We start from the raw sequence: 143,069 nt of genomic DNA on the forward strand, positions 1-143,069 counted from the left end.
CTGGAATATACTTCATTTCCCATCTGAACCGCTCCACATTTTCATTCCCACCTTTCACTCCACCGGCATCTGCAGCTGTATCTACCACTGTGAGTCTGTGACCAAAACCGTTGCACAGGGAGTTTTATTGAAAGATGAAAGTAATAAAATACAAACAAAAGACAGGACAGAGGAGAGGACAGAGACATTTACTGAGGACAAGTCTGAAGGATTTAACAGGAAGTCTGACCCTGAAAAATATGAGGTTATGTTACTATATTCAAGTAATATAAACAGCTAAAAATATGTTAACCTATCCATTAGAGAGGGCATGGAGATTCAAAGATATGAAAAGGTGTAACAAAAAAGAAAGAGACCAAACAGATCCGGAGGCAGAAGAAGCAACTCTTTCCACTAGTGGGTCTGATTTAGGTAACAAAGCCACAGGGTCCTGATTCTCCTGTATTCTACTTTAAAGTAAAACTACAGAGTAAATCATATCCTGGTTGAATAAACCTACAGAGCAAAAATGGTGACCTGTGTCCTCCCTGTGCATTAATGACTTCCTCCTACCTCCAAATAAAAAAATATGTTAATATGTTATTATTTTATATTGCAGGTAAAGAACATGGATAGGTGAACAGACCTCCACATTATGTAATAGGAAGTAGAATTAGGTGGTATGAGGCCGTTGTATTCAAACATTGAGCACAAGGTCATGTTAACCTCCCTCATGCCCCATACAGCTTTGTGCATAAAACAACATTACAGGAACATTACAGGGGGGAAAAATGTAAGTATCTAAAGGAGCCTTTTATTTGGGCAAAGCAAATTCGTTTGGCACAACAAGCAGCCTGACGGTCATTCTGCTTGCTATGATGCTGGACAGTTAAGTTAGAAAAAGAAAAAGATGAGTTGCACTAACCATGAAATTAGCTTAAACTTCACTCATGTTAAGTTACCAGAAACTGTTTTTTTTTTTTTTTTCCTCAAGCACTTATTTAGTTTTCAGACTCTGAGCTTTACATTGTTGTTTCCTAACATGTGCTCCTGCGTCTGATTTCAGTGTTGTGTTTAAACTTTCAAGAAACTAAGATGTCTGTGTGTCACTCCCACATTTTTGCTGGAGAAATGAAGCCCACAGATCTCCTCTGTCATTCTGGTGTGATGTAGTTGTAGCACCATGGGTGTCATTCTGCAGAGGGAAATAGATCTCTACATGTCTGACTATCAATCAGATATTCTTCAAGCTTTGCTGATGCCTCCCTCTGCATCACTATAGATCTTTCCTTTGCATTTTTCAGCTTCTGGTTAAAAGGCTTTGAAAACTCATGTTAAAGCTTCAAAGGGACTTTCTTTCCCTTAAATCTAAAAGCTCACAATTTCTTTTGGGGTTTTGCACAGCAGCTCAGCAGTGGCAGGTATCCCTTTTTTTTTTTTTTTTTAGCAAACTGGGCAGCCTTAACTAGACTTGAGCCGTAACACACAGTTGAACAAGCACAACAATGAAAAAAGGAAGACCTGATGTACATACTGACAGAAATGATGACTAAAGCGGTGCAACTGTGGGAAGTACAGACTAGGACCAGATGTATGAGGAGAGCGGAAAGCAAGATAAACAGAAAAACAAGTAACAGACTTTTGAAAACCGAAAGAACATGAGAGCAAATGCGAAGAACCATAAAATCAAATTACACTTAATAGAAGCAAAACATGTAAATAGGTAAAGGATAACATGAAACCTGCAGACCATGGTCCTCATTTATCAAACACTCTCACACACAGATTTGTGCATGTTTAATGACAAATTCCATGCAGAGTGGGGTATTTGCCAACTTTCTGATGCAACATAGTTCTTTATTTTATTAAAATAATTAAAGTAGTGATTGTGTTTAGTTTAAATTGATGCTGTAAATTGATTACCTGTCGAGGTTGACCTGCAAGCTTTGAGCGACCCAGAGAGACATGAAAAGTTTAGTGGCAGCACAAAGGAGATGAACGGATACCGCTTCCCTTCCTGTTAGATTTATGCCTTGATTTGGGACTAGTGTTGAAGACTGGATGAAAACTATACCAGTCTCTACCCAAGTAGGCTTTTGGTCACTGGTATGAGCTAGGAGACAAACTGTACGTTTCTCATCCATTTCTGAGCTGGATTATACCATCTGTGTCAAATGCTATAATTTCTCTGGGCTCGATATAAATAAATTTCCTCAGGCAAATCAGCACCAAGTTGAAATCAAATAGAAAAGAGCTGAATCTGCAGTGATGCTGGGGCTGTGTTTCCAAAGATGGAGGTTTTGTCCTGCTCTATTCTTCAGTTGCAAATGTTCCATCAGTGTGCCATGACCAATCATTTCTTTTCTTTATTTCTGACAGACATTATCTTTTGATCCTTAATCATTAACTGCACTAATTTATCTAACATATTATTTATTATTTTCATTTTCTTAGTTTTTTATAATCTTCTTTTAAATCTGAATATATCTATTCCATGAGTGTATTATTAAAATGTGCCTTCTGCCCTTGTATTTTATAAGTGTGAGATTTATAAAAGTGGTGTTTTTGTAAAGTATGCTGACAATTCAATTCAATTCAGTTAAGCTTTATTTGTATACAATTCACAAGTCACATAGCTTAACAGACGTAATCAATTCAAGACAAATCCACAATTAAAACAAATCTACACTAGTCCATTCATATAAAATCAAGCCTGTCTAAGGAAAACATATAGAAGACTGAAAATAACATGACTTTAAAAAAGTTAACCTAGAGGAAGTTGCATGTGTTCTTTTGGCGTTGGCCACGTTCAGAGTCACTCATTGGCTTGTCTCTGCCACTCTAACCTGTCTTTGTTTCCTTGGTTTTGCTCTTGTTGCTACAAAATTGTGTCTCTGTTAACTTTTCTTTCAGAGGAATCAAGGTGAGATGAATGCAGAGGCACTTCTGGAACTTTTAAATCTGCTTTTTAACAATAAGCAGAACCAAGGTCTGTTCTGATTAAAGTGTCCAATCTTATATTGTCAGTGAATTTAGGTGAAACTCATGTTTTAATCCCTCCATATCTTAAGAGACCTTTTGTGTGGCTGAATTCTTTACTTAGGCGTTAAGGAGTCTCCCGTAAATTGGTTCAGCCTCTGTCTTCCTCGTTCTGAACAAGCTTTGCTGTTTGAATAAGAAACTCATCAGACAGTAATCCTCTGCAGACAATGACTATAGACAGGTTCCTCAAAGTTTGGCCTAAGGTGCTATACTTTCTTGCAATCAGAGAGTTTCACCTTGCTTCATTTTTACACTATTAAATTTAAAGCGTCACATATTCTAATCTTCACATTCTGCTTAGTAACACTGGGATCGCTCAACATGATGAATGAAAGCCTGTCATTAAATATCTTGTTTTGGAAAAGAAATAAATAGTCTCTCTTATAGCATGCACATTTACAGTCTGATCTTTTTATTTGAGTGTCTGAATTGTGCATGACTGAATTTATTCCTGGAAAGGCGCACTAAAGAATTCACTATGAAGTGAAAAAGGTAGTCCATTGTGTTGAAATGCCCTTCCTTTTACAGATGCCAGAATGCCTCATCACTCAGCAGCTGAAGGTGATGCGGCCAAAGGACCATGATTCAAAAATGACCTGCACATTGTTGAGTTGGTGTGGTGAATGGTGTGACTCTCAGCATAGCTTAGGAGTTTGCAGCTGCTTTTTTGAGGTTGTGGGAAACCCTCAAAAACAGCAGTAGGCTGTGCAGAAATTTTGTGTAGCAGCTACGCTTCATTACTCTGTGCATTTATATTCATACTGCAAGCATAAAGAAGCCTGCAAGACAAGTCTTCTTTGTTCCTTTCATGAATGCAGAAATAAAACATCAAGTTATACTCTTGCATACTTTGAGGTATCCAAAAAGTTTCCTGACCCGAAGCCCAAATCAGGCAGCAACTCTCCTGGCTCCCAGGTGAGACAAGGTTCTCATCCTATACCTTAGAGTGAGGCCATCCACCCCTCTAGGAAAGCTCATGTCTGACACTTATATTTACAACATTATTGTTTGGGTAACTGTCCACAGCTTGTAACTAAAGAGAAGGATGAAACGCAGGTTGACTGATTGATAAAAACTGACTCTTTTGGGTTATGTGTGGAGGCAGATCTCAACCTCTCACTCTGTTCTGTCTCCACAATTGTGAACAACCCCCTGTGTGTGTGTGTGTGTGTGTGTGTGTGTTATACTGTTTTATTAAACATTAAATATTAAAAGGCTGAAATAAAACAAAAGATCCAAAAATAAAGGTATAAAGTGTATTTTTATTATGGGATTTAATTGTACACTTTATTTTGTTCCGCAGTACTCTTTTGGTGCCCCGGCTGCTGGAATTTTACCTTATGTTCATTTCTCATTTATATTGTCCATAGTCAGTAGCACTATTTGTTGCAGGTACACAGCTTGTAATCCTCTGTACACCCACACAGATTAAACGTCTCCCCACCTACTGACAGCAGGCAGAAAACCATATCCTTGCTTTTCACAATACTTTCATTATTGATGGGTATCTCTCCTGCTGAGGCTGCTGGCTGAAATGCAACTGTGAACTCTTGTTGCACTAAATTCAAAATGTTCCTCTGGGATCTTTGTGGCATCACCCGTTCACTCTATGATGTCTTTTATGAAGTGTCCAATTACTCAAAAATAACCTTTAACAGCACATATCTCTAGTTATTAACCTTCCCAACTGAAGCCTTCCAGAGCAGGAGCTTCTGACAGCTGTAAGCTGAACTTTTATATATTTATTTATTTAGCTAATAATCAGGAAGCACTCCAAAAAAAGCTCTTTCTCTGTGGGTTTTATGTAATGAATGACCTTTTTAAGGTGCTCCTGTTAGTTTACATTTTGCCATGTTTCTTTCGTGCCCTGTTTCTGTCTATTTTAATATAAAACCTCAGGGATGCACCAACAATAAAGGTCAATAAAAGTATAATGTATGGGGTGTTGGTGGATAAAGCTGGAATAAAAATGTCTGAAGAGAGTTTGTGTGAATCATAACATGGGCTACACAAAATCATTACTATCAGCAAATAAATGTGGTGGTGGTATGAATTTTACATATTACATTAACATGCATCAACATATGGCCGAAGGCATCACTAACCTCAATTCCAAAAGCCTAGAGATGCTCATCCATGATGTTTTCAGGACTTGGGTAAGTAAGTGGGAAGTGCTCCACCCACTTTTGCCAAACCTTTCAGATTGATGTTAACTTGGCAAACTGGCACCAAAGCTGACTTGCATCTCTGTCGTCAGTGTATAAAATATCTGGAAAGACATTGTGACACAAAAAGCCCATTCTGGTTTCTGCATCCTGTCAACTGGTGGCAGATTCTTCTCTGGATAATAATATCTAAAATAAAATAATTAAAAAAAAACCTTTGTACACTTAAATGTCAGTGTGGTTTAACATCTTCTAGTTGTATCTGTGAATCTGTCTGCCCTTTGAGTTGCTCATTATAGTTTGCATTGCATTTAGTCTCCAGTCTTCATATGTAAAAAAAATACATTATACAGTTATACAGTAATTGTTCTGTGAGCCATTAATTTTGAATGACTGATCAGTTTTAACTTGAGAACACCTATAATGAGCAGAAGTTTAACACAACACCCATATGTAATGACAATTTTAGAAACGTAGCATGTTTAGATGCCATCTTATAACAAAGTCCAGTCACTTTATTGGGCTCATCTTGTTAGCTGGACCTACTTTTACCTTCAGACAGCCTTAATTTTTTATGGAAGCGATTCTACAAGATGTTGGAAACATTCCTCAGAGATTTTGCTCCGTACCAACATGACAGCATCACACAGTGGCTGCACATCCATGATGAGAATCTCCCGTTCCACCACATCCCAAAGCTGCTCTATTGGATTGAGATCTGTTGACTGTGGAGGCCATTAAAGTATAGTGAACTCATTGTCATGTTCAAGAAACCAGTTGAAGATGATTTATGACATGGTGGATTATCCTGCTGGAAGTAGTCATCAGATAATGGTACACTGTGGTCATAAAGTGTGTGTGTGTGTGTGTGTGTGTGTGTGTGTGTGTGTCGGGGGGGGGCATGATCAGCAACAATACTCAGGTAGGCTATGGTGTTTAGACCACGCTCAGTTGGTATGAAGGGGGCAAAGTGTGCCAAGAAAATATCACCCACACCATTACACCACCAGCAGGCTGAACCGTTGATAAAAGGCAGGATGGATCCATGTTCTGACCCTACCATCTGAACGTCCAATATCCAGTAACATGTTAACTGGTATTTCCTGCTTGTTAGTGGAGAAATCTTCAGTTATGAAGCAAACTCTCCAAAAATTGATCATCTATCAGAGAAATGGGATCAGAGACTCTTCACTGAACCACCATGGTGCTTAAGTGAGTTCATTAAAGTTTCATGGTTAAATCTCAAAAGGTGAACCGAGGTCTATGAGAATTATAAGACCGAGCAACCTCTCAGCTGCAGCCAGTTTGTCTCTGAGTGCTGAGGTTGTCAGAAATCTAAAACGATTTCTCAAAAGTATTATTTTTTTTAGTTTTTGTTGACCTATGTTGTGCAATCTCACCATTATATGTAATCTCAGAAGAGAAGAGATGTTGCTCCACTTTAATAATTATCCCTGCAGGTTTAATACACAATAAAAGTGCAGAAAGGTGAATGTAATCATCTTCAGTCTTAATCACTTGTTTGTTTGGATTTTTATCTCCATTTCAGAAGTGATTACGCCATCAGACTTTGTATGCAAATAGATCCTTGGACTGAAATGCCTCTCATCCTTGTTTACATAAATCTGAATAATCACCAGTCACCCAGCAGGCCTTGGAGACGGCAGGCAAATCCTGAGGTCTTGTCATGCTGTGAAAAAAGTTTCACAGGCTGGATGAATTCAGCAGAATCCACTCAAACGGACACAACATTTTGCAAATTTTTTTTGCACCCCAGTTACCTTGGCTGAAATTGGCTTTTGCACACAGTGCAAACCTGTGTGTGTGTTTTGTGTGATGATGAAGCAGTGTCAGTGCTGGCTATGGGTGTTTGGATGAAGCTGCAAACTTTATCTCTTGCTGCCAGAGATAAGTCTGACAAGTGCCACAGGAGAGAGCGTTCGGTGGCGTGACATGCCTTCTGGTCTTGAAGGAGTAATTTCCTGAAAGAATTGACCATTTTTTAAACTCATTTTTGCCAATACTGAGCAGTCACTGAGAATCAGCAATGCTGCCACAGGTTTTCATATACTGTCACCTAATAAATGTGGTTCAGTGTGCATGGACAGCATCTGCCTAGAGGAAGTCACATGACAGCAACTGAGACGATGAGTTTCTCCATTTACAGCTTCTTCATTTTGATAAGACTGAGTGAAAGCAAAAACATGAAGCTGGCAGACATTGCAAAGCTGAGGGGAGTTGGGTGATAATGGGATACTTCTATGTTTTAGCCCCTTAGGGAGCAGCAGATCACATTTATTTACAAGCCTGACTCAAACATTCTCCTACAGTTTATATTCCACAAGAAAAGAATAATAATAACACAAGCAATCCCTATAAAAATAAATAAAGATAAAAATCATTTCTATAAAAAATATATACTTTAGGCTCATCTTGTTTGAAGCGAGACAAAAAGGGCAGGAAATTTCAAAAACAGCTGGAAGAACATGTTGAGACTAATGACATTTATATGCATCAAAGCAGTAACATGACTTAAAAAGAGCACCTGAGAGAAGCAGAGTCTCTCAGAAAAATGGGCAAAAGTTCAGCAATCTGTACAAATTAAGGACAAAAAGAAGAAAATCTAGAGTAATGTTCCTCAAATTAAAATTGCGAAGACGTTGAATCCATCATCTGCATTACAAAATTAGAAGAATCTGGAGACATATCTGAGAACAAGGAACATGAAATCAACAGCTGTGATTTCTCAGCCACTTTAGATTTAGATTAGATTAGATTTAATTTAGATTTGGGTTAAATTTAGTTTTATTCATGTTAAAGTAAGACAACATTTCATTGGTGGACCAGTCAGAAAGCCAAAAGCAGCTACTAAAAGATGACAAACTGCAAGCTAAGTGACATTTTCTCCATATGGAAGAAAACAAACAGCCACATCCTGAAAATCAAGCCAACCTCCAGCTTCCTCTCTCAGCTCTTTTAAGCCATATTGTTAGAATAAATTATTAATTTGAGGTAAGGCTGGCAGAGTGGAACAAGCAATTAGAAACTCAATCAAAAAGCAGTTCAAATCTCAAGCCGCTCATTTGTATGAAGAGTTCAGTTGCTGTACGTCATAGCAGCGCTCTGCTGTATTCAATTTAATGCTCTACAGTCTTTATTGGTCCACACGGCACATTCGTTCTGTGGGACAAGTTTCATCCATCAGCTTTGAAGGGGTTTCAAAGATTCTTAAAGGTATCACGTCTTTCCTCTTTGTATCCATCATTAGGCTAATGAGGGCTTTTATATGTTGGAGATGATTTTAAAAAGATGTGAAGAATTTTCTTCCCTCAGCAAGTCATTTTCTGGAAAGGCTGTGATGACTGAACTCATTAAGCTTTTTAACTTAATGATTTGTAAAGAAACACTATCAGTGGTTGTGGATGTGCTGTGAGCTGATGGAGGAGAGTCTGACAATTATTATCCTGCAGGAAAAAGATCAGATGTTTATGTTTAGTAAAAAGGCAGTAATTTCTGTAAACACCACAAATATTCACACATTAGTCAGTTAATTCTTCATGTAATGAAAAGACAACATTATTCATTTATTTGCCTTTTTGCTCAAAGTGAAATGGGATCACAGTTGGGTTTACTGTCAGTTTCAGGCTCAACATTAAGCCTTAAACAAAGGAAAACATTGAACTCAGCTCTATCAAAAGTAACAACAAAAGTCACCATCAAATTGCTCAGTATGATTTGTTTCTGCATATTTAAAGATTTTCAGGGATATTTCCCAAAAAAAGCCCACTCAGCTCTGATTACTCAGATCCAGCAAGCATCTCCCTTCATTCTGCATCAGCAACAGTGATATAATAAACTTTAAAATAGGGATCTCTGACCTGAAAGGTCGCCCACTTGTATCTACGATAAAACTAGATCCACCAGCCCCCCTACCAGCTGCCACACCTGCGAGAGCATGAGTTGTGTGCACACTCAACGAATCATCTCAAAAATTTTATTTCCTTCCATAAAAAGAACAAAAAACCACCTTCCAGGATTGAGATCAGGACTGAGATGAGTGAAAGACACTAGTATGGTTGCAAAACTCTCATTTGATCATTCAAAACCATCTGTATACACTTTTGTAAATACAGTATCAGCTTGTATATGAGCTGATATACACCACATGCTGGCCAAAAATGTGAAGAATTTTAATTACTTTTGGTTTCTTCAATACCATAAAACACATCATTCCATATCAAAATCAACATCTCAACTGCAGCGTTTGATGGGCTTCATCCTCATACAGACGTTCAGATATCCAGTCTGGTATATATTACATTACAGTCATTTAGCAGATGCTTTTCTTCAAAGACTAGGCAGTAGCGTTAAGGGTCTTGCCCTGTGGGATTCGAACTAAAGTCTTGCACATGGGAGACGGATGCCCTGCCAACTGAGCTTTCCAGCCACCATAGTCTGATATTTTATAACCTAAAGTGGGATGAAAACCTGACAACATGCCAATGATCTTTGCCAACATCCTTCTTTAAAATGCAATTAAAATGACCTAAAAACTACTAATTCTGTCACTATTGAGTCAGATAATGTTTCTACATAGCGAGGCAGATCATTTCTGATGAAAGCGAAAGAATTAATGAGTACTTTAAGCTTAGCAACACTTCTCTTATTTAATTTCAATAGGTATCCTCATCAGGTCAACATGAATGAGACACCCGTTTTGATCCGATGTCAGCAAATGATTTTCAAACACTTTAAAAGCTACCCAATCAGAAACAAAAGCAGCTAAACTTTTACCCCCCGAAAAGGACTGCTGTCATTATATATTGGACATATTAGTCGAGTGGGCAGCTGAGACCTCAGTGAAGGCATGGAGCAGCACAGATTGATCCAAGACCTAAAGGAAGCACAACATCTTCAGCCACCTCATGGCTTTTTAATGTTTTATATTCAATTTCTTTTTTATAATTCAGGAGCTCACTATAGGGAGGTGTCATTTAGAAGGAGTTCAGCTTGTAGGATGGCTGGCTTTTGACTCCATCTGCTGGTCATTCGCTCCGCTTTCATGTTAATGTGTGTGGCATGTGGCTCCAAGAAGTGAAAGAATTAAAAGTAATATTCTGCAGTGGTATGCAAATGAGAAAAGACTTCAAAGGAGAGTGTGTGCAGCTGGCAGAATAAAAATCAAACATAATGTCCGGCCCAGGCGGGCAAGAGCAAAGACTTGAGTGCTGCTCTCCCTCGCACTGAGGCGTCTGGGTTTCCTCAGGTGATGCTCCTGTAATCTCACAGCAGACATCACAGAAGAAACCCAGCAGTGCTCCTCACCTCCACTGTGCCACCACGCACCGCTTCGCCCACCAACGCACCATCAAAAAACACAAAACCACAGCATGGAACATGGCTCATGATGAGGAGGTACCGATGAAGGAGGGGAGAGTCGGTATTAAAAAACCCAGCAGTGTGAAAAACAGGCCTTTTATGGATGAAGAGGGACTTATTAACTGACCCAAAACAGAAGCAAATTGCATGCAGATTAAAAAATTATTTACTAATACTGTTTTAATTTCTAGTTAGTTCAAAGTTTTTCAAAGACTCCTGCAAAATGACTTTGACAGACGGATATCTGATCTAATCTAACAAGCTTGTTTGGGAAATGAAGTGCCTTAGAGAAGACTTCTTAGTTGGAAATGAGGAAAAGGAAACCACCTGACATGCTAGGTTAGATAAGGTTTTTCAGCCTAATTAGCTCCAGAACTCCAACTTTTTAATTGCAATATCTCTTTATTCAGCTTATAATGACTGTTGTTTCATGTTATACTCATGTTATCATTTACAAAATCCTCCATTCGCCTTATGCCCAATATATACAGTTATGAGACGTTTAAAATCAAGCAGCATCACCTCATTGCTAAAGCATGTTTAGGATGTTTATTGAGCCTAACTTAATTATTCTGTTTCAACCTGATCTGACTTTTTTTTTCTTTTGATAAGAGGTTGCTTTTGTTAACTGTTAATTTACATAAACATATATACATATTTGTTCTTTGATATTTTCTGTTTAGGTTTATTGCATGTTGTCTGATCTCTTTGTATCCACTTATAATTCATGTTAAGAGGAAAGTTCTATTAGGAGTTATGTTTAATTTGTTACATGAGCTTGCTTTGAATTTGCACAAGAAAAAGTTAGTACACGTAAAATTGAATAAGTAAAATTATTAACCTCTAAACATCTAATCTATTATATTCCTCACATACTGTTTGAGACCTATTGCATCACTTCCGGGTAAAAACTTTGCTTAAAAAACCGTTGTAACAACATTTCTAATTAGGAGGGTTTAAACCAAAGCAGAACCATTCAGTGGTTTTGAGGATCTGAGTCTAAAGAGGCTGTTGCTCTTGGAGACATTAGGACAAAGAGAAAGTTCAACAAGCTGTTGAAAGATGCCCCTGATCTCCAGCTCCAGAAAAAAGAGGGGAGGGAAACAAAATGAGGAAAAATGGATCCAACATTTCCCAAAATGCATCTTTAGAGAGAAAATAGATACATTAATGGTTATATGTAAACCATTTTGCGAGTCGCTCTGGGAAATTGCACATCTGTTTAAATCTACACAAATAAATAATCTAAATGTGCAGAATAACTTAACATGAACAGATAAGAATCAGCAGGAACAACATTTTACACACAGATGTTCACCATCAACCACAGATGTGAGGCTCATGTACATACAAATCAATGCATGCATCACCTGAAATGCATGGATCAGCCCGCATGTGCACACAGGTTAGTGTGAAAAAAGTCTCAATACTTGTCACGGTTTCAACAATATATGGTGCATTCTTAAAAAGGGTAAGGATCCGCTTAGGTGCGAATCCTACCGACCAGTGAGTTTGCTTTGCTGTGACTATAAGATATTAACTAGGCTACTGGCCGATAGATTAGAGCGAGTGCTTGATAAGATCATTCACCAAGATCAAACTGGGTTTATGAAGGGAAGGCAGTTGTACAGTAACCTTTGCCGTGTCTTTAATGTAATTTATCTGCCAAATGGTGATATTGAGCCAGAGGTAATTATAGCATTAGATGCTCACAAAGCATTTGACAGAATCGAGCATAAATATCTGCTTAGGCCCTCAAGGGTTTTGGTTTTGGGTCATCTTTCTGTTCGTGGGTTGACATTCTCTATAACAGTCCACAGGCTGCTATTCGTACTAATAACATAGTGTCTGAATATTTCCCCCTCTTTAGAGGGACAAGACAGGGATGCCCTTTGTCGCCTTTGCTTTTTAATGTTGCTATAGAACCCTTGGCCGTAGCACTCAGAGATGATCCAGATGTGAGGGGGATTAACAGAGCAGGACAAACTCACACTGTCTCATTGTATGCTGATGATCTCCTCCTCTTTCTCTCAGACCCATGCAGATCTATTCCACTAGCATTACAATGCATCAGGGAGTTTGGCAGGGTATCAGGATACATGATAAATATGTCAAAGAGCCTTATTTTCCCAATTAATGACAAAGCGAATGGAATGTCCCTCGGCTCTTTTCCGTTTACAGTTACCAAAGAAAAATTTACCTATCTGGGAGTGACAGCGGCCAAGGAGTATAAGGACCTGTTCAAGTACAATTTTAAAACCCTTCTCTCCCAGGCTAGACAGGATATGGAGCGATGGTCATCTCTTCCCCTCTCCCTAGCAGGGAGAATAAATTCTGTTAGGATGGTTATACTGCCAAAATTTCTGTTCCTTTTTCAGACGATACCAATATTTATTCCCAAATCATTCTTTAAAGAATTAGAAAAGATTACGTCTATGTACGTTTGGAATAAGAAAATACCTCGGATCAGAAAGGAGTTTTTGGAGGGGCAGAGAGAAGAGGGTGGTTTAGCTATGCCTAACTATATGTATTTCTACTGGGCAGCTAATATTTATAAACTCGCCTTCTGGCTCATGACTGGGGGGGATGACAAGTTGCCCATTTGGGCAAATATGGAACGGAGCTCCTGCATGTCTGGCTCATTGGCTTCAGTTGTCTGCTCACCTTTGTCGCTTGACAAAAGATTAATTACTAATAACCCTGTTTCACTAGGAACAATTAGGATCTGGGAACAATTCAGAATCCATTTTAAACACAAATGTGGTCTCCTGGCGGCCCCTATATTAGCAAATATACTATTCCCCCCTTCCTTAATTGACTCTGCATTCCAGGCCTGGGTGAATAAGGGTATTAGTACGGTGAATGATCTTTTCAGGGGAGGTCATTTTATGTCCTTTCAGCAGCTGCAGGCAGAATTTGGGTTGCCCCACTCAAACTTCTTTAGATACTTGCAGCTGCGAAGTTTTGTTTAAAAAGTACTTCTCTCCAACACTTCAGACCCCCGCTGCTAGCTGGATAGATGATTGCCTGACCGTAGATCCTTCACAGAGAGGAGTTATATCTTCCTTGTATAACTTAATCCACAAAGCAGCAGCGCCCTCTTCGGACAGCATCAGGGAACGGTGGCAACTGGAACTGGGATTACAAATAACAGAGACGCTATGGCGGCGGACAATGAGGCTTATACATACATCATCAATATGTATTAGACATGGGTTGATACAATTCAAGGTTGTCCACAGACTCCACTTATCAAACAGTAAACTGGCAAGAATGTTCCCAGGAACGGATGAGACTTGCCCTAGATGCAAGTCTGAGATAGGCACCCTTGGTCATATGTTCTGGGGATGTCATGGATTGCAGGCCTTTTGGGGGGCAGTTTTTGACGTCCTGACAAAGGCATGGAATATAAAGATTTCACCGAACCCTCTTACAGCTGTATTCGGAGTGGTTCCTTTGAACTGTAGAATCTTTGCCTGGCAGACTTCGGCTCTGGATTTCTCTACACTCTTGGCCCGACGACCATCCTCCTATCTTGGAAAAAAACACTGCCCCCTTCACATAAACGATGGACGGAGGATTTGCACTCGCACCTCAAAGTTGAACACTTGAGACATACTACACAAGGTTCTGCGAAGAAATTTTACAAAATATGGAAACCATTCTTGGAATATTTTAAAAGACTTCCGACCGGATCCAGCTAAAGCCGGAATTGCAATGCATTCATTGTTTTTATTTTGTCTATCTGTTCCTATTATTTGTATCTGTGTCTGTACATATAGGTAACATGACATGTCATGAGGCTACATATTTCAGCTATCTTTGTTTTTTTGTTTTTTTTGTCCCGTCATGGATGTGTGGAAGTGTTGTTAGGGTTGTGGGTGTTTTTGTTTCACCTATGAAAACTCAATAAAAATATCTAACTAAACAATATATGGTGCATTCAGGAGCTGATGGAAAGCTGGGTCATCTAGATTTCAACTGTTCACTCAAGTTTCGTTTGTTAAATCAACGTTTGCTTAAAATTTGTGTGGATTTGAACATTTGTTTGTACCCAAAGTTACTCCCAAAATGGTTAACACATTTAGTCTATTATTGTCTCCATACAGCCAGAAGATGTAAGACAGACAGATGTTTATACAGGTGTTGCAACACGACACACACACAAGATTCATGTCGAAACCGGGAGGACCTTGTTGTTTTCAGGAATAGGGTAGCTGCTCTAAAAGAGTACTGACACTTAAAGAAACTATTCCAACACGTTTAGATCCCTAAAGGCCTTTACACACACAGGAAAATTTTCTGAGTTTTATTATTTTTGTTGTTTTTATCATCTGGTCATATTTATTTTTAAGCCCTTTTCCTTTCTGGGTGCTAAAAATGCTTATTTTTAGTTTTTTTGCCATGAGCTTCCACTTTTTTTTCTAAGAGGAAATCCTGCGATGCTGTAAGCTGTTAAAATGTCCCACATGCAGAGATGGCTGTCACACATTCAGTTATTTAAAACTCTGAACTGTGCGGCAAATAAAAACTATGAATATACGAAGACCAAGTGTCGAACAAAACAGGAGAAGAGCTGGGAAGTTGAAATGTTTGACGTACAATCCATCCCGAGTATAACATGCTGGTCTAGAGAGGAAAGATGATTTCCTCTGTAGCCGTTTGCAGTGGATATTAATCTCATTTTGTGGACATAATTACGAATTTGCATAATTTATTCCTGCAAGAAAACCACAAAAAACCTTCTCATTTAAAACTGAATGGCAACAGTTTTATTAAGTTAAGAAATCAACACATTTAAGAAATTTAACTATGTACACTGGTTCTACTGTGTGGATTAAAAAAAGGACAAAAACAAGCTTGACACACCAAGCTGAGACATATCGACTCTGCCTTCCCCATAGCCATAAATAATCATCTTGGTTCAAATTATAATTACAATCATTGTTGAGAAAGAGCAGATGACGTGGTGAAACCCAGTATTTCCTTGTTCATGTCAAAAATCAAGAACACGTCACTGAACTGGTCTTAAATATCATAAAGCTACACTATAAAATACATAAAGCATACCTACCATGTGTTCCATGGGAAACAAAGAAAAGGCAATGGTTTAAGAAGTCATTTCTCATGAACTACTGATAGGCTTTAAATTAAAATTTTAAGCGGTTTCAGTGAGCTCATTTACAACAGGTAGAACGGAGCAGGGTCTTAAAGCAGTCAAGAAATACTAACATTAGCTAAGTTGTTCAAAATGTACAGAAAAGAAGATCGGTGCAAAACGCTTTAGTCCGAGCTGCAAAAGCGAGCCCGGTGGTAAACAACTACGCAGAAACTCACAGGGTTTAGTGTGTGAATTAATGTACAGTTATTTTAATACAGTAATCCAGTGTTTGTTTGCTCAGCTTTGATTCCAGTGTTGAGTGTTTGGTTTCCTCAGTGTTCCTCTTTGTCTCTGCCTTTTTTCTCCTTCTCGTCCTGCAGGGCGGTGCCCAGTTTCTTGATGAGCACTGATAGGACTTTGTCCAGCGGGTCCATCACGCCCCTCTGCAGCCACTTGGGAATGGTAGTCCTTGCGTGGTGGAAACCCAGTTTCTGCAAGATGTAGTCCACGCCGACAGGGTCGATCTTCCGCCCGGTCCAGGAGATGAGTCTGAAAGTAGATGAGAAGGCATTAGAAGTCCCTGTGAGCTACAACACAGATTTAAAGAGTTGTTTTAATGCCATTTTTTCTGGTACGGCCCAGAATCCTGTAACATCATTTACTTTTGATGCATACTTACTTATTTCTTTGGAAAGATTCTACTAATGGATTAAAAACTCACCTCCATTATTCATGAGAGGATTGGTGTGTCTGCAAAGAATCTAACATCAAAACCTGTGTGTTGAATCGATGCTGACCTGAGAGTTGGCTCCAGGTGCCAGGTGTTGCACATGAACTCCCGCCAGTCCACTGTGGTGTAGTTGATGGTGTCGTCCTTGTCCTTGTCCTTGTCCTTGTCCTTGTCGGTGGAGCTTTCGTCGTGCAGGGCCGTGGGGCTCTTCTGGCCCGGCCGAGCTGCAAACATCCGCGGGGCGAAAAGAGCTGAAGTTGGAGGGGAGAGGAAGGCAATCAGGTTGTTGCTTTAAACGCTCCACTGCCCCCGTGTTTTCTTTTTAACATGGCAGACACACTCTTCAACAACAACATCCAGAGCACAACACAAACTCATTAAAAAAAAAAAAAAAAAAAATCACGAACAACTCAGTCGGCACCTTCATGGTATAGATCTACTCACATTCAAATACCCCCTGCTTTATCTCAATTAATTAGGATTAATCAAACATGGATGAAAGGCCTCAGCCTCCCTTTTCTTTCCACTCAGATGCAGAGTCAACAAAAGAGTCTCGGCTGGGTTTTAATTGTTGTGAAGAATGTGAGCTTGCCAGCAGAAAGGCTGCTCATTTGTTCCTTTGTGACAATGCGAAACCCATTAAAATGCTGCCTGCACCGGCCTCCCTGACCTCCCTGCTGCGTGTGAAAATAACACTCAGCTCCCTGCCTTTCAAGCCGCTCTCCAGAACATGTCTGACGGCATACAAACAGCAGACACGTGCGCTCGTCGTGCCATTTCTTATCGGACTCTGAGATGAGTCATTTTCTTTTCGTGATGCAGAGCCACCTGCTGCAAGCTCTGAAGGGCGTTTCTTGTGTACAGATGAGTCATGAATTTGTAGACAAAGAAGAAAGAAAGTTTGTTGGTTTAGTGAATGAATGAACGACTAAATGAGTGACAGGGATGAAGACGGACCTTTCTCTTTCTCTTTCAGGTAGGCCGACACCAGGTCGTGAAGGAACATGATCAGCTCTGCATCCATGGTGACGCAGATGTGGTCGGTGAATTCGGTCACCACGCTGCACTCCACTTTGGGTTTGCTGTTTGAGTCTGAAAAAAAAGAAAGAAAAGAAAACCAAAGAAATGAGAGTCTGGGAGAGAAACCAGTCAGACTTGCAGAAATTAATATAAATGTAAACAGACTAAACAGTAAAAAGAAAAACAAAACATCAGCGAGGTTGTTTTGTGACATTAGATACCAGAGATGTTGTAGTTTGATTCCATTAATGTTTATATGGAGAGTAAAGCTGAAATAGTCTGGTTTGAAACTTGGTTGTATAGCCCCGTTTCCACCAACGGGTCTGGTTCGGGTTGGTTCTCATTTGTTGTGTTTTTACAGGAAAAAACTGGGAAGTGTTTTCGGAACATCTCACCCAAATGTCCTTTTACTTCTATTGGGGTCCCATTCTTACCGATCCAGTCGCGGAGCTTGACACTCTGTATGTCCGACACTCTCCTCTTTCATTTCTGTGTTGCGTTGTTCTTCATTATAGTTCAAGGAGGCGTTGCGCCACTATGACGTCACACTATTACGTAACTGAGGAACGGCAGCAAAGCTAACGGCCATGCTTGAGGAACAACTGATCTGTGATCATGATGAGCATTATTTTCCAAATGATTGTTTAAGTTTTGCTGTTTCCATTTAGGCTTCATAGTCGCCTCACAGCCAGAAGGTTCAAAGTTCTGAACTTGGCTGGGGCCTGTCTGTGTGGCGTTCGCACATTATCAATGCATGTTAGGTCAGCTGATGTTTCTAAACTCTGCCTAGGAGAGAGCGTGATTGGTTATTTGCCTCTATGTGCTGGCCCTGTGATGGACATGCTGAGGATGTACCCCACCTCTAACCTAACACAAGCTGTGATAGGCTCCAGCTGTCCTGTGATCTTGAATTGGAATAAGAGGAATGAAAAGTGAATGGATGTTTCTATCAAGCTTTTCTTATGTGTAACTTTAAGGCATGCATCCAAAAATACTGAGAAACAATCACTGACTCATGAAGTGAAATCAGTTGAGAATCAGCTTCTTTGGCAGTCACAAAACACCTCATACTGTGCAACAGAACAGTTCTTTCACGCAGACCTAACAGTACTCTGATGTGTAAAATCAGAGCAGCTTCTTTGTCCCAGCCTATTACATCTAAGGGCAAAAAAACAAAGCATGTTTACTAAAAGATCTCCATTTGTGCTGCTGCGATGCACAAAGGAAATGGAGGAGATTGTGAAACCGCTTAAGAGCAGCAGGAATCAACAAACAAGTACTTCCTCCTGTGTAATGTGCCGTTTAATAACTACATCAGAGTAAAGCAGTTTGAACACGAACAGAAAACAACATAAAGAGATAAGAGGAGATTTAAACCTTTAAAAAATTCTATTTGAACAAATGAAACATCTACCACAAGCTCATTGTTGGGTCAGCAGAGATAACATGTTATCTGATGACGTGCTGCAGAAACCAATCCCACCTGTTAGCGATGGCTCATCTGGATCTTGTACGTGAATGGACTTAAAGTCCAGCTGCATCCTGGGAAGTGCAAAGATGGTCTCGGTTTCATGGTTGTAGCTGGAGGAGCTGCGGAAGCTGCTCAGCAGACTGGAGCTTTTGGCTGCCGCGCCGCTCTCTTGGTTGTTGGCCTCCACGTTTCTGAGCAAGTTAAGCTCTGAAACAGGAGATAAAACATGTCAAAACTCTTAAGTTTAAGGTCAAGTTCACACTTCTCTGCTTTGCTGCTGCGTTAAATAAATGGTACTCTTTGTGTTAGAGATAACAGGCAGCAGATGCAAGGCTGAGTGAAGGCAGAAAAACTGATGTCTGACTCCTGTTTTTGAGACGTTTACAGCTAGGAGTTAATTTCCAGTTCACACCAAGTACACCTCGATCATAATGAATCAGTGTAGTTAATCAGCTCTGTGATACATTTTACTAATGAAAGCAAAGGCACTGCTGCTTCTAGTGCATATGAAACAATATGTGTAGTATTATTAAAGATATATAGATCTTATAAACAGGATTGACTTCTGCTTTGTTACTGTTCTTCCTATGTAGAGGTATGAGCCAGTATGTCATACATATGGTAAAAGCTTCCGATCCTCACATTTAAAAAGCATTTTTTCCTGTTAAATTGACCCATTTGATGCTTCCCTGGAGAGTCTATTGTGCCAAAACAGCAGTAAATGTCGGCAATAATCGTTTGATCTGTCAAATAGCAACTGTAGATTACGGATCAGAAGCTGTAGAGAGCGACTCTTCAAGGCTTATCTGGACTGAACAACCAAAAACTGTGTTGCTGTACACAATGTAAACGTTTCCTCCTTTGGACTGTTTGAAATAGATGGGTGTAGTCGTACTATGAAAACCTCCATTGGTTTGGGGACTTGTGGTTTGACTTAAGTATTTTTGGTTTTGCCATCTTATTGTTTGGAAACTAGAAATTATGAGTCAGCAGCACATCTGACTGACAGCTGTAGAAATTAAACAGCAACAATGTAGTCCCATGCTGAAGGATATATCACCGCATCACCTATTTTCCTCTAAAATAGACCATAATGGGAATGACATCCTAACTCTTTAAAGCCAGGGATCTCAAACTCTGATCCTCAAGGGCCACTGTCTTACAGATTTTAGATGTTTCCTTGCTTCGACATTATTATTATAATGTATTAATGCTGTCAAAGCAGCTAATGTACTAGCACTGGAGTCCAAGACAAATTTACCTAAGTGCACAAGAAAGTGTATCTATCGTATAGTATTGTATCGCATCGTATCGCATCGTATCCACACACCTGAACCAAATTAAAGAGACATTATGCAGAATTTGACAACAAGCAGTTGAATCCATTAAATTTTAATCAGGTGTGTTGGAGCAGGGAAACTTCTAAAACCTGCAGGACAGAGGTCATTGTTTGAGATGCCTGTCTGAAGTCCTAAGCCTTTTATTTATTTATTTATTTTTAGAAAAAATAGTCTAAAAGAAATTAAATGTAAAGCTAAAAAGTAAATAAAATACACAGAAGTAAATAAAAATAAGTCAAAATATCATATAGTGTTGAAAGTCAAGGAATAAAGATGAGTTTTTAAACGTGATCTAAAAACAGCCAAAGACAGAGCCAGTCTGGCATGTGAAGGCAGATCATTCCCCAGAGCTGCAGCTGAGAATGATCGATCAGCCCTCCACTTGTATTTTGAGTTTGGGACTGTGAGAAGCGTGTGATCAGCCGACCTGAGACCCACTTTATTTATCTGAGTTAGTTCATGTAGGGGTGAACCATCTCGGATCAATAAAGTGTGGCCAGGCCATTTAGAGACTTAAAAATGATAAATTGGAAAAAAACAGAGAAGAAATGTGAACTTTCTACCTTTGCCTGCATTATTTCCTGGTTTACCAGAGGATAACTCCACGCTAATGATGATTCCATGTACGCATATGCCAATGATTACTATAAGCAACAAAATCACTTCTAAACATTAGTGTTTGCACTAATATATACTTTGTCTTGCTGTAATGAAAATTAGGGCTTAAACTTTGGGCAACAGTTGAAAATAAACATTATTGTCTGATTGTGTTATTTATATTTAAAGCATGGGACTATGTCAGTCATGGTCCAGCCTGATCAGACTACAAGGGTTAAATTACTTGTTAGGTTTGACAACATTTAGAAACAAAATAACCCGCTGACATGGATGCAGCAAGGCTGAGCTCATTTCCAGCTCAGTTTCTTGATTCAAGGTTTATACTGACACATATTTGCATGATTCACAAGTCACTAATGTAACCCACAGCTCAGACTTTAATCTTTTTAAGGCTCCTTTTTGGTTATAAGAATCAGATCTAACTTTTTTTCTTTTAAATAAAATGTTAATAAATGTCAGAATATTAGAAATAGACAAAAACAAGAGGACATGGCATAGTCTTACAAATGGGATGTGCAGAGTTACCTTCGTTCCTCATGGCAGTGACGTAGTTGAACCATTCTTTGACTGTGGCGACTCCATGTGGAGGGTTTTCATGGCGCCTGCGAGTGATTTTAGTTATGGTGGCCATTGGGCTTTCAAGGGCGCCGCATGGTTTTGTCACCATGGTGTTGTGACCGAGGTGAAAGTCCAGCGTCTGCACGATGTAGGTGGAGTCGTCTTTGGAGCCTAAATGTAACAATAGTAGTTAAAATGAGGTTAATCAACATATTTTTACATTTTACAACACAGCAGCCAATTTTTTCCAACTCTTTTTCAAATCCTTGAAATGAACATTCTGTCTCACCATCCTCCCAGATCTTCTGTGCCTCCGTCCAGAAGGCGATGTTGGGCTCTTCCAGGTGAAACAAAGCCCAGGACTTGGAGCGGAAGTTGGGCCCGTGGAAGCAGGCCAGTGTCATGTGATTCCCGTGGAGGCTCATCGAGCCGCCCAGCTGTACGGCATCTTCAGGCAGAGGCATCGGGAAGAGGGAGATGTGGCAGCCGGCGATTACCTTCAGCACCCCGGGCCAATGGCGGTGATGGGCCGCGTCCATGTCTAAGTGACAAGGATGATTTGAAAACAGAGCGAAAAGGCAGACAAATGAATTAAGACTGGAAATCGAGGTGTGCTGCTGGTGTTAACAGGATCACATTTTGTGCATCATGTTGTGTTTATCCTTGTGCAACCTTTAATCTTTTAAATCTATTCTGCTTATGGTGTTATTTCTGATTACCTAATAAGCATGTCTGATTACATTCAGCTGCTTGAACAAACACAACAACCATTCAAAACACCGGTATACAAATCAAGCTTATTAGAATTACAAATCATTTCACTTCCTGTAACTACAATGATTGCCAAAGACGCTTGCTGTGCCTGTCTCATTATACCGCCGTCTGCTTTAAATATAAGTCACCCTGAAGCATATAACAAAGGCGCGCTTACAAAGTTCTGCAGCTCCTTTCTCGCTGTTGATGATGGGGGTTTTCGGGGGCAGGTAGGGACCAGGGCCCCATGTGGAGAGGGCGCGTTTGCTGGTGTCGAATTGCTGAGTGAAAAACTCCTGTAGCTTCATGCCAATCTTGATGAGGTCTGGAGTGGTGGAGCGTGAAATGATCACTTGGAAAATGTCCCATTGCAAGTCCCCGTGGACAAAGATCTCACTGGGAGGAGAGAGGGTGGAGGAGGGAAATGGTGTCCAGAGGGAGCGAAGTGAGGAACAGGGGAAATAAAAGATTGAAAAAGGTTACAGGAATCAGAGGAATGACAGCACCTTAGAAATGAAAGAAAACTTTAAACTTGATGCGTCATTTGTTTCTTTTTATATTCTCTGTTTTTCTTCATTTAACCAAACACTCCAAAAAAAAAACAAATAGTCTTTGTTAAAGGGGAAACATTAAGTGTTACTGATGCAAAATGACACTAATATGAAAACTTTAGATTAGGGGGTGACACAAAAACATCACAGCACACCTTTTCTCTGAAATGCTGGTGTCAACGGTGCAGAGGTTGACCTTCCATTCGTCCTGCAGCTGCAGGTCGGCATTACTAAACACTCCCATCAGGATACTGGAGCCCATGTAGTCCACTCGCGCCTCTGTGGAGCCCATTGTGATCTGGATCTTGTGACTGGGCTGCTGGTTCGGGTGTTCGGAGATGTGTGCTACAACAGAGATGGTAAAAGGTTAGCTTAACCAGTGAGTAGCTAATGATACACATGACCAATATGAAGCAAATAGATTTACAACATTTAAACTGCCCTTCAAGCAAACAAAAGTATGACCATTTAAAATGAGATGGTGTATCTGCAGCTCATCTCAGCATCAAGAGGTGCATTTACATGTGTGCTGTCTAGTTTTTGGCTAAATAATTTTTGGGAAAACCACCTTGTTGATGTAAAATAATTATTTTCTGCCTGTCAAAATGTGTTATCTTTTGCACCTTTAGTAAATGAAACTAAAAAGAAATGACATGTAATGTCTGCTACTAAACAAAATGACTAAAGATCAAGTTTAAAATTGGTTCTTTGCTAAATTGTCTGTTACAGTGTCAAAAACATTGGTTCACCCTTTGAATTAGCTAACTTTTTAATGCTATAATGATTCAAAGCACAATTTTAAGTGGCTTAACAACAACAAAAACCTTAAAATTCAAACTGTCAAGCACAGGAGTGAACATAAACAAAAAGCCAGCCAATTTTAAAGAAAACTTTGAAGGACTTTCAGTAGTCTTGCTCAAAACCATTTACCAGAAAATGCAGCTATTTTGTAGCAAAACAAAGAAATGCAGGGCGCTTTACCAGCAAGAAGTCAAACAAAACATTTTGCTTTAAAAACTGTAAAACACCAAGGACAGTAAACAAAGTTCAGTTCAGGGCTCAGGCTTATATAAGATTGTCTTTTTAAATAGTAAATAAGAGTTAATTGCATTATAAAGGTGTTATTCCTGCAAAGCTTCTGTGTTTTCTGAGGAATGAACTTTGGCTCAGCTCCACATCCACAATTTACTCTGATAGGAAAAAAGCTGCTAACAAGTAGCAGAAAGAGAGAGTAAAAAAAACAAAAAAAAATACCAAATGTCAGGAAAGTTGGTGCTTTGTTTACTTACAGACCATCTCCAGGGTGTTCACGTCTATGTTGCCACCCACCACTCCTCCCTTGGAGTCAAGCTTGGAGCGTCCGAGGCCGACAGACATGCTGATTTCTCGGTCGCGGTTGCTGCCGACAGACAGTCGGCCCTGACTCTTCAGCCCGCTGGTCGTCCAGCTGCAGGGACAAACACAAATGTACAAGGACTCAACACAAATGACTCACAGCAACAAGCTGCCCAGGAATCAACACGATTAACTTAAAATGGAAATGTTGAACAGCAGGTATGTTTCTTGAATCACATAGAGTGTGACATATACCTCATTTTTGCTTATATAAAGTAGAAGAGGAGTTTGTTGTTAGATGTTTGTGTCGGCCACACCGTTGCATAAATGTGACAAAATAACATCCTGAAGTCATTACCTATTAAGCAGAACTCGAGAAGACTACTGTACTCCAACTCTTAGAAAAGGAAGACATGTTGTTAAGGAATAGAAGAAGAGGAAGTTTTTAACATCGCTTGAAGCTCATGAAACCGTATTGAGGACACAGAGTTTGTCACAGATTTAGCAGGATTTCATTCAGTTCTGTTTGTTGCTGTAGAAAAGGCCCTGAAGAAGCAGTGTAGCAGAAATTCACTCAACACTCAGGGGGGTGAACCTACACCAGAGTGGGCTGAAACTGGATGTCTGTATTTAGGGTTTTTTTTTTTCTTTTTCATTTTTGTGCTTTATGCTTGCAGATGGGATACTAAGTGTTTGTCTCCATTAGGGATGCAGCGAAGCAGAAATAAAATTAAATTAAGACAGTAGTGATGGGATACAAATATCCTGAGGGCTCATTTATTTTGTCTTGATTAAGCTTGCTTATTTTCAGACAACACTGTTGTGTGGCGATCAGCAAGAGTTGATTTGAGAAGAACAAAAACACTCAAAATGAAGATTCAAGACATCTTTCATCTTTCTTTTTGTATTTTTAACTTAACTTGCTTATTAATTTTTAACCAAAGTCTTCACTTTTCAGCTTGAGCTGTCAAATGAGACAAATAAGAGCCAAAAAAAAAATCCGATCATCTTGTTTATTTAAGCCGCCTCGGGCAGAAATTACTCAGCTTGTGTGATCTTTGGTGTTTGACTGCTTACGTGTTGTTTCCCATGACGTTGCTCATGTTCATTTGGACGGTGAGCTGTTTCAAGTTGATGGCGAACACCACTAACGTCTCCCAGGGAGACCCCTGCTGACCAGCTGACTTCCCGTTTTTCCCAAATGAAGGCGTGGAAGTTTTTGACACAGAATCTGGATGAAAATTAGTTAAGAAGAGGGAGAAAGGTTATGGCTGCGCTTTTTTAAATCTAAGACTGACAAATGCGAGGATCATAGTTACCTCTCCGGGGAGCAGAGGAGTCTGACACGCTCCGGGTGCGGCCGGGTGCCGGAGATTTGAGGTGGCCCAGGCCGCCTGGGGACATGTTGCTCCCGGCAGAGTGCTCTGAAAAGACACTGGGGGATTGGGGCATGTGCTGAGTGCCGGTGCTACCATCCCAGGTCCTCCAGTAAGCTTTCCGGCTGGACTCAGGGGAGAGATGCTGGGTGATGTTTTCAACTGAGTCGGGGGTGGCAGGGCCAGAGGCTGCAGAAAGGTAAAGGTTTGGACGTGTGGGTAAAGGACAGACTTGTAAATGTCAGCATAAAGAAATGAAAGGGCATGTTGGCTAAAGGATGGTTAATAACTGCATGATGAAGTCAGTTAATTTTCTTTTTATGAATTATTCTCTAAATCTCATTGTTCTCTTCTTTGATCTGGGCACAAATTTGGTGATAAAAACAACACGCAACAAGCCATCACTAAACACGAAGTGGTGTCACCTGGCAGGTTGATGGTCTGGTCCCCCAGGAAGAGGCGCCTGGCGATACTGCGCCGGTACCAGGCTCTCGGAAAAGCCAGGATCTCGCTCAGTCGTCTCATGTCATACTTGAAAGAAGCTGATCCAATGTCACACACGGCTGAGGAAAAAAAGATTATATTTAGATGTGAAATGATCCTTTAAAATGTTCTACAGCACAAACAGATCGTCATTAAATCATGTCTAGAGGAAAAATAGCAGTTTATGCTTCAGATGATGGATGTATAGTCATTATGTCTGCTTCCTGGTGAGTGATTTTTACATGACGGGATGTTGTGAAGGGTGTTCTTTTACCAGTTTCTTATAAACAGTTTGATGTTTCTTAGCATGTACCAAACTGTTGAATTCATCACTACTAAAGTTTGTGTTGAGACAGTTGCAGCAACAGCTTCCAAATACAATCCCACTCATGAACTCTGAGCCTTCGACTTAATTAACTGATAAAGGAATAACCACATCTGTCGATCACACAGATGGGGAAATTGTTGTATTTTATCTAAAACCCTGAAAGAGAGAGTTTTATTATTAATAATGTTATTTGTAAAGCTTTCACTCAGTGTGGGTGTGAAAACTGAAACTAAAACTAAACTTCAGGCCTGTATTTATTTTTATTTTTCTATAAACAACAAAAATGAAAGAAATTGAGTCAATATCCAAATATTTCAAGGCCCAGCTGTGCATTAGTAAAATAAAAGATATTAAACTGCAAATCTCTGTAATCATCTTAACAAAATAATCTTTTCACTTTCTATTATTTTTTTTTCTTAATTCAAATTAATCAAAATGGAAAACATACCCGAGATGTTGATGAGGGTGGTGTCCATTTTGCCTCCTTTAGGAACGAAGCTTTCAATAAAGGTGGGACCTCCGGTGCGCCTCATCCTGGATAAGCTGACCTTCACAAACTCCAGGTTGATACTCAGAGAGTCTTTCCTTCCCGTCACTGAAGACGGCTCCTCATCTACTGTACCTTCAGGTTAAACATGCAATGATGGTAACCCTTAAATTTTGATCTGATGATTGTACATACGTTTAGGTTATGCCTTTCCAGGTGAAGCATTAATGGACTAAGTTTTCCATACCTAATGGACCCGGGCCCGGAGGCAGGCCTGTAACAGCTGATTTCTGCTTTCCGGCGCCGTAAGGATGGAAGACGTAGAGGGAGAAGTCCGACATGCAGGCAGTGAAGCTGAGGCCTGAGGAGTTACTGGGGGGGGTGGTGAGATCGGACTGGCTGCTGCTGTGTCGGCTCCTGCCAAGAGGGCTCCCAAGCAACGGAGATGCTGGAGGGCGGCAGAGGACAATGTAAATTACTCTGAAGATGTACGGTGAATAGATGCACACATTAATCATCCACCTAGTAAAACACTAGAAAAAAAAAACACATTTTTGGAATACAAAAGTAATTTAGTAATAAGATATTAAAAATACAGGACTAACAGAGCAAACAACAAAAATAGAGCAAACTTTGCATCATCTGGCAAAAAGAAAGGAGGGTACTGCAGCAAAAGAAGCTGTGAGCAACACAAAATCCCACAGAGCACAGATCTGCCATGAAATAACATCTCATTTGACATAATTACAGACTTTAAATGACTGACAGTAAACACATCGTCATCACATGTCCCTGCAAACTATGCAGCATCCGTGTTCATCTATAACAAAGTGTTTCGGGCTCTACAGACCTTTGCTGGGAGGTATTTTGGGGATATGTTGCCCAGGTGGAGTGGAAGAGGGTTGGTGTGCTCCTTCTGTTGAGTGGGCCCCTGTTGGGGTCTCCAGTTCTCCACGGTTGGAGGAGAAGACCAGGTCTAAAGAGGGCAGCTTGAGCATACACTCCACCCGAGACATGGGCAGGCAGCTGAAGCGGATCTGAGAGGGCTGCAAACACACAAGGTTAAGCTCTTACTTTGGAGAAAAGTGTTCAACTTTACATCTAAATGTGATTTTACTGGCTAATAGGAGATGGAGTCTGAAAATATTTTATAAATTTGATCAAAACAAAACAAATAAAAGCTATCGTTCAAGTACATTCATATCAAATATAACAGCAAGGATTTGAAAGTCCTCTATAAAATTAAGGAGATTCCTTTAAAAGGTAAAAATGTCAGAAAATACTTGTTTCAGAAGATTATGTGTAAAAACAATGCAACAAACACAAAGAATGGCAGAACAAGAGAATAATACAGTATTTTAACTGCATGATTTCTCTGAGGATTGTGTGACAGGAAGCAATTTATTTGGTTGCAACTCAAATAAAAGCATATATCAAATCTCCTAAAATTAAACTGGTGATTCAGTTACAAATGGGAAGAATGGATTAATTCAGAAAATCACGGCCAGACCCCGACACAGGCTGAGTATGGGGAGGGATCCAAAATTGTTATTATATGCATGTCGGAGATAAAAAAAAAAAAAAAGTGCTGCTTTTATCTAACCACTTCTATAAAATACTGTTTTTAATATTCTTCAGCACTAGGTTATTTAAATCAATTATTTTCACAATTAATTGCAGTATTAAACCCCACGATTTATTAATTGCAAAGCTCCTGAATATCGTAACTTTCAATAAAAGATTATGTCTGGACCATAACAGTAACACAACCTCTGCACAGACAAAAACAAAGTTACATGTTGCTGCTTGTCTTGCTTTGTTTTTGTACCATAGGAGTTGCAGAGGAGATATGTTAGCGTGGGACATGATGTTACTCCCTCCAAACAAGTGCATTAAGTCATCCTTGTCAGACTTTTTAGGTTACAGAAAAATGACTAAGGCACCATTGTGCAGGACGGCCCATGAGTCTGTGAAGCGCAACATAAAAAAGTTCTAAAGAAGGAAATGCATCAAATACTTTTATCACCTGCAGGATAACCACTAGCGTTTTATGCTAAAGGTAATGTAATGTTTATCTAACAACACTGAAATTAAATATTTTTGAATAATTTGCAGTTGTGTAATTGTGGGCAACTGATGAGGTTTACAGCACAACGTGACGTAACAAAGCTAGATGTTCTGTTCTGTGTTCCAAAATTTTCTAATCAGTTTCAAAAGAAATGTTTAAATCACTTCTATCATTTTATTTTTTTTTTTTTTTTATAAAGCGACCTTTCCTTGTCCAGGAAGAGGTCCTATAAGCCTTTTCCATTTGTTTTTAAATCCTAAGTTAATAAGCAGTATTGTTTGCAGAGAGGAGGGGATTTAGTTAGAATGGCACTTTTTAGTTACTTTACCTTAGCATCCGAAGCTAATAAAACCTAAAGACCTATAAGGAGCGTTCATGTAATTTTACACATTATAGTGTGTGCAATGAACACATAACTGTAATAATCGTAAAACTGTGGTCATTTCTTTCATTTCTATCCTTAGTTAAGCATTATTTAGAATGATGCAGCGTTAACCAACAATGGTGCTGTTTGTTTAACTCATTCTGAAGCACTCCGGATGTCTAAAGAGTGTGGCAAGTGTTAACTATGAGTACTATCAGCTTAAATACCCATTGCTGCATATTTCTGTAATTCCATTCAGTATATGGATTATGCCCCCTTGTGTTCAATGCATGGAAATCCATTTCTTCTTCTTTGGAAGATGACATGACTGCAGCATTTCAGCAGCTTTCCTGTCCAGGTTTATGCAGTTTAATAATACAAGTTAGATGGATGGTGTATAATCAATTCTGTGAAAAATGAAAAGCTTGACATCAAGTGTTGGCAGAATATGTAAAGTTTTTACTTGAATATGTCCAGAATGTGGTGATTGGTTTGACTGTTCAACTAGTTATTTGTTAACCTGTTAGCTCTGTCATCTCTGTGAAATCCAGTGAAATGCACTCAAGCCTACTTCCGCAAGGGGTAAATAAAAACACTTTTGCACACCTTTTGGAGATTATGGGAAGATTTTTGCTTCCTTTAAGGAATTATGATAGATATGATAATGTACAAATAACGGGAGGTGACGTCGCTCCTTCTACATTAATTTTCTATGGAACTTGTGTGATGAGGCGAAAATCGCTGCCCTCCTCCAGCCAAGGCAACATTCGTGCATGTGAAATGTGCTCGTTCATGTAGACGTGCACACGGGGCTTGTGACGCGACAGAAGATATTGAAAAATGTTCAATTTTTTTTTGCATGGCACTACAACCAATCAGCGAGGGGCTTCATTTATCGATCAATGACAGCAGGCTATACAACGCAGTCTGCAAACACTTTCAATGTGGAAGAACGGATGATTTTAGCTGTGCCTGACTCCCATACTTTACAATACGCCACACAAAGATTATAGATATGTAGGCTAAATAAAAAGGCAGCCGTGTGGCGCTAGGGTAAATTTGTGCCACGTAGGTTCTGGATTTATCTGGATCAGGCATGAGGTCGACCATCAAATGATGACATTTACGATGCTGTTAAACTATTAAACTGTTAAACTATTTTGTAAACTCGGATAACCCTGAAATCTTCTGACTCTTCATCCTTCATACTTTGTCTGTCACGGACTGGTTTGAAAATGTCAAAATTCCCTCCAATATCATAACCAATCAAATTTCTTGGGGAAAAGCGACACTGCTGCCGTCGCTGTTGTTTGTTGCATCCTGTGTGATCAGTTTCATGAGGGTGGAGATGAGTTTCGCCTGTCACCGTCGTTGGTTACGTCCTGTGTGTTTTGCCCATAAGTCATTTGACCTGCCTGAATAAAGAACAAACACAACATACGTGCTTCATGAGGTGCTGTGTTGTCAGTACCTGGACTCTGACGTAGACGACCACATCCACAGGGAAGGAGGAGTAGGCTGATGTGGAGGAGGAAACCAAGGAGGTGGCTGATTCCTCTAGCGGTTCCACCGTATCAAACTGACCCATGTCCTCTTCCTGCGATGCCACGGCTAATGACATGTACACAAATGAATAAAAGTTTATGACAAACACAACACACTGAGTGAAGACCATTAAGCTTAGATTAAAACTAAACAAACCAGCATAGTTTCTATCCACAGGAGTGATAGGAATGGTCTCCAGAGCCTTTTCTAGGAAATCCAGCAGACAGGGACTAATGACCATTTCCTCTGGCAGAGTCTGGAGGGCGACCCAGGCGTACAGCTTAGCTGTCTTTACACCTCCACTGCTTTTACCTTTGGCTGCAAAAACACAGGACAGTTACACTCATCTTTGTATAGGTCTACATAATTTCTCAAAGTTCAGTTTTTAAACATAAAATACGCCGGAATATATATATAGTTGTTGTTTTGGTGTCTTTCCCTTTGTGGTGTAAGATAAAATGCATGCTCCTGTTTGATCAGAGGTGTCTTATATATTCATGCATTTAAATAAGAGATGAAACTGCATGCATTTTAATTTGCAGAGTCCACATGTAGATCTTTGTATTGAAGAGGCGTAGGACTCTGGTGTCGGTGAATACGGATGGCGGTAGAGCATGCATTTAAGAACAAGGGAATGCTCTGTACCTGATGGAATAGGTGGGGGCAGGGGAGGTAGGAGCGAGTTAGTCTTGCTTTGGACAGCATTGGGGGGGGTTGTAGGGCTGCTATCTTTCATACCATACAGCTTTGACTCTTTGGAGAGAGTGCGAGGGAGAGAGGATCCGCGTGATGCGTTGGGCGACTCCGTCTTCAGGGTTTTGGAGTTGTAGTGCAACTATAGGATAAGATGTATATATTTTAAAATAGAATTTAAAGCCCCCCCCCAAAAAACAGATTAATAGAAGCCTGGATGCTGAGTGAGATGCTGACCTTAACGTCCACTCCTGGAATGTAGAAAACTGTGGTCTCCATGTCATTGGATTTGGTCTGCAAAGAGGAGGGACATTTCTTTCCAGCCAGGAGATGAGTGGTGGAGGTGTAGGTGGGCTGCAGCTTCTTCTTCTTGGGGGGAGACTCCTGGTCCAGACTCCTGAGGCTTCGTTCACAGCTCCTATAAACCCACACATAAAGGAACATCAACATACAAAAGGTTTGATTAATTCTGTTCACTTAAGCTTCTTTATTTATTCAGGACAAACTATCACAGTTGTTTAGGTACAGGAAGATAATTTGCATATTTCAAAAATGTCTCCAGGCAAACAAAAAAGAAAAGAAAAGAAAAAGTAAGTCAGACAGTTTGAGCCTTTCACTGCACCTCCTGAGAGCAACATCCTCATGCTCTGGCTGCTGAGTAGTTGGGTGAAGGACACACTTCCCGCTATCAATCTCCACCCGGATATCAAGCTCAAAGTCGATGTTTCTTTCGGTTGCTGGGCCACTGAAGCTGCGGTTGGCTGGCGTGCTCGGCCAGCGCTCGCTGAACAGCTGACTAACAGCAGAAAAGCCTGAGGACTTCTTGTGAGATGCTTGGCTGAGAAGAACAAAAAAAGGAAAGTTTCGTAAGGGTTGTGCATTTCTCTACATTGTAATCATGTACGACTGATTAGATTTACAGCACAACGTGACACATTGCATAGCGTAAAAAAGCTAGATGCTGTTTTTTCTGTTTCAAAATTCTCCACTCAGTTTCAAAAGATGTGCTTACAACCATCTTGAAAGTCAGAAAAGCACAGCTTTCACATACTTCAGTTTGAGATTAACTGTGCTTCTTTTGATCTAAGATTCATCATAAGAATGCTTGAGCAGTGAAAAACAAAACAACTCACAAAGGCCTGCGGTAGCTTGGCAGCCTCTCGCGCTCAAACTCGTCCTCCTTCTCGGAGTCTTCGGAGGAGGAAGAGGACAGGTCGTCGCGCCTCATGTCATCGTGCTGGAAGGGAATTGTGGGTGAGAAGACAGCAGGGGTTGCAGGTGCACTGAGAGCTGACTGCTGGCCCTCAACAGCAGATGAAGAATGGAGGTGAAGATGATGATGAGGATGGAATGTTTCATCAATGGTGATTGACAAGAGGTCCCCCTCTGACTCCTCAGGAAACTTCAGAGAAGGACAGAGAGTCAAACTCACAAAGGGGATAGTTTTTAGACCAAACTTAATGTTGTTCCGACAAGAAGACGTCAAGCCCAGCATTCTCAGATGTAAACAATGTCTCCAGTAGGAAGTCCAGCCAAGATATCTAAACTTTGGAGGAGGTAGTGTTCTGTTAACTGAATCATGTTAATTTTTTAGTCACAAAATCTCTTTAATGACAGAACACTACAGCCTGCAACAGTTCACCAAGAAGCTGACAGGAGGAATGACTGAGAAAAGGATGAAGACAGGACACCCCCACAGGAAGAAGTCAAACACACCGTCAAGAAGGTGACCATGAAAAAAAAAAACAGCCAACAGCTGGAGAAAATCCTATTATTAAGGACACATCCACTAACCAGGAAGTGACAAAAACAACCAGCATCTGACACCAGAAATAACCCAAAAACAGTCCCCACAAGCTCAAATCAACAATATTGTCGCCTTCAACTGGTTATTTTCTTGTTATTTGCAGCGTAGAATAGATTCTGTTTAATGAGCCAGTGTTTGTCTGCTATTAAAAATAATTATTGGAGGCATTTCTGAGTGCAAACAATCACAAATATATCAACATTCAGTCAGAGCAGTGGGCAAAAAACCACCCCTAGAAAAAACAAACAAAAAACCAGCAAAGTCTTAAAAGTTTGAGTATTCATTATAATTTTGAAGTTTTCTGTTATTCCTTAATCCATGAGTGAATTTTGATCAGAAACCGTTAAAGAAGAGTTTAAGCCTCCTGGAGTCTCTGCAGGTTGCCTGGCAACTGCATGACGAGGACAAGAAGTCATTGTTGTCGTCGGTGACAACAGCGCGGAAGATAATCTCCCTTGAGATCACAAGCTGTTGTGTTTACTCTTCAGTGCGTTTACAAGCTAAACAAAAAGGAGATTTTTTTTCCGAATCAGTGATGTCTTGAGGCATTACCCGACAGATTCAGACACATTTTGCCGGAGAGCCACTTGCTGTTAACCCTTTATTCCAATTTTTGATTAAACAAATGTCAACATCTGAGAGAAATGTCATCTCATCCAACTCTTGAAAGGAAAGCAAATTATAATTCCCAAGATGTCCAATGAGCTTACCTTAAAAATAGCTTAAATATGTCATTTAAAAGGTTTTAAATATGATGACCTTAGTTTAGAAAACTACTAAGGATATGGTGACATGATGGATATAATGGCGCTGAAAGAACTTAGTTTTATTTAGTCAGTTTTATTGAATGTGCAAGTAGATGCAGGCCCTTCTCTATCAAAATAAATTCATTTCATGTGCAGTTTTGGTGATGTTAGGTGCAACAAAGGTCTTACTGTTTTGACAAACAACCGGAGACAAACTTTGGTTCTGATGCAATACATGCAGCATTTGTTAGAAATCATTAAACATGTTAAAGAAAGTTTTTTAATGCACTTTCAAGACAGGATGAGGGAGCCACAACTTATTAAGCAGCATTCCATCTATGAGATTCCTTATTGTGCATGCAAATAAATGTCTAGAAACCATGCTTTTGTAGAGGAACAAAAGTATAATTACTTTAAATCCAGGTAATTACAATGCACTAGCAGTAATTAACTATATGACACAAAGAGCTGGACTTTAGTTTGTTATTTTGCAAATGAACAAACTGAAGTTCTATCTCATCCTGTTTTGATTTGCATGTTTAAAATCTGATCGGAGCTGAGCGGGTAATCACAGAGGAGATAAAACAGAGGAATTCTGCTGGAGCCAATTAGGAATTTTAAGTTGTTAGTTAAAATTTTCTTGAACCATATACCTTGAACACCTCTTCTGGACTGACAGGTTCATTTGCAGGGTCCGAAGCCTGATTATTGATTTTCAATTAAACAAAAGTGTCATTAAAAAAGCTTTTCTAAAAAAATAAATAAAAAAATACATAAACATTAAAAACATCTCTTCCATGTAGTGGTTTCTGTAAAATAAATGTCAACTAATACAGAAAATGTTAAAAAACACACAGAAATGGAGGGTGAGATGACGATGATCCACATAAAAATAGCAATATTTATAAAAAAAACAAGACTGCCTCAGTTACAAACTTGCAATGAAATCTATCAACACACAATTTAAGATATAATTACATTAATCAATAAAAACTAAAATACTAAGTTAATGTGCTTTAGCTGACCCTGCTGGATGAACATCTGACACAGAAAAACATTTTTTAAGGACAATTTTACCGAGTCCTGGATGTTGAAGGTGACCCGTGGTCCAGGAGAGGATGCATCCACACGGATATCTGGTAAATCGTCCATATCTCCGATTCTGGAGCTAAAGACACCGGAGCAAGGCATAAAGATTTAAATATGCAAGTCAGAGTGGTGTAATTTGTTCCGACTCCAACAGAAGAGTCATTGTCTTTCATTTATTTTGGTTAATTTGTTCTCGCTCACTGAATATTTTTCCATTATAGATTTAACAACATGTGAAATGTTTCAGTATCATAACTACATTTATTCAGAGATCTGTATAATTAGTATAAACATATGCCCTGATGTATTGCTTGTATTTAAATAAAATTGTCATTTTTTTGTGAGTCTCTTTGTAAAAAGGGTTAATGGGTTATGTGTTTAAAAACTAAAACAGCATCAGTGGGGGTGTGACACGTGGTTGTTTTCAGTAAATGTTGGATGAAGCTCCATTAATGGTGTAATTTTCATGATAATATTATATGAGGCAAAGTGGCTCCATGCCCTTGCTGGTTACCTTTGTCGATCCATCCGTTTTAGAGGCGGCCGTCCTGCTGCTGCAGAGATGCTTTTGGAGCGGTTGTAGCTTGGCTTGTAACCAAGACCCCACTTATCCTTCAGGGATGCTGCCTGGATAAGAACAAACAGTCGGGAAAAGGTCCATGAAGGCGTAAATATGATCAACATTTTGGCACAATTCCATATTATTAGAAATGGACAGCGCACAAACTACTGTGGTGCACTTAGATGAAGGTTTACCCTCATGCTGGAGCGACGCAGTTTCTTTCTGACGTCTCTCCTGATGTCATTGACGGCCACCGACTCCAGCTGCTGGTAGCGCTGAATCTCCTGGTTGATGGTGCCCTCACTGGCTCCCAATTTCCTGGGATCAGGAGAAGAGGGGGTGGATGGTTTAAAAATCCTTGCAAGAGAAAAAAACTCAGAAAACTCAGAATGAACAGCAGAAATCCTACTTGAGGTCATCAATGACTTTGGCCTGCTCGTTCAGCTCACGAATGTCCACCACCCTCTTGGTGAACTTCCTCCCCCGAGCGTCAATCACCTGGTTTCCCATCGCCATCTGTCTCCGGAAATCGATGGTCTCCTGTCAAATCAATGACAAGCGTTAAACAGGAAACCTATAACACTTTTGACAAACTTGATGATCAAATGAAGAATTTGAAGTATTTGTCCCTCCCCAAATCTGTCCAGTTAAACCATTCTTATGATTTAATAAGAATAGGTCTTGATTAATCCACACACCAAGGAACTGGTCACAAATCAAGAGACAGCACCACCACCATCACCACTCCACGCAAAGTGAAAGAAGAAAAAATTGATCTCTTATGCCACAGTGATTTATGTCACTATTCACCCGCAACTGAAACTTAATGAGATGACAGCAAATGCTGAGCAACACTATCCTGCATTTTCAGGGTAGTTAACCACAGCATTGCTCAGCATTTTGTCATCCACAACTTTCATCTGTGAACCACAGTGATAGAGATTTGATCTTGCAGGTGATTCTGTCAGCCCAGAGGAGAGTCATCACTGTGGGTGGCTACATACACAGGACCAGGAGAGGGGTCTTTGGGGCCTGGCACTGCCCGCTTGAAGGCTAGGCGATGGACAGTTTAAGTAGTCAGCAGGGACAGATACACTCTGAGGCCTGGGGCTGAGGCCCAGGATGCGGTTTACCAGACGCTTCCTTAAGGTCAGCCGAGGGCTGAACTGGCTCTCTTGACTCTGCAAACAGCAGCAGGGACAGTGGATGGAGAGGTAGAAGAATGGACGACTCGGGTCAGAATTTATCCTCTGAAGATTTCTTTAAAATGTAAACCAGGCTGGATTTGGTCAAATTTACTGATAAAATGTTAAAGGAATAGGTTAAAAGTTTTAGAAATACACTCATTAGCTTTTCTGCTGATAGTAGATGAGAAGACAGATGACAGTTTTGGGTCTGTTTGTTAAAAATAAAGCTACATAAAAGGCTATTAGAGTTCTAACAATTTTCAGCTCTATAGGGTGTTTGCATGCTAGACTGTTTCTAAGCTGGGAGGTGTGCAAAAAAACAAAAAAAACAAAAACAAGTTATTCCTGATTCCCCACAAATACCAAACCAGTTTGTAGCTTCAACTAATATCTGTCTTTTAGTCCAACAACAAAGACATTTTGAATCAAACTTCCGTATTAAAGCAGGAATTATTTTCAGCTGGGGATGGTGTGTTTATTTTTCCATTCCAGTGATTTTTAGTCACATTTTTTTGTAGAGTCAACCCTGTGGTTTCCCTACCACTGTTTTAGAGGGCTCCCTGACCTCAGATGGTGGGAAATTAAATATTATCTTCTATATAACGCCAACATTGGAGTTTCACCCGAATGCAAGCACACACACACAGTCGAGCACACTCCCACCAGCATATATGTTGTGTTAATCACAAGCAGACAAAATATTTACACTTTTCAAAAGGAGGAACATCCACAGCTACACAAGTAGAATCTACTCATTTATATGGTACTTTCTGATTATGGCTTTAAATAGAGGAAAAATCAAATATTCTTTGTAGGTTTCATTAATGTCAACATGCTATCTTAGATCCATAAATTAAGACTCATTTACTTTATCAACACTTATAAAAAGTTTTTGTCTGTCTACCAACTTTTTGGTACAGCGTTTTAGTCATTTATGGGGAATTAGTCCGTGATGAGGAAATGCAAAATGAATTCACATATGAATGAATTTAATGGGGAAAATATGTGTAAAAGTTTGGCTGCTGCTGTATGTATATTACATGTATGAAACTAACTGGTGAGTCAGAACAGACTTATTGTGATAAAGGATGTACAAAAACCATTTTTAAGAAAAAAAAAAAACAAAAACACAAAAACACCTAAAAAATGGAGTTAGCCTTTTCTCTTAAAATTATGTCTCAAAAGACATTGATGGAAGACAAACTGTTAGCCTAACTGTGCTAAATTAAAAGTAGTTGCTCACTGCAGCCTTTACATTAAACAGATGTAAATAGTACTGATCAAATCATACAAGCTCCAAAAAAACATCAGGACAAAATGTTAAAATATTCCTTTAACTTGTGATAATCATAACCTGTAATTGGAAATCTTGAGTTAATATCTTTCCGTTTTTCTTCTATAACGTTAATTTCTAAGCAGTTCCTATGATGATATAGATGTACGTATATGTACATATGTACGTACGTACATATATATATATATATATATACGTACATACATACACACACACACACATATATACACATATATATATATGAAAACTCACTAACTGGAGGTGCAAAGCCTTTAATTTAACTGAACATAAGACATGAGACATACTGTCATGAAAAACACGGCAGTAAGTCTCATCTAATCTGAAAGTTAAGTTTAAATCATGACACTTGTCTGTGATGGAAAACGTCTGCTACTCCAGAGAATCCTCTCTAATCCAAACTAAGCTTTAAATGGGCTGGGTAGCGCCTGACCATGTGGAGGGTTGGCGACATGGTGTCAGCTTCATCCTCATCTGACAGATCTGCCATATTCATGGAGTTCAGGTCAGTGATGTCGTCGACGTCCTCCTCGCCTGTCAGTGACGTTAATGTGTTGCCCAGAGCGTTGAGGCGCTTGCCGATGTTGGGGTCCATGTGAACGTCAATCCCGCACATTTTCCAAAGCACATTAAGAGTCCAGGTACCAGCGCTGCTGCTCTCTGGTGGACGATGGAGATGAAACAAATGCAGCGAGTTATAAAATTTTCAGACACTTGCATCATGGATATTGTGCAGCTGTAGGATGTGATCTATATTTTATGGATTGCTGAATAGTTAAAAGAGCTTGCCTGCAGAAGGCTGCCCTGTGGTCCTGGAACACACTTCATATGTGCCATCTGGAACAACGCCTGTGTACAGAACACAAAGATGCAACAGCTGGTCAATATTTCACGAGTTACATGAAGATAAATAAGAAAATCTCCTGCCAACAGAAGTAATGAAGGTAATCTGCAACTCATTAACATATTTTCCATTTTCAACTCACAAGCATTCATGACAAGGTCTCCCCGGATTTCAGGTTTCCAGTCATCCCAGGAGGTCTCGAAGCCCTCCGCAAAGCGAATGCAGAAATTCTTAAAGTGCCCTTTGCTCACCAGGGACTCGGAGGAGCAGGCGGTGATCAGCGTGCTCTCAATGGTCAGAACCAGAGCTGAGCCAGTGTCAAAGTCTATGCTGTGATTGGCCTGGTGGGAGAGAGAAGACAGACAGAGGGGTTAGCCAGGCCTCAAGGGAGGAGGGAGGAAAACAGGGAGAAGAATCCGCTTCCATGTGCTTTGAAAAGGCAGAAACAGATGCTAACATTTCACTCTACTCTGCTGCACAGTGAAGCTTCATTATCAGTCCAATCCAACGTGAAGTGGTTGGAAATAGATTGCTTAAAAAAGTTTTTGCACAGGATGAATTGTGGGTAAATACTGGCTCAGTTAGCAGCACCTCTGAGTGAAACATTAACAACCTTTTCAGCTTGTTAGAGTAAGTTTAACTGCAGAAGTAGAAGAAAAAAAAAAAGCCCAAAAAAACCCCAAAGTGCGTCAATGTCTAGTTCTGAAGCAGTAATCTGATAACTAGATCACTAGAACGTCTACCTCCACACAATTTGATTAACAAACTTTTATTGATTGGATTAAATCAGACCACAAAGAGGAAGAGGGGTAATTACTGCAGGCATTCAAGTAATTTCAGCATGCTGTCATGTTTCTTCTTCAGAGACAAAACCCACCACGTGTACCTTTGATTTGATGTAATATATATAAATGTATACAATTTTATCAATTTATAAGAAATAGTCAGCACACATAACCTCTTTTTCTCATTAAACACACACCTCAGACACCAGTTAAAGCTTCATTGGTTGTTATGCCAGTTTTGTGGAAGACATTTTTACTGTCACAAAATGGTTGTAGTGCCTTCGCAGGATCACAGTAAGCCTTTACCCCACAACAAGCCATCACAAGAGATGTAATAAACTGTCAGTTACTTTTCGTGCATTGTTTTGCTGGCCCGCTGATGAGCTGGCTCCAGCTTCAGAGTTGTTGCCCTCCTGCCCAACAGGTGCTTGTCCTTTCTATGGAAATAAGTGTGAAATAACAGCTGGTATATCCAAAAAACTATGGGCATACTGCAAATATAACAGTTAATATCAGGTGTTAGAATTATTATGCCCCCTTTTATGTATGGCAGGTCTTATATGTCACATCTTGACAAACACACAAGAGCCTCAATGTAAAAATGTGATATGGTTCCCCCACATTTCTACAGGACTGACAAAAAATGCATCTGGGGGGAAAGGGTTCAGAATGTTCAGAAACCAAAAGAAATATTCATTCTGGGATTTACTTAATCTCTCTGTGCTTCTTTTGTTTCATCTTTGCATTAGAATCTGTGTTTTTCTTATCATTTTATGATTACATTTGTTTCTGTTTTACCTCCATTGTGTGTGATGGAGGGGAGAGCAGCAGATGGGAGGCAGGGGACGTACAGATCATGTTACTCTAAATGAAAATTTGTTATTATACTGTAGGTGCAATAAACCTTAAAAATCAAAACCAGAAAACAGACAATACCAGACTTCTGAAAGGTAGAAATTTCTGCTTCTAATAGCAAGAATTTCTATGACATTTGTGTTTAGCCAATTGTTTCTTTGCTGTAACAATGCTTTTTGCCAATAAATCTCAGCTAGTTAAAAAAACAATCAAACAAAAAAAAAAGTTTACTCCTCTTGAAAGACAATTCCATGTTTGTGAGAAAAAAGCATTTGTGGGATGAGCAGCAGAGTATGTGAAAAAAAGTGAAATCTTCTCTGTAAATGCCAAACAGCTTATTCTGCTATTGACTGCAATGACTTGGCAAGCTTTTCATAGATGCAACACACTCTATATTGCCAAAAAAATTCACTCACCCATCCAAAAAACTGAAATTTGGAGTTCCACAAGCATCGAGGCATGCAGACTGGTTTTTACAAACAGTTGAGAAGGAACGGGTCGCTCTCAGGAGCTCAGTGAATTATAATGTGGTACTGCGACAGGATGCCACCTGTGCAACAAGGGCAGTCGTGAAGTTCCCTCACTACTAAATATTCCACAGTCAACTGTCAGTGGTATCATAACAAAGTGGAAGAGATTGGGAACGACAGCAGCTCAGCCACGAAGTGGTGGGTCCCGTGAAATGAGCGGTGTCGGCCGATGCTGAGGCGCATAGCACGCTAAGGTCAGCAACTTTCTGCAGAGTCAATTGCTACAGACCTCCAAACTTTATGTGTCTTTCAGCTCAGATCAACAGTGCAAAGAGAGCTTCATGGATTGGGTTTCCACGTCGGATGCAGCGGTGTAGAGAACACCGGCACTGGACTCTGGATCAGTGGAGATGTGTTCTCTGGAGTGATGAATAACCATCTGGCGACCTCATGGAAGAGTCTGGGTATGGTGGTTGCCAGGAAAATGGTACTTGTCTGACTGCATTGTGCAAAGTGTAGAGTTTGGTGGCGGGAGGATTATGGTTTGGGGTTGCTTTTTAGGAGATGGGCTTGGCTCCTTAGCTCCAGTGAAAGGAACTCCGAATGCTTCAGCATACCAAGAAATTTTGGACAATTCCATGCTTCAGACTTTGTGGGAACAGTTTGGGAAAGGCCCTTTCCTGTTCCAACATGACTGTGGACCAGCACACAAAGCAAGGTCCATAACGACACGGATGAGCAAGTTTGGCGTGGGTGAACTTGATTGGCCTGACCTCAATCTGATTGAACAGCTTTGGGATGAATTAGAGTGGAGGCTGAGAGCCTGGCCTTCTCATCCAACATCAGAGTCTGACCTCACAGATGCATTTCTGGAGAAATTGTCAAAAATTCCTATAAACACACTCCTAAACTTGGTGGAAAGCCTTACCAGTAGAGGTGAAGCTGTTGTAGCTGCAAAGGGTGGGCCAATGTCATATTGAACTCATTTGATTAAGAATGGGATGTCTGTTAAGTTCGTACGAGAGTCAAAGCAGGTGAGCCAGTACTTTTGGCAATATAGTGTACATACTCTGCTCTGCTGCTCACCTCACAAATATATTTTCCTTAAACTTCAAACAGGCTTCCCAACTGTCTAACGTTTATTGCCAAAAAGCATTATTACAACAATAAAATCCAACAAACAATCATTTCTATCCTTATTGTTCCAGATGTATATCCTCCAGAACACTAGCAGATCTCATGCTGGACATCACAACTCCACCATCAAACAAGACAAAAAGTATAAAAAAGGTAAAAGCCATCATCTTTAGATTATTTACATACATCTGTCTCTGTTAATTAGGATTACCAAACACACATAAATTTACAAATTTTTAACTTTAAGAGAAATTGTGAGGTGGGACTAACGTTTACTGGATGGTAGAAATATTAAAACTAATAAGAAACATCCTCTATGCATAATCAATAAATGCTTCATTTACTTACGGCAAACACAGAATATGGTGCCAAGAGTGAGTTTAGATGCTGATATATCTATATTCATATCAAATGCAGCAATTAAATAATTTGCCAAAAGAAGTCAGCAGTTAATTTAGTTGAGTAAATAAACATCAACAACATTAGAGAGAATTTTATTCAAGTTTTTAAACAAATATAAATATCTTAAGTTTATGAACTAACTAATTTAAATAGATGTTTATTAAAATTAGGACTAAAAGAACATGAAGCCACTAACCTGTTCTTTCCAAACATTAAGAAAAGTTAAATATATCAACTTTGACATCAACACCTCAAAGTGAACCTGTAAAAACTCTGCATTGCTCTGGAGGACTGACTACCGGAACTCAAAACCAAGTTCTGCAGATTACCTGGGATGTGTTGGTAATTGGGAGGCATATACCCAGGTCGTTGACAGTCAGCTGCAGGAAGAGGGTGCTGAACGCCTGGGCTGAGGTTTGCTGAATGCCTGGCAGCTTGTCCACCACCTCTTTGGTGGCCATGTGAATGTCCTTGTTCAGGGCCAGGCGCTGCTCATTCCAGTTGTCATATGCTGCCTTGTAATTCAACCAAAAGAGCACAGCTGCAGGAGGGCACAGAGGTGGGGAAGAAAGAGCACAAATTTAGATCCTGAATGTCATACAAACAAGTTACATGAGGTAAAGGGGTTGAAAATTCAATGTAGGCTTCTGCCTGCAAAAGTTTCACGAGCAAAAACTGTGAAATACAAGTTTAGTGTGAAGATTATATAAGAGTCTCATCTGGAAAGCAGTGTAAAAAAAGCAATGCAATGCAGTATTAGTGCAAAATGTTAATTTCCTTTTATGTAATTTTACTGCCACTAAACCAGATTAACCCCTTAATGCCTATTTTTGCAAATTTGCAACAAACAACTTTCTTTTTTTTCTTGTAAGTGATTTACTTAATTTATTAATTTTTATTCATATACAATCTTCTTTTATATTATTGTTTCTTATTCTATTTTCCACTCACCAGTCTTCATTAAATACTATTTAATTTATTTACAGTAATTTTTTACTTTTTGTATTTTTTTTTTTTTGTAATTAAATTCAGACATTAAGAGAATAAGACACTGACTTTACGTCAAATCCTCATGCAGCTGTAGGACATGTGACAGCCTTTAATCCAAAACAAATATAAACGAGTTTATACTTATTAAAATCATGCTGATGCTTTTTTAAATATTTAAAATGTAGAATAAAAGATAAGTGAACCTCGGTCAAACGCCACAGGCTGTGCAAAAACAATTGGCCTGTTAAGTGTTATGAGTACAGCCTCCTTGTCCGAGGAGCCGCTAATTTCCTCCTGCAGTGCGTTCCGGAGACCGATCCGAGTTCGGAAGTACGCCACCTGGTGGAAGTCAGAGCCGGCTTCTTCATACACCTTTGAGGTGAAAAATAGAGGAAAAATGTGCATCAAAAATATGGTGAAGGAAGATTTCCTGGTGGTAAGTGAAGTTATCGGGAGATAAGTGAAGACAGTATGAAACAGCAAGAAGCTAATCTGCACCTGATGTTTGACTATCTGTCCGAGCGCCAGGTTCAGGTCCACCTGACATTTGCCGAAGAGTTTGAGGTAACTGCTGCTGCCTCCTGGCTGAGTCTTGCACTGGATCCTGTTGGACAGCTCCAGTTCAATCAGGCCCGTCTCAAAGCGCACAGCCCGCATTGAGGGAGTGGTCGCCGTCATCTGGATCCCCTGTTGACACAAAGATGTCGCTCTGAAAATTCCTATGATCTCTAATTACTTTAAACAAGTTAAAAAAAACCTGAACGTTAGATACCTTGAACATGAGACTGAGAGAATAAAGCAGGATTTTCGGCTTGTCTGCATCTGTTGAAGTGTCATGCTCATTCCACAGTGGGATGGGTTGCTCTCCTCCTGTGATAAAAAAAAAACAGATAAAAGGAAAAGAGCAAAGTTCAAACAGTAGCTAGTTAAAATGTGATATAGTGGATAAAGATGTTAAAGGTGTCCTATTGCAGCTGCATTTTAAAGTCTAGTACCTAGTTTAGTATGTTCAATACACAACTGAAGGCTTCACCATCATTCTTCACCCTAAAATGGCATCAAACTCCCAGCCTTCTCTCTGTTGGGCCATTACATTGATCAAGCATAGTGAGTTAAACAAATTACCATCAATACCACTGTGGGAATAAACATGACTGGATCTGTGGCAGTGCTTTAGTCTGTGTTTTGTGCTGGAAAAAAATATTTTCTTTTTGTGTTTTAGTGACTGAAGCAGCAACAGTAGACTGAAGAGAGCTTTGGGGAACATTCAGATGTTTAAAATTAGATTAACATTATAGATTTGAGAGGAAAACTGGATCTTTGCAGCAGAAAAAAAAAGTAACAAAAAAAGTTTAGATATACAAGTGAAAACCCACAAAGCAAAATCTCAGAAAATTAGAAGTGTGAAAAGGTTTGATGTTGTAGCCTCTAATTGCCACACTGCAGTCAGCTAATTAATCCAAAACACTTACAAAGGACTCCTGAGTATTTAAATGTTCTCCCAGTCTATTTTAGCAGAATTCACAATCATGGAGAAGGTTGCTGACCTGACAGTTGTGCAGAAAACAATCATTGAAGCCTCAAAAGGTAATTGCAAAAAGTTGGATGCTATCAGTAATACTACAATAAATAAAGAATATCAACAAAAAGTTGAGTGGAAGGGACAAGTGTGAAAGGGAAAAGGTGGAACAACCAGCAGGGATGACCGCAGCCTGAAGAGGATCGTCAGGAGAAGGCCATTCAAAAACGTGGGGGAGCTTTACAAGGAGTGGACTGAGGCTGGGGTTAAAGCTTCAAGAGCCACCACACAGACAGATCATGGACATGGACTTTAAATGTTGTATTCCTCTTGTCAAGCTTCTCCTGAACAAAACTTGTCAGAAGTGTTTTATGCGGCCTAAAGGAAAATGAACTAGTCAGTTGAGAAGTGGTCCAAAGTGGTCTTTTCTGATGAGGCAAATTTTGCATCTCATTTGGAAATCTGGGTCCCAGAGTCTGGAGGAAGAATGGAGAGGCAATAATCCAAGACATTTAAAAGCCCAGTGTGAAGTTTCCAGCGTCTGTGTTGATTTGGAGAGCCATGTCATCTGCTGGTGTTGGTCCACTGGGATTTAATAAGTCCAGAATCAACGCAGCCATCTACCAGGAGATTTGAGAGCACTTCATGCTTCCTTCAACAGAAAAGATTTTTGGAGATGCGGCATTATTTTCCGGCAGGACTTGGCACCGGTCCACACTGCCAAAAGAACCAAAACTTGGTTCAGTGACCAAGGGATTACTGTGCTTGATTGTGACCTGAACCCCACAGAAAATCTCTGGGGCCAAGAGAAAGAAGAGACACATGAGGCCGAGCAATGCAGAAGAGTTAAAGGTCTTCCTGGTCTTCCACTACACCCCAGCAGGGCCACAGGATGATAACTTCCATGTCATGCTGCAATGAAGAAGTAATTCATGCGAAAGGGGCTTAAACCCGCTCAAAGGGAGTTTAAAGGGGCTTCAGATGATCAACACTTCTGTATTCTTTTTTTTTTATTTTTGGGTTTTCATAGGCTCTAAGCTGTAATCATCAAAATTAAAATGAAAACATGCTTGAAATATTTAACTTTACATGTAATGAGTCTATATAATATATCAGTTTCCCCTTTTAAATTGAATTACTGAAATAAATTAAGTTTTGCATGATTTTGCATCATTTTTTGAGTTTTACCTGTGAGTTTTTTAAAGGTTTTAGAACACATAGTAAATTCATATAAAACGTTAAGTAAAAATGCTGAACATAAACGTTATATAGTTGAAGTTACAGTACCTGAAACCTTCTGAATGACTTCATTGACTTCCTTCATGAAAACCTTCTGAAGAAAAACTAGGTGGTTGAGCAGGTCTGTGGTCAGGTTGTGCTCAAATGAACCGATCTGTGCATCAGAGAGAAGAAACAAACAAAGAACAAGCCTGAAAAAATAAAACCAAACTTCAACCATGTTTATGCCATTTATGAGGTTGTGATGTGAAGCAACACCGTATCTTAACCTCCATGCAGTCTGGATTTAGAACTGGACACAGTTGCAACACTTAAGAGTCTTAAACAGCATCATATGTGCGATGACAAATAAAGAATACCATGAAGCTGTTTTTGGTGACCTGGCATAGGTCTTTGACTCTGTGGACCATAATATCTTGCTTGGCAGGCTTAGACCCATTGGACTTTCAGAGTTGCTTGGTAGTTTTTAAGAGTTACTGCTCCAATATTGAGAATGGACCTGTCTTCTGTCTGATCAGCTGCCTTTGTCCAAGGGTATTCCTCAAGGATCCATACTTGGTCCAACTCTTTTTAAAATTACGTTAATAATATTGCTTATACTGCAGGTAAATATTGCTCATACTCATCTCACATATGCAGATGATACCATTTTGTACACGTCTGGTCAATCGTTGAACCCTGCCCTGACTTCCCTACAACACAGTTTCAACAGCTTAAAGTTGGCTTTCACAAACCTTTGCCTTCACTTAAACACAAGTTAAACAAAAAGTATATTTTTTTTTACTTAAATTTACCACAGATCAAGTGTCCTCGCAAAAAATAATGTTCTTTCTGGATATTTCAGAAATTCAGTTTGTTGACACAAATAAATGGGTATCTGGTTTGACAGTTCCATTTCTTTTTATGTGAACATCAACACCTTGCTTTCAGACTTAAATCGAGGATTAATTTCTTGTGCCATAATTAATCATCTTTGCAAAGCACTTGCTCATTAAAATGTCAATCCCTCTAATATTTGATTATGATGATATAATCTTTAGAAGTGCTCTTAAGCAGCTCCTTAATAAACAGGATGTCGTCTACCATGCTGCTATCCACTTTGTCTTCTTTCAGTACTCATCACTGCGATCTGTATTCTCTTTTCAAATGGGCATCACTTCATTCCTGTAGACAGATCTATGGGTATATGTTTATTTATAAAAACCTTAAATGCAAAACTCCTGCTGACCTCAACTCCTTACTCATTATAAATAACAATCACCACGGCACAGGTTCATCATTGTAAATGATAACTGGTTCTTAATTAACTTACCAGGTTAAATAAAGATTAAATAAAAAAGTATATAAATTAAAAAGTTCTTACTTCAGCCACACAGCGCAGGTAGTTGCCTTGCAGGTAGTTTCCTTGCTTTGTTGGAAAGTCATCTGGTGCCCAGCCCTGATCCGAGTGGCTTTCATGGTCCTCCATGATATACTCTCCTGACATTGTGACTGGAGGCAGAGTGAGGCTGGCTGATGGCGACATGGTTGACATGTCCACAGGAGACACTTTCGACTGGAAGCAAAGTCTGTGGTTTGGCAGCTCAAAGGTAAAACTAGTTTGTGCTCCTAAACACAAGAGGATGAGAAAAAAAATGTAATTTAGTCAGAACTGATTATGGACAAAACTTGTATTCAGACTAGATTTATCCAGAAGATGTCACAGAAGGGTAATTGATGCATGATCCACGTGGAAGCAATGCTGCAGGAAAAACAGGCCATTCTCTAAACTGCCTTTCACTGGCACTTAAACAGCTAATTTTCACACCTGTCATGCCATGGCTCTTCATGCGGCCCATTTTGTACTCTGCTTTCAGTGAGGGCAACAATGCAGCCCCGATGGTGATGCCGTCCATCATGGCGCTGAACTTGAGGACTATAGGCTTTTTCTCCAAGCCTTCAGGAAGCTGTGGGAACTCATTGGCCTCAACGGGGGTCTGATTGATGCTAGATGCTTTGTCAGATGGTTGTGGAGTGGGGGTATCCTCTCTATTTGGAGGTTGGCTAAAAAAAAACAAATAAATGAAAAAAAAAAATTTATTCACGCAATATAAGCTGTCTGATTAGCAGCTTCTGAACATGATATACGATCTAGTGCCTCATCAGTCTCAAAGCTTGCAAGAAACATGAAAAATTGTTGCTACTGCTCTGATTTAGTTATGTGTTATTATGTAGAGTTTTGCAGATACTGGCTCACATTGCAAGAAATAACAAATTACAGGCAAGTTCTTTAATATCCCTAGAACACCTATGGCGCTACAAATACATTAACATAATTCAAAATATCACCATGGAAACATGCTTTGAAAGCAGGCGACAGAGTGGTATGCTGCATTAACTCGTCACTAGTGCAGATGTGAAACTGGTGAGTAAGGTTATTTTTTGATTTTGATGAAAAACAAAAAGACAAATGTGGGAGACGTACACGTTTGAGGGCTGGCGGATGAGGTCAGAGATCTGTTTGGAGAGCTGGTGGGAGCTGCGCACCATCATGCTGTGCAGAGTCGCTGGATGCTGAGGGATGTTGATCATAATAGCCCCCACTTTGAAGACGGCAGCATTGTTGGTCTTAAGTCCCCGCTGGGCGCTATACATGGCCTGGGATTTGGCGATGTTACATTTGACGACCGTTCTGAAACACAGGGTGAACTGGAATGAGTGACAGGGTGGAAATTTTATTACTGAGACAACGTGGGCTTATGAATGAATGTGGAGTTACTGAGAGGACACCAGACACTGACAGATCATGCAGATTTAGGATGGCATTCCTTTGGTAGGAAGGCAAAATGAAAAGAATAAGCAATCATGACAATGACAGAATGATTAATGATGATTATTTAAGAGACCACGAATGCCTGGTCTCCTAGGTGGTGATTCTTAGCCAAACAAGTGCTGAAATAAACTAATAAATCCAGAGATTGCTAAACATTTCAGTATTTTGTCAGATTAATAACAAGGTCAAAAAGAGTTTACAGCAAAGCCACAGGATTTAGTTAGACAATTACTTAAGGATTTACTAAGAATTTAATTATTTTGATATTTGAATATTCCCTTCAAAGATTTTTCTTTCATAGCAGAAATTACAAACATTTGAAGGTCCCACCCTCTCAAATATGAAAATCTTCTGCTACTGTTTTTCTAAAAGACACCAAGGTAACCAACCACATTAAGATAGGAGAAATTTTAACCTAAAGTTTAACTATATTTTTTACTTTTTGAAAATATCTTAAAGACCAAATTTAATAAAAATCAAACACCTTTGCAATAATAATTCACTAAGAAGATTAACTAATAGATAAACCACATAACAGGCTGTTTTTTTCTGTTTATCTAAAAAAGATCTGATTATAATCTGCAGCTCTGTAACGGATTAAAGTGGCTTCATTTATGTTTCACAAACATAACTGAGAACGTCTTCAGAAACTGCACACTAAAAGTACGAGTGGTAGACAAGTGATTGAGACAAATGGAGGATTTGGTTTACTGACGCATGAGGGCCCTAAATGGAAGCATTAACATACAGAAACTCTTGTTTAGCAGTGCTGGTGGGAGATGTTGGGAAATCCTCCAGTCTATGCAAGTAGTTGGAAGAGAAATTTAGAAAAGACACAGAAAAAAGGAGAAAGAAGAGCAGAAATAAGTGTGAAACAGCTCTAAGACACTAAGTAAAAAAAGCTCTCCACAGTCACAATGATTCTGTTAAAGTAAATAAGGTAATTAGGCAGCTCAAAGAGAACAGAGAAGAAGAGTTAAAATCATGTTAGAATAAAACAACAAAGAAAAAATCATCACAGTATGTGGTAAACAACACAGATTAAAGCAAATAACCAAATAATAATCTTATAGTCTAAATCAATTAGTCTAGCCATGCTTTGGATTAAATCATACTTACATACAAATAGATTTAAGTATATATCTGTCGGCGGTCTCAAATCTCCCTCAGTTGTAGCCTCAAGGCTCCATATTTGAACTAATTTGGTTTTCTTTATAAATGAATGACTGTTCAAATGTTTATCAAAACATAACCACCCAGGTGGCGGTTTCCAGCAAAAAATAAAAAGATAATAACAAAAATGTAAATAAATCAATTAATAAATTAAAATCACTTAAATACACGCACAAAAAACATAATATCTTGAGACCGGAAGTGGCGGTTTCCGTGAGTGAATCGCAGCGAGGTGCTGAGGTGGGATGGGCTTACAGGAGTGGGTCATAGTATAGCCCAGTTTCCACCAAGGGCCGGCTCAGGACGGGATGGGGCGGAACGGTTCGCTTTTTCCTGTGTTTCTACAGTCAGAAACTTTGAAGGGTTGAAAAATAACTGATCTCACCCTAAAGGGTGGGGCTTGACAGTCCACAATCCAATGGCCAAACATACACAGACCATACAAAGAATTAGTACAACTTCTGTTTTTTTTATATCATATAAGCTAAAATATTTCATGAACTGGCTGAATTGAAGCAGACGGTACGTACTGAATGTCAGGTGTTATGCCCTCCAGCAGAACGATGTTTACTCCTCCTATGTGAGCCGATGCACACGTCTCTGTCATTTTCTGATGAAGAATATCTGCAGAAACAGAAACATCACACCAAATAAAAAAACATGCTACTTATGTTGCACATGAAACTTCATCATCGGGAAAATTACACTCCCAGTGGAGATTTTACCTTTCATCTTCTCCTTCAGGGTGAAGCTCCCGTGGATTTTCTTGAGTTCTGCCTCCATGGTCAGCCCGCCGATATCCGCCTCCAGGTGTGTGCGGTTCACCATGCCGATGCCAAACACTATGAGCGTGACGTGTTGCGGCTCGGAGCTTACCAGGCTGCGACGCCTTCCGCCCCCCCCCATTGGCTTGTTGGGTGTGGTGGGTTCCTGCTGCTCGTTCTCGAAGATCACTTTACAGAGCGACTCGGAGGGACGACGCCCACCTTCTGCAGAAATGATGAGAGGAAAGAACACATTTCTTTTTTTCTTATTATTCAAACTTCTGTAAAGACTAAACAGTGAATAAGTGTACTGTGATTTTTACTTTACATAAAGTTGAATTATGATGGCAAGGTTAGGCCACTACCATTATAATCTCCTTTTATTTATGGGTTAGATAGATGGGTTTAAGGGAAAGAGAGAAGGAGGTAATCTTAAAATGAAGCCATATCTCACTGATGTAGACCAGTAAAAGTGACAGGAAAGCAGCATGAATGTGCACAGTTAAGATAAAGGTCTGAAACTCAGATCTGTCTGAGTGCTAGAAGCTGATTTCCACCTGAAAGGCAGTTCTCCGGGGAGCTCTTCTCCAGGATGCCAGTGGGATCCGATATGAGGGAGTAGAAGTTGAGCAGCTTGTACATGTTCTGCCAACATTCTGCTGACGGCTCACTCTGCTCTGACACTGTGATGGAGTCAGAGTCGTCCATCTGGATCGCCATGTGGTCAGCTACGTCACGGGAGCCCTTCCTTGACACCTGAAGATGTGACGCAAGTTACGAAACAAACAAAAGAACCACAATATGCATCATACGGCTGAAGGGTCAATAAACAGCCTTGCTGTTTAATTCTCTCTCTGTCTGGCTGACAGCTGTCACACTACAGTTATAATGATGTGAGCTGTCGCAGCAGTCACAGTTTATGAAAAGCTGATGAGACGCTTGTGCAGATATTTTAGTAAAAATAATTTAGAGATATTACAGCAGATAGCTGGTGCAGTTTGTACTGGGAGACTGTTATTCCTTCCAAAATCATAAGTATTTTAGTTAATGCTGGCTGAAAAGTTTTTATTATCTGTTGGCTCCATCTAGGGTTTCTGGTGGAAATGTCTGCCTCTGAAGGAATTTTGTCATTCTACCCATTATATTGAAGACAGTTTGACAGCTGTTACAAGGTAACTGGACTACTAGCCTTAATGAAGGCCTGAACTGGCTTTATAATTGGCAACAGCTTTAACCAATGTATCAGTGTTTTTTTACAGCTTAGGTTGAGTCTTCATTTCCTGTTTTTGTTTATTGCTGATATATCTGATACTGCATTTTAATCCGTCTCATATTCATTATGTAAATCAGCAGCTTTGAAATCTATCTATGCACACACACACGCATAAACTGCCTCAATGATCCGTTTAGAAAACTAAGCTTTAGTTCAGAGCTTTGTAAATCAACAATTGAAGAAGAGCTCTCCATTTATATGCGAGGCAGGAAGTCGCAACGGTGCCAAACTTTTACAAAATCTTAGATCCGACTTGTGCAACTTCTAAAGTATGCAGACAAACGCAAAGAACACAACGGCTGCATTAACGTGGCAACCCCACGTTGTTCTGCCAGGCATTCAGTCAAAACATGAAGGACTCGTTTCAGAATGTAAATACCATCAAATTAGTAAAGTTTGTTTTTTTAATACCTTTTTTTGTTCTGGTAATAAACAAACTTAAAAAAAAGATGTATTTAATGAAGGATTTAATCCTGCATATTTAGACATTTGTGTGTTCCTTATATAATGCCCTGAAAATATTTGTTTAACAGTAATTAACCCATAAAGGTGAACACATAATATATTTTATGTGAGAATGAAAAAATATCACAATAAAAACCTCACAAACATACAGATTTTCAGTTGGATGGAGTAGCTGCTGCCTGACAGTTTGTCTTGCAGGTCTTCATCCATTCGTTTGTAAAATGGCTGCATGAGCGTTTAATGTTTTGTAGTCTTTAAATTCTTAGCAGATGTACCAACTTACACCAAAATATCGTAACATCGTAATATCGATGTTGGAGACTGAAATGAGTGGCAATGCATCTAAATCTGATCTGCATGTTGTTGGGTAGCTTCTAAGATCATCAATTACTATTTCTTTGCATTGTTATGACATGTCCCCTGTGAGCTGATCATGGGAAGAATTTTTCTCTCTAGCAAGTTTTAACATAGTTTAGAGTGAGAAATTGGGACTTCCCAGGCATGGCGAACACAGCACGTTTAAAAAAGATTATTAAATTAATTAGTTTTTCCTATGTTGACAACTCCTGACAAAAATGCCTGACATTAAAAGGTGAATCAGACATATAACACACAATTTGACAGTTACCTTAGAAGTACGTCGCTCTGAACGTCCAAGGGAGCTGCGTCCTCTGGGCTCTCTTCTTCCCAGCGTGTCCATGCCTGATGGAGGCCCATTAGGAGGTAAACCGCTACCTCCTGCTCCTCCTCCACCTGCTCCTCCGCCTACCCCTCTTTTGCTCTTCAGGGTTTGCGTTCCGCTGCGACCCGCCCCGTTCAGGCTTCCCCGGGAGCTGCGGCTGAACTCTGAGGACCTGAAGTGGCGGTATGGCCGGGCCTTGAAGGTCGGCGTCGGGGAGGCGGAGCCGGCAGTGTAGCGGCTTAGCTTGATGTCAGTCTGCGTGGCCTTGATGTCGTCGATCATGGTGCTGAACTGGTGAATGAGACGTACCAGGGCCATATCAACACGCTGGCTGATGGCCTGGCAGGCGGTGGTGAAATCGCAGTGAAATGTGTTATAGTGGCGCCGGTTGAGGTCGTGGAAGGACAGTGGAGCTGCAGTCGGGCCCTGCGGTGCACTGGTCGACTTCTCGATCACCACGGCATTCACACTGAAGGTCTCGATCAGCAGTGCAGGCTTGAACTCAAGTGGAGGAAGGTTCACCATGCCTTGTCTGTGTGTACAGAGATACAGGCAGTATCAAACAGGCAGTTTATGCCTTTATTTAAATATGAGCCATGCAAAAACATAAGTAAAAATTTATTCCTTTAAGATTAGGATTGTTTTACCTCCTGGATCGCTTGTTTTTGCGCTCTTTAGATGTATCAGAGTCAACGATGTCTGCTCTGAGACAGTCTAGGTTGCCAGAAAAAGACAGATGCTCTCCAAAATACATCTTGTAACTGAGTGGAGTGGTATCTTGGGCCTGGATGCCTGTGTAGCTCAGTAAGGGTTTAAAAACAACCTGAAGGAGGACAAAAGTATAATAAGGAACAGATTTTATTAATGATTAACCTCTGAACCTATCAGACTAGAGTTAAAACGCATCTAATTGCTACATTCATCATGTTATTTATTCTTCACAAAATGATTCACTTGTTTAATATCAGCTGAAGAGGATGACTCATAAAGATGCAACACAGTTTCTCTCCATACATTTGTATGCTTATCAGTCAGCGTACAGCTTGTTGTATTTCTCTGCCTGCTTCTTTACCATCAACACAAATACAAAACCCTTATTAAAACAAAACAATTTAAAATCACATCTAAACACACATTTCAGGGAGCAGCAGATATGTGAATTGCTTGCCAAATGAAAAACACAACAACGGAACAAAGTTAATAAATCCAATTAGATATTTTGACAGCACCTGAGCATCAGCCAGCTGAACAGCAGCTGGACACTGGTTGCCCTCCTCAATGTCCACCATATCGTCCTGGCTTGTGCTGTGCTGGGAATGCTGGGAATGGTCCCCATCCAGGGTGTTCTGGTCGCTGGACAGCACTGTATTAAAGTCTGATGCCGAGGGGATAGTGGGAAGGTTACACATTCCACCTGAGGGGACACATTGTGGTGTTAAGGTGTGATATATTCTATAATGTGCATGCTTTTACAGTTACAGTGCTGGGTCACAGGTTTAATTACCTGTATTTATAGATATGTTTTCATATACTAGTTGATGGTGTTCACATTTCTTTTAGTACGTCTACTTATAGGTGCTCGCCATGATTGTCTGCTTTGTTTTAGGTTTCTTTACAAGTGTAACAGTTGGGTGTCGGGTTTCTCTGTTTTGCTTGTACAGATGTTGCTGTTGTTTTCTTTCTGTTGTATATTTGCCTCCTTTTTCTTTTCTTCACTCTTCTCTCTTTTCCTCATGCTGCCCTTTCCTTTGTTTAGCATTGTCAGGACCAGTATAAACACGTAACATAGCAATAAATAAAGTAAAATACAACACTCAAGCATCAAGGGAATCCACACATTCCCATTATATCCATAAAGCTCCCCTACCCTTCTTTTATGGTTTTGGACTGGAGTTTGTGAGCGCTGCAGAGACTTAACCACTCCAACTGCCCATAAAATATGTTAAAGGTAAATAACAGAGGTAGTTAAGGGAAAATTTACGCACATTTTATGCACATTTATTAACAAAAAAAGTAAATAGCCACTTCAGTTATTTGCGAGGAACTCAAACAGCTAATTTGCAGTGTTGTCACTGGCTAGCACCTTGGTGTGTATGACAGATAACTACTTTTATATTCAGAGGAAGGCAGTTTGTTACTTAGGAAGGACAAATGGGAAAAGATAGAGTAACAAAGGAATCGAAACAGCAGGACTAGGAGGAATTAGTGTTATTGCAGTACTGAGATGCTGTGATGCTCATAGTTTGATAGGTATTCATCAGAGGAAACATAACTTTGTTTCACCACTAAAACTGCAGGAGTGTAGCCTTCAGGGATCCCTGTGAGTCTTTAAAGCTTTCATCTCATTCCTGTAACACAACAAGCTACTGTATTACAAGACCACAAATCTATGGAGGGTCCTACATTGATTTTACAACTAAAAATTAAGATCCCTGGTGCTGGATTAGCAATCTATAACATCTGCATTAAAACTGGAAAAAAGTACGTTTATGTTTGTGATGTTTTTTCAGGACACTTCATGTACAGAGAGACTTAACTGGATTTGTAAGAGACAAATTGTCTCTTACAAATCAGTGATTGTGGACAAAGCCAGCCATTGTTAAATGGGACCTGGTCTCATCAAAACAATCATTTTAAGAATCTTTGCCAGCCCTAACAAGTGTTTCCCATTCAATACCAGATACTTAACACACACAATTACCTAAACCCACAAACTACAATATCATTTACAATTTTTACTACAAAAAAAAAAAAACATCTCATGCAGACGAAGGAAATTCTTACATACACATCTTGGGAACATCACACCTGTTCCCAAGTTTTCCCTGCAGCAGAGATGACTATCTCACTACTACAGCAACAAACTAACTAACAGCTAATTAGTTCAGCAACACCATCGCAACAACACTCAACAAAGCCTGACCTCCTTCTGGGCTGTTAACTGGTAGAGGTTGGTAGTGGTAGGTGTCGACAGCAAAATCCAGTGAGTCTATTAAAACAGCATAATGTGAAAATTTAACCTGAATTCTTCAGCTGTAAAAACCTAGTGTACTAGGAAGTGTAAAGTAGTTAGTAATGCCAACTGCATGAGGAAAAAAAAAAACATTTTAAACATACAGTATCTGTAATTCCCCACCCCCTTGCTGATACCAAATCCCTGGTGTCTCACCTGTCTGTAGGCTGTTGTGCTGGGAGCGGTTGACCGGGGACTCCTGGGCTGCACCTCCAGTCCGGCTGCCCACAGCGTTGGACATCCAGTTGTAAAAACTGACAGAAGAGGGCTCAGACAGGAGCGGGTGCTCGGTCAGCATGTCTGTCCCTATAACAGGTATAAGAATATTGCTTCGTGGTACAGACTATTAAAACTCAGCATCACACAGTGACCACACAGCCAGCCTTCATGATTAATAAAGCTGCAGATTTTTTCTGACCAATAAAGTTTTGTAACATAACTGACTTATTGGCTATTTTAACAACATTCTAAGACATGTATTAAACTAAGGAATGGGAAGGTCATGATTTGACAGGTGATAATTTATCATTAGGTAACATGGTATTTATGTCACTCAGCAGTCTGCTTTTGCTTAATGAGAACACCTTAGAGCTTAAAAAAAACATACATTTCTTATAATGCAAAATAAATAACCCTTAATCAAAATAATTAAAACAAAGCTAAATGAGCAAAAGTTAAAAAGAGATCATTCTGAAGCAATAAAAATTAAAGCATTTCCCTGTGGGATATGCATTTTCCCCCACTTTGTTTAGTTTAATTTTGTTCTTGTGTAGGCCTTGTGTAGAATTAGGGAAAAAAAACAAAACAAAACAAAACAACAAAAAAAAAACATAACATATACTAAAACAAAATGATTAAATAACAAATGAAGCTGAAGATGAATCATTTTGTATTATGATGGCACTGGACTAATTTTACTTGTTTTTAACTAGAACAGTTAAATTGATCATATTGTTAATCGGAGCTGAATATGAAGCTTCAATAGCTCAAAATAAGTCACACATAGGCATGCTTGACTTAAATCCAGCCCACAAAATAGACTGCAAAAAAAAAACAAAAACAAAATAAGGCTACTGCCTCTGAGGCACCTGCAGGCTATGAAAGAAATCGCTCTTTGTCTCATAATAATAATAATAGTAATAATATCAATAATAATAATAATAATAATATTTAAAATATATATATTTTTAAACATTTTATAACATTGTAGGGTACAGTGTGTAAGAATTTCTGTTATTTAGTAGTAAAGATTGGCAAAGAAATTACTTCATATACCAAGTACAGTTGTGATTGGATGGTAGCTGTCAGTGTCCAAAATTCTACCAGACAAACATGTTTTCATCTGTGAGTGGATGCAGTGGCCTCAGCTACAACTACTTCAAATTGTCTGTTATTTTTTTCTATGTGCCTTTTAACAACACAAAGAGTTGTTTGTCCATTCAGAGACACCGTAGTAAAAATGGTGGCACAAATATGTCAGCAGCCACGTATGTGGACCCAAAGCCCTACGCCCAAAGCAAATAAATCTAGCCTAATTTGTGAAATTTTTAATAATAATAATAATATATTTTATTTAAAGTGAAAGTAAAATAAAGCAGTCTAAGTGCAAAATAAAGGAGCAAAATAAAAAAACGCAGCATTTCATGTCAGTTAATGTGGCATCAAACCATAACTGTTGTTTTGGTTAGCCAAGCTGTTTTACACTGTGGCTGCTGAATGATGGGGAATACAACATGATGAATTACACACAGCGGGAATGTGGTTGAGGATTTAGCATTACTGAACAGTAGAGGTCACTGTTGGAGCAAAAATGTTTATGATGAGTTTCTTCCAGAAGCTTCCACATCCTGCACTTAGCAGCAGTCTGTGTGTCTACCTGTGCGGGTGAGGGAGCTGCTCTTGGCTGCGGTGGCGGCTGACGGCTCGTTCCTCTGAGGCGTGCCCTCCAGCAAGTTGTGAAGACTCCGAAAGCTGCCTGTCAGGTTGCTCAGGAGACTCTCCTTCCTGGGGCTGTCTTTGGCTGGCAGGCCTGCACGGCTCACATGTGCGGGTGAGTCAGCTGCCGTGTCACCGCTGGTGTAACTCAGTGACTGGTAGGGATGGGAACCCTGGGTATGAAAAATGTGCATGTTGCTTAGTTATCCTCACGCCGTCTCATTTCTCACAAGTACTAGGTGGCATTTCATTTAAACGACAGGTGGGATAAATCGTGTCTAGCAACATTATGAGAATGGCTGACCTCAAAGTTTAGGGAATACTTTTCAGACAAAAGAGCTGAGTCGGCTCAGTAAAACCAGAGATGGCATCAACACACAGCACTTTAATTTGGCAGAGAACGAAAAGCATCACCGTGCCACTAAGTGTACGCTCTAATCCTTCTGGTTTGCCAAAGCTGGAGTCACCTTCATACCTCAATCTAGACAGCACTGCCTTTCTGCTGTGGGGTGTCTAGTTTCTTTAAGGAGGGACATAACAGTCATTTTAGCAGATCGGTTATGAGAGCTCCAACCTTCCTCTTTAAAATGCCAGGAAAAAAAAAAAAAAAAATGCTCATTTATAACAACTACAAATAACAGGTTGAATTCTTCTTTTCCCTCAACAGCCAAAAGAAGAAAAGTGAGAAAAGCAGCAAATGTTTCCATAAAAAAAAGATGAAGTTGATGACCTTTCAGGAGCCGGGTTTAAAAAAACTTTTGCCTGACAGGACAATTTACACACTCCAGCAAAGATAAAAGAGAATCTGATATCTCACCATATACTGTAATTCTACTTCTTTGGGAAAAATGAAATAACTCTTGCTAATAAATCCTGGTAACCTGACAGTATGCGATTCCAAAAGCAAGATTTATGGCTGCCTTAGAGGCAACCTTCCACAGCTATCTGTGTATCACAGCATGAGCAGGATGGATCTACTAAACCTGCATACTGCTATCTGTAAGTTGGTTTCATAAGATTTAGTATATACACATATCAAATAATGTCAGTAATGTAAATTTTCATGTGTCAGGTGGATTTATTAGATAAAAAAATGAAAATCAAAGATGTGGATAGATGGAATTTTGAGCTTGTACCTTTATTCTAAGTGCAGACTCGCTGTGTGTGTGGGACTTGGAAAGTTTCCTCATAATCTCCACTCCGCTGACGGGACCAGAGTTTGCTTCTTTAGGTGGGGGACGGCTGCATGCTCCCTCCAGCAACATGGTGTGTTCACTCACTGTGGCTTCACAATAATTAGATAACATAAAACTCCCAGAAAAAAAGTTTTGAAAACCATAATCCATCTCCACATGCAACATTTTATTTCTATACACCCAGTAAAGATTAAAAATTGCTAACACAAGGATGGCTCTTATATGAGCAAAAAACTGTATGTTCGCACCTGCATCAAATTCAAACTCAGCTCCATCAGCGCTGGTGTCACTCTGCAGTGCAGCTCCATTGTCCAGGCCTAGGATTGTGTCGCCTTGGATCTGCTGAGGCTCCTTGGGTTTGGTTAGCTGGTTGGGTTTCATTAGACCAATGGCCTTAAAACCTTGAGTTACAACAATGAATTTCATCCACTGTCTGGCCAAAGCTACCAGGCCCTTCTTCAGAGTCACCAGGGCTGGGACCCCATCATTCTGGGATGAAAAACATAAAAGAAATCACTGATTGAGCTTAGCAAAGAAGGCAGAGAAGCACTTATCACCAATTGTGTTTTTGCAACCATGCATCTAACCATGGTGGCCTCTTCTATGACAGAGTAGTCAGCTTGTTGCAGGTAGCGGTGAAGGATGTTGCAAAGCATACAAGAGGGATTCTCATGCAGGTAGCGAGCACGTTTCGTCACGCGGTTGTACTTGCTGCGAATCGGGATGTGGATGCTCTTTTTCTGTTAGGAAACAACCGAATTTAGTTAAAAATGCAAAAAGCACAAAAATGCATTGGCTATAGAAAGTTTGAGCAGAAAATTCTTTATGTGTAATTATATGTTTATTTCTAACAATATAGGCACTGCTTACTTCGAGAGCTTCTGTCATGATGCAGCCCATAACAGCACACAAGCGCAGTGTGCCCTCCATGTCCTGTTTACGGAGCGAAGATTTAAGCTGGTCAATGGGAACCAGCCAAGCTCCAATGGCTGGTGTGGCTGTGCTGAGCAGATTCAACTGCCTAAACACACAATAAAAGAAAAGGATATTATTTTACTCTGCTTTTTTTTTACTCTTGATCAACACACTTATTTTGCAGCATTAGTCACTGCTGCACCAGAGTGAGAATAAAGCTTAAAATTCAACATTATATTTGGAAGCATGGGCTCATTTATATACTTTAAGAGTTAATCATAGACTTGCTGTAAAAGTATGAACATTTTCTCCAATAAAATTTTAGTAATCAGTGCTGTCATACCTGGATATGGCCTGTGAAGGTGAGCGCACATTAGTGGGAGCAGCGAAACTGAACCAGATCTCTCTGATGGTCAGCTTCATGCTGCTGGAATCAGGTGGAGGAGGCATGAGAGGGAGGTCTTTCTTCAGGTCGTCAGATTCGACTCCTTCATCCTGCAGAAGCAGAATCAAACAGGATTTAGCAGAAAAGAACTGTTTGATTTCATCTGACAAGCTAATAACACAACTATAAATGGGGGTACCACTGTCCCACTGGTTTCTGCCCAGTCTCATCTTTTCGAGTCAAATGGATGCAGCTTTTCTCTGCTTTACTTATACCAATCTTCTGACTGACATTTTGAGCTTATGACAACACATCTGGAAACACCTGTCAGCTTCATGTTTCTGCCTGGCTGCTGATGCAAGACGACCACCATCATCTTCATTACAAAAAAAGGATGAAAATGTTGCTTCTTTGGTAAACAGTTATGTATGGCTGTTCGTCTCCTAGCGTCACTTTCCTGCTCAGCATTCTGCTGTTCACTGGCACCAGTTTTACAACTATTTTACCATGCAACAGTCTACGTAGTCTGTAATTTTGTGGCTCATCTTTAAAGATAACATACATTATATATATATATATATATATATATATATATATATATATTTGAAATCTCAATAGCTTTGCACAGTACTATATGTAAGCTGGCCTTGCAAAACCTAAAAGTAGAGGACAGTGAGTTCAACTTTGAAGCACTCAAATACCCAGAAAAAAACACAAAATCTTCTGGTTTAAGCTCATTACATACAGAACAAGAGTTCAAGGAGGGTTGGATGTGTCAGCCACTGCACAGCAGCACAGATATTTTTCTGTCTCTTACCTGGTCGTCTGAATCCGAGTTCTCGTTGGCATCTGAAGCAGGACTGACGGCATCGTGTGGCAAGTTTTCATCAGACACGTCAGTGCTGTAACCACTTCCTGTCTGAGAGCCGGTTGAGCCATTAGACTTGGACATTCCAGTCTTCCCTCCAGTATCCGAGCGACCCATCACACCAAACGCATTGTAAAGAATAGCTCCTGACTGACGGCCCCCTGCAACACAGTGTGGTAAATATTCAACTTAACACCTCCAGGATCAAAAAATCCCTTATCCTAAATGCAAATGCATGACCGCTTTTCAAAATGTCTGGACTGGTTTACCCTTGACGGTGAGGTTCTCTATGCCACATTCGAACATGATCCAGCCCCATTTTTCAACAGATGTGGAAGAACGACTCAAATCACTTGCTGCAGCCTGAGCATCGGTTTCATCAACTAATGAAAACTCTTCCATTTCTTCCAGGCCAAACAGCACTTTGGACTTCTCAAAAGGGATAGCTGTGATAGCACATGTGCCAATGTCTGCAGAGGGAGGAGAAACACTGCTGTCAGACAGCACCACATAAAACTTGTAGTTTTATAATTTTAATAAGAAAAAGAAACATTTCTACTCTATGTGTTCACACATAAATGATAAAATTCAAGTTGTAAATGAGCTAAAAGCTTAGACTTTGACCTGTGGAGTCCAGGCCTCGCAGCTGGCTGTGAATTCTGTGGATATTGAGCCTTGCAGCAATCTCTTTGCCTTTCTCGATGCCGGCGTTGGAGCGCAATGAGCCAGAAGACTGAGGCTGCATCTTTGTGGCTGATGCATACTTCTCCAACATGACTGAGGGTCGGCCATGCTCTGTGGTGTTTGGAGTCTCTTCTACAATACCCCTGAATGGAAAAGGAGGAAACTGTGTGTCCATGTCTGTACATGCCTATTCTTACATTTTAATTCTTATTCATTATTAATGACGTCTCACTGATATTACACAATGTGCTTTTTTTTTTTTTTTTTTGGAAAATGATTATTAGTTTTAAGGTACAAAAGAAATTTTCTTTTTAAATTGTATCAAAGTTGACATCTCTCAGAAATTACTTTCCTACAATCCCAAAACTGGGATAATCATCTAACACAACCACAAACAATAAGCTGTGGAGGCCTTACCTGTTCATTCTGAACTGGGTGGCAATCCTGTCAAAGCACAGCGCCACCAGAGACACATGTGTGACACACTTATTGGAGCAAGACGGTGACCCTTCCTCTACAGAGGCCTGCAGGAGGCAGAGGTTCACCTGCAGTAAAGACAAAAAAAAACAGACAACGAATCATTACTGAACTCTGTTGGAAGAACATGTTTAAAATGATTAAATAAAATAGCTTTAGGATTAATTCAAATAGTAAAATTCTGTATTTGGGACCACCTGACTTTTGGAATGTTTAATGCAACACCTAAACATTAGGCAGCTTGGTCAGAGCTAAATCTGAGAGCACTGTTGGCCTCTCATTACTCTGGGTCACGGGTCTGACCTTGGGAACTGAGACGTTGGCTTGAAGGCCTTTGATTTTCACGTTATCCGGTTTGATGGACAGCTCTGTCTGCCCGTGGGAGATGTTGAGCGAGCCAGGGGTTGTGCCCTCTGTCTTAGACAGCTTGTGCTCCTGCTTGCCTGCTTGGCTCTGTGTGGATCCACATCCAAAACAATGAGACATATATTAGCCAATGGGCAATTAATTAATCTTTGGTTCACTTTAAAACTAAAGCTGATTTGACTGAATCTTAAAAGTTTTTAAATAAAAACATATAATCTCGTTGTATTGCTCTGTTCTGTGAGGTTTCATACGTACAGACTCAGTGACTGTGGACTTGCTGATCTGATAGGCTTCATTCATAACTTTGCCATGCAGATCATCCAGGATGGCTGCTGGATGTCGGATACTAGCAAAGTGGACCATAGACTCAATGTACCTGAAAGAGATGGAATGCATTACGTACAAACATTAAATATTTCATTTTAGATATGTAGATGATATTTTGTCAAAGATCTGATCGGCTCTGCAGCCTTAGAGAACCACAGCATGCCAGTCTTTCAGACTAAAAAATAACAACACCAAAAGTAAAACCTAACAAGCTGCTGGAAGAGATTACTTTCTCAGCTAAATTAGAGTAAAGTGAGTGTTGAACTCTCTCTCTTTGAAATTTTTTTAGCTGAATAACTTGGCTTGTTTAATAGAGAAAAACTGGGAAAGTTACTGCACAGCTCACATGAGCAGGAATTTTTGGGCACACATAAGAAAAGAGATTGTTCTCTTTATGAAGAAAATTAAATATCTACTTCATATACTAAATATGCTGCTAAATTGTGAATAAAAATATGGTATATATGCAACTGAGAATGATTCCAATTTTTCCAAAACATCAAATCATGCTCCTTTGAGCTTCCTTTACTGATGCCAACAGGTACCACCGATGTATTCTATTCTATTCTACAGTCATTTAGCAGACGCTTTTATCCAAAGCGACTTACATTTGAGAGTAAGAACAACACAAGCATGAATTCAAACAAGATGGGACGTCATAATTAAGTGATAGTCAGACTGATTTGAGTCCAGTTGGACACAGGTGCTGTCATGTAGTGCTAGAGGCAGTGCATATAATTTTTTTTTTTTTTTTTAAAGTCATTTTGTTTAAATACAAGATCACGATTTCATCACACAATATCATCTTGGGCATAAGTGCACACAGCTTCTTCAGTATTTGGTTGAGCCAAAGAGCTGCACAAATCTTTCTAACTTATTTAGTTAAGCTAAATGTGGAAATGCTCCTTAAACAACTGAGTCTTTAGCTTGCTCTTAAAAGTGGATAAGGACTCTGAGGATCGGACAGAGTTTGGTAGATCATTCCACCACCTGGGAACAACAGAGGAGAAGAGTCTAGCTACTCATTTTGCGCTACGTTGTGGTGGGAGCACTGGGCGTCTTTCGCTGGCAGAGCGACTGAGTAGACTGATAGGCAAGGTCATGCGTGCAGAGCTCCCCCAAAATGTAATTCACACAAATTCAAAACTTGTCACACTGCAGTGCAAAAAAGGACTGACACCACCAGTATGGCAAACTTTCTGTTTTTCTTTCCCAACAGAGTCAGATCTATTCCCTGCAGCATGACCTAGGAGCCCCTCTGCCTCCAACTTGCTGCTCTGCCAAGATGTAGCAGCAGTGAGTAGTAGTAAGGTGAGCTGCTCTCTCTCTAGTGGCTGTTAATGTGCACCATTGTGCTCTAAACCCTGTTTAATTATTGGTTTTTGTCTTACAGACCTGATTGGCCAACCCAGACTCTATAAGGCCTGTGGGAGGTGTCCTGGGGGGGGGGGGGACCACCCATTCCTATGTTGCAGCTGCGTTATTTGGTTTCTTCTGCCTTTTGAGCAGTGAGTCTCTGGTTGTCCAATTTTCGGTTTTCTTCACATTTAATTTGGACTTTTGGTTTGGGGAGCAGCCCATATCCTACAGTCAGCTGCTTGGCTGGTTTGCAGTCTGCTTAACCTCTTTGTTTCTTTTGGCTGGCACTCCTTTCTCCTTTGTTTTTGTTTGGTTAAAATTAAACGTCTTTTGAAACGTTGGTGCTTGGTGGTGGCCTCGTATGTTATTGTCTCTTTTGTGTCGCACCATGTTTTCATTCAAGGACCGTAACAGTGGCCACAAGTTGATATGTAAATACATGGGCCGCTTTTAAGTTTCAATTTCAGACCTGTGTTATGATGATAAAAAACAAAGATATTTGAATGAGAGCAGCTTTATTGTGTTACTGCAGGGTAAGGGAGAAGCAAATGCAAAGCAGAATGCAAGCGCTGTTTATCTGACTCTGCATACGGGCAGCACTGCCACTCTGTACCCACCAGAGAGATCATCTATAAACTATATTGTGCTATAACAGCATCATCACCTGTAATTGCAAGTGTAATTTTTCAGCCTCAAGATGCTGTTGGGCAATAAATGTCTCCATGAATGTGCATAATAAACATTACTGTGCCTTCAAAATGTAAAAGTTAAGGATGGTATGTAGTGCTACTTTAAAAAGGTCAATTTAAAGGTGATATTCAGTTATTTTCATTTTAGTAATTTATTCATATTATGCATATACAGATGACAAGACACTAAATTCAAAGTTTAAATTAGATGTGATTTTTAGGCAGTGATCATGTTTTTCAGAAAACTGAGTCAAGACTCGATAAGGGGAGTTCATAAAGATACTGGCAGTGATCTCAAAATCTTTTCATTTCCCATCTCTTATTAAACATAAAATGACTCAGACATAAAAATTTCATTCGACTTCTTGTACTGGGTCATTACTTGGATACTGGCCAATTCAGCCTTTTAGCTTGTAAATTCCAGATAGCACAAGCCAAAAAAATTTAATAACATTTACAACCAAATGCTGACGTTCAATGCCAAATTTCAGATTCGCCCCACTAGACCATCAACAATGAGATCAGACCCTGAAACTCTGTCAGCAGAATTTGACATCCAAGATGCCGTGTGCTTAGGGATTAAACTGGCTTAAGTTCAAATCTTAGCCTTGGGCTAAAAATACCCTGAAACAATAAAAGTGCAGTGTGAGAAACGCTAAGGGAGATGTGGCCAAAACAAGTCAGGACACATAAAACACTCAAAAAAGACTGGTTGCTACCTGTCCAGGGATTCAGCCACAAGGGGTGTGAGAACCACATTGATGGCCCCTTTAACCTCCACAATGGCAGTGGTTCTGGTCTGGGTCAAAGGCTGCTCCAGTGTCCAATCATCTGTCATCGTGTCCTCATCCGTGTTCTCCATGGCCCTCTTATCCAAGGGAGTATAAGGTGTGCTGTAGTGGAAAAATCAGACGATTACATCAAAAACCCGGGAGAGGCTGCTTATCTGAAGAGGATGTAAGGCCCACTGTTGTAAAATCACTTTGAGCTGTCCCAAAATCAAACTTGAACAATGTTTTTATTTTTAAAGGAACACATTTACATAGAAGCTCCTGTTCTTAAGTCTTGCACTGCCACTGGATGGTAAATGTGTAAATAGGTTTGGCAATCAGGCCATGAACTCAACACACACTTTGCGTACTTTCCTGAATGCACATCTTGTTTGCACTGGACATCATATGTCAACCCTGAACTAAGTAAAAGCCATTAAATATTTTTGGGAATATTAGAATATCTAGAACAAGCAAACAGTAAATTCTTGTGGAATTCATGCTCAAAATTAGATTTTTAGCTTGTTAAGACTTTGTCGTAATTTTACAGCGTTGGGTGAAAAATGGTAGTCAAAACAGCATGTGCACCTTGCCAATTACTTTTTTTCTATTTTTAGGTTTTACAGCGTTATGGTAATGACTTTTTTTTTTACTACTGAATCTGTTTGATGACTTAAATTACATTTTTTGTGTTGCTTTAATACCTGTTGTTTTCTCCCATTAGTTGCAATCCTCTATCTAGAAGAGAGCTGGCTGAGAGGCCCTTCTTTATCACCTGCAATGTAGAAGCAAATGTGGTTGGTATGAATGATGAGTGCATATAATTTAACCTCTAACATTCTTACAGTGTGTATTAATTGAAGATTTACACAATGAGTGAGCTATAAATCTAGTTAAATGCATAACAAGTACTATAAAGTTGAAGTAAAACACCTTGAAGCTGGGGACTGACAGCTGGTCAAAAGAGGCGGAGCTCTCCTCACTGGTAGGCGTGTCCAGATCAAGAGGACGATGTAAAGAAGACTTAGAGGTCCGTTTATTGGTCGGCTGCTTGACAGACCAATTTGACACCTGGCAGAGGTCATGTAGAAAGATGACAAAATGAAAATATACCAGAAAAATTGTGCAAAATCTTCAGGCTTCATAAGTTACCAGTACAAAACTGGTCCAAGATTAGAGAAGGTACCTGATAGTGGGCTAGGTAGTTCTGGTAGCATGCCATGACGTGGGGCTGTCGAGTTACAGGACCTGGTTCGGCTGTCTTTTCAGCCTCCACTGAGCTCTCCTCCTCCATAGCTAGAGCTGAGACGAAGGATGCCTGAGATGTGTGGCTGGGTAATGGATGGGGCGGCAGTGGGGGAAGTGTTGGGGGTGGCGGCAGAGGACGGGGCTCAGTGATCAGCTCCCCATTAAGAACATAGGTAAGAGGACCTTCAACGCTGTGGTAGATGGAACTCCGGCTATTTAAAAAAAAATATATAGATATATATATATATAGTAAATCAATGCATTTTGAGCAGAGGGAACGGACCTTATGTGTAATTATAGCACCAATTCTCATAACAATCCCTTATTTTTTCTTATTTTGCTGTTTTTTGATTTAACAGTGATACACAAGATGCCATTTGTAGAATAAAATATGTTACCATAATTATGAAGATGACTCCCCATTTGTACATAACCATCTCATCAGAAGATTATAGTCCAATTTAAAGACTGAATGTACCAGAATTTTCTTCAGTTAAATGAAGACAAAACTAAAATAATAGTTTTGGGAGACAAGAAGAAAGATTAAAAGTCAGCACTGGGCTTCAAACTGTGATATTAAAAACAAACTACCAAGCCAGAAATGTGGGAGTATTCTCCTACTTTTATTTTTTAATTTGCACCTTGCTGTAATTCTTTAAATGTTTTATGGAAAGCACTTTGAGTTGTCTTGTACATAAAGCAAACAACAGAAATAAATCTGCGTGCCTGTAGTTTTATCCGCCTCATGTTTGCCATATGAAACTTCTTAATCAGACTAAATTGATTTCTTTGTTTTGGTTCAGGCTGTATCAGTCAAAGAGCATGCTGAAATAAATGCAAAAACAATTTATGATGAGGGGAAAAATGTAGCTGTACATCTAGAGTGAAATCCAATTTGCCAAACATTCCAGAAGTAAGTGGCAACCCGCAGAACAAACATCTCATTTGCTTCAACACGTCTACATCACGTCTGTGCATGCATGTACGATCCAATCAAAGAAATAAATTAAAGCTGTAATGTGTTCAGCCTCAGAGAAACTTATTTTGACAATGAAATTCGTGATTTGTCGAGCACGGTGTTCCATCAAGACATTTTACAACCACTTGTGCAGCTAATCAGTTCCTATTATTTCCTTTCCTTCTGTGCTGAAGTCCTTTTTAAAAGGTTTCTGCTGTATTTGCTTCAACCTCAGGCAACCTATTTAATCTGAAGTCAAAACAAACTTTACTTCTCTATTTGTCGTTTAACTGTAATAATGCAGTTTAGTCAATTGTAAAAGATTAATTTTAAAATTTGATTATACCAATTTCTGTGCTCGTCACAATCTTAACACATAAATAATTAATTCTTCAGAATGGCTCCTTAATAATTTTTCTAAGGGGTAACACTTTGGGAAATCTGGAAAGGTCAGAATTTGACAGATCATTAATTCATCTGCAGTTACAGATGAAAAATAACGAGACTCTTTTGATGTTGCTGTGGGATGTCTTGAATCTACTATCACTTCAATCCCATCTCAGTCTTGTACTTTACCATCCGCTGACTCTTCTCTCAGAACTTCCAACTCTTTAAAAACTTTTCTAAGCTTCACCGAAGCGAAATATCCCAGATTTATTTTCTCAAATATCTGACCTGTAGTTCTCCATGTGATACGGAGGCTGCTGCGGCTGCTGCATCTGCTGCCTCCTCTTCTTCTTGCGGCCTGGGTACGTCCCCGGACCCTCGTCCGCACTGCTGATCGGCTCAAAGTCTTCCGCGGCAGAGAAGTAGGCCTCGCTGTCGGCCACTGACATGCTGGAGTCTGCTGAGCGGTACTGATGGAAAGTGTTTGAGTCCGCCGAAGGGGTGAAGGGAAAGGAGCCGTAGCTTCTCCGCTGACGAGGAGAATCCAGGACGTTCTCGTCGCTGCGGGAAACCTCGCTGCTGAACTGCACGCCTCCAGAGAGCACTGGAGGAGGTTTTTCAGTGAATACTGCAGCTGATAGGCTCTTGGTGCTGCCCAGCCGACTGGAGTGAACGGATGACTGCCGTTTAAGAGGGGAGCAGAGGGGTGAGCGCACTGTGGAGCGATCCTGGGAGCTGTTGGGTGAGACTGGAGAGACCTCAGGGACTTCCCCCAGGGTTCTACAAGGTAAGAAGAGAAATATTTAACACTTAGAAGTTACTGCAGATTATCTGGACATTTAAATGATGAAATTTCAATAAAAGAGTAACTACAACCAGGCTGAGAATCCTAATTGTATTCTTATTATTTATTATGATGGAGGTCTTGCTCATTACTCACTCAACAGGGATTTTTCCATTCACGGGGAACAAGCGTTCCTCATGGCTTGGTGAGGGGGAATCTCTCTCTCCAGCCAGCAGGGGTAAGGCTGCACTGGAGGAGCTGTTTTCTTCTGAGGAAGAGGCAGAGCTGTGGGAGCGCTGGGGCACCTGGAGGCTGAGGTGTTGCTGTCCACGCCTCTCAGGCACCTCAGGCGGCAAACAGGGAGAATGTGTCCCTGTCTTCAGACCTACGACCCTCCCTGAGGTGACACGGATACAACAGACAAGCCTCATTTAGGTGTTTTGTAAACGTTATCAACTCTTGCTTGAGATGAATTTAATGAAACTGGCAGATGAAACTTTGATAAAATACTCAAGATCCTTAATATCTAGAACATGTGAATATGATTCGCTCCTACAAAGATGGCACATCTAAATGTTCCTTACAAGTATCTGTTGTTTTATAGGATTCTGAGTGTAAACCTGTCCTGTTACTGCACTGAACAAAATTTACCAAAAACCTCTTTAATGATGTTTATGATGGTTTTCAAGCATTACCTTTGGAATTATTGTGAGCAGGAAAAAAACACTCTCAATAATCCCATATTATTGATTCATTTTTAAGATTGCTGATTCTTAATTTGGTCCATGATCCATAAAAAACAAGAAAAAAAAGCCTTCAGGGGAGAATTGTTCCTACTGATTATAGGGAGAATCTGTTCAAATCCATACCATCCACTTTTGGAGTTTCCTTTGTGATGATCCACTCCCCAGGCTGCAGCAATGATTGGCCATAGCACATGTCTGACTCAGTGCTGGAAGAGGAGAATGCAGATGAGGAGGAGGGTGTCAGCTCCTCTAACTTGAAGAAGTCCAGGCCCATGTTGGTACCTCCAAAGAACCTGCATCCTCCCAGGCAGCCGCACCGGTTCCTGCTTCGCTTATTGCGAATGCTGGCGTCTTCCGGCCACAGGAACCAAAGTCTGCAAAGGGGAGGGAACGCAGAAGGAATGAATGTGAGTTTGAGAGTTAGGGTTGCTGCAAAAGGAGACTAACTTCAGGAACAAGTTGTGTTACGGACTAAAAGCCTGGCAAATATCCTTTAGAATCATCTGAGAACCATTCACTTAGTTCTGCTCAATTTCCAGACTGATTTCAGCACTGTGCTAGACACTAGTCATAAATATAAACACTTCATCTCTAGATCTCACATCAAACTAGCAATATGAAGCAACCTTTCCATTTGCAATCCGTGGTAATTATTATGTACCAAAAGCAAGATGACTGCAAATGCCAGAAAAAGAATCACCTCAATTAGCTTTAAATGTCTGCAGTAGATTATGAGCTGAACACACTGCTGACTGCATCAGTGACTCACCCTGAAGATGTGTGCGTGATTCAAACGGTGAGTCAGCTCCTCTCTGAACGCAACTTTCTGCATTTACATTTCTCTGAAATGTGTTTTGACCCTCACCAGTCTCCCTTATTTTACCTCAATAAAACTACAATTTATTCAGATTCAGAGATAAAATTGAACATCATAGCGATCAGTGGCGTCAACAAGAAACATAACAATGCTAAAAAGCTGTTCTTTCAATAAAAGATGTCTGTGTTTTCTACCTTTTGGTCTGAGCATCATGCAGTTCCAGAAAATGCCTCTGGACTTCACATTTGGCTGGGTGGTCAGCAGCCAGGGCAATATCTGCTGTGATGAGGTTCAGGTTGACTGAACCTGCCTCCAGCCAGACAGAACGCCGCAGCAAAGGGGGCTGACCGAGACCCAACGGCTGACCTGGACCTTGACCTTGCCCGGCCAGCAGCAGCCTGGCAGCCTCGCTGTGTTGCTGCTGCTGCTGTTCAATGTACTGACGGATGTTTAAGTCCTGCACCACAGCGCTGATACCCTCCCCCACTGCCTGGTTGTGCAGGTTACAGTTGGCTATACGGACAACACCCGTCTGCAGAAGGTAAAAAAAATAAATAAAATAAAATATCTGCACAAATAAGCCAAACTTTGATAAAGAAAATATCCTTTCTTCACATTCTACAGGTGCTTAAATACCTTGATATTAGCAGCACAGCCATGTTCCACGATGAAGAGGTCGACTCCATCCATGGCCAGCCGTGTCATGGTGTACTTCAGCTCCTCTGATGTGCGACAGTGACCTGGCAGGCAGCTCAGCTGAAAGACAACCACTGTTAAGAAACTTTTCAGCGATGCTCTGAGGGCAAGCTCTTGTTTAGTCTCAGCCTTCGCTTCATGTTTTGCTACAGCGCCCGTGGCCACAGCTGCTCAGCTGTCAGACACTAATGAGGGCTCACAGGTAGAGCGTTTAAAAATATCCTTGTTAGTGCTCGCCAACGAGGCAGACGTCCTGAGAAAAAGACTTGTTTGTCTAAAGATCAATGAATATTTCATTGCGTATGTCTGCTGTGTATGGCTGCTGTATGTGTAGAAATACACGTGTTCGAGACGATTCTGTTTCTCAAACTGTGGAAAAAAAATGTCTTTTCTGAGTCATACTTCATTAGAACAGAGATTTCAGTGGTTTCTGTTTAGTATCTGATATCAGCTCAACATTTCATTTCACACAGGACAGATCTGACCAACATTCAAATTTGACTAAAATACACTCCGGCCATAATGATCTAATTTAGCAGCATCCAGAGTGACATGCAGCTACATAGCTGCCAACTAGTTCAAACCAAAGCCTGACAGCTACATCAGAGAAAGTCAAAGTGAGTGAAGAAATGCAGCATTTCTTGGTTTATTTGCCAGTTTGTACCTTGGCATCACAGATGCGACGATCGACTCCATGCTGGCAGATGACAGAAGGTTTGGGTTGTTCGAGCTGGAACTCTCGAGACACAACGTGGAAAAGGAAGCTCTCACCCCATTCGATCATGCTGGCCACCTTGTAGATACAAGACAGTTTAATTTACAATTTTAGTAAAATAATGTACAGAGTAACTGACAAGACAAAGCAAAAGGAAATACAAAACATCACAAATTGGCAATTTCACCAGGTCTATTCAGCTTATTTATAGTGTGACCTCAAGATCTGTGATGTAATCATGATCTTAACCAGCTCAGATTTTTCTCCTGCATGCTCTTAACTTCAGCAAATAAAGAAATAAAAAGACATCCACAAACCTGAGGTACAGTGACCCTGCCGGTGAGCCCACCAGCTTGCATGTCAATGAGCCAGGCGTACTCCAGTGTGTCGCTACCCAGAGGGAGGCCCTGAGCGGAGAACATGGCGTGCGCCCTCATCTGAAGGCCAGACAGGCTCAGGTGTCCGTCCCGCAACACTCCATCCGCCGTAGGACGCTGAAAGGGAAAGAAGGATTACTGTGTTATTATTTTTAGATCGCTAGACCCACATATGACAAACAAAATGTGATCCTCAGAAAAAATAAATAAATTCCTCAAGCACAAGCTCTGATCTTTCCACTATGTTATTATCAAGCTGGAGGAGGGGATGGAGAATGTGCACATTCTCTGACAGGGATTAAGGAAAGTTATTCACTCAGCAGCAAATGAAATTCATCCCATCACTGAAAATGCGCCTGCTGCAAGCATTTCTCTCATTATGGAAAACTGGCTGCAGTTATTCAGGACTGAATCATCATTCCAGCGCTCAGATTAAAGAGCAGTTGTTTATTCATTGTCAAGAATGTTGATACAGTCCACACAGCATTTATTATTCATGGTTTTACACAGTGTTGCTGATGCTTTACAAGCGTCGTGTACAACAGACACCAACATGTCTTTCTTCATCAAAAAGGTTGTCATTGTTTTCACAAATATAAGAAACAAAAATTGACACTTTTTATATAAAAACGGGACAAAACTGAACTACAAATCTAAGTAATGATTGAATAGTTTGCCGCTAAAGTCAGCCCCATCAGGCAGCTGTGTAGCTGTGTATACTACCTGGTAGTTGTCACTAATGAAGATGTGAACTGGAGACAAGAGCATCTGAAGCTTGGTTTCCTTGTAACCCTTTTTCATCTCAAAGCACAGCCGCTCCAGGAAGCCAGATGGACCCTCAGGACCTTCACTGCTGCAGTGCTGGAGGCCACAGAGAAAGTGACTTTAACTTTATTTAGTTATTTATTTTTAAACCTTGTCCTGTCTGGCATCATGACAGCAGATTGATGGTCTGGCTGCCGTGTTGTGCTGAACAAATTAGCTTTGCCAAGAGAAGCTTTATGGATACAAGGCTCCTCTTGAAACTTAATTATTATTTTTTAATTTAAGCTTTATTTACTGCTGAATGTACATATTAATGGTAGACCTGACAGGAGAAAAGAAGGACAAAAGAAGGGAGAGAATGAACAGAAAAAAAAGAGAGATTCAGAAGATAGAGAACAACCACTATGACTGCACAATCAAACACATTTACCAATATCTTCTTACAAATCTTCTCAAGTTGCACTTAAAACAGAAAAGTTGTTTGTAGACTGACAAATTGCTCCAATTTCTCTGTAAAAACGTGCCAGCTGGCTCTGCTTTAGATAAAACACCAAAAATGTCCAGAAAAAGGTCATGAGGCTAACATGCTGTGTGGTGTGCAAACAGACAGCAGTGACACAGAAGCGAGGAAAAATAAACATAATGCCAAAAGGATTAAAGAAAACAAATATTAATAAAAAAGGGAACTGAAACCTATTTTTCCTCATTTCCTTAAGTGAGACACGTGGTTATAAACAATCCCACGGTGAGATTCAAATCATATAAAAGCAGCTTTATGTATAAACCGGCAATAACTTACTCCTGAATCTGGACAGAAAAGCCTGCAGACACATTTCTTCCACACGTGTTGATCATAAAGTTGATGTATATCAGGTAACGTGGAGGTGTGATGTGATTTGTTAAAGTTGCATTAAAGTTTTGGCGATTAGAAAAAACTGCAAAATGTGCAGAATTCACACATCTTGGCTTTGATGTGCGAGTTTTGGCTGAATTTGTGTTAAACTTGTGATTTACAACATTGCAAATTCCTGGAGAGAGTGAACAACGGCCATCTTGTTAAAATCTAGTTATCTCCTTTTAGCATTTTCCCCCCTTTTTCACAACACCGATGCTTCTATTTTTCTTTCTTTTCAAACCAAATAATTAAACTAATTTACAGGAAATATGTCTTACTATCGGCAGCCGGCCGTGGACTTTGTAGAGGTTTATGAGCACTGTGATGTCCCAGGGTCGCAGGTCTAGGGGATGGATGTTTGAACTTTCTTTCTGTTCACTGTCTTCCATCCCCAGAGGAGACCAGCCAAGGCCTGAGGAGGTTGATGTAGACAACACTGGGCTGGACAATGCCTCCTCAAAGTCTGTGTACATGTCATCCTCACCAAAGTAATTTTCCTGTTGGAACAAAGGGGGTTAAGAAAAAAATCTTTGGTAAACTGGAAACTTTTGAATATTAAAGGGATTTCTGCACCTTGATGGAGATCAGGGCTCGAAGCAAAGGCCCGTAGAGAAGGATTTGAGAATCTGGGGACATTTCCATCTCCACATGAAGTCTGTCAGGAGGCAGCTCGGAGGGGTCAGTGGGAGCCCGGCTGCTGGCGGCCGAAGCAGACGCGGAGGTGTAGCGTGGCGGGGCGTTGTGGGGCGCTGAGGTGTGCTCTGGGGGTCGCAAAGCTGAAAGCATGGACTCCTCCATCTCAGACACTGCTGAGTTAAAAAAAAAAAAAATGGGTAAGATGAAGCAATGAGTTTCATTTATATTATATTTAGTTTGCAAAAAAAATGAAACGATGAGCTTACATGACTGCTTGAGTTGCTCATCAGCCTTCTGGGGATAAATGGGATGCCAGGTGTAGTCGATGATAAGCAAGAAGTTTGGCACGCTCCAGCAGTCCACCCAGCCAGCTCTGATGTACGGATGAGAAAGACGCACACTCAGCACACAGTCATAATGGTGTATCATAATTTCATGTGGGTTTTCCACCTCATCATTTGCTTTATGGTCCGTTCAAATGGAGGACATTCAGCAGAGCCAACAGACAGCAAATAGGTCACACCTAATTTCTCTGCAGCACAGAGCGCGCTGGCCCATGAGGTATTCGATCCTAAACTCCCAGGAGGTTAGAGGGTTTCTCACAATAACACATCAGGATTCTCTGGTTCATGCCTTTATAATTAATAAATAATGCACTGCATTTACAATGAATTCCGTTCAGTTTTAACTGATCATCACAGGAGTAATAAGATTATCATAAGATGATGAATAGATGGTTAGATAAGACCAACAAATATTTAAGTTCTTTCCACCTTTTTCTGCCTCCTCTTCTAATATGATTTTACAGCACAAACTACTTCTCTCAAGGTCTTTAACTGCAAATATCCAACTACATTTTGACAAGCATATATTGTTATTAATCAAACATCAAATAATCACTGTGAGAACATTGAACAATGAAGAGGAAAAGCTTCATAAAAGGGAGAGTTATTTGTCATTTTTCTGGAGAAAAGTGGCAAAGGCGCCAATACCGCTCATCTAAAATTAATAGTGACATTAAATCAAAACAAAAGTAAAATGCTAATTGTAATTATCAGTGTGGCAATTCATCATCAAGGATTTCTTGATTGAAGCAGCTTTATTCAAAGTCATTAAGATGCGGTGAGATCTTATGAGCCTGATTTCATGGGAAAAAATGTTTTTACAATCTGCTGGGTTGTTAAGTGAAAGGAAAGAAATGCAGCCCCTGCTGTTAGAAATTGTGTCTTTCTTCAAATACTGATGAAATGGGAGTTATTATTTCTTCTTACACTTGAAAAGAGAAAAAAAAACACTCAGAAAATCTTTCTGAGAAAAACTGATAAGGTTGTACATCTTCCTATGTAACTGCTAGCTGATGATAATTGAAAACATTAATAAATTCTCTCTGAGGACAATAAAACTTTGCTTTTATGGTAAAAATAATATATGAGTGGAAGGGTGCTGCAGACTGGCTCCCAATGCACACATAGTGACTACATGAAGGATCATCAAGAATTAACCTGGAGTGCAGCTTAATAATGTTACGTGTATATAGAATTTTTTTTACCAAGCTCAAGTCAAATCTTACTTATATTTAGTGTTAGTTAAAAACTACCTTCAAGTTTTTTTTTTTTTTTTTTTTTTTTTTTTTTTTAGGAAGAAAAAATTATTTCTCTTGAATTATATCCACCATATTATTTAAAATGCATTCTTCTTGATCTCAATTTCAAGATTTTACGTGCAACATTAAAGCCTCACTTCTGAACTTTTTCAGTACGCATTTTTAAAACAGCCAGTGTGTTGATATCCAGTCGCTGGTGTGTAGCGTGGTGCATTAAAACAAAATGCAGCTGCAACGTGATGCCTGGAGCTAGAAAAAGTGCAGTTTCTCCACATCCAGATGCTCCTGGTCAACAGCGACTCCAGGAATGTACATAACGAATGTCAGTGTGCCATCAAAACAAGTCAGAAACATAGACTTTTAAGGTCAAAAAGTTACGTAGTGGTGCTTTAACAGCTAAACAAGCAGAGATGTGCATCAAAATTATGCATGTATAAATATGAGCCCCAAATTTAACTGGGCACCTATTACTGTGAGCTCTTGTTATAAATATCTTAACTCATCCCAGAAGAAGCATTTGATGAAAACAAAACTTTTACAGGCAGCGTACTATACGGGGAATTTTATATACAAGGGGAAAAAAAGGTGTTAAATCTCTGAAATGTTGGCTTTTGATGACATATCGTTGCTTCTGCAGCAGCCCTCAAAATATAATATTAAAAGGAAAAGCGACAACCTGCATTTATGGAGCAGCTCTCATCAGTGTAAAATCTGTGTATACATCTTAAACATGTGGGTGAAACACATCCTAAAATATCTCCAAACATGAAGTGATTGAGTTTCAATAGTGAATGATAATGTCAAACAAAAGAAAGAAAAACTACATAAAGTATTTGGAAGAAATGCTATAAACACTGTAGACAAATAATTAAACATTAAAAAATACTTGGATAATTTAATAGAACCCATTTATGAATTAAACACACTTAAAGCTAGTATATCATATCTCACTTAAAGCCAACACAGGCAGCAAACTGAAGGTTCGTTTGGTCGAAACAACCACACACTCCCTTGGCGACGATTCTTTTCTACTTCAGCTGTGATGTGTGTGTTATAACGATGAGTCATCCTGCTCTTTCCTAACACACTCACATTTTGCCCACAAGAAGAGGGAAAAAGCTTGAAGGTTTGTCTCACTCTGCGTGGGTGATGTTCCTCCAGCGGGACTTGGGTTTTGGAGGGGGAGCTCCGTGACTCTCCCCTGACATGAACATATCAGGGGGCAGTTTGACGTTCTGGTAGTCTTTGGCCAGGGTGAGGAGGGGGTAGCGGCTCGGGTGGCACTCTGGCAGTGACAGTCGCATGTCTGTATCTTCCGCCTGAGAAGGAAAAATCATAAATACCAGTGAGCCCACACATATTCATAGATTGTGTAAATTTTAAAAAAGGTGTTAAAGCAGTATGAAAAATTCAGGGAAAGCAGTCACACCTCTGCAGCTGTATTTCCCAAACAGGAAAAACTCTAATTAAAAATCAACACTCTTTCTATTTTTGGAAGAAAACAAATCCACTTAAAACTGGTCTTACCCCCAGGCTGAAGCGGGTATGGCAGGTGGTTGGAACAAACTCATTGAAAGGCAGAGTGAAGTCAATATTGAGCGTCTCGCCACAGGCTGCCAGGTACACTATAGGCAATCAATAATGCAATTGATTAGTCTGCCTGTTTGAGGATAAAGTAGTGTACATATACTGTGCAATATATCACTTCATAGAATTAAAGTATCCTGTCACAGACACTAGCTTCCAGAGTTAAAGAAGCATTAAAGCATTGATTGATTTCATGGCAACATTTGGATTTTCCTTTTTCCTTCATCTGAGCTAAAGCTCAACACATACAGAACAAGAGGTTTAACAGAAACAAAGCAAATAAAAAATGATAGAAAAAACTCATTTTAAATAATGGTTCTAACATTTAAAAATAGTTGTTGGTAGGCCTGTCACGATAACCAATTTAGCTGTACGATAAATTTTCTCAGAAATTATCGCGATAAACGATAATATTGCGCAAAGCGCTAATGTGTCATTTTGAGACCATTCTCAACTAATATAATAATAATAATGCAAGTACACATTTTCAAAGATCAATAAACTAAATAAATAAAAGCGCCTTTTTCACATAAGCCGGGACGCCGGCCCAAAAGTAATGCAGCCCACTGGGAATCCTCCCAAACCTCTCGATTAGCCGGCATTGCTCTTAATGTGTATTTTGTCAAATACGCTAGTGTTAACCATTCCCGCTTCTTATCCGCCGATAGTAGTCGGAGGACACGGGGGAGATCCGTCCTCTCCAGGGCCGAAGTGGAGTTGGCTTCGGGGTTAACTCCCAATTACTCTCTTCTCTCGCCGCTCACGGCGTGGAGCACCATAAAAAAAAGGAAACAGCGGTTGTGCTGAGAAACGGCTTTATTATAACGCACCGTTATTGTTTTTCCTGACTGTTCTGCCTAACCGCTCCGTCTCTTCTCTTCACACCTTTTCTTCTTCTGCTACTCTCGTTCCTCATAAGCTCTTCTTCTCCTCCCTCTGCGCTCACGCTCACTCTCACGCGCACTGAGCTGCTGGATCGCACACACAAAGTTAGACACATCGCACAACACTAGTATATAGGCTGACTCTATTTGCGTAATGTGCCTGCGGATTACAGGGGTTATTACGGTAGACCAGGAAGTGGGGGCTTTGTACTGACGTCGTAAGCTAGATGTGTGTGTTCTGCTTACATGTGGGGAGCAGCGAAATGATAAAAGAGGAGGTGCTTGCATCTATTATTTCTCCATTCGACTTATTTACATATTTCAGCATGAGAATCGGAGGTTTAGCGCGAGAGCGTGAGAAGCCACTTAAATGCGCAAGTCTCACGGCCATTGCGTGTTGGCAGCCCTGCAAAACAAATGCGGCTTACCGGCTCGTGCTGCAACATGCTGCAGTCAAGTATGACACCAGAGAGATCACTCCGCAACAAACCAGAGCGTTGAGTCGAAATACGCCATAGTGAAACCTATTGTCATACACAGTTTATGGTAAAGGGAGGACTAATAAAAATTATCGCGGCCGGCAAACTTATCGTGCTCTTATTTTCTTATCGTTCAATTAATTGACTTATTGCTTATCGCGACAGGCCTAGTTGTTGGTATTTTTATATTTTTATACATTTTTAAAAAATTTAAAAGGACCAGTTTCAGGTACTGACAGCTACAATATCAGCTAAATGAGCAAAGACAAAGGTGAAGAGTAGGAAATTAAATTTAAAATATCCAATTTAAATCAAAATAATTACAAATTTAAATATAAATAAAATGTTAAAATTAAGAGCTACAACATAAAAATTTAAATTAAAAAATATAAAATAAAAATAGCTAAGGAGAGTTATACAACCCTTGAAAGTTATAACGGTAAAAACACGGGGAAAACTACTTTGTTGCTAAGCCTACAGATTTATTATTAAGTACTGGAAAATATGGGTCATGTTTATATGCATAACTTCAAAATTCTGTACAACCACCTCAGCATCAAGCACAAAACTCAAGTGTGTAATCAATCAGGCCAGTAAAAAAGTCAACTCATACCAAACACCTCTGTCTGAACTGTACAGCCGCTCTGTGACCAGGAAAGCCACCCTGATCACTGAGGACCCCTCCACCCACTTTACACCTCCTTTCAGTTGCTACCTCAGTCAGACGTTGCAAAGTCCCACTGGCCCGAAAAAAATGTACAAAAAGTCTTTCATTCCCTCTGTCATAACTATTCTGAACAATATTAAAAAGGCACAACTCATCTGTTGCTCTTTCTTCCTTTTTCTTTGTACATTTGAACACTTTGTTAGCTTTAAATGTTTTAAACGTGAACCCTTGAGCCATCTCTGTTACCACTTGGGACAGACAAAGTTCGTACGTTTGATCTACCTATTTTTTGTGTGGATATTTTGGTGCAACAGTCTCACCATTCTCTTGCTGCTTGGTGGAACAGTCAATCCAGTTGTGTTGGTTTGCCGCCCAGATCATCTCAAACTGGTGGAAGAGGATCTTGAACTTCCATGAATAGGGCACAAAGGAGTAGATATCAGGGGCGCTGTCACTCGCCCAGTCCTTAATCAAATCTACAGAGAAGGAACAAACAGTGCTTCTTTCAGTTCCACACATTTCATTCTTAAAATGCTACATACTAATAATTAGAGCTTATATCATAAAGACATAATGAATACAGAATACATAATCTCTTATTTTTATTTTTTATTTGCTTCACTCACCGGTGAAGAAGTTTTTCTGGGCATAAATGAAGTGATAGGTGGCTTTGTACACCTCAATCTCACACTGCCATGACTGCGGCATGTTCCACACCCGGGGATAGCTTGCTATCACATGGAACTAAAAATAAGAAAAACAAAGGCAGGACAGATATTTTTACATTCAGGAGCATGCTGCAGTTGCTCAAAGAGAAAATACAATCTCTCTTCAAAATGGAGGCCGATAGGCTTTCTCTACATGTGGCTGCTACTCACAGCCAACATCTCAGCCTCCAGAAGAGTCCTATACTGCATGCTGCTGGTGGTGTCCACATGAAGCAGCTGACCTTTGATGGTGGGAGAGTAGCCTGAGGGCACAAGCAGGAAAAGTAAAAATAAATAAATTCTCTAAACTAAAACGTAAAACTGATCTCTGGAAATGATGTAATTTAGCAGCAAAATGTAAAAATCTGCATATATAAACAGCATATGTGGGGACAGAGGAGAGCACTGACTGATGACTGACATGGTTTTATCTATTTAAAAGTGATAAATCATTACACATGTGTGTTGACATGACCAAGTAAAATGTTTTTATTCTGGTTGTGGCATTAAATTTTAATTTGGGATGATCCGAAATGGGCTCTGTGCTGTTTACGCTCTGTGGAGTCCTGTGGGATGAAGCTTACTCACAGCTTGCAGTGTCCACTAGTTCTGTTTGGTTGTGTTTTAAGAGCCAATAAAAAAAAAGAAAAATACACTTCTGATCTACAGAGATGCAGTGCCAGAACTCTGGTCTCCAACTTGTTTCACTGTAGCCAATTCAGACTTTTTAATGTCTTGCCAAAGCATAAATGAAAACTATGAGCAGGGATCTTCAGCAAGTAAGGGTTCTTGCATTAGATATTTCAATCAGGCATAGTGCCGGAGACAACAAAAGAAGCTGCCAAGTAGGTTTAGGGGGAGGGGGCTAAAGGCTTATTGCCTTGCAGCATGTAGTGACTGTGTCCTGAGGCCCAGAGTGGCTGGATCAGAGACTGGCGTAAAAGTGTGGAGATATGGGCACACTATTAAGTCGGCAGCTTGAGAGAAAAGCTCAGTAAAGGGGATAAAGAGCTAAACTGTGAACGAAACTTGTCAGTGTTTTTAAAATCCAGAGGAGAACTAACTGTACTTAGATTCAAGACTCATAATGCTACTGCATGGACAGTGTCAGCTGTAGTACTTTGAGTAATGTCATAAATAAATTACCTGCCCTTTAGTCATCTTCCATAGTACAAAAAATGTTATTTACAGATAAATGTTACACTAACAAAATGCTCCATTAATGTAGAATGAGTGAAATGTGTCCAATAAAAGAAAAAGTAAACCTAACTGAGCCAGTTTGAAGAGTCAGTCAGTGCACTTTAATGAGAACTTTCTAACATCTGAAAACGCATGTTCATCGTGACATTTGTTTAAGCCACTGATGATGGAGTCAGCGTAAAAGATTAATGCCAGATGATGAGATGCTTCTACACACACACAAGATTTGAACTTGAGCCAGAGAGACATTTGCAGATCTGAGAGCTGACATTTCGGTCCACTTATCTTACTTCAGTGAAACACACTCTTACCGTTCTCTCCAACCGTCATGGGGATGTTGACTTCCAGGTAAGAGCCTGCACCTACATTCACATGGATGGCATTGGTTTCCTAGTGATGGGGAGCGCAGGAGGGGAGACGCAAACAGAAATATCACTCAAGTGATGTATTATGAGAGACTGCTGTACAACCTAACATAAAAGAGTCACCTAATCTGAGCAAAAATATGTTCAAAAGAGGAAAAAAACTGAGAATTCTATCTGACTCGAGCCATTTTATGCTTTTACTCAACATGCACACATGTTGTTATTTAGTATGCCCCTCACATACTTAGCTTGAAATCCCTGCACTGCTCCAGGAAGAAAATTTGAAAAAGCATAAAACATGAACAGAGATCAGTAACTGAAACATGGAGAGGCATTAAGACAAAGATGAGGGGCACTGCAGGGATATGAAGAAAGATCAAAAAGGATTGAAAGAAAAAGTACAATGACGAGAGAGAAGGACTCACCCTGTTTTTGGTGAAAAGCAGATCGATGGTGGCGTCAGCGATGATGTTCATGCGGAGCTCGAAAGCCTGGATCTGCCTGGGTTTTCCCGGCTGGGCGACCTCAGTCACTTTCATGGCCTGGTAGTCAGCTGGCAGGAAGAACTTCCAAAGACAGTCCCTGAGAAAGAAAAGAATATTTACATTTCTGTATTGCAGAGTTTTGTGCATCTCCAGCCTTTTAAACACATGAGATAGGCAACAATTGTCAGTTTGTTAAAGTGACTGCTTTCATTCATTACCATTTCATTAATCTTTCTTTCTACTTTTCATTCATTACAAGCCTGTAAAAAGAGCCACAGTGCACAGTTTGAACAAGACTTGACAGCAAATTAAATGAGGTATAATTTAATCATTTCATTATCTTATATTACCATAAACATTTCATATTAACTTCCCAATTGTGCAGACTGTGTGGATGGAGCCCGATGAAAATGTTTAAAAAAAAATAATTAAGCTTATTGAATATTTATTGTAACACTACTACACTATAGTAGACATAGAGCTGTTTTCAACAAGGGAAATCCTTCTAGAGTTAAGGTTTTTGTTTTCCTATAAATATTTAAAATAGTATGGGTTTTAAACAGCATGTTCCACAGTCTACTGGTGTGTCCTCTGTTGTCGACCTGGCTTTGTCAGACCACTACTGTGTGTGTTTTTTTAAAATCACTGTTTTAGCCAACAGGAGGCCCCGGTGAGAAGTGTGAGGAAACAATATATTCTTATTTATTGACCTTTATTTAACCAGGGAAAAGTCCCACTGAGATTTGCATCTCTTTTGCAGGTGGCCAAGAAAAGCAGCAACTAGTTACAGCCAGATAAAACAAATATCACAAAATAAAAAAAGATGAGACATATCATAAAATAGAAAAAAATTAAAGTTTTAAAATAAATCAAAGAACTTTCACCTTCAAACACAGAGTAACATGCCAACTAGAAACAAGTACATGAAGATGACAACTCTGAAATCTGGGTTTTAAAAGAGCTAGCCGGTATGAACTGAGTCAGCTTTTTGCATTCCAAGAAAAACAAGAAGCCTTTTTACCAAATTCTGTCTTCATGTGTGGAATGTCACATAGAACAGAACTTTGTGACCGCAGGCTGTAATGGCTGAGTCTTTAAGGTTAACAAGGTGCCAAGGTAAGATGAACCTAATATTGCTTCATACAGAAAGATATGAAAGTGAATGAGTCTCCTTGCTGAAAGCGATGTCCAGCCTACCAACTGGTACAGAGCACAATGATGTGTGAGCAGTCTTGAGTCAGTAATGAACCTCAGAGCTCCGCCGTTCAGTGTGTCTGATGTATGCAGCCAGGATTTTGGGGCATACATGTAAAGAATAGCGCTGTAATCTAGCAGTGATAAAAACAAGGCTGAAACCAGGTTTCCCTCAGCTTGGAATGAAAAGCAGGCCTTGTTTTTTGAAAAAAATAGCACATTTTTTTTATTTATTTAATATCATGACCCATCAGATTCCTCTAAACAGATCATAACTGATCATATATCCATGTCACTGCTTCAGATTCATATATGTTACCAGATGTGATGATACATAAAAGCGCCAGAAGGGTAATTCACACATGACACCAACATGTTCAACTGCCAACAGATCAATGGAAAGCTGAGAAAGTGTGACTTGGGGCTTATTTTTATTCCGTCTCAGCTGGATAATAGTTAAGAAAATCCTGACTTTTGTCTCCTTTTCAGTGTCAGTGTTCCCCTCCACATGAACCCACACAGTTTTGCTTGGTGAGCAACTAAGATCTGCCTCTCAGCAGACTTCTGGCAGCACCAAAGGCTACAAAACCAAAGCCTGCTTTCATATTTTTTTCTCCCTCTTAATCAACATGACATATCATCAAACTCATGTGGAGCCCAAGTTTCAAGCAGAATATCCAAGAAGACACAAAACAACAACAGCAAAAACACTCAACGAGAGAACGTTAACATTTCAGATGAGGCGTGTAGAAATGGACACAACATGACCACTCAACCCCATGACCAAGGCTCTAAATAAACACCCATCAAACACCAAATGCCAATTAATTTATTTTGGTAGGTATAAATGAATATGCATTGGCCAGATTGGCAGGTAATGAATAAATCAAATATTTGTCCTGGACATGTTATTACTACATGTCCCATGAACACTATTCCATGATGCGTTTTTCGTTCATTGGCTGCATGCACTTTAACATGTGTAGTGTCATTTACCGACCTAAAAAAAGTGGAGATGAAAGAGAATGAAAAATAAAGCAATTGTAATGTACAACAAACAAAAATGAAAAACACCAATAAAAACCCTTTTAAAGAAAAATAATTAAATGCATCATGCTGCACTTATGATCTGGATGAGTTTTTTTCCTTAAAAAGAATCAAAATTAATGTAATAATTAAATAAATAAAAAGAAATGACTAGTGGAAAAATCTGACTGGCTGGTAACTGGTACAAGTTTACCAGGAACATTGACTTGTGATCAGATACGCTAGTTTAAAGCCCTGCCTATGACAAATCCCCCCTAGTGGTCACTCAAGGTATTGCACTTCAAATTTCTTTTCAAAGACCACTTTTAAAAACTACTTTTATATATTGACAATTTAGCTGGTTTTTTATCACATATTCATCATTCATTAATTTTCTTTACCGCTTAGTTCATTGTAGATTTTTAAAATTACACCATTTGTCTTTTTTCCAGTTGTATCATGTGCCATCATTTATTTTTCACCAGTAACAAATATCCTGATATTTACACATCTTAATAAATCGCACAACTATTCTGTTTACTATGACTCTAAAAGTATTTAAATAGACCTTGTGGTTGCTGAGATATACACATTTTATTATGTGCATGCAATTTTCAAGTAGAGGCTTGAAAACAATAGGTACAGGGCTCAAAGGATTATTTTTGATCATCATCATCATCAATTTATCTATAAATAACTTTAACACCAGCCACAGCTGAACAAAGTGAGAAAACATCAAAGCTAAGTAAAATAAAAGCATACAATAACATAAATATTAACATAAAACAATTAAAATGAATAAAACAAAAGTAATAAAACAAAAAAATCCCAGACCATCACAAGTCTGTTATGTTCATGTCCGGCAGGTTTTAGATGTTTCTCTACTGCAACACAACAAATTCAAGTTAAATGGTTCGCCCCAACAGCTTGACAGTTTCTTCTGCACAAACCTGTTAATGACCCATTCATTTGAATCAGGTGTGTTCTGCAGGGAAACATCTAAAACCTGCAGGACAGAGGCCATCTAGGACCAGAGTTGGTGATCCTTGGCCACGAAGGATAAGTATGTCACATCAGCATTTTCAAGAAAAGCAAACAATTGCAATTTCCTAAATAAAAAAAATTAAATTAAATTAAATTAAATTAAATTAAATTAAATTAAATTAATTCGTACACTCAATACTAACCTCTGGCGATCTGCCCAGGGTCCATAGTTGAAATCAGTTCCTTTTCCACAGACAATATCCAGACCCCAGCACGGAGGAAGGTCCTGCAGCTTATCATCCTCACTGCTAGTCTCTGCCTCCTCCGCACCCTCTTGCTCCACAGGAACCAGACCTGCACACAGGATTTCAAATCCAGCTAATAGTCCCAATACTAATCAAAAACATGCAAACAGAAAAAAAAGAACCATAAATCATATACACTGTTGAAAAAAAGTGCTTGCATGCATGAACATACCTGGTTCATCCTGGTAATAGTAGATATCAACATCGTTTGACTGCATCACCACAAAGCCTTCACCCATCAGTCTGGGCGGTCTAGATGGAAAGTTCACAAAACCTCAATTTAGAGCCAAAGCACAGATTTTTTTGCAGACATCAGGAACTCTGCTGCCTGTTCAAGGTCACTACAAGTGACAGTATGAAAATGGGGCTCCAACTAGTCTGACAGGACCAAATAAAAAGAAGACATCAGAGCTTATTCTCCTGCTGCACATGAAGCGAGACAATGCTCAGATAAAATATTAAGTGTGACCTTAAGCCTTCAGAAAGGCTGCAGTTTAGACTTAACTTAAACAGCCAGTCATTCAAAGACCAGGGAATAAATGTCCAATTCAAGCTGAATAATTTTCAATAATTCTGTTTTTAATTTAGTAAAAACAGAAACACAGTGAGTCTTCTGTTTTTCTCGTTAAGATTTACTCAATAAATATACATATTTAGTGTAAATAGAAAGAAAGTGTTGCATAATAATCCCATTTTCTGCTGTCATTATAATAATATAATAACTGTCCCAAAGTCATTTGAAGATTTGATTCCTTAAGGAAGAATTTAATAAATATTCTGTCTCTGTTACACTACTTCATTTCTTTGCTAAGCTTTTTTAACAGACGTTCATACTGTATCTGAACAAGTTATGGAGAATTTCTATTTAAGAAATTAAAATATTGTCCAGTAATTGCCATAATGATAGTTATCTTTAAAACAAAAATGCCACACCAAGTGACTTGAACTTACTCATCATTCTGCATGCCCAGGTAGCGGGGACTGGGAACCAGCATGACACGGACATTCTCCAGTGATCCTTTGACAATGTGCATGTACTGGTCCAGGTGGCTGGATGGAGGTTTGGTGGCGTACGTCAAGAAGGCATCTTCGAAGCTCAAACACAGAGTCTGGGGGAGGCAGTGGTTTCCAAATGCCAGGCGCCCCTAGGTGAAGGCAAACACATATGAAACAAAAAAAGACAAAATTCCTCAAGACAATCAAAGCTTTTCCTGAATTAAACTCTATTTTTTTTATTTCTGAAATACTTACAGTGCTGATGTTGACTTTGATGACAGGAATGAGAGAGCGCCAGGATGACGTGGGGTCTGAACTTTCTGCTTTGATGTTCACGCTATGAGATTAGACAGTAAAAAATATATTATTTATGGGGCAGTGGCCTTTAACCCTCAACTGCTCCCTGGGCGCTGGAATCTGGCAGCCCATTTCTAACAACTAGGATGGGTTAAATCCAAAGAAAAGAATTTCCCAGCTGGGAATAATAAAGTAAATTAAATTAAAATTAAAATTAATAACCTGAAAAAAATACACACCCATCAGCAATTATCTTAAAAAACTTTTAATCAAACCTAAATCAAAGTTTGATTTTCTCTATTTAGCTTTAACAATGAAATAAAATATAAAGCCATTTAACGAGGTAACTAGTTGCACCTTTCCAGGGTCTGGCTCCTGTCTTCACGTCCCCTCTCCTCGTCCTTCTTGGGTGTTAACAGTGTAGGTTCCAGCCCAAATGTCTCCTGAAGCCGTGTGTAAAGGTCTGTCCGGTTGTAGACGTGAAACTCAAAGCCATTGACTGTTACGTAAAGCCTGGTCTCTGCTTTGGGGTCTGTTAGAGAGAGAGAATTCAAAGCTCATGCTAAGGTTGTAGGCGTCTAAAGATAATCAGAGTTCTTTTAGTTTTAAAAAGTGAATAATTAAAGGATGTAGATCATATGGTTGCAGCTGGATGTAGCTCAGTCCAGCCTGCTGTGGCAAATGAAACATGAGCTCTCACATTTTTCTGCCACTACTACAACCACTACTTTACCCCTTAATGCCTGTTAATTTAAATATTTAATGTATTTCTTTTTATTTATTTACTATTGTTTATTTATTTACTTATACTATCTATTTATTTTTAATTAATTTTTATTGATTAATTTAATATTCATTACATTTTATTCTTTATTATTTTGTTCCTTATCTTTATTTTTTCATTTTCATATAAAATTAATAATGTAAATGAATTCAGGCGTTAAAGTGTTAATAGCCAAATAGTAAATATTTGAAGGTATATATCTGCCTTACTTGTGATGGTATGATGTTTATTAGATACAAAAAGTTGACCCAAAACCGCATTAATCTTTAATATTTAATAATTAAAATAATCTGATCTCACCGTGCTGCTTCTGTTTCGGGTTGTACATTTTCCACCAACGAAAGATGAGAAAGCCATCCTGTATCCTATGACAAAAGAAAATAGAGAAAAAATCAATAAGGAAAAAAGCTACAAGACAACAAAAGAGAAGCAAACAATGAAGAAGTGATTAGATTACCTGATAGACATGTCTTGGTTGATGTAGTAAACGTCTCTGAACATGACTTTGCCTGACAGCACAGAGAAGGAAAAAGAGCCTGCGAACAAAAGACGAGACAGACTGTCACACGTTTATCGTTTATCTCACAAACTAAAAAGGCAACATTATCTCACAGATTCAGTTTGGAATTAATCACTTTCTATTCGAGTCAAGCTACTTCATCAAAATGTTCAACAAGAGAATTAATTTATGTGGTTTATCACAATAAAAAGAAATGATATCTTCATTAGGATCTCATTCAACAAGTAGGTCAGACGCTGTCAGAGCATGATGGATAAATATGGTAACCAAAGTGATTTTTAATTATTAATCTCTTTGGCTTGAAACACAGCTCCCTCAGTTTAAATCATCCCATAACAATGAAATGACGGTTTGCCATGTTTCTATGTTTTCTGCACAGAAGACAGGATGTGCCACTCAATCCAAAGAACTAGGAAGCCTGTTTTGGCTGATGCTTTCCTGTAGCAGGATCTTTTATCTCAGCTCAGGCTGGACAATGACATGGAAGCCCTTCAGGCATGTTTCTGCCCAGATAACGCAGCACAGAGATGTGTCAGGAAAGGAGAATTAAAATCATGCTGTTCGTAGTTAAAGTTTTGCTTGTGTAACTTTTCTGAATATACTCTCGTAATAATACTGCTAAAAATAATCATGATAAAAAAGGCGATACATGTTGGAAAAGTGAGGCAAAACAGCCAGCTCTGCTCTGGGGTAAGTGGACAGTACTATGGAGTAATGGACAGCTCATTTACCATAGTTGTGTCCCACTTTCACTTTATGCCATCAGCCTCAGTTTTCTGTCAACATACACACTATGGACATCTTTATTTTTGAGCAAAAGTACAAAGAACTAACTTTTTTAGAGTTAGAACTAGAGCTCTCCTTTATAAAGAATCAGAGTTAGAAATTAGTAAAATGCTTAAAAAACAGCAAAGTTAAAGTTTGAATTAAGATCTTAAAATGCTTTATAATTAATTAATTGACATTCCTGTAGAGAAATTCAGTCTGGTCTTGGTTGCACTTTGCTGTTCATACTTAACACTGAGAGAACCTGGCACATTATAAAATATTCAGCATGCTTAGTCAACGCCTTCAACCCAAAGTGTCGGCATCACTCCCCCCTCCCTGTTCATCGCGCCGTAGCAGAGTTGGTGACAAACACACCGATGTGAATGTAGCCATCCTTGTAGAGTCGGTTGATGATGAGGGTGAGGATGAGGCCGATGTTGCGCGAGTTGTAATAAGTTAAATAGATGATCCATCCACAGGACAGAATGGTGGCTGAAAGGAGGGAAAAACATAACATTACTTCAGTTAATAAAAGGAGCCTTTTTTTGTTTGTTTTTTATGAACTATTAAATCATGTCAGAGGTTGTATCTAATCAGTCTTTTATGTCAAATCTAAATTGATAAGGCCACAACAACTTTTGTCTAGCTGCCTTTTATCCATTCATTTTAAGATTTATCCTCAAGCTTTAGTAGGTTCTAGTCTCTGAATTTATCTTACTGTCCTTTTAGTCTAAATTATAACTAAACTTAGAACAATTAAGTAAGGAAATCTGTATTTGGTCAATTATTTCTTTGTTGTAACAATACTTGAAAAGAATATTTATTTCTCTTTTAAATGGAGCCACGTTTGCAAGGAAAATTTGTGGGACCAGCAACAGAGTTGATAATGAGGCTCTCAGCCAGTTTATTCTGTTATCGACTTTTTTCAGAGCTTCTGGTACCTCAGATGCTAACAATCAAATTCCAGATTAGCAGCTGATAAGCAGCACTTGTAAGCAGGGATATGGTAACAGCTGGAGGCAGTGTGATGGTGTGAGGCGACGTCTCCCTCGCTGGAAAAACAAGACATGACATGACTGCAGGGGAATTTCAGTGCAGACGGATATCAAAATGAGAATCTGCAGCCAGTGGCGATACCATTTCTCCACAGTTTGGGACCAAACTCTATCCTCCTAAAATAACAACGATCAAACTTTTAATTTGCTAATATGGCTACTTTCTTCAGAGTTTAATCACTCAATTCAATAAACACTAAGCAAGAGTCAATAGCAGAATTAGCTGTTTGGCATTAGGTGAGAAGATTGGGCAAGTTTATCATGGGTGCAACCCACATACTCAACTCTGCTGCTCATCCCACCGATGCATTTTACTCCCAACTTTGGTAACATTTAAATAGGGAAACAATCAGTCTTTCCAACCATATAAGATTTATTACAAAGAAGCAACAGAAAACATAAAAGACCAAAGATTAACATGTTCTTACTTTTTGTCCAAAGTTTAAATTTCACTTATTTTCAATCTATTGTTTTATTAAATGGTGTGTTTATTTAATCTTTACAATATCAGTACATGAAATTTATTAATGTTTTAGGATTTCAATTTAAAGATTGATTAACTTAACTACCAGAGAGACTGAGAACATCTACACAGAAATGTTTCTTCAGATCTTTATTTTATTGACTTGGATTTTGTAAGTAAGGTACAAATAAATACTGACTGATTGATGAAGTAACTGCTTATTATTCTGTATCTAGGGTGACAGCTTGGTTTTACTTTTACTGCACTAAAAAGATTTTTTATTATAAATTCGAACAAAGAAAACAACAGCTTCATTCACTAAGATATGTTTGTCCCACTGAGAGCTGCAGCTAAGCAATAACTGAAAAATCATCATTTTTAACCTACTTTTTAACTGAATTAAATCACAATAATGCAAATATATCTCCAGCGTTACTAAACGACTTGACGAAATTACCTTCCATCTTTGTTATACCTCCCGGCTCAGTGTGAAAAATTCAGTTTAGTTCATGTTAGATTTAAAATAATTTATTCTAAACCAGTTTTTTTTTTACATTTGTGTATTCACCACTGGGCAACTAATGATGAACTATTTCTTATATTTTGAGCAAGTGTGAGAACCCCAAAGCATCATTCAGAACAAGTGAAGAGTTTCGATCTTATTCACATAAAGTCAGATGGACTGAAATAATATTGCTATCTACAAAGTCAATGTTTGCTAAATGATGTTCATGTTGGGTGCAAAGTACTTACAGGAGTAGTATATAACCTTTTATAAACAGAAGGTACCAAAAAGTATCTATACTGCAAGCACTCAAATGTTATTTGAACCAATGTCCACTTCGTATATGATTAAGAAAATAAAAATATGTATATATTTTTCCCCCAATGAGGATTTATATCTCTTACCAACAAGGAGCCAGATGAAGTTTGAGTTGTGCTTGTTCAGAAAGTGGTCCAAGTCCTCAAAGGTGGGAAAGGTGCTTTCATTGTTCTTGGAAGAAAGCCCATCCATGGCTACAGGCTCTGAGTTTGATGTCTAAAACTGGGAAAAAATAAAATGTCAATTACTTTCCATGGCACAGGAGTAAATTCACAAGGTACAAAAAATTCAAATAAATGAGGAGTAAGAAAAGAGGAGTAAGAAAAGAGAGACAAAAATTTGTAGAGGCTAAGATGGGGCTTTTTCCCAAAAAGAAAAAAAATCCTTAATCAGAATGAGGGCAGATGAAACCACAAAGTATCAAACTAATTTACATGAAAAAGGGGTTAAAAAGAATAATAAAAAAATAGTTTGATTGTTGATTAATGGTTTAGGGCCAAAATACATTTAGGATCTTTTGGTTTGTTAAGAAACCAACCAGATTTCTCAAGTCATTAGGGCCAAGTCTACTTCCTGTTCCCAGGAACAGATCTAAAAATGCAGCAGCAGGGTTCAGTTTTTATGCTCCTCACATGTGGAACAAACTCCCAAAAAACTGCAGATCTGCTTAAACTCTCCACTGTTTAAAATCAACTTTCCAAATTCCTGCTATCAAAGCACTTTGAATTGTCTTGTATATAAAATATGCTGTAAAAATAAGACTACCTTGCCGTGATACACTGTAGAAGGAACAAGACTTCAAACATGTAATACAAGGTGCTGGAAAAATATGTTGAGCTTATTCATTTAAACTAAAATAGAAAAAAAGAAAGCCTACCAAACTTTAGTAAGTCCAGTACTGCAATGTGTTTTTATCATTATAGTTGCAAACTTGCATCCAGCTGCATGATAAACAAATATTTGTGCAAACAGCTCAGTAAACATAAAACATAAAACTGAAATAAACAGGTTTCTGAAAGACATTCATTCAAAGTCAATAGATTATGACAAAGGACAAGAATGCAGGAAAGCAAACAGTTACATGTGTTTAGGAGTAATTCCCTCTTTTTGAGACGTGTTTGACACCTTCAGGAAGACTGATTGGACTACTGAGCAGTGGAGTACCGGTTTATTATCTAACCATACCTGCACAAGTACGACACTCATGAAAGACTGGAAGAATGGAATCCGCCATAAAAATTCATTATCACATGTTTACTAATTAACATCTAAATATGCCTGATCCAGCTTAAAAACACTCCCAATGACTATCACCCTAAAAGAAAAGGCATTTTGCAAAAATAAGGGTGCAGAACCTTGTGAAACAAACATCTCTACAATTGTTCAGCACATGACTAGATCAATCATATACATCACAACACTGACCCTGGCTACACAAACGGTTCCAAGGCAGTTTTCTAGCTTCATTGTTTCCCCTATATACACACGACACATGAATGTAAATAACTATGCATACACTACATTTGGCAGGGTCACTGGCTACACTGGCTGAAGTGAACTTTGCCTCTACATAGGATTATTGTTGTTTGCTTATGGCAGGGGAGCTGTTTAATGGCTGGTGTGTGAGGTTGCAAGTGTATGGCCTTTTAGTCAGTCCATGCTTAGGAGTGAAAAGCCTCAATACTTTACACACACACAAACACAAATCCTCACCTAATCCAACTCAAATGACATTAGCTGTAAAACCACTGAGATGTAACCAAATCCTGTGATTCTTCTTACAGAAACCACAGTTTCTAAACTACAGTCAAGGCACAAAATTACTCTCTCTGTTAGATCCAAACTTTTAGTTGTCACAAAAAACTTTACTAATATGTCTGGTTGTATCTTTTGAATTTGATTACCATCACAAATCAGGAAGGTTTTTAGTTTTATTTCAATGTGAACTATTGAACTTGTCACTTATTTGTAACTATCACTGATTACGTGCATTTTAGTCACAATTCAGATGGCCCTGTAATGCAAGTTCAGCAGGTTCCTGCACCTTTAGGGTTTCAGTTTTGTTTCAGATGAAGTTACAAAACTACAGCATTATATGAACTTTTTCTTAGCTGAATCAAATACCAGACCATTTCAGTTTATCAGCTTTGTTGTGTAGAGCTCTACACCTCGCAACAAATTTGAAGAGCAAACTTTGGGATGTTTTCATTAACAACATCCTCACAAGCATAATTGTCACTATCACCACGGGATACTGATGTTCCTGTAAATAACGCTTCAATGTTTAATCCAAACCTATACATTGGTGTTTGGATGTTGTACGCAAGTTAACACGCAATATGTTAAGATAAAGTTGAATACGACGAGTTGTATCTAGATTAAACACTGCACTTGATTTAAGATACGATCTGGAATGCAGAGCCAAACCTGAAAACATACACTTAGGTAATCCCAGGTCTTGAGTAATTTCCCTGCATTTTCCTCGGGATTGACAGCAGAGACGCACTGTTGTTTAATTAATGAGTTCCCTTTGGTTTCCAGCTGTTACTACGAAATGCTACTGACCGTGCGCTACACCAAGCTTGCGTCTATGCAAATATCTTTTCAGCTTGTGGTAACAAAATTATTAAACTGACCGCTACAATAACGTTAGCACTAAGGTTAGCTAGCGAGCTAATGACAGAAGGCCGCACCCTAAGATTTCTTTTTCATTATAAAGTGAAAACAAGTAGATTAATGCGTGTAAAATACCTTAATATCTCCGATACAGCAGGTGGTTTCATCTTATCTCCGGTTTTTTAGGAGTTGCTGTCGTTTTATCGTTTCGGACACAGATATAGTTAGCATCCTCTGTCCAAATATTTACATGGCAGATCGCCAGTTAACATCTCTTCCTGTTCCGTCAAGAGAGATCACTAAATTGACCAATAAGGAGAAAAGCTAGTCAGAAACCGACCAATTACATAGAAGCCTGCGTCAAGCTACGCCCACAGCTTACTGACAGTTTATTTCACCTATCAGGATGAATGGTTTCAAAGCGGTTGGTGTTAAGTACTAAAATGTAATAAACAATATTGACATAACAATTAATTGTGCTGTTAAATACATTTTATGGTTTCCTAGAGCTTATCAAAAGCATAATAAAATCACTTTAAAAGAGGTACCTTTTATTTACCCCATATTCTGTTCTGTAATGTGCTGGCATAGACACAAAATTTAAATCTTAATTTTAAATTTCTCCATAAAGAAGTTTGATCATTTTGACAGCACACTCTCTCTATAATGATCTTGTTTTTGCAGAAAGGTAAAAGAAAATCCTGTTGTTTCAATCTGCTTCTGAAATGCCTCAAGATTTTTTCCATCTAGATTTGCATGAACATCCCATGAACATTTCCATGAACATTTAGCTGACCCCATTCTTTGGGGCCATAATGTTGCTGAACCTAGACCTGACCAAATGCAGCAACCCCATATCATGGCACTGCTCCCACAGGCTTGTACAGTAGGCACTAGACATAATGGGAGCTTTATTTAATCTCTACCTGATATGTCAATGACTCTTGAACAGGATAAATCTGGACTCATCATACCACACAACCTTCCATTGCTCCATAGTCCAATCTTTATGCTCCCTTAGCAAACTGAATCCTTCTCTCTGGTTAGCTGCACAGATTAGTGGTTTTCTCTATGGCTACACAGCTGTTTAGTCCCAGTCCTATTAGTTCCATTTGCATCGTTCATGTGAAAATGCTCTCACTTTTACTATTAAACATAACCCTGAGTTTTACTGGTGTTTTCCTTCGGTTTGATTTCAGCAAACGTTAAAGTGCTCGCTGATGATGATTATTTATTTATTTATTTTACTTTTTCAGACCACATTTCTTCCTGGAAGATGATGGTTCCCCACTATCCTTCCAGTTTTTAATAATGCATTGAACAGTTCTTAACCCAATTTTAGTAGTTTCTGCATCTCCTTAGATATTTTCTCTGCTTGATGCCAATGATCTGATCTTTCTCAAACAGACCAACATCTTTTCCGCGACCACGAGATGTGTCTTTCCACATGGTTGTTCAAAAAATGAGAAGCTATTTATTGCATCAATTGGGATTAAATAAGTTGTTGCCAGCTGAAAGACAATCACCCATGCAGTAATTATCCAATAGGAGGTTCATACTTATTTGCTTGGTTAAATCCAGGTGGCCAGGCAGTGTATGTTAACTTTGGATATTGTGTGTTTTCTGCATTTGTACACATTCAAAGTCCTTTTAACCTGTTTCTATTCCCACAAAACCTCTAGGAGGTTGTTGTTTGGCTGAATATAAATGACAAAGCTACATGCTGTCAAGTTGGACCTTTCTTTTTACCCAGTAGGCAAGGAACATTTTGAATAATTCTTGATTAAAGCCTAACAAGGAATATCTTAATATTAATACCTAGCCAGCTCAGCGTCACAATTAATTAAAATAGACCTACATACTGAAGTTGGTCATGATTCATTATTTTTTTTTTAAAAAGAAATCACCACACTGTTACATCAGGTTTTCTACCAGGGGCAAGAGGGCCACACTCTGATATCTCTGATTTTTGTTCCTGGGATCTATTGGAAACAATCTTCCATTCTGCTCCAATGACCACTCGTCCACTGTTGCCTTTACTGTCCACATCTTTTCTCCTTCTGTTTGTTTGTTTGTTGTTAAGAACTTGGTATTTTCTGAGCTTTTTGATTGTCTGTTTTTTTATAATGTTCTTTGGGATCATCTGGCAAGTCCCTCAGGATCTTAGTTTTGTCACTCTCCGCTATCTTTGGAGGATTTTTACACTTTTGACTTTGGGATTTCCTACCCATACTCACCACTGTTTCAAGCCACTTGGTTAAGGTGTTCCATGTATGCCATGCCTGCTTGCACCTTACACCCTGCCCTTACAGTAAGCAGTGGACCAGGAATGTCAAAGCCCAGTCCTCAAAAGCCATGGTCCAGCAGGTTTTAGATATCTGTCTGCTTTAAAATACCTGACTCAAATGGGTCATCATGTGGATTTTGACAACAATCTGTTGGATTATTTAATTTTATTTGAATCTGGTGTGTTGAAGCACCAAAGGAGGCCTCTTTGCACAGTCTGCACCAGAGTCTTCCTGGTATGGTAGACCCCTGTGTTTACTGTTCTTGTGCAGCCATGATTAGTACCTATGTGCTGTCTTTCAGACCAGCCTTTTCAAGCCACTGATCAATATAGGTTATTTCTTAAATCACATAGTGGTATGGTGCATGCTGTGCAGGGGCTTATGCTAACATGGTTACTCTTCCTGCTGGGTTTTAACTGCCTAAGCCATTCACTCCGTATCACTTGCTTCTTGTGTTTTCTGTGTTTCAGCATTTTTTATTATTGTTTTCTTTAGTGTATCTTTTGAATTTTGGGACTCTTGCCTGCCTCTTTGCCTGTTTCAGTTTGCCACACTAACTGCCTCCCCATATTCAACCTTAATCCATTTATTAGACATTGAAATTTCATAACAGTATGCATCCTCTTTTATGTTCACCCCCCTTAGAGACCATCACTGTAAAAAAAACAACAAAAAAAAAAACAATAAAACAATTCAGTGCCAAAGTACAGAAAACCCTGCACCCTGTACAGGTCTAGTATATGTTGTCTCCTATAATTAACAAAGCTCTGGGGTACTGTTCAGTATGAGGTTTCAATGCGGTCGTCCAGTCACAACAACAAAGCCTCCCCAAAGAACACACAGAGCTCCAAATATCAGTCTCAAAGCTTGCCAGTCAAGCTTTCCCCTTAAGACCAACCTATTTTGGCTCTGACCTTAAAAGGCTCTTCATCTAACTTACATTCTTTTTTTTTTTGTCTTGTGAATATTCTTTTAACTAAATTCCTGAAGGGCGTCCTTGTAGTTATTATTCTGTTAGTAATTAAAAGCTCCTTCACTTTTGCTTCATTCTCTTCTTGTTTTGAATATGCAGCACTTCAAGGTTCTCCAGAGGACATATAATTATATTCTTGCTTGAGGCAGTTATAGACAGGCTAAGATCCGGAAGCCCCTACCCCATGCAGATCTTTCGGGAAATGTAATTTTTTTTTTTAGATATCTAGAGTAAAAGAAACTGCAGGTTGTTCAGGCCTTAATGATGAATTTACTGTTTTAATTTAATAATCTTTAAATTGCATGCAGAACACACAGATACAACTCCCAAACGGACCTGATGATTAATGGTGTATTACAGATCAGATATACATTTGTTTCATGCTAGTTATACAAACCTAAAGCTGCTTTTGTCGGATGTTGGCCATCCATGTTGCAAATGTTGAGAAAAAAAAAAAAAAAATCAAATGATTGTGTTAGTTTGACCAAAACTGGACTTTAAATGTGTATGTAAACATCATAGTCTGACTAAAATAACACTACGTTTCTATGAGTAGGCTAATAAATACAGATAATATATTGGGGATTTAAAAGCCCTGTTTCCACCAAGCGGTGTGGCTCAGAAGAGGACAGATTTGTGTGGTTTGGTACAGTAAACCCTGTTCTCTGTTTCCACAGCAACCATATTACCCAGTAAGAATCTCAAAGTCTTTATTACACAGGACTTGAAAAGGTTGTATGAAATAAATGACAGTAAAATCAACAGTAATAAAAAGCGGGACCCGTCAAAATGTCAACAATAACTTTATTTTTTAGCTCAACATATGAAGCAAAAAAAAAAAACAACCGCTGTATCTATTTCTCTCTTCCACTTCACATCCCAGACTCCCAGTTTATAGCATGCAATTAGCAAAAATCTCTGTTTGTATGAGCTGGAAAAAGTCCCAGAAAAAAATTCAAAGCACTTAAACTGGATGAAAGCACGGGTGGCCTTGCCTTGCCCAATCTAAGAGATTATTTTTATGCTGCTCAGCTGAAACACATAATATTATTGGTGCTCTTGAGAATATTATGCCAAATGGAAACAGACAGAGCTCACTCAGAGCAGATAAGACCAACACCAGATACCAGGAAGATGACAAGTTTACTGTAACTGAAACACTGAAAACATGGACAGACATAGTAAGGAAATATAAAGGAGACAGTATGTTGCTGCTGTGGCCTTCACGCACACTTCAAACCAGGTCAAAACCATTAGCACACTGACAGAGGGGAATGTTTTATATAAAGACTTGTTTTTATGATACACAGGTAAAAACAAATACATGAATAGAATGTGCTTGTGACTATGAGCAGTTACCCATCTAACCTGTATGCATGCCCACAGAACTGTAATGGTAACACTTTATTATATATTAAGCTTATATGGGACAACAAACTAACGACTGAATTATCAATGATTGGCATTTATTGTGCAAAATACAAAAAAATTCCACAAGCTCCAGACAACGGAGAGAATTAGGCTGGAAAATCTAATACAGTCTTTTTATTTATAACACCTTAAATTAATAGTAAACAGACTGCAACACTACAACAATTCTGGAGACAGTGTGGACAAATTAATGCCAAACACAGTCATATTTTCTGGTTTTGTGTCAAACTTCAACCTTTCTGGGACAGTATTATCAGACTTCTGTACTGATACGAAACTTAGTTTTGTTGTTTACTTGTCCACTATTATAAATTACTAAATAAACAATATTTAAAATAAATCTAAATAGCAAAACAAATTTATGGTCACTGTAAAATGGAATAATCCAAAAATAAATAAATGTGTTGCTGCTGTGTGATGGAAAAAAAAATCTATTGTTTGCATATAATGTATTTAATGATAACACTTAAATACACACATCTGCTCTGCTAGGAAGGATCATTATAACATTTCACTAACAGTGTGTTTGTCTTTATCTTCTGTTAAATACACTTCAACTTTTTATTGGCACCAGCAAGCTGCAACATTAACATTCTGGTCACGATAATTAATTAAAAAGAATAGAAAATAAAAAAAGGCCATCCAAAAGTTTAAGAGGTTAAAAGGCCAGCTGAAGTTGTTGTATAATACAGGTAATATAGAAACTAATACCTCATCTTTTAATACATATTTTAAATTAAACTGAAAATGCCTGAGTGGGCACCTCAGCCAATTTTAAACACCATAAATTAAGCCAGAGCCACAATTAACAGAAGGCATAGAGTACATGAATAATTCATCAAGCTCAGAATAAGCCTTCTAAAAGTGTTACACTCATTATGCTTACTCTTGTTAAAGAAAATATTTATATGACTCTAATGGCTCATAACAGGAATAACAAACAGCTGTATTGGCTGAAACACAAAACCGAAGGCAGAAAAAAATAAAAATAAAACTTTTGTTCACAACAGCCTCAACCTAACACACAGGCTTTTGTGTAACGATAAAACAAATCCGACATAAAACAACAAAATGTCTAAAACACGAAAGTGCAGATGAGAGACAGAAGTCAAAAGCTCATGAGGACGTCTCGCTCCTGCATGCTGGTGTAGAACGGCTTCCCAAACACGAACGAGTGAAGTCCGGCTCGCAGCTTCTCAGCGAATGCCATTATGATGTTCAGGTCTCCTTCCACCGTCAGATCCAGATCCGTCTTTAAGTTACGTAACGATCGAAACGGCTTCTTCCCTTTTTGCCTGTAGAGAAAAGTATGATATTGTACTTTTGTATGATAACCTATAAAATTCAGGGTCAGACAACTTGCATCAGCATTTAGCTGCAGGTTGCAGCTGTGCATGGGAATGCCAAGCCATGATGAATTATGTATGCTGCTGCTGCATGGTAAGTGAGCATAAACAATCCTGTCAAGGCACCTGTAAAATAGTTTGCCCTAAGACCTCAAGTTGCTGGCAAAACAATAAATAACACAGCTTTAATGCTTTCACACGTGCACAGGAATAATGGTTTTGCTGGTCTCGGGAGTGAGGTATGCTCAGGAATCCATTTATGCATGGCAAAATAATTAATTTGAAATAATTTTAACCATGTTTGACAGGATGAAAAGAAAATCCACAGCAAGGATTTGTTGAGGCAATAATGGTAAGAAGGTCAGTGAACTGTTGTGGAGCACAGAGGGTGATGAGTCAGGTCCAGATGGACCGATGACCAAGTCACCCCAGGAAGGGAGGGGTTGTAAAAACATTCAGGGAAGACATGGTGGACAGAAGATTTTCAGATAAACTAAAGGAGCCTAAGAAAGTGCTTCTGGAGGTAAGACAGAGATTAATGCATCAGAACGAATACTTTTTAGTTTTATTCTGTGAAGGAGAGTTTTTCAATGAAGATGCTGGAGCGTGAAGCTGCAGAACGAGTTTCCAGCATGTGCTGCTCAAATTAAAAACACATTAATATAAAGTGGTGCATCATATGCCTCGAGATCACCTTTCAACCTGGAGAACAGTCTAATTTCTGTAGGAGTTCACAGAGAAATGAGAATTTCCTGTCAGTGTTAAAATAATGATCATAAAAACACAATTTAGTATGATGATGACGGTGATGAGCCAGCCCCGAGAAGCTGAGCTGGTGAAGGCTGTGACACATGCTGTACATCATTTTCATGCTCAACACATCATTCTTGTGCTATAAAGAGGGGCAAGCTGTCATTGTGGGGTGATATGGAAAATTAATCTCCCAGTGCAGCTACACAACTGGGCCTCTCTTCCCAGTTCTCTCCCACATCCAAAATTAGAAGTTAAAATGCTTTCCTTCTTTATCAATTAATGATCTTTTAAACACCCTGAGCTGAAAGAGAGAAAATATCCAGTGAACAGCTGCGTTCTGGACTAAAATGCCTTGTTGATGTCAGAGATTAGAGGAGAATAGGCAGACTGGTCGGAGATGATAAAAAAGGCAACCATAACTAAAATAACAACTGGTTACAACCAAGGTAGAAGATAGAAAAGTATTATCTGGTCTGATGAGTTTCCATTTCAGCTGCAGGATTCAGATGGTCGGGTCAGAATTAGATGGAAAAAAACCCCGTGAACGAATAGATCCATCCTGCCTTGTTTCAACAATTCAGGCTGGTGATGGTGGCATAATGTTGGGAATAATGTTTTCTTGTCATACTTTGTGTCCCTAACTATCAACTGAGCACCACCACAGACTACCAGAGTATTGTTGTGGACCATGTCCACCACTTTATCACCACAGTTTACCATCTTCTGTTGGCTACCTCCTGCAGGATAATGCATGTCACAAAGCACAAATCATCTCAAAATGATTCCTTAAACAATGACGAGAACCTTTGGGATGTTGTGGAACGGGAGATTCTCATCATGGATGTGCAGCAAATCTGCAGCAACTGTGTGATGACATCATGTCAAAATGTCATTGACATCAGATAATCTCTGGTATTTTACATACAGCTTCTGCCATCACATAAAGTTATTGTTTTCTAAGTGACACCATGACATGGCACATTACAGGAGGTCTGATTGTGGGAACAGATTACTGGTGTTATAAATATGTAACATTTATGTTATGCAGAGAACAGATAGCAGCTGCTAATTCAGCACCAATGTACACAGCAAGTGTTTAGAAGCTGAGATCTAAACCTCCATCATAAATAAGACTCATTCCATGTGGCAGGAGATGTATACATGTATGCAGATGACGAGGCGTTGTAATTTGCAAAGTCAGTACAAGTAATGTTTATATTTTCAGCTCAAAAAAAGTACTGCGAATGCTACTTTTAGTAGAAAAGCTTTGCTGCCCTCCAAAACAAACCTTTGGAAAATAAGTTCTCAGATGGACAGTATAGATTTCTTCCTCCACAGTCAGACTTGTCTGCTTGTTCAGGGCAGTGTGAAGGACAACTCCTCAGATCGGGAGTTTTTCTATACTTCAGCAGAACGTTGGCAGTGCTCTTTGCACTAATCTCCTGCAAAAAGCTATCCCTCACAGCCTCCTTACAGGGTTCCACTCGGTGTGTTTCCTGACATACCGCTCTTCATCTTGATTTAAACGTCTGCTTACATCTGCAGTCAGCTGGATCTCAGTCGTCTATATTTTTTGTGCATCTCAATCCAGCATGATTGGGAAGAGATGGTCGATTCAAAAAGCACCTCTGTCCATCTACCTAGTGGGATCTGATAATGAAGTCTCAATCAAAAAAACTCATCTAAGCAATAACAAATGCAGAAATCAGAAGCTCTGATGGACTTTGTGGTGCAGGGTGTGTGTGTGTTTGATTGCCACATGTTAAACCCCTTGCTGTTTGGATTTAAGCCTTGTTGTTGACATCTCTTACGTTTCGTCCTCGATGTACTTGAGCAGAGTGAGGGCCTTCCTGTGGAGCAGCAGCAGGAATTGGGCCAGATAGGTGCTCCGCAGGGACAGGCCTGGTTTCAGCATGAACACCTGGGTACGACACATGATGTCAATTAGTAGTCCAGGCTGCAGCTCAGCTGGGAAAAAAGTGGACAAAAACATTCCCCCTCTCTCTTTTGTGATAACCTTGAGAAAAACTACATGTTGCTGCCATTGTGAAGAATGGTGGGCTGTGACCCTCGGGGATAAATTAAACTATTTTGCATCAAGGAATAACATAATTTATATGGCACATACGAGAAAATAAGTATTCGTTAAATAAGATTGATTCAAATCCAAGCCTGTGCTTCAATGTCACCTAATTCACATATTTTTGTGGGTAAATGAAAAAGTAAATGTTCCACACTGGGTGTGTAATTTCCAGGCATGCACAGAAAACACTGACATCCTTCAACATCTTCATCATGACTCAAATCCACTTTAAATTTACAGCAGAAATCTAGTTTATTTCTATTTACCAAGACTTTTAAAAGGACATTGTGTAACTTTTTCTGTTGTTTACTGGCCAAATCGATATCTGCATGTATATATGTGTTATCATTAGTGCAATATGACCTCTGCTAATGATCTGACACATTCTTCTAAGCAAAGAGTTTTAGATTTATTAATAAAGATGACGGGTAAGCTGGTAGGGCAGCGCCATGACAGTCTGCCATCTTGAAACTACAGCCGTCGGCAAGGGACAAATAGCACCAACTACACGTTTTTCCTGTAAGCCAGCGCACAGCGAGACACGGGAGGAGAAGATAAACGAGAGAAGCTTACTAACCCGGCAAGTTGGAAAATATGCAGGAATGCATATGCAGCAAAGAGCCATTTTCACCATCGCCAAGAAAGCAAAACAGGGGACTTAAAGGGCAGCAGGATCAGACGATACAAAAAGGCTAAATACAAAAAGGATAAAACATTGGTCTACCCTTCGCCAAGTAGAAGGTGCTCAAGAAGGAGAAAGATTTTAAAAGGTTTGCTGAAGCTGCCAGCTTCCTCCATGACAAGTAAGTTAAATTGTCTAAATTAGCCAAAAGCTAACTTTTTTCATTCGGTTTTGTTAGACTGTGTCACTCGTTACCATGAGCAGCATAACAGTAGTTTATGATAAAACACACCAGCTTTGTTGGTATAGAATTTTATGTTGATGTGGTTTCAGTTTCTTTTACAGTCACGGTAAACGCCGGCTTTCAGCTGCGGATAAGCCGGACTAAAAGCCGGTGGGAAGGCTTTAGAAGCTGGTTTTTACTGGGACAAAAAGCCGGTGCTTTGTCAAGGCCAGTTTCCCCGTCGAGCTCCGTTCCCCCTGTGAGAAACATTCTTCTTTCTAAACACAGGAACAATATCTGACAGTGAATCTCTCTCCACCAGATGTTTCCCCCTGACCAGTTATGATCCAAAGGGAACTTTTCCACCTGAGTGTGTTAAGTTTGAAATACAGTAACTGTGTTACTGGTTAATACACACCTCTGTATTTGTTTCATGGTTTCATTAAACTTATTTTTCTCTATTTGACAGTTTTAAGTTTAAAAAAAAAAAAAAAAAAAAAAAAGAAAATTATTATGACAAACATGATGATGATGATGATGAATGAATGTTTATTTTGAACTTGTTAAAATATTTCATGGAATTATTACATATTTCATGGAACACTGCTAACTAACACATTCAAAAAGTAGTAGAAAGAAGCATAAGCTTATCGAATCCTACCCTTTATTCCATTTTACATCAAAAGTCTGCCATCAAATATAAAAAAACAATAGAAATAAACAATCCTATACAAATAAATATTCATACATAAACTCAAATTAAAAAAGAAACTGGTTTCTAAAATAATATCTTGTTGGCATATTTATAACCTAGGAGCATTGTTTAATTGATTATTTGTGCTCTTTATGGTTTAAAAGATAAATATCCTATCATCATGTTTATTACTACTGTTATTATACACACACAAAAACACACACACAAACACACACACACACATATATATATATATATATATAATTTCCCTTTACATTTAACAATTAATCATTTTTATAAAAAACAAATTAAATGAGTGTTGCTATATTCTTACCTCATCTATGAAACACTTGACCAAAGTGTCATTATGCAAGACATCTTGGAATATATTCCTGAGGAAAAGTGAGAAAAAGTATTAGAACTATGACATCAGCAGTCTTAGATGATTCACTGTTAGTAAGTGGAAAAAAAAAAAAACTTTCACATGGCAGAACAACAACAGTTCATGTGTTTACAGGTCAGGAGTGAAAGTCTCATCGGTGTGGATAACTGTGTCTGGCAGGATCTCGTCCTCGCTGTCCGTCTTCCACAGTGCGCTCAGCTCACACCGCATGTAGCGCCGCTGGTTGTACGTGTGCTCGTGACACGGTGGCATCTGTTTGACCATGTTGATGTCGACGTCGATGTGCGTGGTTGGGTAAGGCGAGTAGAGCACCTGGCGGAACGGCAGGACGAAGCTGCCTGTGGAGTCCTGAAGATAGTGAAAGCAGGACAAAAGTGGTAAAACAGACATGATATAAGACAAAAGACATTCCCACTTTGTTAAATTAAACTCAGGGCTGGCAGAATTTCTAGTGGTGGGTCATGTTTCCCCTCTATCACATTCTAAACCAACACTTGGTTTTAAAAGAGCATGCAGTAATATTTACAAGAACTTCTTATGTACAAAATAATTAAATACAACACACTGACTAACTTTACCTTATGGGGCTTTTACCAAAATATTAGATCGTTTGTACAAAGAAGAGTTTCCTGTTTTCGCTTCTCATGTTTCTCCCTGGACCAGTTCCACATGTTCAGCGGCTCATTTGATGGAGAAATCTTTAAGTAGATCTTGCATGAGCTCAACAGGGAGGCAACAGAGCTTTTAAAAACTAAACAAACTGGAAATACTTGTACATTCTGATCAACTCTTATTGAAATAAGAAGCATTTTTTTAAGTTACATAAGTATTTAAGCTTCTGCATCATTTTTAGGTCACTATTTAATTGTAATAAAATTTGTGGCATTGGTTAGAAACTCCACTTGTTGAAAAAGTCATATATACCTGAACTGGATCCATTCTACAAATGGCACTAAGGTGGATTTGATCGACTCATCAGTGGCCTGTTTAAAGGACCATGCAGACCAAAAGTGGCCGCAGCACCATTGAATAAAAAAAAGGTATATAAAAGATTGCTTCTTGTCTTCAGAGAGCAGAAGAGGAAAAGGTTGGTGTTGACACCAGAACCCATCCAACCCACAGAGAAGCACTTCATATAGACATGCTCCACCCCTGGTTTGCATGTTTGTAGGGATTCATTTTGCATCAGAATAATGAGCACAAACACACCTGAAGGCTGCCGGCTGTCTTAAACTCCTCCATAGTCACCTGACCACAAACCCAATTAACATTAATACATCACTGTCAGATCATGCTGGGATTGCATCATATTTAAGTTTTAGACAAGCTGATTTAACCAACACTGCATGCACTGGAGGGAGGGACGACATGTGAGAACACACGTCTTCAATATTTACTCTGTACTTTTTTTAATAATATTTTTGGAAGATCTTGACTTCCACAGCATGTTCCTACAAATGATTATGCATGCTCAAAGAAGCCCCCATCCAATGTTTTCATGCTGTTGGTAACAAAAATATTTCCATAGCATTATTTGCATCATGTCTTGCATCCTTTGCGCTATAAACATAGTCCCTTCTTTGCATTTCCAGCTGTGAGAAGGCATCTTCAGCACATAATAACCTGCTGTGAAATGCATGCGTGAACAGCAAATTGCAGACTGAATAGTCCGCATGCTCTCTAGAAAAATCCCCAATGTTCATGGGTGAGAACAACAGCAGACTCGTGCTGCTGTGATCTAACAAACAAGTGGAGCAAACAAATATATTCCAGTTTTTTATTATTATTTTACAGATTTAGTTTTCCACCAAAGTTTTCAAGAAAAAATAGGAAAGCAAAAAAGAAAGTTCCCAGAATTCTGGTTACAATTCAGTCAGTGGCTGCTAACATCTTGTAGCTCTATTACAGGAAATCCACTAGAGTGGAGGCTAATTAGCTAATAGAGGCTGGTCAGGTTTTAGAAGGGGCCTGCTGTCTGCCCCGGAGCAGACAGAGAGATATGGGAACAAAAATTTGATACTTGAAATTGAATAACAGATATTAAGTCTAGAGAACTGATTAGATTTCTTTAGAGGTCCAAATTATTCCAGTTGTTGTGTAAATCATTTTTCTTTCAACATTCATAAATGGTCTGACCCTTAGCTTTTCATGCTGGTTTATTTGTGAACCTGATGCTGTCATCCTATCAAAATCTGTACAGCTGCTGTCTTTAATCAACTTGAGCCATATATATAATTATGAGCTCAATGTGATAAATGGATCAGAATTCTTTGGAGTTCAACAATTAAAGCACCTGATCAGAAGTGTACACAAGGCAATATTAAACATGGAGAGAAAACTAATTCCAGCTGCTATAGTTACCTTTAACAGACCCTGAACGAACAGGCCAGTGTCGTATTTGAAGGAAGAGTTGGCCCTGCAGAGGCGAGAGCACTTCCTCTCAGCCTGGGTGAGGAAGAGGCAGAGAGTCCGCACAATCTGCAAAAAGATGAGAGTCTCAGAACGATTGTTTTAATGATTTATGATGGGTTTTGCTTCAAAAACATTTCATATTCACACCCATTTGCCACATGCAGTGACTGCATGTGCAAATTTGGGCTCCCCCAGCTAACTGGCCCTTTTGTCCTCAACTTGATTTTGCTGGATCAGCAGATACACAACACAAAATTAATTTCAACTGGTGATCAGGTTCAGCTTTAATTAAAAAAAGCAACTTGGTGCATGCAGAATTAAGTCATCCCCAACTGTGCTTCCAAGACGAGACTAACATTAAATTCCTTGAATGTCTGAAATAATGACAATGCATAACAAATGTGTCTGCATGTAGCAACTGATACAGTAAATTTACCTTATTTACTTTGTCTGGGTTGCTTCCAACTACTATTGAGCAGCCGCACGTCTGCAGATGAGAGCTAATGGCTCTGAAACACAGACAAATACAATTAGAGCCAGTAAAGTTTCATAAGCATTCTATAAATATCAAAGGCAGCTTTTAGATAATATTGCTGAGACAGAGAAAACTATTCACATAACAAACAGGATGAACACAGAAAAGGAAGGTAACTAACTTAAAGTCATAGAAAAACCTATAATACATTAACAAAGAGATCCTAAAACATATTAATCACTATAGTTTGGTTCATAAATATACTTGTCTAAAAGTAATGTTTTGAATCCAAATATTTATAAATTCCAGTCCAAGATTCACTTTTCAAATCAAAAGTTGCTAACAAATCCTGTTTAACCGATTAAAGCTTTAAAACCTAAATAGACTTTCCAGACTCTCCACACTGAACAGCAATTTAACCTTCATCTTTTCTCTAGAGATGACTTCAGCAAAGTGGAGAAGCCATCACTCATCATCGGATGGCTGACAGGTGTTAAATGGCCATTGTTCATCATCCGTCTCCATTTGACTCGACTGGATTGCTTACTTGTGGAGGAAATCCTCGTGGCAGCTGTCCCCGATGTCATCGTCATTTAGCACAGTGTCTTTTATCTGCACAACGGGGGCGAAACCAATGAGTCATCGTTAAAATTGGTCTGCAAATAATAAAAAAAAGTGCTGGTAGGCATGTTTAAAAGCAATGTGATGACAATAAGATGCATTAAAAAAAAGATTAAGGGGAACTTTTGTGCTTGTGCATTTGCATATTTAGAGGGAACAAGCGTAGTGAATCACAGTAGCTGGATATCTAAGCAGATAAACCTCTTAGAAGAAAACAAGCAAAAAAATGAAGACACAGAACCTTTCTAAAGATTTTGTCCATAAATCTTACATGCAGCGGTAGGTACATGATGCATACATACCGTACCATTCATTCAGCCTATACTTTGACTTTTTGGTTGACTACATCACTGCAGTTCATGTGATTTAAAATGAAAATGTTAAAGTCTGACAGTAATTTTACTCAACAGGTTTCCAAGCAGTTTTAATAAATGTAAAACATAAACAAATCTGTTTTTGCTGAAGTGTTTTGTCTGTGCTCCTTACATCTATGTCTTCAGGCACACTGTGTGATTTCATTGAGGCCAACAGCTCCATGATAGGGACAATCTCCAAGCTCAGCACTGAGATGATATTATAGCCCTGAAGTTAGAAGACAAAAGAAATTACAGACAGGAGACAAAGGTGAGGAGAGCACTGAAGATTGTTCCCATGATTTCAAAACCCATTTATGCCGCTGTGTTTCATTAGTCACAATACAGACTGTCAAAGAAACGAGGTACAGAATTTTGTGAGATACACATGAAAAGAGAGGGCAAAATGAAAGAAAAGGACATTGCATCTGCATTTAAATGGTCTTCTTTATTTGAATGAAAGTGTTATGTGAAACAGAGCCCATTAGAGAAGGCCTTTACCTTTACAGTAGAAAAATATCTGAGACCTTTTCTCTGTTATCTGACTCACTTCATCTCTCAATGACTAAATCTGATGTCCTAATTAGAAAAAGGGTTAAAGTAGTTATGAATTATTAAACCAAAAGAGCAATATTATACTCTTCATAATTAGAGCATATTAAAGATCATTAACACCACTTCAACGTGGATTTTACTTTTAAAGTTTTCTTAATAGATGGCAAAAAAAAGACAGCGCCATTGTCTATTTACTTTTTAATAATCCATTTGAGAAGCTGGTTGGTGGTTTACTGAGCAGGGACAGTTAGCCTCCACACATTTACTGCAGCCCAACAAATAAGCTTCTTTTTCTGTTTTATGTTCTGTAACAAAACGCTGCATTGTGCATAAGTTTCAGTTACCCACTCATTTCTTTATATTTTGCAAGGAAAAAACATGAAAAAGGTGCTACAACTTAGTGAAAGACACACAAGCATAAAGAGAAATTTAGTAAATAAAGTTTTAAAAAAAAGTCAACAATTTGCATGAGCACCTGTATTATTCAAAGTATTCTTGTAATTGATTTCAATAGTCTTCAGGAATATTTCTGGCTCGACTTTCCAAAGCTCATCTTTGGATGTTTGCTGCCTTTTGTTCTATTCTCAGTCAAGTTGATCCCACACTGCTTCAGTAATGTCAGCCTAATCTAGAATGATTCACAGGTCAGTGTTAAGTAGTTTAACAAACAAACAGACAAGCAGACACATTCCTCTGAAAAGTGCAATGACTGGAATATTCTTAGAGAGCCTGGATAACTATTGCTCAAGACCTTTTTGAAAGAATACAAGAAAGTCTGGATCCTTGGAAATTAAATATCAAGAAATGAGAAATCTATTCCAGTTTATTCCTGTTATATACAAAATACTTTACATAGAAAATAAATGCCAGTAGCCACCTAAAAAACACATGTTCAATATCCAATATGTATAAAAGGATACCTATATTCTGGATACCTCACCAGCCAAAAAGGTGGTTAAGCAAGCTTAATGAAAACATGCCAACGCAATGAATTATTTAATACCCCATAAATACAAAATAATGTGTTATAGTTCATCTAATCACATGTAAATCCCTGGAAGGCGAGTAAATGCCAGAGAATAAGCAGTAATGGCATACCTTCTGCATCCAAATGCGTCCTTTGCGAATAACATGCTTTAGCCTCTCCACGCAGACGGTATGCAGAGGCAGGTAGAAAGCCATCTCTGTCTGAGGCAGAATAATAGACAAGGCACATGTGTTCTTATCCCCCTTCAGCTCACCATCAAAGATGAGAGACACAATGATCACGCCCTTTTCCGCCAGGACAAAGAACTTCACATCCACAGCGCCACATTCTGCACTTCGTAGGATCTCCCCATTGAGTGTGTGATTAGCCAAAAACGTGACCTCTCCATCACTGAGGAACATCAGCTGGTCACCCTTTGGTGCCCAGATGTGGCGCACACGAGGACCAAGGATGTTATCCCAGTAGGCGAAGGTAGCAGCCAGAAGCGGGCATTCTCCCTCAACCACGACCTCAGACTTCGCCACAGCTGGTGATTGGGGTGGACAGCCCGAAGACATTGGACAAATCCACAGAAGACTTCCAAACAGGAAATTATAACCGACCTACATTATAAACACAGAAAAGAAAAGAGGAAACTAAGTTCTCTCTTGATTACCAATTTTTCTCAAAATGGTTTTAAATTTGCATATTTATATAGTGGATTCATAATGATTCACAGCAACAAGAAATCTAATGAAAAATCTAACTGTAAAGAGTTCTCAGAAGGAAATGAAAGTGATCTCTTTTAAGTATTTTCAACTCAGCTGACACTTCTAAGTTTTGCCAGAAAAGAACTTCTCTTTTCTCAGAAAATGTCTAGAGATACAAAAGAAATCTTTCTGTCTTGAGTTAAAAACAAAATACAATCTTGTCTTCACTTGAGTTTACCTATATAACGAGTCTTAAGACGTTTATTCGAAAAATATATTATTTGGTGAATTTGGCATATGAATAAATTTAATTGAGCTTTATGTAATGAATCAGGTCCTTAGCTGTGGGCAACGATTGTGGCAGCTTGTTCAGTAGAATGGCATAACATTGTTACAAGACAAAACTACAATAAAAATAAGAAATAAGCATTTCAAGAATAAGGTAGATTTGCATAGATACTAAATATATATATGCAGCCAAATAGCGGAAAGGAGTGTAAACACCGGCCACTGATGGGCTAACTCATGCTAGCCCGCTACATAGCTGTCGAAGCATAGGAATTACACCGTTACAACTTACTTATTCAGTATTTTTATCCAAAATCCCCACACTACAGTGCTCCTAAGAGATGTTCAAACCTTACAGGTAAGTGACCCTTGCATTGGTCCTACTTTCAGACTTAGAATCTGACTTAGTTATGATATTCCAGCTGCAGTTTTGTCAATGTTATGATATGGACCTTCACACTTCCTTGTACGTCACACTTACGTCAACCGTAGATACTGGCGAGTAGCGACCTCTAGCGGTTGAGATTTGTCAGTGGGCAGCGAGTCAATGATGTCATTTTTATTCCAGAAGACCACCGGCAGAAAATTAGCCATTTAAATTTCATTTATTTATGAAGCCTGGTCATACGAATGGATGTTTTTATACCCTAATAGTGGTGTGAATAAATTAATAGTATTTCAGCCCAGAAAGCTACTTTTCTTTTGTTTTTCCTCCTATTAAATTATTCTGCTGTCCATTGCACCAAATCTCCCAAGAGGGCCTATGCGGAGACCTCCACAAGGAGCACTTAAACTTTGCCGACATGTGTTTATATTTTCATGGTATTGTTTTTCCATGTGGGCATATTTGACATTTTCAAATTTTAAACGTGATTGTTTTTCCTAAATATTAATGACAGGCTCATCCACTGCAGGAGGAAAAAAGAATTATCCCTCCCTTGCGCATCCAGACAGCAGTCACCAAGGTAGTGGATAAAAAGTGTTTTCCAGGCAGTCTCACAACTATGCTTTTCACTGTGTTTTTTATACACCAACTATATACATATGACAATATTATGCTTAATGGTCTCTAAAGAGATGGTCAGTGATATTTGCTTTAAATGGATCATTAGCAATTCAGAGACTGACCTGCTCATGCAAACAATATAGTCAGCTCAAATTGTGAATTGCAAAAATTACATCTCTCTAAATGATATGCCTGGGTGTACTGCCACCCTAACACATATTTGGTCCATTCAGCCTCCCTGTAATAGCCCACCTGTGATCCATACATTAGATCACAGGTGGTGTCTCGTCCTTATTCAATCTTTGGCTGCCATCTTCAATTTCTTCAGAGTTCTTTTGTGGCCTGCTGCAATCCAAGACTGCAAATCTCACTGACACAAGTAATGGACAGCCTACAAATATCAAGCAGCTACCATCTTTGGGCTTTCGAGGTATCTGAGCCCAATCCCCCACTCTATATATCATCCTATTGCATGACCTGCTCCCTGAAGTAAACAGTTTTGATGAACCACAATAGATTGATCAGAAGTTCTGTGCTGGGTTGTGTTTCTACAAAATCATTAGCTACCCTTATTACTCTAATTTGACTATTGGGTTATTCTGCACGTATCTTCTCAATTAAAGCTGAACAACTGTCTCTCCTGGGTGTTAAATGAATGGTTTGACATTTTGAAATACACTGCCTGTTAAAAAAAACTAAACAAATAGGTAAGAGCCTCCCATTGAATAATTACTGCATAGATGTTTATGTTGCAGCTGGCAACAAGCAATTTAAGCTTAACTGATGCAGTTAGTAGCTTCTCATTTCTTAAACAGACCACGTCTGAAGACATATTCTGTGGTCATGAAGAAAAGATCTTAATTTTTCTCAGAAGGGTCAAATTATTGGCATGCATCAATGCATTATTTAAAACTGAAATGACAGCGGGAAACCAGCATCTTTTAGATAGAAATGTGGTCTAAAAAAAGTTGAATGATTGCGATCAGCAATCCCTTAAACACTTGTTGAAATAAAATCATTTAAAAACAGAACTATGTTTAATAGTAAAAGTATTTCCAAATGCCTAATGGAAATGGAACTCAAGGGATTGGGACTAAAGAGCTTAAGAAAACCACTTGTCAGTGAGGCTAATCCAGGAAGAAAAGGCAATTTGCTAGGGGGCAAAAATATTGGACTATGGAGCACTGGAAGGTCATGTGATCTGATGAGTTCAGACTTACTCTGTTCCACAGTGATGGGAGCATCAGGGTAAGAAGAGAAGCAGATGATCTTAGTCAGGTCTAGGTTCAACAACATTATGCATCCAAAGAATGAGGTCAGCTGATACCTGAATATACTGAATGACCAGGTTATTACATCAAAGGATTTTAATTTCCTGATGGCACGACCATATTCCAAGATGACAATGCCAGGATTCACTGGGTTCAAATTGTGAAAGACTGGTTCAGGAAGCATGAGACATCATTTTAACATATGGATTGGCCACCACAGAGTCCAGATCTGAGCTTCATGGAGAACCTTTGGTATGAGCCGGAAAAAACTTTGCACAGCAGTTTAAATTTCCCATCATCACTACAAGGCAAAAAAATCAATGCAAATCTGTCCGGAAATAAATGTTGTGACATTCCAGAAGCTTATTGAAACAATGGCACAGTGAATGCATGCCATAATCAAAGCTAAAGGTGGTCAAATGAAATTTTAGAGTGCGTGTCTTTTTTCTTTGATGGGCAGTGCAGGGTGCCAGTGATTACAGGAAGATTTTGGAAAATGCTGTTTAAATAAAATCAATGATTTGCTAAAAATCTCAAATGAAAACCTTTACTACTTTTTCTATTTAAAGCAAAAGGTTTAACATGGTGTAAAGGTTTAACATGTTATTAAAAGACTTTTTAGGGACCTTTTTTACATTTTTAATGCTTTAGTCACTTGGGCTCATTCAGAGATTTTTCCAAACCAAACTCTAAAAGACAGGTGTCAAACTCTGGTTGTTGATTGCTGCTATTCTGCAAGTTTTTGTTTTTTTCCCTGCTCCAACACACCTGACTGAAAATAATGGGTCATTGCGAAGAAGTTGACAAAAGCTGTTGGATCCATTTGATTGGAATCAAGTGTGTTGGAGGAGAAAACAGCAAAAACCTGCAGGTTAGCGGCCGTCAAGGACCAAAGTTTGACACCCCAGGCTTCGCTGGATGAAGTTTGCAAAGTGCGGTTAATCTGAAGCAAACGTTTGCATTCTGTCATGCATGGCCAATCCTCTCATCTTACCAGCAAATCCTTGTTATCAAGTTTAGGAAAACACTGATGTCCAGGTTTAGAGTAACAAAACCCAAACATCTAAATAAAAATATTAAGAAAAGGAAGAGGAGCAAAAAGTTTGTTCCTTGTTGTCAAGTGAACTCAAATTTTACTAAAAAATGTGAAAGAGGGATGCTTCCATCAAATGGTTTAAAGCATGAACTTGTTTGTGCATGGCTGCAGTAAACCGAGTAGAAGACAGTTTCCGGCTTAAAAAAAAAAAGGAACAAAACAAGTCACAAGAGAAAAATAGAAAAGTCTCAGTTTGTTTTATGTTGTGAACGTTGCAATAATGTTTTCAGTTGATCCAACACTGAGAATGCTTCAAAGTGGTGGGGACCCGTGGCCACTGTCCTACATGTTTTCCATGTGTCCCTGCTCTAACACACCTGATTCAAATCATTTGGATCCAACAGCCTATCAAGTTCTGGACAGTGACTTATTAATTTGAATCAGGTGTGTTGGAGCAGGGACACATGGAAAACTTGCAGAACAAGGGCCAAGGGTCCCCACCACTGCTTCAAAGCTTAATATCACACTCACTGTCTCTTTTTTGAATGTGTTTATTTAGTACGAATAAAACCACACTAAGTTTAAAGGCTTAAGTTGTTTAGCTCCCCCGTATTTGTCAGAGTTGCTACACCAGCTTGCTCCAGTAAGGACTCTGAGGTCCTCTTCACGGCTCTTTCTGAAGGTCCCATCTGCTAGACTCAAATCAAGCGGTGACAGAGCTTTCTCTGTTGCTGCTCCAAAGCTGTGGAACAGCCATCCCCTTCACATCAGAGCTGCTTTATCTCTGGTTAAAGTTTCTACTCAAGACCCACTTCTTTCCACTGGCATTTGAACAAAATTGAGCCTGACATTTGTGTGTTTTACTTTTTATTCTAGTTTTATTTATTTTATTTTTAATTGATTTTTATTATTTTATTGTGTAGTGTTTTATTTTCAGCCGTGGAGTGTTTGTTGTTCTATTGTTCAGCACTTTGGGTAACTGCTGATGCAGAAAATGTGCTATACTTGAACTTGAAATTAATTAAATTTCACAAACTCAGATTTACACACCCATGAATTATGGTTGGAAATGAATTTCCTGGATGTATACTAAGAGTTTTATTGGATTCAGATTGCAGCGTGCATATGCTCAACAGTTACAGTCATTGTCTTTGACCTAAAGAGAGGCAATAAACAACATAGCACATTAACCACAACGAATGGCATGCAGCTCATTAACAAAAGCAGGCAGAATGTGTGCGATGTAAAAACCTTAAAGATTGTCCAATTTAGCGCTCGGCATAGAACCAATTTGCTGCCAGCAAAATTTCAAGTCCCTATTCTAGTAATAGACTGGAGGTTCCACGTTTAATGAAGAATTTATCCTTTTTTTTAAAACTTAATCTCTTATAAGACATTAATATAATTTACCATCCTGCAGAAAGCTATGCTAAAGGGACACCTGGTGTGTTAGAATTTAAAGGGGCTCCAAGCCGGGCCCGATAATGTTTAATTTGTATTCATTAAACCTTTATTTAACCAGATTAAAATCCTATTGAGATCAGGTTCTCCTTGGCAAGGGTGACCTGGCAGGACAGCAGCACACATAAAAAATAAAAGTTACAGCTATGAAGTACATGATGACAATGAATTAAAATAACCAATGATTTAGCAACTTCATATAAATCAACAGGTTTTAAAGTGAAATAGTTAAAATCAGTAATTTTAGGTTTTGCTGTCTGGAAAAATGGTTATTAGTCCTTTGAAGAAGACAAGACAGATAGGTTGGAACCAATCGGCTTTTAAATATCAGAAACAAACGGTGGATATATCAAAAGAAACAGAAAGAAGGCTGCTTTGCACACAAATCACAACAGTGAGTGAGACAACTACAGCATTAAGATCGACAGTGTTTAGCGATTTCAGGCATTTGTTTATGGCACTCAAGTATAAAACATCTCCATAGCCAAGCAATTGCATAAATGTATCCATAACAAGATGCTTGCAAGCTCTGAGGGAGAAGCAGGATTTGCTGCGATCAAGGCATAAGTAAAATAAGCTGCCCCCAACAGGGGTCCCCCAAGAGAACTTGAAATGTCAAGGTACTGTATCTTGATTAAAAAATAAAATACAAAAAATGTAACCATATAATGTAAATAAAACACAAATCTGATACTGGTTTAATCAATTCCTGCTAGGGGCTGTGACCTCTGTCATACACGACATGCACAAATACAAGTTCAGTATGCCACACTCATACATCACTCAAAAAACATTAATACTTGACCATTTTTCTGAATTTGCAACCCCAGTAACGTTAAAAGCCACAGCCAGAATGAAGCAGGTATGATGTAAGCCAATTACAGTTAATGCAAAGGAATGGATATGTTACACTTATATTGTATGAAATGATTACTGGTAGTGCTGAGGTTGTGGTGGTGGCTTACTCAGTTGTTGACAATATTCTTATCTGACTCCTGTCAGCATTGGTTTTACTGCCTGTTCTTACGTGGACAATGTGTGGATGGCAGCCAAATGGGGGTGGGGGGGAATAAAGCATCGTGCTGACATTTTCAAGGTCACCGAGCATGACCACTTCAAATTGTGTACCCTTCGACCGCTGTACTGATACCATTGCACTCTGTGATCATCACTGCAGCATTACACTGCAACAGAGGGTAATTCAAACAAAAGCTGCTTGCTTTCTTTTTTAAATTTAGCAGACAATTCTAAATAATACCTTTTTCTCATTTTAATATTAATGCAACTGTTGCTTTGTTGGGCTCAGATCAGGTGTTTTAATTTGTCCTCTGAGAGGTTAAAAGTTCAATATTGACCATAATCATGCCCAATTAAAATAATTTTTATAGACCCTACATCAGGATCTAGCTTTACATAAAAGTGCCTCAGGATCATTTCCCTTCATGCTTTAAATCTTTTCATCTTCTAAAGTGCTTTAAGCTTCCTGGGCCTCAGTTAAAAAAAAAAAAAAAAAATCCTACATTATCATCTCTTGCTGGCTACTAAATGAGCTTTGCTATAACATTGGTTAAAAATACTTCACAGGTGACCTTTTTTTTTTTGTTTTTTTAGCACTAAATGACTTCAGACCACATGGTGATGCTATGACGATGTCTAACTACCCTTCTGACCATTAACCGGTTTTCTGGAGAATGTTAGCACTCTGTAATGGAATTACTTTGTTCCCTGCACGTTTTTTACAACAGAACCAAGGCTTTGACAATTATGTTTGTCACCCATAATGTTTGTGTTCCTGCAATGAAAGGCTTATCTACCAGCTGCTCCAACAGCAGCCACAAAGCACTATTTGAGCAGATGTGCATCAAAAACTCAGTTTTCACCATATTTTTTCTGGAAATGAGCTAAATAGGATTGCAACAATTGCTCCACAAGGTGCTGGTGATTTTTTTTTTTCATTATCTTCATCAGGAATGACCAGCTGATCAGGTTTAGAGTAATCTGATTATAATATTTTTAATCAGCTGCCACTCACCATTTATAATGTTTTGTTGTTTGCTGTAATGGTGGATGTAGGATTTGGAAAGCATTCAAGAGCAGTGTGGGATGGACAGAGTGTGCAGTAGGCTTAAATGACCTTTAATTATGATAAACAGAACAGTTGTTGATGTTTCCTTGTACAGCCATGAGTACTGTGCTGTACTTGTGACTTAGACTATTACTCCTGACTCTTAACTAACTAACTAAACCCTGACTTTACATTTCTGACCCTGCTCCGTTGGCAGGGCATCCATCTCCCATGCAGGCTCAAATCTCACAGGGGCCAATATTAATACCTTCCAATTGCGTCCTTAGGCAAGACCCTTAATGCTACTGCCTAAACACCTTCAAATGTAAGTTACTGGAAACTTCCTTTGTGGTCCTAAACTGTAAATATATTTGATGCTTTTCAAAGCAATCTCTTGTCTGAACATTTTTTTGGGGGCATTTCATCCAACTTTAACATAATTGGAATAAGGCAGGTGTGACATCTTTATTAGTGCTTGCAGGTTACTTTAGGGCCATGGACTGTTCACACTGATCTGATGGCATCACATTTAAATTATAATGTGAACAACCAAGCAGAAAAAAATCTGATTTTAGAAAAGATATTGGAATTGAGCATTAATATATGTAGTGTGAACACAAGTAATCCAACAATCAGAAGGTAGCCCTGCCCTTAAACTCCTCTTTTGTGTATTATACTTAGAAGAACACCACGATTTTCTAATAGATGATTTATTTTTATATGGTATGATACAATATGTCACTATAACAGGCAGAGGACCCAAGAGCAGGACAACAAGATGGGAGGTAGGCCTGTTAACTTAAATGGGATTTTATTTTAAAAACAAGATGAAAGCACAGCTCAGGGTGGACTGAACTGAACCAGGACAAACCAAATAGAACTAAGTCCCACAGCTCATGGCATAACTCAGTTTTTTATGGTTTTCCGTCAAAGCTAGTGTCATATAAGTGATACCTTTTTTTTTTTTTTTGGTAATACCTTAGTTAAGATTCAAAAGAAGTCAAGCAGATACTTTATGGTGGTGTGGAGATACAACAGTAGTGGAGGAGCTCTGATTGGTCAGACCAAATTCTTCAAAGCTGATTAAAAGTCTAAAATATAACTGATGGATAACTCACTGTGTGTATGTAATAAAGCTAACAACTTTTAGTGCACTTCTTTCTACTGTCATACTAGCTGGATTTACTCTATTTGTCAACAAGAATGTCACTTAACCACCTTTCTGTAATTTTTTTCCCTTCAAAACTTCTTGCATATCTCCATTTTCATCCCAGCCAATAATTCAGCTTACATTTAGCACATTAGCACTTTTGTCTTCACAAGCCCTTTTCTCCATATGTGCTGCAACGGGTAGGAGGCAAAAAATGTGGCTTTGTTGCTTTTTTTACATTCACAGTCCAATCTGATGAGTGACGAGAGAAAATCTCCAGTCAATGAAATAAACATGTCATGCATGAAATCCATAATTCACAGCTTCACACATTATTAGTAGAAAAAATGTGGATTCAAAGATTCAAATTGCTCTGAAAAAGCCAGTGATGTACTTGTTTAGTCTGCAGTAGGCTGCATGCAGCACTGACTGCAGATGACCTCAAACATCCACATATAGAGTGAGTGGATTTTTGTTTATTTAAAGACAAAGCAAACATGTACTGTAAACAGTAAATTGGTGCCTAACAGTTGTTTATCAGTTAGCTGGCCCAGATCAAACATTCAACACTTAGTGGCTGGATCATTCATGATGTCCTAAATCTACAGATTTTTCTGATTCCAGGATTTTTCATCAAACAAGATGTTGTTTCCCATTTGTGAAATTGGTGCACTACAGAAGCTTTTTCATACTTTTCATAATCGCTAGTGAAAGTCCCCCTTCTCTTTGTGCCTAAAGAACTCAGACAATTCTCATACACAAATTTCTGTGTGCACCATCACCCAACTGTTTTCACATTAAATGAAACAAATCACAGAGGAATATACTGAAGGTGAAGTAAGGTCCGTATTATATTTGGCATTGTAAACATCTCATGAATTGCTAATACAGTTAATGTGATTTTGATGTGCCTACCAACCACCAGCTGGCAGTTATATAAATTCACTGTCCCTGCATACAGTCCAAACACAACCAGAGAAAAACCTCAAAGGTATGTAATCCTTTGGGGAGCTCACCAGTCCCCATTAGCCTGAGTGGGCTCATAGAACTGCTAAGTCTGAAAGAACATATTAAATTCCCATTAACTTAACTAATTGAATTAAAAAAGCTAATGGTTTAATGACATGTATCAGCCACCACCACATTTGCTTTTGAGGTTCTCATGGAATCAAATTCAGTATTTGTCTTTTATAAGATCTGTTCTGCACATGTAAGTCATCTAAACTTTGCCAAAAAATCTTATAGGGCCTTGTACTTACTTGGAAAAAGACTTTAAAAGAAGTGAGGACACAGCAGGTGTGGGATCGCCCATGCCCCAATGAACAACATTTTTAAAGGCTCTAGTATTTGGCGGTCATTGTGTTAGTGTTTCTTTTAGCCATAACTGACCAGATTTACACTTTACAGATTTACACAGCTAGAGAGTGATACTCAGGACATTATTAGATAATATATATAAATCTTTGATTTAGTTACATTATGCACCTTTAAGGTGCATGTTTTAGTGCATTTGAACACAAAGAGACCTTCAATGACACTCAGATGCTTCCAATTCATGAAAACTTAATTCACAACTATTAAATGCTAGCATGCTAACATGCTAAGTTTGATTTTTTTTAACAATGTCACCCTAATAACCAGAAGTATATTAATACTGTCAGAGTAAAGGAATATGATGCTAACGTTAACATTAAGCTAATAACACCAGGAAGCCTTTTCAGAATACTCTCATGAGCCAGTTTTCTTCAAATGAATGAGATATTTTTCAACAAACAAACCAATGTACTCTGCTTAACAGAAGCTTTGCGATACTACTTTCTGATTTATTTTCATCATAATTTCTCATGTCAGTTAAGGTAAGAATGTTCATTTTGTATCCCTGGTGAAGACAGACAGTCTCACTTAATAAAGTCTTAATAAGTCATTTCAAATGGATCCTGAATGTATTTGGCACTGCAAACACCTCATGAATTGCTAATGGATTTAATTGAGGATTTTAAGTACAAAGAGCTAAATTGGATGACTGAGCAGTGATGTGCGAGGTTATGGATTTTGTGTCTGTATTTGTGCTTCACTTCATTAGTCTTACTGTTTTTGCTCAGGGAGATGTGATCGAGAGAAGCGACAGCACAGCATCTCTTTTCATCTGACATTAGACAGACATACAGGCTCCTGTTGCCGGCAGCCAGACGCCCTTTGCCAGCATCCATCAGGATTGGTTTAACATTAATCCTTTCCCCTCTAACCAACATGGCCACAACAAAATGAGGCAAAACTGCCCTGAGAGCAGCTCTTGAGGTCTCCATGAATCTAAGCTTCTTTCATTTTACCACCCGACTGTGCTCACTTAAATGGTAAAGCATTTCATACTGAGTACATGGGTACAATCAAGTATAAGATTAACCAACATAAAACAATGTTATGAATAGAGATTGCAATACTGTGGGACAAAGAATAAAAATGATGCGGATGAATCATATAAATATGATCACAAAGACCCAAACCATCATGCATAGGGAAGGCTGGTGATGCCTGCTCTAGTGATTTCTTCATTGTTCAGAAGGGGGAAGTATGGACAGGCTGCTGGCCTATAATAAGAATGGTCTCTTTGTATGGTTTCAAAGCAGGCTCCAGGTTGGAAACCATGCAGAACAACACTGATCTGTGTTGCCATTCTAAGAAGGGAACTTCAAAGAACCTTGTTTTCTCCTGCCCAGCTGCACTGTAGTTCTCTGCCTAGGGCCAGTCATTATAATTAGCTAATGAAAAACAGGACTTGGGAATAGACAGCTAAACAGACTCACAGTATAAGTTACTGTACACAGTTACGTCTCAGACTGCTTATGATGATATAATGATGAAAACCAGGAGCATTAATAGCAGTTTTTGTTCTGTTTTTTTTTTTTTTTAATAATCCTTGTAGTTTTTCTTGGGTGCATGGGTGATATAAAGTCTTTTTGTTTTCTTCAGGTAGTCAAAAATTCTTTATGGAAGTAGACTTTTCATGTTACAATTAATTGTTATATTGCCTTTGAAAACATTGTTAACATAACCACCTTAAATTTAGGCAGTTTTAATAATTGACTGTACATTCACTAGCCCTTTTATTAGGTACACCTTTCAAGTACCTGGTTAGATCATCTTTAGGCTTGAGAACTGCAATAATTCTTTGTGGCATCAATTAAACAAGATGTTGGAAACATTCCTGCGATTTTGCTCCATATTGACATGATACCATCACACAGTCGCTGCAGATTTGTCGGCTGCACATCCATGATGAGAATCTTCTGTTCCACCTCATCCCAAAGCTGCTCTATTGGATTGATATCTGGTGACTGTGCAGGCTGTTGGAGTCCAGTGAACTCATTATTATGTTCAAGAAACCAGTTTGAGATGATTTGACTGTTGTGACAAGGTGCATTATCCTGCTAGAAGTAGCCATCAGAAGATGGTACACTGTGGTCATAAAGTAATGAGAAGCATGTGGCATATTGCAACTTTTTCTAAAGAATTGAGAAGTTTTGAGGTATCTGGTAAAGTTGTTAAAGAGAAAAAGATAAGAATGCATGGGGAAAAGAAAAAACTGAATTTATTTGTGAGAGCAATAAATGAATGTTCATACAGTGGCTGTTCCATAATGAGCATAAAAACAAAACTGAAAGGAGTCAAATGGGAGTCAAACAGAGAGAAAAAGAACAAAAACAAAACAAAACAATGATTTTAATAAAACAGAAGGGGATGCACAGGCAGCTTTGTTTCCCCCAAACAGAAAAAGAAGCAAAGTGATAAAAGGAAGACTTAAAAACATACAAAGATTAATATAAAAAACATGATCTCAAAATTCCAAGGGAAAGAATTTAACAGGAAACACAGAGCACAAAAAGTAACCAAAAAATGACTGTTTTTAACGAAGTGCTGCCTGACACACCTGACTCAAATGAATAAGTTACTGTGCAGAACTTCATGGGCTGTTGGATCCATTTAATTTTAATCAGGTGTTAGAGCAGGGAAACGTTGAAAACCTGCAGGACTGCAGACCTCATAGGACCGAACTGAGTAGCCCTGATCTATGGACTACAGCTGTCTTTTGCAATAGAAAGTTAACTCCTTTTGTGCAGGCATAGTTTGTAAGTTATAGCTGGCAGAAAAGTGTTCAATAGCTGTATTTTTTGCTAGTGAGGAGACACAGCAGAGGCCCTTTACTGCAGCAGGTTCTTCATGTCAGTTTGACATGAGGAGTCCAGAGAGAAAGATAGACGCTACAGGAATATGAGATGGCATATTAGTGGTGAGAGCTGTTAGCTGAGGTGCAAAGTATATGATCAGTTGAACTGAAAAAGGTAGTTTTGAAGTGTTAGTGCTGAAAACAAGTTACAGGTCTATACTGCAGTCCTAATGGAAACACTGGGCCAAAAAGCGCCTTTGTAGCTAACGTTGCATTATACAAACACCACAAATGAGGAACTGATTTCCCTAAAGTCCCTAAATCTGCCAAAACTTCCAAAACTTTGGATTGGATCAGGAAAAACTGGTTGATGTATCAGGAATTATCACAACAGATGTCCAAGAAGAAAAGACACAAAAGCTGCTCCTTTAATTGGAAACGCTCAATGAAATTGAAGCCCAAGACTTTCCCAAAGAATTTTCAAAAGCAAGAATTGAAATCTTTATTATGCACTGATTATCCAGTCGTGTGTTCCAGTTGTCTGTTTTGTTTTTTTCAATAAATGACGAAGTGACCTTGTTTTTTCGAACAGAGAACTCATAAGTTGCAGAAGATCCTGAGATTCCAGATTTAAAGATGTCTGCGCCCACTACCACCTGTAGTCCATTGTCTTTTTTAGATTTTTTTTAAATAGCACATAAACTGTCATAGATAATTATGTTGTTATAGTGGAGTAGCTTGTGAAATGTTGCATGTGTGGTTTATCACCTAAATTGGCTGGTTTTCTCATTGAGAACATTTTTATATTTGGTTTAGTCATTTTCTAGTTTTATATGGCATACCTGAAAATCTTGGGCACTCATAATTACAAGTCAACTGGGTCAAGAAGGACGGATTTTAATGCAATTCAGACGAACTTGCATGGAAGGAATGCAAGGGACGAATATAACAGAAGAACAGACCACCTCAAGTAAAAGTTAATAAAGTTATAGTTCCACTGAACAGAGCAGAGTTGGTAGGCAGATGAGAACTCTGTGAGAGGATGGTGTATAGGACATCAGGTCTGAACATCCAGAGATGGAGATTCCAGGAACATTGTAAGTGTGGGCATGGCTCAATGTTAGACAATGCAGAAATGACAACAGCAGTTAGCTGGGAAAAGACTTCCGCAAACATAACTAGGCAGGGCACAAGAAAAAGAATAAGTCCAGATGTTCCACTTCTTAATGCACTTAGATGTGGCACTGAGTGAAGAAAAGACCAGAGTAGATATGCTGCAGGGCTGATGAACTGATGAGGAACAGCTGTGCCCGAGGAACCCTGCCAGAGCAAAGAGACAGCCACACCAAAAGTGGTCTAAAATGGCCACACCCACACTGCCATTCACAAAAGACAAAAAGAAAACTGAGTCCAGAGACTCATGACTCAGATCGGGAATACAATGAGCTACAGGTAAAAGATTTCAGGGCAGGACAGGTGCTGATTAAAGGAGGGCAGGACATGACGATGCCTGAAATCAGATAAAACATTTGTGTGCAAAATCAAATCTAATTTATTTTTATAGCACATTTAAAAAACATTATAAGAAATTATTATAAGAAACAAAGGATAAACAACAATAAAGCATTCATAATAAGAATGCAAGAATTGGAAGGAAGGGTGTGCACTGGTTCAAAACCAACCTTTTTCTGTTTATCTTACGATTTGACATTTATTTTTAATTCCATGAGCTCTTCCATTATATCCTGATCACACTATCGATTAACATTTAATCAAGTCATTCTCATTCAAAAGTCTGCATTTATGTTCAGCTGATAATCTTTTTTTACAGGCTGTGATAAAAACATAAAATAGAGATATATACAACATTTTCAGCTGTTTTTGTAGATTCTTTCTGTTGGTACAAAATCCAAACTGAGTAACAGCTAAAAATGGAACTTGGAATGAACAAAGCCTCAAAATCCTTAATCAAAACAAAACAAAACAAAAAAACTACAACTTCATGGAGCCATTCTTACAGGAATTATCTAGAATGCCTTCCAGCAACAGTAGCTCTCCACACTGCATCTTGCATCACCTCTTTTTGTCATTTAGTATCTGTGAACATGGCTCCCTCAGCTATACATTTTCCAAGACGAGCATGTTTCTGCATGGAAATCTATTAGTTACACTTTGCTGCACCCTTCTAGAAACAGCCTGCTGTTTTCTTACTTTTCTACCTTGTACCCTGCAGGTTTTCATGGGTCAAGACCAAAGCTTCCCAGATTCCTTTGAACTTGTTTAACAATTTCCTTCACCTAGGGATCATCGGTATTGGGTGGGCCTACTTAACTCAAGAGATCAAACCTGAGTAGTTATAAAAAATTTGACCTCAACTTTCTGTGGCTGAATATGAGAAGTTTTTAACATCCGAGTCAATCATCCTTCTGACAGACAAAGGTTTGAAAAACATTCTCAGTATGATTGTGCAGTTGGATAATATTAATACACTGAAAGTAAGTGCAAGTAGCTAATCACTGCTTTTTGACATAAATTACAACAATATGAAAATAGCCAAAATCCTCCTTTAACTAAATATCTGTGTAAGCTCCAATGGCTTTTCCTTTTTGGGACTAATATAGCAACATAACATTCTCATCTCAGGGTGTTGAATGCCACCGTTTTGTCAGGACTTCTTGCTGTCTCTACCTCTCTGGCCCACACACCTGCTGCTACAATATCAGACAGTGTAAATACAGCAGTATAACTGGGAGGTGTCCACATAAGAAAGTGTGAAGTTTTTCTACTTGTTGTCCATTTCCTTCTCTTGTTTTTAACATTTTCCTACCAACGTGGTTAGATTTAGGAACCAAACGCAATTAGTTCATTCATTATATGTGGATTTGTGAATATATATTTCTATAGATTTGCTACCCTGTGTCTCCACCCCTCACAAATGAGCTCTTCTGAATCTTTGACTTAACCACATCAAGGACTTACTAGTGATGGATTAACTTCACCCTCTCTGACACAAGAAGTTGATGTGATGAAATCTTCAGGTTTGTCACAAATGACAAAGAAGAGAACCCATATGACCATGCGGGGTGCATCAAGTTCAAAAGTCAAAGTTTATTCTTTGATGTAGAGGTTAGACACATGTAGGTGGTCAACAAAGCAGATAGATAAAACAGGAATGTCAAAAAGTGCATTTGGATCAAGCAGTTTTAGGAACTCAGTGTTTTAATGAAACTCAGAAACAAGGTGTCCACATGAAAACAGGTATTTTGATAAATGTAGATTTATTTTTATTATTATTATTATTATTATTATTATTATTATTATTATTATTATGTGTTTGTGGCTTTCCTTCACATAAGAACACAGTTTTGGGGCACTGAACTTTAAGGAAAATGCCTTCCAGAGTGAAGAATTTTGAACAATCTAGCTGTACATTTCATGTGTGGATACAAGTGTTTTTTTTTTTCTTTTTTGTTGTGCATCACCAATGGTGTGGCTTACGCCACAATATGCAATGTTATTGCCTTTGTTTACATGGCAATGACAGACGTATCAATATTGTATCGGCACTAAAGACTTTTACATGTTTGCATAAAAAAATGTAGTTTGTTGCTAACTGGTCATCTCCATGCATTGAGGACTGCTACATAAAATGACAGAAATTGCGGGGTTTTGCTGAAAGGAAGCTCATTTCTGGTGTGTAATTAAATGGATCAGCAACAAGTTTGTTCCTGTGGAAAACTGATAAAAAGTTGTTCAACCATTGTGGCTGCTACTGACTCAGGGTAGGCTAATAAACAGGACTGTATTTAGTCCTATTAACACTGGTGTATATTATGACTTATGATGACGTGAATGTGTTTCTGAACTATGAAGCTGATCATCTGTTCTGTTTCAATGAGACTGAGTCACTACAGGAGCTGCTGTTTGCTTGAAAAGCAGCACCGTGTCCAAGCAGTGACCATTTAATTTGTCTGCTCTTTGTGGTTCTTAAAAGAACTTTCTGACCCTTATTCAATGATGATTTCATTGGAGGGGGATTTTAATAATGTTATCGTCCCTATGAGATGTTTCTGATTGTATCAGCTGGATACACAACAGTAGTGGCAGTAACCCTGTTTTTGACTGCACCGTGCACCAATATATATGTGCATGCACATGACTTGGAAAGTCGTGGTGTATGGTTGAAAAGGCTTTCCCAAAAGCCCCATGTAATTCAAACGTTCGTGATCTTCGTGTTCTTGTAAACATGGCCTCAGAATGACAACATGTCTTCAAGGTCTTTTTCTCTTGTATGCATTTACAGTGCAGATAGGAGCTGAAATGATATAACAGCAGGTGGGTTATACAAAAGTAAAAATCAAGTTCCTTCTCCATAGTTGTTTGATAAACACCTAGTTTGGCAGTAGCTCATTTCCTATGTGTTTGTTTTAAGTTTTTAAAAGCTAACTTTCAGAGTTTTTACACCTATGACTAACATCTTTACCAATGCTTAAAAGTTTATTTGGTCTACTTCCTTTTTTTTAGTATGAGTGTTTGTTGTGCTTGTACTGCAACTTTGCCATTTGTAGAATATCTCATCTAACAGTGAAATAATTGGCTGTGTGCGGAAGCTTGTTTGAAGACTTTGTGAGAGGGAAAACATCATATTGTTTTTGAGTTGCAGGGCTGCATCTTTGCAGTTTGAAATTTGGCATACCTGAATAAAAAGACTGTCTGTTTTGTTTCTGCTTTGTTTCTCATTTTCCTTTGGTTGTATAGGCTCTGTTAGATTTAATTTATTTTTATCTGATTATTTCACTTTATGTTAACTTTATTCTATTTATGCTTGTTGGACTAAACTTACTGCATGCTGAGTATCATTATGCTGCTACTAGATGCTTGAATTTCCCTCAGGATCAGTAATGTATCTGTCAGGACCAATCAGAGTATGGGTGCATCACAGATTCCTCTAAGCTTCTACTTGGAACTGGGAGTTGGAAGAGAAAGCACCTCAAGTGCAGATAAAATGGCAAAAAATGTGAAAGGACCCAGTAAATGAGGAAAAATGAAAGATGCAAAACTAACAAAGCTGTGCAAAGACTAACTTTCCCCTTAAAAACTAAAAATGACAGTGGTGTTGACTGTATAATTAGCTTAAGAATCAAAACGTGATTTTTTATCTAAGCAGGTTTTTACCATAATTTTTTTTTATCATCTCGATGATAAAGGAGTCATTGTATGCATTTTATGTAACTAACTCTTTAACCTGACGTATTTCCATTACTGCAACAAAAACAAAAACATCACTGAATTCAAAATATTGAGATTTTATCTCAATGGGTGCAAATAGGCATCCGTGCAAATATGATTTATGTGTTGAGATTTTACTTCTGTTTATGTCCTGTTGTTCTTATTACTACCATGCCTACAGACACCCTTAAGCATCAATCCTCATCTTCACAGATTTAAATTCCTCCAGACATCCTTCAAATGCAAAGCTAAGACATTAAGGGACTCCCAGTCTCTTCCAGAGACTCCCATCATTGGAAACAAGCCAAGCAGAGACAGCCGTCTGGGTTTCCCGTGCGTCTTTTATCCAGGATCGAGCAATCAAACAGACAACATAAAACATGCTGCAGCAGCACCTCGTCTGCTCATTTCTTCCTTTTTGGGAAAAGAGCTGAACAGGCTATAATGATTATTCTGGCTGCTTCTCTCTGTAGACAAGCTTGAACTGACAGTCAAAGTCATCTCACAGCACCTGCTGAGATGGGGATGCATAAATTTAGGTGCAGCTGATCTTTTTAACTCTAATACACTGCAGCTTTTTAACTCACCTTCTCATGTGGCAAGAATTTTTTTTTTAAATTTATTTTTATAATATATGTAACCATTGTTTTTTCTATAAATTCTCTGGTAAAAATGAGAGTTTTTTTTTCATCCTTTTACCTACTATGATGCACTAACTGTTGTCAGAGCAGCATGGTAATGAGCCTAAAACTGTTTGTGCAGCTGGTGCCCTGCAAACCCAAAGCTTTAATCCCCTACGGTAAAAGAAGTGCATATTAGATTTTATATGCTGATTTGAACTAAAACAAAAACATTCAATATTTTTAGTGGATATTTAGTCCTGTGTAGTTGTGAGCTGTCTTATTTCTTCTTTTACTTCCAAGGATCCAGAAATTCTTGTAATCATTTTAAAGCAGAAGTTCTCCAGGTTTTTGTTGGTTATTGGGACATTGGCTGCTTTTATATTCATTTTTATGAAAATGTGTTCTTTGTAAAGCCACTTACCTCTGTCCTGTGGTCCATTCATGCATGAAGAAGGCATCTAACTCAAAGGATGAACTGTGGTATGTCGACACATAACAGAAAACTTATCAAATAACTTTAAATTGGATCTTTAGGCTCTTTGTTTTCAGCAGCCTGAAAGTGATGTCCTTAAGAACAGTTAAATCTAAAAAAAAGCAATAACTTATTCTGTAAAATCTAACAAGTTGGCTTCACAAAAAAAAAAAAAACAAAAAAAAAAAACTTCTTGCTTCAAAAAATTAAGTTTTACATTCTTGGGGTAAATTGAACAATTTGTGTTTTTAGAACTTAAATTAACTCAGTAAATCTGAACATATTGTAAATAAAGCTTGTGGAAGAAACTTGATGTAATCAAATTTATGTAAATTAGAAGTGATGAATCACAAAAACCACATTTTCGTTTTTAACACACATGATTATTCCAAGCCCACCTTCCTCAGAGTAACTGATAAACTTAACCGTTTAAGGCCCGGCCCATGAAAAAATGGTGAGAAAAGTCAATTTTTTAAATATGAGATCATTATTTAGCCCTTTAACAAAATGTAAAAAAATTTATATGTCTATATATATAAATATTTTTTTTTTTTTTTATTTGTTTTGCAACAAAATTAGCTAAACCTTTTGGGGGATATTTGACATGTATTACCATGTGATGTGTCTAAATAATTATAGTATGATTTTCTGCTTCCTGGTATCTATTAGGGGGCAGAAGACAAGCATCAGATTGTGTTCAACATGACTTTTAGCATTTTTTATCATAAAGTGATGCCAAATGTCTCAGAAACTATCAAATATGTCACAATATGTCGTGTTTTTCATTGTGAGCATGAAAAACAAGATAAAATAAAACTTAAGAGGAGATACTTATTTTATTAGAACTTTATATTATTTAGTTCTTGCTAAAAATCTTATCATCTTTGATGTATCATGTGAATTACTGATTAACCAAATAAAAAAACAAAAGGAAAACATGGAGCTTCTGTGTAATTTCAACTTTTATGAAGCTAACGAACTAAAAGTAAAAAGTTTCATACAATGAATGAATTTTTGTCCTTTAATAGACGTCAACAGCTTTATGCATGACCACCACCACCACCGCCTTTGCACACTCATTTACAACTGATTCAACATACGTGCATTAATTCATTCAGCTATTTGTTCTCAAGACGAATGTAAATAAGAACTAGATTAAAATGAGGTTTTATCCACTAAATCTATTCTATTAGGCAATGTTAGAATTTACAGTGTGACACAGAATGCACCTTGATCCTCAGTTGGGTCCATCTTGGCAAAAACTTCATCAGAAATGATCTCCATGGAAGGGTACGCCATAAGACAACTGGTCTTTGAAGATCCTTCTAGAAAACCATTTCTAAAGACTACCTAAAGAAATTATAATGTTACCTTTTCAAATTAATTTCAACATGACAGACTATTTTTTTATCTTAGATTCTGTATTTCCATTTATCTTTGTACATTTTAATAAATCACTACATCTACTTTCCATTTTCCTGCCAACACATAAATAATTTGAGGGTGGCTCAAGACTTCTGCACAGTGCTGGATTTATCTTTATGACTTTCATCCTGTTAGTAATTGCATTTACCCCCTCCAGCCTCCCATCATTCATTCGGTCTAATTAGCTCTCCTGACCTGCTAAGCATGGCCGTGACCTCTTCATCCAGCGAGGCGCTGACTTCTGCCTCATCATTTTGACTGCTGGCTGACATGCAACCAGCAATAACCGCAGAGCGGATCCTTCTTGTCATTAGAGGAAGGTCTTTGCTGCCCTCAGACTGCTGTAGTTGGAATTAAAAGGCATGAAGTTATCACATTTGTTGTTTATACTCCATGAAATCTCCATGAAGCCAATATGTGGGTCACATCTCTGCATTTAAACAGACTTGCTATACAAGTGATTGGTATAAAACTAATTGCCATTGGCCAACCCTCCAGAAGACGCTAAATTAATTGGTGACTCGATGACAAACACACTGCTACGAAAAGACAATTGTGTCTTGAGAGAAAGGATTTCAGTTGAACAATGGGCCTATTTAAAGCTGACCGGGAGGCTTGTTCTACGGAGAAATAATGTTTGAATTAATCAGCACCTAGCTTTGCTTTTCTTCTTCTGTGATTTAGTATCTGTAGGAAAAAAATAGGACACAGAGTCATAACTCTCCAATTAATCATTTATAATCATTAATCTCACTTGCTGCAAAACGACGGCACAACAGTGAAAAAACGAATTAACATGCACTGATAAGATTCGCTGATATGTACATGACACGTTGCTCTCAGTCCTTTATCATTCAAATAAAGTTACAGCTCTGGGTTTTAACTGCACTGATGCTGAGAATAAGCCTGCTCAAACACTTAGCTGCCTGTAGGGCCAGTGTTCACATGGGTTACAAGTGAAAACCAGAGGAATTCTCACATGTAACAGTAATTCACCACGGCCTCTGGACAAGCATAGCTCTGGGCATCGAGCTCTAATCTTCTACATAAATGTAAAGTTCTGCAGGGAAAATGTCTTCACAAGCTTCCAGGCTTACACAACCCCAGGAACAAAGACTGTAAAATGACTTTAGGTTGAAGCTGCTTTTTCAACCCCCCCAGAGCTTTTCGACGACGTATCACTTCGGTCCACACCCCTGAGGGTTGACTACTGATGCAATGTGATGTGCTTCTTCTCTGTTATTGCGCTCATCTTTCACACTGGGCCCCTTGCTGACACTCGCCACAAGCTGCGTTTTAATGGGGCAGTTCCACGGAGATGAGAGGAGTGGCGACCAGAGCGGGGTTAAACAGAAAGCTTCACCATCCCTGCCAATCAGCGAAAAACACTCTGCTCTCCAGCATTAAGCATAATATATGTATTTACTTTTTTTTTTGCAGAAATTAGATGGGGTAGCAATTGTTTTATATCTGAACCTTAGTTTGCACAAATGTTGGAAATGTAACAGTCAAAACTGCAAACTCAGCTGAGATGCAATTGTTAAGTAATTAAAACAACACTGCTCAGCAAAAGTTATTATTTATGCATGAAACATGAAAAAAAAGCTGTAGTTATAGCTTTTCATGATATGACTTTGTTAGACTCAATTGGAAAAATATAACCATCCCCAATAAATTTTTATCATCACTGGCAGAAAAGCTAATTAACTGAGGTTTTATTTTAATGATTTCCTGGATATTATCATTATAAGAAATGAGTCTGGATCTACTCTGACATTGCATAATGATGATGAAGATGCTGAAAACATCTGGCAGGAGGTGCTAAGGATGAATATGAATTGTTAGCATGTTAGAACAACAAAGACTCCTGTGGATGTGAATGTACACTGCAACATAACCTTGACAAATCTTTACAGCAGGTTGAATTTTCCAAATTTATAAAGAAAGGAGTGTTAGATTTAGCCTGAAGACGGGCCAGACCCCAAAAGAGCAGACAGCAGATAAGTAAAGAGAAAATGATGTGTATTTGGTGAACTGAGAATCTGAAGTAACAAAGTTAAAAACAAAAAGAAAACCTGAGACAGAGGTGGTGGTGGTGCAGCCTGGAAAACTCAGGAGTCTTATTTCAGTCTGGACATGGAATCCTTTTGGAAAAAAAAAGAGATTCACAAAAACAAGAATGTAACAATTCAAAAGTGATACTTTAGAACAAAATGTGTGTAGGGATGTTGTTGTACCACTTGGTACGGCAACAATCTGCTAATGAGGGGGCTGCAGACGGAGGCTTAAGAAGGCTGACTGAGTTGATCTACAGCAGGTGAGACGAATCTCCAATTAGCACCAGCACCATGCCAGGCAGGAAGTCTCTGAGCCACAAAGGAAGCAAAAGAAAAAGACATGACAAAATAAAACAGAAACAAAAACATGATTCTCCTTGCTACCTTTACCACCATTTAATGAATCACAGGCAAACTTCACTGTGCTATGTCAGTACATTTTTTACATGAATTATTAGACATAAAATCATGACATATGATTTTTTGTCTACAGAACTGAGCTTAATTCTTCATGGCATAGATTCAACAAGATGTTGGGAGCATGCCTCAGAGATTTTCCTCCAGATTTGACAGGATAGCATTATACAGTTGCTGCACATCCATGGATGATTTGAGCTTTGTGACATGGTGCATCATCCTGCTGGAAGTAGCCATCAGTAGATGCTACACTGTGGTCAGCAACAATACTCAAGTAAATATGCCAGGAAAATATCTCCCACCAAATTGAACCAATTCTAAAATCCAGGATGGATCAATGCTTTCATGTTGTTTACACCAAATTCTGACCCTAACATCTCAATTTTGTCCCGGAAATGGACACTCATCAGACCAGGCAACACTTTACTTCCATTGTCCAGTTTTATTGAGTCTGTGTGAATTTTTCCATCAGTTTCCTGTTCTTAGCTGGAGTGGCACCTGGTGGGGTTCTCATGTTGTAGTCCATCTCCTTCAAGGTTCAATGTGTTGTGCATTCAGAGATGGTATTATTGTTTACCTTGGTTGGAATCAGCGGTTATTTGAGTTCCCGTTGCCTTTCTATCATCTCCAGCCAGTTTGCTCATTCTACTCTGACCTCTAATATCAACAAGACAGTTTGGTCCAGACAACTGCTGCACACTTGATATTTTATCTTTATTGGACCATTCTCTGTAAACCCTAGAGATGGTTTTGTGTGAAAATCCCAGTAGATCAGAAGTTTTTGAAATACTCAGACTAACAACCATGCCACGTTCAAAGTCACTTAAATCCCCTTTCTTCATCATTCTGCTGCTCAGTTTGAACTTCAGCAAGTCATCTTGATCATGTCTACATGCCTAAATGCATTTGAGTGATGTCTTGTGTAATATGTTGTTCTGTGTAAACCCCTTTAATTTGTGTTCACACTGTCATGTGGCCAGGCCGTGCTCTTGAATGAGATAATTTGATCTCAAGCATGGCAAAACAAAGTTTAAAAACAAAAATAAACTGAGCTGCTGCCATTTGACAAGCAGTTGAACAGGTGTACCTACAGAGTGGCGTGTGAGTGTACATAGGCAGTGTCACTGCCAATGGAAAGTATAAAACACTCTTTTCTTCTAGAATTATTTGTAAAGCTATCGTTTTACTGGTGCAAACAAACGTCTCAGCTTATGTAAGTGTTAAAAGATCATCTTTACAGTGCAGCTGTCTTTTCCCTAAATCCTTAGAAATCCCCTCTACCATCTTATCTTAACCTCATGATATTTTTCATTGTGGTAAACAGACAGAAAGGACAGAGGAGACCTATTATACCCTGACAAGATCAGTAGTTGAACCTGCTTCAAGCAGGAGGCAGAGGGGTAGTTGAGAGTTTTGACACACCAACTCATTTGAGCTGAGTAGGTAGTGGTGTCCAAACTTTTGTCTGATACACTATGTAAAAAATAAAGCTATTATATTGGAGTCAAACCATTATCTTCATAGATTATGGTCCGTCACCTTATCTACCACCATCAGATTCAGCCTCATTTTACTTGTTCACTCACTAATGTCTCCATGGCCAGTATAACACAGCAGCAAATTGGACACTATGCTGGTATTTGATACCCCCCGGTAATGATAGATTCCTTTTTTTATGAGATTAAATAGTCTCAATAAGTCTGGATGCTCCTACTAAAATGAACTAAAATCTGTTCCCTCTTCTGAACAAAGTTGTGGATGCTTCAGATAAAAACATGTCTGATTGCAAATAATGCCAAGCTGCAACTTTAGGAGCCATAAACACAGCTATTCATCTGGGACTCCATCTGTTTTATTTGTCCAGGTTTACACCATTAACTGTATGAAATCTTGTGAATATGTGCCATCTGAAAACTATTTAGGATAGTTTAATCACGTTTTTCCTGCTTTTTTATAAGCATGCTGTAAATGGAAAGGCCAATAACTGGAGTATTTAATCCCTCATGTATCTCAAAAGTGGTTAGATGAGTGATTAATGTACCCATTATGTCTGCAATTATGAACTGGAAGTGCAAAGAAGGCTTTTCAGATAATAGGGGAGAATTAGTTCAGCTACGTGGCCACAGAGCAGCAGCTTCTGTTGCTTGAGTACACCACCAGCATCAGAACCACCCAGTTATAATGTTACACTTTTACAGATGCTGTCAGAGGGTCCTCTGGGGTCCAGCGTTCCACGAACCCGGCATCTCTGCTGGCCTCGATTAGTGACTGACCTTTCATTTTAGTCTGTACATCATCAGTGAACCCCGGAGCACAGAGAGGAGCCACTACAGCAAATTCCAATATGTCATATCGATTCCTGTTACCGTGAGGCATCAAAACAGAATCTGGAGGAGTGAAATTTAGACATATTAAAGTTCAGTTACATGACTAAGAACAGTAAAAATCATCTAAATAAAAAATAAAGATGTTCTTATTTTCTGCATCAGCTGCTGCCATTTCTGTTTTTTTGAGTGAGAAGATAATCTCATTAAAAAGGGACAAATTGTTTCATTACAGTTACTGGCCAACAGTTCAAAAGGCCGATTCTAAGATGACTCATTCACCCCAATATCTGGATTTCAAGAGTGTCAAAGCTCCTTTAACAAGCAGTCTAAACTCACCCTGATGCAGCAGCAGGGTTCTTAGACTTGGATTCACTTTGATACATGCTCTTTGATGCAGCTGCAGGGTGGTGACAGATTCTCCATGAAGATCCTTTATAATGTGTGACATTATTCATTTACGAAGGGGGTGCATTACCCTGAGTGTGAGTCCTTTAATGCCAAACACACTTAGGTGTTTTCATTTGCATTAAGTGCTTTGATTTCGTATTTCTGGCAGTAAACAATGGACCTAGTTTTAATAAGCGTCATAAAATGACACTAATAAGATCTGACAGCCCACTGAGCAGGCGAATCACTCACATTTTAATATAAACTACACACTCTTAAACACTTCTGTAAGCGCAGAGCATCAAAGGCTGATTCAGAAATCATCCAATAAAAAGAAAAACAAGAAGACTTGTGATACATTGCATTTTCTCTACAGTGTTTACAGTACTCTTTTAGTTAAAAGGAAAGTGCAACTAAAAAAAAAAAAAAAAAATCCCATCGGGGCGACTTTGATCTCACCCTCATAACGACACAGCAGCAGGCTGAACATTCCCTGTGAGCTTTCACACAGAGGCAGATTTTCACCATTAGCATGATGCATTAAGTGTTTTCTGCAAAAAGAGGCTCTCTGACAAATTAGCATTCACTTTTATCTGACAGTCAGGTGAGGCAGGGTAGTAGGTCATGATTAAGAACTGATTTTTAGTGAACATATGGCCCAGATGGTTGTACTCTGATATGACCTTTTAGATGAGCTGTGTAGGTTTTAGATCAGGTGTGAGGTCAAATATTGTTACACTCAACTTCCTCACCAGCTATTTAGGCTACAAACATGCAGCAGTTCAAAGTGTCCCAGTTCTGATAATTTCTCCCCTCGTGTGGCCCAGTTTTGATGTTTTCTGACCACTTGGAACAGAAAAATGGAGTAGCATTTTTCCAATTCCCATCTGAACCACATGGAGCATTCTGCACAATCAGATCAGAAGGTTGCAACCTCCAGCATCTTTCATAATGAAAGTACAAGCAAATGTTATGTCTCCATGGGGAAAGTCCAAATAATAAAACATGGTTTTTAGAGGAACTGTGGGGGAAAAATTAGAGGGATATATGCAGCGGTGGTCTCATAAAAGAAGCCGCTACTTCGATCAAAAAATTTTATTTTGTTTTAATGTGATGCTGATGATGCTGCAGTGTTCATTCCCATTAGCTCTTGTAGATATTAAGAAAATCAAAGATGAGCAGATAATGATATAAATATAGTAAGTCTATGTTCTCCATCCTTAAGCAGGATCAGTGAAATTCACTTGCACCTTACAAACAAGCTGCAGCTGGATACAAAAAAGCTTAATCTCAATCAAAAACAACAGGAAAATCCTGATTTTATAAACAACTTTTGGTCACTGTTCAAAAATAGTCCTTCAAGCATTTCAAATTCGTAGGAAGAGACAGAAAACCTGGTTATTTTCAGCAGCACACTCACACATAAGCTATGCAAAATATGAAATGCTTGGCAAAAATAGCATATTCCCACAAAAATGTACAAATCATGTTATAAGAGACTCCAGTCTTATAAAGCAGAGCCAAGTTTCCTCTAGTACACATGGTGACTTTGAGGTGAGAGGCCCGTCTGTTGTGAATTTATGCTCACAAACTAACTCAGTGAATTAACTACAGTGTGAGAAAGCGATCAAAATTAGCCCACTTAATAGTCAAACATTGGCAAGAGATTGCATCTGATTTACACACAGTGTCAATGGCTTAGTATTTTACTACAGTGAACCCTGTCAGTCTGCATTGACTTCAGTTTTTCTGCTTTAAATTGAAGCTGTCCTATAGTCAATAGCTCTTTTTATTTCAGATTTTTAACTAAATAAATTCATAAACACAAGCACCCACGAGGGTAAAAATCAGGAAGAAAAAAAGGCTTGTTGAAGGAGCTATAGAGTATCAGCGTGTTCTTTTAAGAATTTTTTTTGTTGTTGTTGTTATTTACACCTATTCTCCATGTATAAATATTAGGGCCTTCAAAAATAACGTGTTAATGGCGGTAACTAATTTATGTAATTAATTACATTAATATTTTTAATGCACTTAATGCATTCACGGCATTCCCAGTACATCCATCTTTTCTCCGTTATGATGGTGGGACATGGAGGCATCTAGAGGCAAGATGGAAAAGATGAGCCTGCTGATTCTATAGATGGATTTGAGAATAGAAAGAACATTGATGGAACAACACATGGGCCCCCGTGGAGGATGATGGTGTTTTAACACCTCCATTTTTTTTCCCCTCATTGTGCACAAATGTGGCTGGTCTTGTGGCTCTCTGGTTGTCTCTGTCTGCTCCTCCTCTCCATCTCCTGTTATTCCGTGAATCATGACGGCTGATGGTGATCAGCTGATCGGCTTTTCTGCCCCAAGTACCGTCTCTTTTGTAGTGTTTGTTTAGCATTCAGGTGAGGAGGAAACTAGTGGTTCATGGTTTCATACCAGCACACATTTACCCCAAAGTATTGCTTTTGGAAGGACGCTTCTCTAACACAGCAGCTGACAGATGGTAAAAAGGTAAAAGTGGGGACCAGGCAGGAGCACTGGCCAGGATAAAGGTGGCAGACCTTAGTGTTTTTAGCCAGATCATCAGTTTTATCAGAGTTTGTTCATCAATATCAGCTGTTTAACTAAATTTATCAACATCTGGTGGTTTTTTGACAGATATTATCACCATGTGATAATGTGTAGATGGTTGGTGAGATGATGCTGGATGAATTCTGCATTATGATCTAGAACATGGTAGAGATGATGCAGAACAACATATACAACATGCTGCATTTACTGACCCTTGGACATCTGATGTTTACCCAAGGGAAGTTCCTTTTACTGCATCAGCTTGCAGTAAAAATAAACAAATTTCAGGCATAGTCAGGAATGGTGATTAATCATGATTAATCAGTTTGTAAGTTTTGATTAATCAGATTAAAAATCTTAATCATTTGATGGCCCTAATAAATATAAGATGTTGTTGTCATTAATTTGTGTCCTGTGTCAGGTATTCTTCTCTTGGGGTTATGGTGCTTGTTGACTCTTGCTCATTTTTTATGAATTGACTTCTATGAACAGCTTTTATAAACTGAGCTAATGTGGCTCATATAGCGGGTTTGCTTTAAATAGATAACAATTGGACCACATAAATTTGGTTAAATTGGACTTCATCTTCAGTGTTTCTTTTTGACAACATACGAATAAAACTAAACTGAGTTTGTTTTCTTTAGCTCATTCTGCCTTGAACCTTTCACAAATCACATCAATTGGTCTCGGCTTAAAGGTGTGTGAAAAGGTCTTTTGGTAAAGGGATTGAGTTTGTGCAAAGTGGCAAATGGGACAAAGTGCTATCCCATTATACAATTTTCCTTTGGAGGCAAAACGGACCATATTTAGACATAAAGGTGAAAAATGATTTTTGAAAGCTGTTGGGGCAAAAGTATTTAAAAATACAAATTTCCTCTTCTTCATTCACAGCTGATAAAATGCAGTGGGTTATTTTCACTGTGAGCTGGAACAGACTTCTACACGGGAATGTGTGATGCCCTTGATATGAAAGTGTAATTAATCTAGTTTACAGCTTATATAACCTGAAATAATAGAAAAAAAACACAAGTATTAAACCACTTTCCCTCAGTAATCTTTAAAACAAATGAATGAGAAAGATAATGATAAAATCACTCTTTATAATCACATTTTTATAAATTGTAAAAGAGCTGGGTAATCATTATTTATTCAAATGACATAATGTAAAATGTAATACAGCATTTAATGAGTAATTTATCTTACAGTCTAGGCAGCGACTCATCCCACCTAACATGAACATCCTTAAATATTTTTTTATGTAAATGTTATCATTAAGGGCATTAAATGTGTTCATGAAAGCAAGTTATCCCAATTACTGTATTTCCAGTCTGGCATGCTCAGCTTTTATGGGGTCAACCAACCTCAGATTGCTTGGTTTATGTCAGATATACTTTTATTAATTTACTCCTAAATTATTAATGTCTCAGTTTCTGAAATAATTATAAACTCCAGAACCGCACTTATAGCTTGGTTTAACTAAACTCTATTTTTCTACTACTAAACTGGGTTTGGACCAAATGAACCCAATTTTGAACCAGCTAGTGCATTCAGACTTAAAGTTAGTTTCCAACCTAAAAAGTCCATTTCACCTGGAACAAAAACATCACGGCTCTTCTGTGTGAATCATGACATCATCAGTGGGCAAAAACTGGGTTCACCCAAATGTCAGATGTTTTAATAAAGTTAAGAAGAAGAAAACAAAAACAACCCCGAACGCCAGCTCAAAGAAATGAATGAAAGTGAAGAAAGAATACCTCAACTGTAAAAAAAGACTTGGGCTGGATGTGGTGATACATGTCCACTGAGTACCGCTTCCAAACCTCTGAATCTATCACAGATGAAGATGACAGGTTGACTACATATCATCTGTTGAAAATAAAGCTGAGATAAGTTAGGTCAATCACACTGTTAAATAAATCAATTTGCATAAAAACCTGAATGTTGCTGTAATGTTTTGTTGCCTGGCAACTACTTTAATGTATGTTTATATGAGTAGCCTTGAATTTTATGAGTTCATGTTGACATTTTAATGTCATACAAAATTTGTCCTGTCATCTGAATATATTTTGTTTTGTGGGAAACCCTAGGTTACAACTGAGCCTGAAAACTTAACCATCAACTTTCATGGCCAAATTTCTAAGTGATCTTCAAGTATTCTTCACCAGTAATAATAATAATAATAATAATAAAGAGAAATATTTAATTTTCAAGTGACATTTATGGAAAATAAAAGTTCATGCTATACTGATATTACTGATATTAATTCCCTCATCTCAAACAAAAGCTAACAAAAGTACCACATGTACAACATGTCAATGTCTTAATAACTTCTCATGTGTTAGGAGTCGTCTTGGTCTTGAGATGTCAAAATGTAAACAGGATGAAGAACAAAACTGTTTAAATACAAGTTGTCATTTAACCAAAATGTGGAAATGTTATAAATCAGACACTTCTTTTGTTTTTATGTGGTTAACCATCTTGTTAGAGAACATGTGCAATAAGTACTTGAGTACTGAACAGTTGTGTGTGAGCATTTAAAAATCAGAGAAGGCCACATTTAAGTTTACATGTAAAGATTATAATGCATTTTAGGTACATTTTGACATACAAAAAGCCAAAAATCCCTAACTTTTTGGCAAATCTCACAGGTTTTCCTTTTACTATGACTACAGAGTCCTGTAATATAGGCAAAGGGCTATTTCTAAGTGCTATCCGTTATTCTAATTCAGTGATTTTGCATCTTACCATAACTTTTTGTTTCTATAATGTGTGTCTCATTTTTTTTATTTATTTTTTTTATACAGGCTTACTTCAAATTAAATCAATATGAACATAATGAACTGCTGTAAAGTGAGTAAAAGACATCTGCACAACTCCAGTTTAGGGGTATAATTAAGATTT

General features: G+C 38.8%; 2 protein-coding genes across 4 annotated transcripts; both read right to left on the reverse strand.

The window, feature by feature from the left end:
* Positions 1 to 14,294: 14,294 nt before the first annotated feature.
* On the reverse strand, positions 14,295 to 95,576 carry kiaa1109 (KIAA1109 ortholog). Of its 3 annotated transcripts, XM_041972783.1 has the most exons (91): positions 95,451 to 95,576; positions 92,786 to 92,921; positions 90,734 to 90,850; positions 89,528 to 89,606; positions 89,371 to 89,435; positions 88,644 to 88,818; positions 88,245 to 88,326; positions 87,945 to 88,138; positions 87,166 to 87,245; positions 86,892 to 87,042; positions 83,425 to 83,581; positions 82,946 to 83,024; positions 81,606 to 81,697; positions 81,354 to 81,471; positions 81,048 to 81,203; positions 78,638 to 78,735; positions 78,248 to 78,429; positions 75,774 to 75,880; positions 75,445 to 75,680; positions 75,150 to 75,368; positions 73,935 to 74,072; positions 73,152 to 73,328; positions 72,784 to 72,912; positions 72,060 to 72,179; positions 71,618 to 71,955; positions 70,730 to 70,980; positions 70,017 to 70,257; positions 69,365 to 69,856; positions 67,670 to 67,943; positions 67,417 to 67,554; positions 67,188 to 67,258; positions 66,433 to 66,606; positions 63,594 to 63,714; positions 63,276 to 63,425; positions 62,913 to 63,040; positions 62,436 to 62,638; positions 62,081 to 62,281; positions 61,761 to 61,972; positions 60,902 to 61,053; positions 60,514 to 60,664; positions 60,231 to 60,383; positions 59,892 to 60,132; positions 59,584 to 59,732; positions 58,389 to 58,620; positions 56,669 to 56,818; positions 54,729 to 54,913; positions 54,147 to 54,322; positions 53,446 to 54,031; positions 51,637 to 51,835; positions 51,041 to 51,304; positions 50,846 to 50,939; positions 49,891 to 49,941; positions 48,795 to 49,001; positions 48,138 to 48,373; positions 47,694 to 47,938; positions 46,379 to 46,484; positions 44,345 to 44,442; positions 44,071 to 44,259; positions 43,776 to 43,944; positions 42,912 to 43,123; positions 40,069 to 40,155; positions 39,076 to 39,274; positions 38,879 to 38,938; positions 38,523 to 38,749; positions 36,595 to 36,771; positions 36,000 to 36,130; positions 35,785 to 35,908; positions 35,543 to 35,655; positions 35,017 to 35,107; positions 34,593 to 34,640; positions 32,520 to 32,788; positions 32,009 to 32,224; positions 31,624 to 31,804; positions 31,339 to 31,528; positions 30,850 to 31,011; positions 30,620 to 30,759; positions 27,567 to 27,762; positions 26,964 to 27,164; positions 26,678 to 26,851; positions 25,844 to 25,981; positions 25,362 to 25,607; positions 25,120 to 25,273; positions 23,997 to 24,154; positions 22,863 to 23,052; positions 22,335 to 22,552; positions 21,693 to 21,944; positions 21,371 to 21,574; positions 18,900 to 19,094; positions 17,354 to 17,488; positions 16,464 to 16,647; positions 14,295 to 16,215 (listed from the first exon to the last, which is right to left on the reverse strand). In XM_041972783.1, the coding sequence occupies exons 2-91, from the start codon at positions 92,889 to 92,891 to the stop codon at positions 15,999 to 16,001; spliced, it is 15,573 nt and encodes a 5,190-aa protein (XP_041828717.1). In that variant the 5' UTR covers positions 92,892 to 92,921; positions 95,451 to 95,576; the 3' UTR covers positions 14,295 to 15,998. The 3 variants fall into 3 exon arrangements, with proteins under 3 accessions (XP_041828717.1, XP_041828720.1, XP_041828718.1); XM_041972786.1 differs by lacking the exon at positions 49,891 to 49,941 and having other exon boundaries at positions 75,445 to 75,677; XM_041972784.1 differs by lacking the exon at positions 49,891 to 49,941.
* Positions 95,577 to 100,120: 4,544 nt separating this feature from the next.
* Positions 100,121 to 112,981, reverse strand: c9orf72 (C9orf72-SMCR8 complex subunit). The gene is made up of 10 exons (XM_041972665.1): positions 112,805 to 112,981; positions 111,646 to 112,137; positions 110,126 to 110,221; positions 109,566 to 109,630; positions 108,980 to 109,052; positions 108,493 to 108,609; positions 106,244 to 106,479; positions 106,063 to 106,120; positions 103,918 to 104,027; positions 100,121 to 101,302 (listed from the first exon to the last, which is right to left on the reverse strand). The coding sequence occupies exons 2-10, from the start codon at positions 112,090 to 112,092 to the stop codon at positions 101,116 to 101,118; spliced, it is 1,389 nt and encodes a 462-aa protein (XP_041828599.1). The 5' UTR covers positions 112,093 to 112,137; positions 112,805 to 112,981; the 3' UTR covers positions 100,121 to 101,115.
* Between the last annotated feature and the right edge of the window lie 30,088 nt (positions 112,982 to 143,069).

The sequence above is a fragment of the Melanotaenia boesemani genome, chromosome 20, assembly GCF_017639745.1.
Source record: "Melanotaenia boesemani isolate fMelBoe1 chromosome 20, fMelBoe1.pri, whole genome shotgun sequence".
In the NCBI taxonomy this organism is placed as follows: Eukaryota; Metazoa; Chordata; class Actinopteri; order Atheriniformes; family Melanotaeniidae; genus Melanotaenia; species Melanotaenia boesemani.

What these genes read in the sequence shown, in the direction of transcription:
- c9orf72 (XM_041972665.1), bottom strand. Translation starts at nt 112,092, where the DNA reads ATGTCTTCGGGCTGTCCACCCCAATCACCAGCTGTGGCGAAGTCTGAG. An exon ending in ACCCAGACAAAGTAAATAAG is followed by an intron (nt 108,610 to 108,979) that starts GTAAATTTACTG and finishes ATCTTTTTGCAG; the next exon opens with ATTGTGCGGACTCTCTGCCT. An exon ending in GAGACTTTCACTCCTGACCT is followed by an intron (nt 106,121 to 106,243) that starts GTAAACACATGA and finishes ACTTTTCCTCAG; the next exon opens with GAATATATTCCAAGATGTCT.
- kiaa1109 (XM_041972783.1), bottom strand. Translation starts at nt 92,891, where the DNA reads ATGGATGGGCTTTCTTCCAAGAACAATGAAAGCACCTTTCCCACCTTT. An exon ending in TGGAGGCTGAGATGTTGGCT is followed by an intron (nt 81,472 to 81,605) that starts GTGAGTAGCAGC and finishes TCTTATTTTTAG; the next exon opens with TTCCATGTGATAGCAAGCTA. An exon ending in AACGTCATGGGAAACAACAC is followed by an intron (nt 24,155 to 25,119) that starts GTAAGCAGTCAA and finishes TTGTCCCTGCAG; the next exon opens with CTGGACGACCAGCGGGCTGA.